This window comes from Pristis pectinata, chromosome 3, assembly GCF_009764475.1.
Source record: "Pristis pectinata isolate sPriPec2 chromosome 3, sPriPec2.1.pri, whole genome shotgun sequence".
Classification (NCBI taxonomy): Eukaryota; Metazoa; Chordata; class Chondrichthyes; order Rhinopristiformes; family Pristidae; genus Pristis; species Pristis pectinata.
Genome location: NC_067407.1, coordinates 101,916,718 through 102,051,840, shown reverse-complemented (window position 1 = coordinate 102,051,840; position 135,123 = coordinate 101,916,718). Strand labels below are relative to the sequence as shown.

Here is a 135,123-nt window from a genome sequence, read left to right as displayed (position 1 = left end):
CATATTGCCAGTGAGAAGGTGGTGGTGAGTCAGCTTTTTGAACTGTCACAATCCTGTGATGGTACACCAAACATGCTATTGGATAGGGAGTTTCAGGATTAGCACCCCGTGGTGAGGAAGGGACAACATATTTACATGTCAGAATGGTTTGCGGCTTGCAAATGAATGTGCAAGTGGTGGTGTTCCCATGTGCCTACTGCCTCTTCCCCTTGCTGATGGTCAAAATCACAATTTTAGGAGATACCTTCAGATTTGCCTAAATTTGTAACTGCAGTGCATTTTCTAGATGGTACTATAGCCATTGTGCACCAGTGCTGAAGATAAATGTTTAAAGTGATGGATGGGATACCATTCAAAGAGTTATTTTCTCCTGGATGGTGTTGAATGGCTGGACTATTGTTAAAGATACACTCATTCAGGTAGCTGAGACTATTCAATCACTGCCCTAACTTGTGCCCTGTAGATGATGGGAAGGCTTTGGGGTGAAAGGAGGTGAGTCATTGCTCACCTCTTGCTGCCATGGTATTTATGTAGCTGGTAGCTTGAGTTTCTGGTCAATGGTCACCCCAAGGATGTTGATGGTGCAGGAGTCAGCAATGATAAGGGTAGGTAGTTGGCCTCCTCATTAGAGCTGGTCATTGCCTGGCACTTCTTTGGCATGGATGTAATTTGTAAGTTATCACTCTCTGTTTGACTATCATTTGGGTCTTGCTGCATATACATGGTGACTACTTCATTCAGCAAAGAATTGCAGATGAAGTTGAACATTGCACAATCATTAGCAAATGTCCCCACTCCTCAGTAAGGCGTTTGATAGGGTTCCTCATGGAAGGCTTATTCAGAAAGCCAGGAGGTATGGGATCCATGGCAACCTGGCTGTGTGGATTCAGAATTGGCTCGCCCATAGAAGACAAGAGGGTGGTGGTAGATGGAGCGTATTCTGCCTGGAGGTCGGTGACCAGTTGTGTTCCGCAGGGATCTGTTCCGGGACCCCTGCTCTTTGTGATTTTTATTAATGACTTGGATGAGGATGTGGAAGGGTGGGTTAGTAAGTTTGCTGATGATACGAAAGTTGGTGGTGTTGTGGATAGTGCAGAAGGTTGCTGTAGATTACAACAGGATATTGATAGAATGCAGAGCTGGGGTGAGAAGTGGCAGATGGAGTTCAACCCGGATAAGTGTGAAGTGATACACTTTGGAAGATCGAATTTGAAGGCAGAATACAAGGTTAATGACAGGGCTCTTAGCAGTGTGAAGGAACAGAGGGATCTTCGGGTCCACGTCCATAGATCCCTCAAGGTTGCCATGCAGCTCGATAGGGTTGTTAAGGAGGCGTATGGTGTGTTGGCCTTCATTAGTTGGGGTATTGACTTCAAGAGCCAAGAGGTGATGTTGCAGCTCTATAGAACTCTGGTCAGACCACACTTGGCGTACTGTGTTCATTTCTGGTTGCCTCATTATAGGAAGGATGTGGAAGCTTTAGTGAGGGTGCAGAGGAGATTTATCAGGATGCTGCCTGGATTGGAGAACATGTCTTATGAGAATAGGTTGAGCGAGCTATGGCTTTTCTCTTTGGAGAGTAGGAGGATGAGAGGTGACTTGATAGAGGTGTACAAAATGATAAGAGGCATAGATCAAGTGGACAGTCAGAGACTTTTTCATAACGCGACAATGGCTAACATGAGGGGACATAATTTTAAGGTGAATGGAGGAAGGTATAAGGGGGATGTCAGGGGTAAGTTTTTTTACACAGAGAGTGGTGGGTGTGTGGAACGCACTGCCTGCAAAAGTTGTGGGGGCAGATATATTAGGGACATTTAAGAGACTCTTAGACAGACACATGAATGATAGAAAAATAGCAGGCTATGTGGGAGGGAAGGGTTAGATAGATCTTAGAGCAGGATAAAATGTCAGCACAACATTGTGGGCCGAAGGGCCTGTACTGTGCTGTAGTGTTCTATTTTCTGACCTTATGATTGATGAAGCAGCAAAAAGATGATTAGGAGACACAAGAGGCTGCAGGTGCTGGAATCTGGGGCAACAATCAACTGGAGGAAATCAGGAGGTCAAGCAACATCTGTGGGGAGAAAGGAATTGTCAATGTTGCTGGTGAAAACCTTGCATCAGGACTGGAAGATGATTAGGCCTAGGATACTGTCCTGTGGAATTCCTGACTGATATGCTGAGGTTAGATAACTGACCTCTAACAACCACAAATACCGTCCTTTGTGTTAGGTTTAACTCACACCCATTGAATTATTTTCTCCTTGGTGTCACAATAATTGGTATCTGTAAAATACATGCCAATGGTAACAAATGGCACTTTTCGCCTTCCATTTTGAGTACAACCTCTCCTGAACATCAATTTGTATATGATGCACAACATGTGGCTGACCCCAAGAATATTGTTTCATTCCTAGTTGTGGGTAGGAGAATCCAGTAAAATGGGTTAAGAAACTATTCATGAGTAGAATATTCTACCAGGAAATATTTTTTTTAATTTTGCTTGCTTTTACTTACACATTTACATGGCACAGAATTTTATCTCCTCTAAGGCATTTTTATTATTTAAATACTTGATGGGAAAGTTTAGGACCTGATGTTGGTGCAACGGTAGTGGCTATAAATTGTAATCTGAACCACTTTTAAGATTCATACCTTGCTAATAACTCCTTTGCAAAATGGTTTTTCAGCTGTTGAAAGATTCCCCTTATGTTCCAGAATGAAATGAAGTACAGAGATAGCTAAAAGCACTTTGTGAATAGCTCTAAGCAGTAAATTGGCTGCATCATATTTAGTGTTGCCATTAGTACTTAAGGCTCATTACAAAGAAATATAGAACAGAATACCACTGCAAGATAAGTCCTTGATGTGGTGCCTGAAGAATGATGTCACACTAAAAGCTATGCAAATAAGCCATAGGTGGCACCCATAGTAACCTATTGGTTAAAGTAATACAAAGTGGCCAGTTTCATCAGTTCTGTCAGTTGTTGATTGGTTCATGTTACACTGAAAAGAAATATAAAAGGAAAAGTCCTTACTATTGTGCGTAGTATAATAAATCTTAATATATGTAAAACATATTTAATAGGTTTTGCATATATTAAGATTTATTATACTATGCACAATAATATATTTAAATATTATTATGTACTTAACATAATATTTTACCTATTTGAATCATCATGAATCAAACATGCTCTATGAAATGATAACATCAAAAGAACATGGACATTCTATGAAATTTACAACATCATTCTCAACAGTATAAGATTACAGTAGTTTCCAAATCCTAATTAAGACATATGCTCCTGGAAAAGTTCCAACCATGACTGCTTTGGAAATATTTCTTCTATCATTCCCAGCACAATGTTTGCATAATAAACTGCAGATGATGCAAATTATGTTTGATTAATTGCAATGCTGTAATAAAAACATGTATAACTATTCATACTAAATTAGTTCTACTTCGGCAGGGGAACCAGGTCTGAGACAGATAGACCTTTGCAGGCAGGATAGGTTGCATCTTATTAGGACCAATGGCATATTGCAGACATCATTCCAGTGCTGGTTCTGTTGGGAAGATACTAAACAATCTTGGTGGGTAGATGGGAACCTGAGAGCAGTTTCAGAAGAAAGAGAGAAATCTGGAAAGTAGGGAAGGGAGAGGAAACAAGAATGGTAAAAAGGACTAAGGTGGTTTTTATTTGTGCTTAATGACATATTCTTTAATGCAAGGAATCAAGAAAACAAAGCCTTTGAACTGAGGGACTGATAAACATGTGAGATTGTAGCTACTACTGAAACAAGAATTAAAGAAAAGCATAAATGATTACTCAACATTACTAGTTATAAAGTTTTCTGATGAGATATGAAAATTGCTGGTATTAAAATTGGTTAAGGAAACAATTTTTTTGAGGAGATAATGAGGAATAACCTGCAAGAAAGATGAACAAATTTGACCAAATGAATAATAAAAATGGGGCAAGTCATACAACTGTGTGTGTACTATAGGATTCTAAACAGAGGAAGGTAGAGCAAATTTGTAAAGCAGACTTCAGAGGTGCAAAATTATTAGGAAATAAACCTAATCTAATCAGGCCAAAAAACGGACAAGGTACAGCAAGTACAGAATTCTTAAAATGCATTACAGTAAACCTTTCTGATCAGTGTATAGAAATCCCTACAAGAGAATCTGTGTTTCTGGATTTAGTTCTAGGGAATGATCCTGGTAGTTGGAAGGGTCAGCAGTGAGAGAGTGTTTTTTAGGTAATGATTAAAATTCAATTAGATTTAGCACATTTATGGAAAGAGGAAGATAGATCATGGATTGGATTAAAATTGTGATCTGATTTGGCAAAATATGAACAAAGAACTCTTTAAGGGTAAATCTGTGTTGGAGCTGTGAGGGGCATTCAAGGAGAGAATACTGAGGTTTCAGACCAAACATGCACTCAATAAGAGAAGACTGTGTTTGATTAACTTAACTTATTTTTTTGAGACAGTACAAGGAGGATCCAAGGTGCATTTAATGTAGTTGCCAATAAATTACAGAAACAGGCCCTTGAGTCCAACTGATCCATGCTGACCTGATGCCTATCTCTGCTCATTCCATTTTCCTGCATTGGCCCATATCCCGCTATTCCTTTCCTGTCCATGTACCTGCCCAAATGCTTTTTAAAACATTGTGATTGTACCTGCCTCTGCCGTCTCCTCTGGCAGCCTGTTCCATATACCCACCGGCCTCTTGTGTGAAAAAGCTTGCCCTTCAGATCTCCTTTTAAATATTTCCCCTCTCATCTTAAACCTATATCTTCTGGTTTTAGACTCACCTACACTTGGAAAAAGACAGTGCCCATCATAATTTTATAAATCTCTATAAGGTCGCCACTTAGCCTTCTGCACTCCAGTCAGAACAATCCCAGCCTATCCAATCTCTCCTTGTAATTAAAGCCTTCCATTCCAGGCCACATCCTGGTGAGACTCTTCTGCACTCTTTTTAGTGCTACCAAATCCTTTCTGTAGTGTGATGATCAGAACTGCACATAATATTCCATGTGGCCTAACCAATGTCTTGTCCAGATGCCCCATCTCTTGTACTCAACATCCCTGCCTATGAAGGTAAGCAAGTTAACCACCTTCTTCACTATCCTATCCACCAGTGTCACCATTTTCAGGGAGCTGGGAACTTGCACCCCAAAGTCCCTCTGTATATCAATGTTTCTAAGGTCCCTGACATTTGCTGTATATGTCCTGCCTGTATTAGACGACCCAAAATGCATTACCTCACACCTGTCTGGATTAAATTCCATCTGCCACCACTCCAGTTGATCAATGTCTCTCTATAAATGGGACTAGTGTTGATATGTACAATGGTAGTCATGGCTATGGTGGGCCAAAAGGCCTGTTTCTGTGTTTTACTAAGATTCCAAGTGTCCAAGGAAACAAGAACAGGGTTAAATTGAGGAAAGGGCAAGATATGAGGAAGTGATTCTTCACACAAAGATTCTTCAACATTTGAAATTAACTGCCAGGTTATGGCAAAATGTTTAAATTGAGCTTAGATTAATGCAGTAATGAGAGTAAATTAAGTAATCTGTTTTCGGGTCGGAGCGCTATGTTTGGGTAAATTTCTTCTCACACAAAAAATACTTTGCATGTAATTGGTTGGAATGAACATCATTATAAATGTGTAGAGTTAAACAAGATATTTCTAGGGGATGAATGGATTCAAACTCTCTGCTTCATATTTGGAGCAATGTTGTCAATATATTTTTGATGCACAAATACACTCCTTTTCCCAGTAAAAAGATGCTAACAAGATGACTTAGCGACATGTTTCTTTTCTGCATATTTTTAAAAGTAATATTAAGCTCTTAGACAAATTGATTTTCTTTGGAGTCCAATTTGACAGAATTGATTTTTCTCTGGGTGAGTGTTCCAGCATTTTGAAGTAAAAATGCAGATAATCTGGCACCCTGCCATTCTTTATTTCCCTGAGACTGCACAACCATCTGGGAACAGAAAGCTGCAGAACAATGTACTGCAGCCACTCAGACAATGCCAGACAAAGGTGAATAAGCATTTTTTTTTCTTCATTCCTTCATAGGAAGTGGACATTCTGGCAAGCCCACCATTTATTGCCCTTCTCTCATCGACCTCTGATCTGGGTGGCTGGTTAGCCATTTTATAGAGCAGTCACGTCAACCAAATTGTTTGTGTTTCACTGTGCTTGTCAGCACAATCAACTTCTTGGCATTATTATGCGAAAAATAAAACATTAGACAGCATTTGAATTCACAAGATCACAAGACAAGGGAGCAGAAGCAGGCCATTCGGCCCATCGAGTCTGCTCCAAGGAAAAGGGAAAAAGAAATGGGGTGGGAAAAAAAGAAAAAAGAAAAGAGAAAAAAAAACTATTCTAATCCCATTTTCCAGCCTTATCCCCATATCCCTTGATACCCTGACTATTTAGATATCTGTCTATCTCCTCCTTGAACACCCCCACTGATCTGGCCTCCACTGCTGTGCGTGGCAAGGAGTTCCACAATTTCACCACCCTCTGGGTAAAGAAATTTCTCCTCATCTCTGTCTTGAAATTGTACCCTCTAATTCTAAGATTGTGCCCTCTGGTCCTGGAGTCGCCCACCAAGGGAAACAGCCTAGCCACATCTACTCTATCCTTACCTGTCAACATTTTAAATGTCGCTACGAGGTCCCCTCTCATCCTTCTGTACTCCAGTGAGTACAGTCCAAGAGCCGACAAACGCTCATCATACTTAAGCCCTTTCATTCCCGGAATCATTCTCGTAAATCTCCTCTGAACCCTCTCCAACGTCAGCACATCCTTCCTAAGATGTGGGGCCCAAAACTGCGCACAGTATTCCAAATGAGGCCTCACTAGTGCCCCGTAGAGCCTCATCAACACTTCCTTACTTTTATACACTATACCTCTCGAGATGAATGCCAACATAGCATTCGCTTTCTTAACCACCGATCCAATCTGGTGGTTAACTTTTAAGGTATCTTGTACGAGTACCCCCAAGTCCCTTTGTACTACCGTACTATCAATCTTCTCTCCTTCTAGATAAATTGCTTCAATCTATTTAACCTTCATTATAAATTATTAAATATGCATATACCTCAAATATTTTCCACAATTATGCCTTATACTCCTTTTAAAATAACATTACTTGTGCAATTGCTTAATGTTATTGTAAATATTGGCAAAATTACAAAATCAGAGTTTTCCTGAAATGAGCTGATGTAGACATTTGCATTTCAAATTCTTTAAGTAAGCCCTCTGTCTTGCTGCAGAGAAGCAATCCATTTTATTTTTCAAACTTACCCTTTTTGGAGGAATACAGTTCCCTTTAAGGATTAAAGCACTAGAATACACAAACTGGTGGTCCTCATTATAATTTGTGGAAGTATATCTATGTTAAATTATGCATAACAGAACATGTGAAAAATGAATATAAAATCCAATCTCAGAAATGTAATTCTTACCAAAAGAACAGTAGTTCATGGAATTCCATCCAATAAACAGAGTTGGCTCCTGGGATTCATTAATCTAACTTGATCTGATGTTTAGTCAAGGCAGAGTATCACTACACATGTGCAAACATGTGTACACTGCATACCTGCTTCAGATTCTCTGTCACAATACTGTGTGGGAACTTTTGTTGGCACCTTTCAACACATTGAAGTCATCCATCAGACTATCATCTTGCATTAATCTCAGACTGGACCTAATAGGCTAAATTTTAATTCTGCACATTCATTAGAATTTTTGAAGAATAATTATGGTAATCATAAATGCTGTGTGAAAATTCTAATTAAAATTGGACACTGGTGAGATCTTTCAATTAGTTTCAGTTCACACTGAATTATAAGTAGTTTTGGTGATAATTTTTCTTGACTACACAAGCTTAAGTTGAAAGAGTGTATGAATGAGACAGAGAAAAGGAGAGATTTCACTTTATCTTTTAGGATTGGATTGGATCCAGATGCCTAGAAATAATCAGCCAACAATAGTTAATGTTCTTTTAATACATTTTGATTTCCCATGTCAAAATAGCCAGAATCATATTGTCTTATTCTTTGTGATTTTCAGATATACAGAGAAATTTTTTAGGTTTTTCATTATTTTGTCAAAGTAAAGGTGAGCAGACTTTGGTCAGAGCACCTCACAGAATATAGACTTTACTCTTCTTTTCCCCTGTATTCAGAGCCCTTACTGCCTGGTACTGATGCAAATGAGGAGGAAATCTTTACAAACAATCAATAGGACCATTCATTGGATCTTTATTAAGGACTTTTCTGTGCAGCATCAACAAAGAATTATTCAGTTCCATGAATGTACAAAAATAGGCGAGTACTGAAGTCACTTAACTTCGTATGTTCTGGTTCTAATGTTCAAGTCAACTTTTTAAACCATAATTAAAAGCAAATAAATAGTGACATGGTTGTATTTTCCTTAGTGATAAATCAAAACAGAAATTGTTTTAAACTCATAATCACACAGTGTGTGGCTTGCCGGTATATCACTGAACCTATGAAGTTAAATCCACTTCTGTATTTTCCTGTAATTGTACATTCCTGGAACTGAGTAAATCTTTGTAGATATTATGAAGTAAACTAGTCATTAACAGGTGAAACATACGGGACATTTCTTACAGATGATTTTATCCACGACACAGTTTGTTAGGTAAGATTGTTATACTTTGCCTGTGTTTTCTTCTCAGGATGCTGCAGGAGACATATCTCACAGACTGCAGTTTATGAGTGAGTGAAGCAGATTATCTGTGACACAGTCAAACAAACTTTGCTGTCTCAATGGCTGTCAGCAATCAAGGATTCTGGAACTTATTTCAGTAGTTGGCTTCCCACATATGTTTCACAGACTTCATACTTGTAGCCACCAAGAATGATCAGGCAACAGAACAGGATTTAATCCCATCTACATGCAGAAAGCCTGTGATTACTGCAATGAGATAATGGAGGACACTGCAAGGTTTCTGAGCAACTGGCACAATACCACCATCATGTCACCAAAGGTTCTCCCACCATTCCAACCAATCAGGAATGTTAAAGGATGACAGCCTCACAACATATGGCTGATAACAACAACAAGAGCCAAAGGATGACCAGAATGATCGTTAATTACAATATAGGCTCCTCATGCCTGGATTAGTCTGAATACTTGTGGAAATCCATTCCAGTGGGAGCGTTATCCATCAAGGTAATGTGCTGTCAATCATTTATACACTACTATAACACATAAAGCTCTCTGTGATTGAATTCTGTTTTTATACCTGCAGTAGACATTGACAGATATGGAAGAAGATGGTTTATCATAAATATCAAATTACTAAATTACATAGCTATTAACACTCCCCAAACAGCTGATTTTAGAAATGTTGATCTCAGACAAGATTATTAGTCACCTGGAGGAAAATGGATTTATCAAGGCAAGCCAGCACAAACTTATTAAGGGAGACTGTGCTTAAATAATATGATAGAATTTTTTGACGCGATATCAGATAGAGTTAATGAAGGTAATGCAGTTGATATGGTGTACATGGACTTTCAGAAGGCTTTTGATAAGGTGCTGCATAAAATTGAAGCATATGGCATATAAATAACAGGATTGGAAAGTTGGCTTAGTATCAGACAACAGAGGGTCGTGGTGAATGTTTCTTTCCTGCACTGGATAAGGTGAATAGTGACAGTCCCAGGACTCAGTATTGAGGCCATTGCTTTCTCTTTATCAACAGTAGTGACCTAGACTTAGGGGTGCAATTTCCACTTTTGCAAATGACGCAGAACTTGGCTATATTGTGAAATGCAAATAAAGATAAATTGCAGCAGGATATGAAGAGGCTCATGTAGTGAGCAGACACATGGCAGATGAAGTTTAAGGCAGAGAAATTTGAGGTGATGCCTTTTGGTAGGAAGAATTAAGAGAGGCAATATAGAATAAAGGATACAGTTCTAAAAGAGGTACATAAACAGAGGGATCTGGGAACAGGAGTGCACAAGTCATTGAAAGTTGCAGGGCAGGTTGAGAAACTGGTTAATAAGCAATTCTGGGCTTTCTCGATCAAAGCATAAAGTTTAAATACAAGCAAATAATGCTGAACCTTGATGATTATCGGTCACCTCCATAGTGAAAGGATGTGAAAGCATTAGAGGGGGTCAAAAAAGACATGAGAATGGTTCCTGGGATGAGGATGACATTACAAGGATAGACTAGTGAGCCTGGGATGAAGGGAGATTTGATAGAAGTATTATAAAATGTTGAGAGGTCTAGACAGAGTGGATAATGGGAGGCTGTTCCCACTGGTGGAGGGATTAAGGACTAGAGTCACTGATAAAGGAGAAAAGAATTAAGAGTGACCTGAGAAAGAACTTTTTTTTATATACAGTAGGAATCTGGAATTTATTGTCTGCAGATGTGGTGGAGGTAGGTTCCATTGTGGCCTTCAAGAGAGAATGAGATAAATATATGTTAAAGAAAAATTTTCAAGGCTCTAGAGAAGTGGCCAAGGGGTCAGAATTAGTGAATTGCTCCAGTAGAGAGCCTGCACAGATACAATGGACCAAATGGCCTCCTTCTGTGCTGTAACTGTTCTATGATTCAATTACCTCAATTTTCATTTATATTCACAAACAAAACAAAATATATAACACAATTTTAAAAATATGATTAATTATTAACAAAATACAAAGTCAATTTATAATAAATTTATAAAATATAACAATTATAATCAGTATTTTGCTGTTGATATGGTGGGAAGCTGATCATCCTGAGGCAACCCACTGGTCAGGGGTATGAAACTAATGACCAATTGATGAGGACACTGGGAAGTAGCCTGAGGCCAACATTGTGATTGAGATCTTAGGCACGAAGAGATGAATTGTCTTAGTGTATAAACAATGGTGCAGAGATTACTGATGGCTCATGGTTCAAAGGAAACCTGGTAAATGTTGATCCAGGGCATCTATCATCCATAAAGTCATTGTCCATTGTAATTTCATTGTCCTTATGTGGAGATGTTTGTTTTCATTTAAGATATCTCCATTGCTTTCTCCACAGTATTTACTCTTTAGCTTGATAATCTTACCAGATTTTCTCAGCCTTCATCCTTTCTTTGTGCTTTAATTCTTTGGTTGAAGAATAATTACTGGTCTTCTTCAATTACTGAATTATCTGCCTAGCTTTTAGATCCAATTTGTTATTAAGTAAAATGCTGAGTCATGGCACACTTCCCTTGTCCTTGCCAAACTCCCCCAAGACTGAATCAGTCAGTGGCTGTACAATAATGAAGCTTTACTTTTTCTGTTTATGACATAATCTGAACTCTTTGCTGAGATGACTGTGTTATAATTGATTCCTGATATTCTTTGGTGAAGGCCAATTTTGGAAAATTACTTATGAGAAATGCTTTCTATTCATGACCATTATTCAGTAAAGGATGACTCAGCTTCAATGTCAGTGTATAAGTTTATCCTGGGTAAGCAACTGCACATTAGAGCCTGTACATTGTTATTAAACTGTGTGCATCGCTACTTGGGAACTACTAAACACTGAGAAGCTGAATCATGGTTTTGACTTATTTTCTATTCCCCCACCCCCATTCTTCTATTTATATTTTTCTTCTCATTTTAGATTATTCAGGCCATACAACCTTTCCTCTTGTCCCAGTATGTATCAATTGTGCACCTTGAGCTGCTGATGTGTCTGAACTCGTTGCATAATGTTAAACCGTACAAGTGAAATCATCCCAGAGCAGTAGGAAATTGGGAAGGGAGGCGAGGAGCAAGTGATGACAGAAAGGACACCTTATTATCAAACAATTATTATTTAATTTGGAAAATTTTCCTCTCCACAAGATGAAGTATCATGACAGCAAGGGAGCAGGCTTGGGAAGCCAGCTAATTTTGTTGAAAAACAGTACCATTTAACCATCTCAAAACTGGTACCAGGATAGTGGGACATAAATTTAAGAAGGATTATGGGGAGGAGGAATCTCTTGGAAAAACAAGAGAGAACATAATTTTGTCGACTTTTGTTCTTATCTCCTCCCACTGAGTGCAGATTTTCTGAATGTACATTCAGTTACATCTAGGTATTCTCTCATAACTGGTTTCAGTTTGAGTTCTTCATAATTTTCAAATAGTTTCAAATAAATTCCTAAATTCTAAGCAAGATTGATTAACCAAATACACAGAAGTGCTCTGTATGAAGGAAGATGCTACCATAAAGACCAATAGTTACACAAAATTAAGAACCTTATTGTGCCATGACAGAATTTTTCTGCAGTGCAGAAGTGGGCTCACACTGTCAATGTGATTATGTCTTGCAATTACAGAAGAACAGTGAACAGAAGCAGGAGTCTCTCTCTCTCCATTTAAGCAGTATTCTGCTTTTCTAGAGTAACAAAGGACTGAAGATGTTTTCTATTTTTCCAACAAGAAGTGGATAACTTTTGTATTTTCTCACATTATATTGCATTTGCCATATTTTTGCCCGCTGCTAAACCCATCTCTATGGTCCTTGGCAGCGTCTTTGTGCCCTCTACACTACTTGCTTTCTCACCTAACTTTGTATTATCAGCAAATCTAGTAATCACAACTGCAGGCACCCCATGGGAAGCCAACATGAAGTGCAGGTCAGGTTGAGCATGATCTGGCCCAATAACTCTGGTCAGAATTCTAAGCACCACTCTCGTGTCATACTGGGTGGTGTGGGGTGCATGAGCATGGTGGGTGCTGGGTGGTTGTTTAGATCAGTCCAGCCTTGTGCATTGATTATATTTTGTTTTATCCTCTCTCCCTCAGTCTAATATCCTGCTCCTTCTGATCTTCTTGCCCCTATCCTATTTCCTCTTTCCCCAATCCAATCCCTTACTCCTTCCCCCACTTTACTTGACCCCTCCAGTCTCCTCTCTCTACTCTAAACATTTTTTACCCATATGCTCCTCTACACTGTGCTTGTCCGCTCCTTCTTTGCTCCTTTCCCTCCACCATTCTAAATTTTTGTCTTCTTATCCCTTCAGTCTTCTCTCCCTCCAAATCTCACCTCCGTACCTTTACTCCCTTCTCTCCTCTTTTCAATATTCTCTCCCAATCTGCTCACCACCCCAATGCTGTTGACCTCTGCTCACTTCCAGCAGCTCTCCCCCTTTGTTCTCATAGCCCTTTTTTATTTTATTCTGTTATTTCTCACAACAGAGAAGTAGGCCATTCAACCCATCAAGTCTATGCCGACTCTAAACATTCCCATCAGTCCCATTCCCCCACTTATATTCCTTCTCTCACATCAACTCTCCCTGATTCTCCTGCCACCCATCTACACTAAGGGGTAGTTAACAATTAGCCAATTAACCTACTAACATATCATTGGGATGTGGGAAGAAAGCAGAGTACCCCAAGGAAATCCAAGTGATCAAAGAAATAATGTAAAGACTCCACACGGACAGCATCCTCAGTCAGAATCAAACCTGAGCCCATGGAGCTATGAGGCAGCAGCACTCTCAGTTCCTGTTCTTTGCTTTATGTTTCATCAACATCAGGGTGTTCTGGTGACTCTAAACATGTCAAGACAGCTGAGGAATCAGCTGATGCAGGTGTCAGTTTGTAACACAGTAAACAAGAAATTAAGTATACTAATTCTATTGTTTGATGTACTGACCTGAAAAAAAAATGGGGATACATATTTTAATCCTCTGTTAAGATCTCTCCTGCTATCACTGCAGAAGAGATTGAGTAGGCTGATGTTTGCAAGGTCCTGTTCAGGCTTCACAAAACTTACCTATTGTGCACAAAAGATGATTACTGTCATAAAACCTGGTACATTGCAGCTAACCTAAGATGCTGACTATCTTTCAGCAGATTGAAAGACATTAATCCAATCGAGTGCTTTAGGTAAAGTTCTAAATTTTGATTTTCGGTCGTTACCAAGGTATTGTGTATCAGGAGTCATAATACTACAGAAACATAATACCCTTGACAAATTATGAGGCAGGAAATAAAAAAACAGCATTGATCTCCAGTATTAGTAGATTATACCTTCTGGGAAATTTTGCTTGAATTCATTACTGCAAATCTTACAGAATACTTTGCGACCGTGTTAATCTTTATTTATTATCTGTGCAAATATTCACCATAATATTCAAAACCATTTCTCAAAGGTGAAACAGAACTTGTTCTGTATTTGATCGTTTGCTTGACCTCTTCATCACCTCTTATGTAATTGTGACTGTTTTGGTGGCACAAAAGCTGAGCCTGGCAACTGTTAATCAAATCCCTAAAGAACATCAAGCAGCTCGTAATTCTCAGAGGGTCATGCTGAGTAACCACCCACAGCAGTTAATCTATTCTGTCTGAAGTTTAACTTGAAACATCTAGTTTATTTTATTTCAGTGTTTGATTGCATAATGAAATAAATAACAATGCAAAAGATAACTGGAACATTTTACTGGTTGCATAGAAAATGAGAAAATAATCAGGATTTTCACACAAATACATCACTGAGTGGTCTTTGCCATAAAGTGTGTGAGGATATGACCTGAAAGCAGGTTTACAATGACCTTCATTGTTCAGGAGGTGCATTTAGAGTTGGAATTGTGAGGCATTCATTGATGTGCAACACTATATGCAAAGCTTATAAGAATCTTTTGCGCAATTATATGTAGCATTTTATACTTTAAGTTTGGTTTCCATGGATTTTAAAATTATTAACAGTGGAAAACATACTGGACTTTGGTGGCATTTCTACATCCCTGAATAAAGGAGAGGAATAGACTGAGATCTCTCATCTACCTGGTGCAGCATCAAGACACCCATTATGCAGCTCTCATTCATTTTACCTTAATCTTATCACTAAGTGAATTAAGATGATCATAAATTCAGACATTTTTACCTTGCCACTTCTTGTTTCACTTTTCTCCAGTAGGCTCTTCAATTTGCACAGCAGCAGTTGCTTCACCTACTAGACATCTTCAGAGAATGTGATTTCTTCTAAGGATACTCTTGTTGTAACTTTAAAAGAAACGAAGGTGATTTATCAAATATTTCTCTTGCTATGGGTTTCACTTTTGCAGATTTATTTAGCGAATGTTCCAGGTATTTTTCATTGCATTGTTGCAATGGTTATGTTCATGCAGGGAAGAGCCAAACATTTCAATTCAAATAAACTTGTCAGCCTAGAAATTCTTCCAGATCAGTGATACCCAGTGAGCCAACTGATATTTTGTGTGTGAACCTACTCAAGCAAAACTCTCCCATACAAAGCCCAAAGTATCGCTGCAATACACTAGGTCTTGCACATCCTGGGTTGTGGTAGGCAACCAACGTGATTGTAGGTTTCAGTAGATAGAGGCCCTGGGTGGGAAATGGTTCAGAGCTTCTATGAGGTGGTGGTGTGGGGGGAGGGGGGGATGTGGCAGGGAGGAGGTGGGGGTAGCTGGTGTGGTGGAGAGGCCAGGACTCAGCAGTCAAGTTAGAGCACTGCAGGGAGAAATCAGGTCAGGTCAGGCCAGGGTAGGGGTGGGGATGGGGGTGAGTTGAGGTCACAATTGTCCATTGGTGAGGAACTAGTGGTGAAGAATAAGTTGAGAAATTCAAGGGAATCTATCTATAGGTGTTTGAAAATGCAAGATTCCACAGCCTCTGGCAGGTGCCCTTTAAGTATCATGAGAATAAACCTCACATTCATTGCATGGGCTGTTCCAACATAAGTGTCAAGCACTTTTCACAGGCCACACATACACAATGGGACTTTGCACACATTTTGTACATCATTGGATGATACACGTGTGGGAATCTCCTTATATTAGTGCCACATGTGAATGGAGGACCTATTGAAAATATCGTGCTGTACAGTAATTATATTGTAAATATCTGGTCACTTTTAGCCATCTGCTTCTTAGTAAGACTTAATCATGTCGTGCACCTGAATAGTTATGGTATGGATAGAGTTTCCGGGTAGTTAATTTTTATTGCTCTCTGATAAATGGGTGATAGTGAATCAGAAGCCTATTTCATACATTGGTTGATTTTCTTATTTCCCAGTAGATTAATTTTCTTAAATTTGGAAAATCTGGTAACTTTCCTCAGAACTCGAGTGTTTGAGAAGACCAGTAAAAGATTACAGTTGTCACATGTTCAAACTCATTCCTGCCAAAAACTCCCCCAAAGGATTATTTGCTCAAATAGATGCAGCTGCCGCAATGACTTGGGCAGCGCCTTCAGTTGCTTCTTCTCTGCCTTGCCCTGGAAACACATAGAACTTGTAAAGCATTTGCCTGAAGATCTCACATTTTATCCCATAACAGTACACCTCCCTCTACTTGTGAGGTGGTTGCAAAATAATTCTCATGCTCTTTTAGCTGGGAGTACTCATTGTCAGTCGGGAATTTTCACTTCTTTATTTCACCTCCTACAGCAGGTTCTGCAATGATTCGCTTGAAAAGAAAGCAGTCTTTTCCACTGCCCACATTATGCATAAACTTGCAGCAATGCATTCCTTCAGGTTAATTAACACAACTAGCCCAATCAATTGTAAACAACTCCTTGGAAATCCAATTTCACATCCTCCAACTAACTCTGTTACAAAACTATCACCCTGCACACATTTTATATGTGGAGGGAACAAATAGAAATGAAAGGGAGAATTTCATTTTTCAAGATTTATTGAGTTCAGTGCTCCCTGTTGCATTGAAAGTTAGTCCAAAGCCAAAGGCAAATAAACACAATGCCAGTATTACTAATGAATATTAGTTCTAATTTTCCAGTGTGGTGGATTGCCCACCAAACATATGGCAATTTCGTGTTGCAGAAGGGGCAGCAAGGAGGGAGCACTACAGGAGGGGAGGCGAGGAGACAGCGCTGCGGGAGGGGGAGGCGAAGAGACAGCGCTGCGGGAGGGGTGGCAAGGGAGCTCTGTGGGATGGACAGTTTGTCATCCTGAATCAAATCTCCTGCCCTCTCCCAGGACCGGTCCCAGGACGTGGAATCACTCACCAAAATGGTCAACCGTCCCTCTGCCTACTTGGCTACTGCCCTACCCCGCTGAGTTTCTGGGGTGGTTTGTTATTTTTAACTAACATGGGGGGCCTCCACTAATTCCCGGGGCATGGACTGCAATGGGCCACAAGTGAGTCCTAATGTGGGGTCTCCAGTACTTGTCAGGGGCCTGGACTGTGATGGGCCAAAGGTAGGGCCTAATGTGGGGCCTCTAGTGATTTCTGGGGCCTAGTCGGGGGGGGGGGGCTGCACAAGGGTGGGAACTGGAGATGTGTGAGACCTGGAGATGCTGGGATCTGCCGAGGGGCTCGGTAGGTCGAGTATCATCCACTGAGGCACAGCAACAGTCGAGGTTTTCGGGGTCAAGACCGCGTTGGGGCTGAGAGCTGGGGGTGGGTGGGGGGCAGCTAGTGTGAGGAGATGGGGGAGGAGGTGTGAGGCAGGGCCTGGTGGGCAAGAGGTGGATCCAGCTGGATCCTCCCATCGCCTCACCGGCCCTTTTCCTCACCCATTCCACTTGTCTCTTTGCATCGGTTGCTTTACCTCCTCTGCACTCTCCTTCCCAACGCAGGCTCCTCAACCCCGAGGTGTCAGGCATCCCTCCCTCTGTGGGTGCTCCTTGAGCCACTGCGTCCCTCCAGTAGTTTGTTCCTCCCTCCAGATCTTGGTGACTACGGCATCCATGCCTCATATTGGGCCTCGCTCTGGGCCCTGTCACACCGGGCCCCAGTGGTTGCAGGAGGGCCCCACATTAGGCTCTCAAGCCTCTCAGCGGCTGTCTCGCAGCCTCCACCCCCTCTGATAGTAGACTGTTGCGCGATACTCAAGGTCGGTGAGGGGAGATCCCAGTCCAGTCGGGTTGCCAGGCACTGAGAATGGAGGAGAGTCCCGCACTGTCGGCAACTCCTTCAAGACCTTCTTCTTGGCCTGCATTTTGAAGTGAGGCAGTGCCAAGCCCAGAGGGGAGCTGATAGACTGGCCTGAACTGGGCCTACCAAGCCTCCAGTTGGCTCCTGCTCCTTCTCAGCCTGAAAGGGCAACAGGCCCAGACGCAGCCTATACCGTGGACATCAGTGCAGAGGATAAAAGTGTTCTAACACCCAGAATCTGGCGATGAAGGCCCACTCCAAGCTTCAGCCACACTGGGTCCTAGTTGCCCAGGTTCATGGATTGAGATTTGTACTCCCTATCTTCCTCAGAACGTCTGCTCTTTTGGGAAGACCCCAAGACTGGGCATTGAGGGTCCTTTTCCTCTTCCGAGGTAGGGAAGCTGGAGTAGATGCTTGATGTTGTCTCCTGGCCCTCATCCGGAGGCCCAGCTACCCAAATGACCCTCTAGGCCTCCTGTTGCTCATTGGTGCTGGTGGTAGATTCTTCTTTAGTGTCTACCTCTTTGGAGGGAAGCCTCAGAAGAGAAACTCCACCTTGAGGGAAGGCCCATTGTGAAGGGAGGCAGGAAGGGGAATGTCCTCCTCCTGAGTGAGATGGGACCAAGTCATAGACAGACATGAAAGATACAAAGGAAAGGTGGGTTCTCTACTCCTGGGGGAAGTGACGGAGGGAGAGAGAACCCTAGTCTTCTTCCTCAGTGGTGGAAGAATCCCAGCCTGCGCCCCATAGCCAGGTTAGGCCATGTTTCTTAAACCCAGGTACCAGGCCTCCTGCTGTTTCCATGGGCGAGGGAAGGCCTCTCCCACTGGCTAGGCTGGGGGTTGGGCCCGATGGAAGTCCCCATCGGTGGAAATAGAGGGCAAGGCCTTGTGGCCACTTGATGGCCTTGGCAACGAGGATCTGGTGGAGACCTGACAAAGCCCAATGGCTGACTGGGGCATTCTTGAGGCCCTGGGTCTCCCGTCAATGTTGAATCCGCCCACTTTGGAGGCACAGGTGATGACAAAGTTCCCAATATCCATATCCGGATCCTGGCAGATGATGTTCTCCGCAATCACGCTCACCTTTGGGCTCTGGTCTGAGTGATGTGGAATACGGTTGCATGGTGTCGGTATTATTTCAGCGCCATGCGAGATCAGGGCTGCTTCCAGGGACAGATGCCGGCTGATGTTGACGGGGAGGCCTTTGAATCCAATCTCTGGATCAGTTTCTAGGAGAGGGAGGAAGGGGAGAGTGGTTAGGACATGGGAAAAAAAATCACGGTATTCCTACACACATGCACTCACCTTCTCCCGCTGTGTCTGCACAGTGCTCCTGGTGTGGGTCTGGCCAAGGGATACAGAGACCAGAACTGTGCATGGTTCTCCTAGTGTGGGTCTGCCCCAGGGAAAAGGAGACAGGGAACTGTGTATGGTGCTCCCGGTGTGGGAATGACTCAGGGATACAGAGAATCGAACTGTGCATGGTTCTCCTGGGGTGGGTCTGCCCCAGAGATACAGAGAAAGGAACTGTGCACAGTGCTCCCGGCGCGGTCTGACCAATAGGACAGGTCATGACAGCTTTATGAAATAAGTCCCACGTCTGGCTCTTTCCAGATTTTGCCCACATTTGACAATCCCACTCCCCAACCCTCAGTATCTGCCGGGATGGGTTCCAGACTCACCTTTGGGCTCTGGTATGAGTGGTGGGGAATACAGCTGCCCAGTGTCAGTGTTACATCAGCACCGCATGAGATCTACGCCAAATGCTCCCAGGGACGGACGCCGGCAAGTGTTGACAGGGAGGCCTTTGAATGCAATTGTTGGGTCCGTTTCTGGGAGAGGGAAGGAAAGGGGAGAGTGCTTAGGACGTGGAAAAAGAATATCCTGGTATTCCTGCACACACACACTCACCTTCTCCTGCTGTGTCTGCACAGCGCTCCTGGTGTGGGTCTGACCCAGGGATACAGAGACTGGAACCGTGCACAATGTTCTCAGAAGCAAAGGTTTGGGAACGGATTGAGAACTGACGTTGACCCAAGTCTTACAAGGGAAGGTTTTTAAAACCTGGCAGAATATATAAATGCAGAGTTAGGTAATCATGCAGTAATGGCAGGCTGGTTTTTAATGGATTACTCTCTACTGGTTGAAGGAGGGCGGGTGAGAATTTCTTGCCTCAGGGTGAGGTGAATCTTTGGAAAGTTCAACACCAGTGGGCTCATGCCAAGTCTAAAATCTCCCTGAATTGCCCTGTAGACTAGAAGGTTCAATACCTTCCATTTGTCACATTCTAAATTGTCAATCGGGAGGCCTTTGCTGGCCTTCCTTATGGTAGCAACAGCCCGGTGGCAGAATGTATCAATGTAGAGCTCAGGCAAGCATGCAGTAAAGGCTGGCTTCTTCAGAGTTGCCACTAACCAGTCAAGGTGTGTTGGGTTTCCTGTACAGGGTGGAATTAATTCTCTGGATGGGTGGGGTGGGTGGGTCATAATCGCAGTGTCGGTGGGGGAGAGGGAGCAGGCGGGGTCAAGCAATTAAGTGGCTTTTTTCTGCTCTTATTTCCAACAGAGTTTTCTGTTAGTGAAGAACTCACTGAGAGGCAACTCTTGCAATGGGACTGGTTCATTCACAGGCGCTCAAAACACGGAGACGCATGGGCTGTTGAACCCATGTTGCTGGCTTGTCTCATGCTTTCTACAGTAGGACAATAAAGGGAGCTTCAGTCTGTGTCTAACCCTGGGAGTATGTGACGGGATGGTGTAGACAGAGCTTCACCGTGTGTCTGACCCCGGCAGTGTGTGATGGGATGGTGTAGAGCGAGCTTCACTCTGTGTCTGACCCTGGGAGTGGTGACAGGACGACATACAGGGAGCTTCACTTTAATCTGATCCTGGGAATGTGTATGCACCCTCCCCTCATTCAGCCTGTTGAGCTCCATGCTTCTTGATCGGGTCTCCTCTCGTTCTTTGAAACCCAAGGGAAAATAGTTAATTCGTTGATAGGGAGACTGGACCTGTCCACTGTACTCCAGGTGTGAACCCACCAAAGCACTGTATCTCCACGATGAGGGAAATAGATCTTGTTCTCCCGCACACTCATCCATTAAAGCACACTCTCTGCGTTCCAGGGGATATCAACCCAGGCAGGTAGGGTCCCTCTCCAAACCCAAACTTAACCCTCCAGCCCCTCCAACACTCCCCTCGTAAACCCCCTCTCCGGCTCTCTCATCTTCTCTCGGTAACCAGGTATGGTTATGATGGTGCATGTAGATGTAAGTAGTTGGGAAGATGGAGAGAAGCTCTGAGGTTGCACTGACAATAGACATATGTCCAGTGTCTCACGTCACCTACTGGAGTGAGGGCAGAAGCACTGTGAGGTCACAGAGAGAGAGAGAGAGAAAGACATCCTATGATTCATCCTTCTGTGAGCTCATGGGGGCTGGGGGAAGAGTGAGGAGGGCCAAGACCTCCTTCCCTAGCCCCGTCACTTGCATCCTGACCCCCAGCTTCTCTGCCTCTCCTGGGATGGGACAGGTGGAGAGACTCCTGTGGGATCTCTTGCAGTTATCCTTGAGGGTAAAGCTTTGGAACAGAGGAGGCAAGAAGAGAGGGAAATGAACCTATTCTGGAATTCCGGCTGGGAAAGGAAATGGGAATCACTTTATCGCCAATGATGTAAGAGTGAGGAGTTGCTGCCCCAAGTTCCACAGACCTGGGAGGTTCCATCTGAGAACTTAGAATGGGTGGGAAGGTGTCATGTTGTGCGAAACACAGCGTCATCTTCCCCTTTGCGTCCAGGTGTCACGGTGCGTCAGACGCACTGTCCTCTCCCCCTCTGGGACCAGGCGTGTTATGTAAAGGATGGAGAGAATGTGAGAAGGAGCCAAATGATTTAAGAACAACACTGCACTGAGAATGATTGCTACCAAGAATAATCCCTGTGCTGATGTACTCCTAGAGCTTAATAGTTAGGAATAGCACAGGGCACATTCAGCCATCAGCTGAGGGTTCCTTCATTCACAAAAATAACATTTCACTCCATTGTATGTATACAATTTAGTTTATGTAGCAGTTATCACTATTATAGAAGGTAAGATAAGATTTCTTTATTAGTAACATGCACATCGACATACACAGTGAAATACATCTTTTGTGTAGAGTGTTCTGGGGGCAGCCCACAAGTGTCCCTGAGTACTGAAGATAACTTACTTCCACTCTGATTTTGTGGATTCTGAGGTGACTGATGAGGCCAATGCGATAACCTTAGACTCTTCAACAGATGGGGTAGGAAGTGCCTAACAGACAGGTGGTGATTAGTTTGTGAGGTGGTTCTCTCATTCCACCATTTACCCAGAATTCTCTGTGCTCCTGACACGTGGTCTTGAGGTCCTCAAAAACATTCTGAATGCTCCATCTCCACTTTGAGTGGTCATGAACCAATGATTCCCAAGAGTCAGGGGGATGTTGCATTTTTTCCCACGACTCTGAGCATGTCCTCGAATGTTTTTCTCTGCCCACATTGTCATCTCCTCCTGTGACAGGACCTGAAAAAGAATGCCTATTTAAAGAATCATGGCCTGCCCTTTGAACTTGAATGAATGTAATGAGAACCTTAAAGCTGGGGATGTTGGCTTGGGAGTGAAAATTGACATTGGTTTGTTTATTATTCCAGTGATTTTATAGGATTTTGCAGAGACACTGTTGGTAGTACCTTTACAGTGCCTTGTGGTGCCTGCTGTAGGTAATTCACATCTCAGAAGGACCTGCGATGGGAGGGATCACTGTTGCCTGGGAGATCATGATTTTTTTTTGCCAGGTCTGAGGTCTTGATCTTCAAACACCCTTTTCCTCCATTGTCCAAAGACTGTGCTAGCAAATTGAAGATAGTGGTAAATTTCATCGTTGATGTCTGCCTTCACTGAGTAAAATATAAAGAAGTGGTCTGTGTTTTCCAGGGTCCTGCCATGAGAGCATTGAGGTGACATCTGGAGTACTGTGTATGTTGATCTCCTTACTTAAGGAAGGATGCAAATGCACAGGAAGCAGTTCAGAGAAGGTCTACAATACTAAAAACTGTAACGGATAGGTGCCCTTATGAGGAAAGATTGTTAGGCAGGTATCTGCTGGAATGAGAGGAGATAGGACTGAAACCTATCAGATCCTTAATGGTCTTAAAAGGGTGGGTGTGCAGAGAATCTTTCCTATTGTAGCAGAACCTAGAATTAGGGGATCTCTATCTAAGAAAATAAGAGGGCAACCATTTAAGATAGAGATGAGGATTATTTTTTCCTCACAGAGAGTCATCAGTATTTGAAACTCCTTAAAACTGTAGAATTGGAGTTGAGTTTTTGAATATATTTAAGGCAGGGATAGATAGATTCTTCATTAGCAAGGAGGTGGAAGGTTACCATAGTCAGATAGGAATATTAAGATGAGAGTACAATATGATCAGCCATGATCTAATTAAGGAACAGTGCATGCTTGTAGACCCTGTGCTCCTAATTCATAAATTCAGTGTTATAAGTAGAGTCATTTACTCTGTAAAAAACGACATTGGTCTTTTCTTGACAGGAAAGGTGGGGTAATCACTTGCCCACCCCATCCCTGCCATGATGATAGGATTAACATCAAGGTTCAGAATTTTAGCACCCCATGTGCTGACATTTTCTTGCTTCTGAAACTCTCACCTACTCAATCCATTTGGCTAATCCCTGAACACAGCACTTCCATATTTAGAGGACATTGATCTGAAGATCATATCTGAAGGGAGTCAAGCTACATCTGATGGTAGTTAAACCATGCTAATTACTAAACAAAACTAGTTAGCTTTGCTATTCCACATATATTTGAATGTACTCATTGGGTTGTGTTACAGGCAAGAATTAGCCTAGTGACGTTGAAGAGCAAAATTAACATTGAATATTGATTGAATTTCACCTTTATCTTTCGCAATATGGAATGCTGCATTTAGACCAATCTCCCAAGTGGGTTACGTCTCACCCATCCCCACCAGAAATCAAAAAGCTTGGATAACGTACCTTTAAAAAAATCAGTAGGGTGGCTTGCACCCTGATTGCTGCATTAAAATGTGACCTTGATATTTCCTGATGACAGCTATCTACAGAGCTTCAGCTGCCATGGCATTCCTGTGCTAACCATTGGAAAACGAGACAGATCATAGAGTCATACGGCATGGAAACAGGCCCTTTGGCCCAACTCATCCATGCCAACTGTGTTGCCCAGCGAGCTAGACCTGTCTGCCTATAGCCCTCTAAACCTCCCCTTTCCATGTACTTATCTGGATGGCTTTTAAATGTTGCTAATGTGCCCACCTCAACCACTATTTCTGGCAGCTCATTCCAAATTTCTGGTGGTCATCACGCACCACCATTTGCATGAAGAAGCTGCCCCTGATGTCCCTTTTAAATCTCGCGACTCTGATCTTAAAACTATGTCCTCTTGTTTCTAGCACCCCCTCCTTGGGGGAAAGTGCTTTCACCCTGTCTGTGCCCCTCATGATCTTATAATACCTCTATCAGGTCATCCCTCAATATCCTACTGTATGTTCCAGGGAATAAACCTAGTCTATGCAACCTCTCCTTGGAACTCAGGCCCCCAAATCCAAGCAACATCCTGGGGATTTAACCACCTTAATGCACGTTATGGCCTCCGATACCTCCTCCTTGCTATCCTTAAGAGTACACTTTGTAGGGCAGCCATAGTACAGTTGCACAAAGGCTACCATATAGGTGAGGGAAAGTTGTTGAGGGGTGGGGGGAAAGGAAGGCAATGGTATTCTGCAGGATGTGTGTACACCCCTCCCCACCCACCAAGATGATCTGGCATGATTGGGCCTGGGAAATGTTTATGTCCCCGAATGGGATCATAAAAATTTCTGTGGCCAGACTATCAATATCCTAGGTGAGACGCTGCAAATTGCATATCATTGCTAACCTGCTGCAGAGTTTGCCTGTTATTTTACTTGGAGTTATGAACGTAGGTCGAAGGTCACTTTATTGATATCTGTCAGGAAGATGAAAATGAATGTCTCGCATGATGTCAGAGAGCAGCAGCTCCACTGCAGTCGATCACACCTGGAAGTACACTGTTAAAATTCATGATGAGAAAGACTCCACCAAGGATAAGTACAATCACATCAAAACATGCACAAAGCCAATGTTATAAGACTATTGAATGGTCTCCTAGTACAACAAGATGGACTCTTGACCTCACAATCTAATGTGTTATGACCTTGCACCTTATTGCCTGCTGCACTGCACTTTTCTGTAACTGTAACACTTTATTCTGCATTCTGTTATTGTTTTCCCTTGTACTACCTCAATGTACTGATGTAATGAAATGATCTGTATGAATGGCATGCAAAACAAAGTTTTTCACTGTACCTCAGTACATGTGACAATAATAAACCAACTTACATTTTCCAGACAAAGATCTTGATGTATTCCCAGTATCTTAAATTATAATAATCATATTTCAAATGTAGAAAAATCCCTTGATTTCAATTTGTCACTTTTTTATCCTTTTGTCAAATTTTTCCATTTACCTTGCTGAGGATATTGACTCCTAGTCAGTGTAATTTTACAGTCACCTTCCAGTAACTCCCAAGTGTCCATTCTTCATTGGGGAGCTTGCCATAGGAAGCAACCCTGACTTGTTTTAATACTTTAGTCAAGAGACTGAATACCAGGCCAGAATTTGTTGTTGTTTCTAAGAAATTGGGAAATTTATCTGCATTTAATATTGCATTGTTGTGGAGGTCTCTACTTTGGCTCAATCTTACTAGCAGTCAGTTGTCAGTAGTTTTCATCCTGATGGGTCCTTTGGAATTGTTCCAGCTGTTTGGAAAATTCTGCATGGTGATGCAATCATAATCATTGCAGTGGAATAGATCCTGAATCTAAAGTTGGGTTAGAATTTATTTGTAAATGGCAAGGTCCTTGGTGTCATTTTTGACCCTGAAATGAGCTTTGCATCACATATCTGCATTGTCATCAAGACCACTCACTTTCATCTCTGCAACATCACTTGATTCTAGTGCTGTTACAGCTTATCTGTTGCTGAGACCTTCAATCTTGCTTTTGTTCAACTTCACAATTCTAGTGCATTCCCAATTAGCTCTCATTTTACTCTTCATAAATATGAAGTCATCCAAAATTCAGCTGCTTATGTCCTAACTTGCACCATCCATCCGTGCCCTTGCTGACCTATATTGACGATCAGTTAAGCCATGCTTTAATTTTTAAAAATTCTCACTCTGGTTTTCAAATGGCTTCATTCCTCTATATCTATGCGATCTTCTCCAGCCCTATGACCCCTCAGGATATCTATGCTCCTTTAATTCTGGAACCTTGATCAACCGTAAAGTTTATCACTCCAACACTGACCACCATGTATTCAGCTACCTATGAGCTAACCCTTGAAATTCTCTTCCTAAACTCAGTCTCTTCATCTTTCTTATTGACCGTTAAGGCCTCCTTGTATGTGACCTAGTGTCAATTTTTGTTTGGTAATACTCCTGTGAAATGCCTTAGGACATTTTATGATATTAATGACACAGTAAAAGTGAAAGCTTTTGTTGTTAAATCCAAGAAAACATAAATGAAACCTATATAGCAAATAAAGATGTACATGGCCAATACAAATGTTCAAGGCACTTACTACATTACGTACCAATTTCTATATACCTGGAAGCATCAGGCCTCCATGTTCTGCAGTAGTTCATTGCATTGACAATTTCATTTGCCCTGAGAATCAATAAATAGCTTTTAGCAGATCGGGGCCGAAGAGCATTCTGACCGGTTACCTTACCGCCTGGCATAGGGGCTCCAATGCACAGGATCACAAGAGGCTGCAGAGGGTTATAGACTTAGCCAATTCCATCACGGGCACAATCCTCCCCGCCATCAAGGACATCTTTAAGAGGCGGTGCCTCAGGAAAGCGGCATCCATCACTAAGGACCCTCACCATCTGGGACATGCCGTCTTCTCATTACTACCAATGAGGAGAAGGTACAGGAGCCTGAGGACTCACACTCAGTGATTCAGGAACAGCTTCTTCCCCTCTGCCATCAGATTTCTGAATGGTCAATAAACCCCTGAACACTCCCTCTATTCCTTCTTTTTGCACCACTTATTTTTGTAATTTATAGTCATTTTATATCTTTGCACTGTACTGCTGATGCAAAGCAACAAATTTCACATCATTTAAGTCAGTGATAATAAAACTGATTCTGACTCTGACCGTTGCATCAAATGTCCCTCCAAAGAAACAGAGTGCCAATAAAGCTAAACTCTTCTATTACTGAAGTTATAGGAGAGTGAACCATAACATGCTCACACAATTTTTCCAGTTTATGGTTGCCCATAATAGATTCTACATTCTAACAAAGACAAGAAAGATCATCACTGTGCACTGCCAGATTCATAACTTGACCATCAAAAGAGGAATAGACATGAAGTATCCTGAAGGTGATGAGGAGGCTACAGTTGTCTCAGAGGAAAGGGTGATATAAAGGAGATAATGTACAGAAATACAATGAAATATTTTCAGCAATTGATATCAGGCTACAATCGAGCTATGAAAGCAAACAACAGAAATTTTTTTTAATATAGCATTTTAATCTTAAAAAACGTTCCAAGGTGTTCTATGGGAGTGTGACGAAAACTGGATTCAGCAACAAAGGAGTGATGAGGCAGGCAAACAAATGGTAGGTTTTAAAGAGCAAAGTTTAATCAATTTAAGAAATGTCTAGCACTAGCACTTAAATCACCTAGGCAGAGAAGATTATGGGTTAAGTGCTGGAAGATGGGATTAATACAGAAAGGTGCCCAGTGGTTAGTATGGACAATTGAGTCAAATGGCCTGTTTCCATGTTATGTGACTGTATGAGTTAATCGCAAAAAAAGTGAGGCCATGTGCTACAGCAACGGAAGGTTCTGAGAATATGATTTGGAGGAGCCAAGGCATGCAGCAAGAATTGGCTGCAGCAAATAGCCACGGATGTTTGGAATGTGGGAGCAACCTTCCCATCTTTTAAGTCGGGAAAGAATCTGGTCATCAGGTGTGAGGTACTCTTGGTGTTGGTCTTCCTGGCATAGGTGTGGCCCATCCCCACTCCTGGGCCATGACAGTCACCCAAGCCATGTTCCATTTCATGCAGGGATCCAAAATGGATTATGTCCATAAGGATGTGATGTATAGGTCTCCTGGAAAAGGAGGGATAATGTATTCAATGATGCTCTCATCCTGAAAGCAACTTTTGTATGTGGCTGCATCAAGCTGTACTTAGAGCCTGGGTATGCCAGCAACAAGTGTCATTATGTGCTGAGGTTCTACCTATTCCAGATGTTTTGAAGGATGGTCATGGCCTCTCTTGCTGTAAAACATTCCATTCAGTTGGACCATGCTGCACTACCTGTCCCTCATGGAAAAGGTTCCGTCAAAAAACACCCTTGACCACAAGTCACTCAGGCGCTGATCTGGGGGAAAGGAGCTGGTGGATCCTGTCAAATGGTTCTCCAAGCAGACAGTCAAAGTCATTTGGCAGAATGCTTCATTGCTGAAACTCTCAAACAAGCACCAAGATCTCACTTGGCTGGTGGCAAGAAGGGCTCTCCCTATCAGATTTTTCATACAGAACTACAGTCAACTCATGCTGCCATCAAGGTGGCTATGGTGAGGATGAGACTGTCATCCATCTCCCTGTGGACTGTGCATTTGATAAGAAGGTCAAGAAAGGGATGCAGTGGTTTTTGTCAGAGTTCATTGAGCAATTGCACATCACAATACTCTGTGGACTGCAGGGTTTTTCTGGGAATACATATGGAGACAAACATTGACTGCTGTTTAAAGACTATCAACTTGGTGAAAACACACATTGGACTGCCCAAAACGTATTGGTCTTTCAGTGCAAGGAGCTGTCAGCAATCAAATGTTGCAGACTAACATATTCCAAGGAAAAGGAGTGAATGCGGAAGGACACACTGAAGTTTGGTGTAGGGATGGTTCTCTCATCACTGGACAATAAGGGGCTTGATTCCCCCACCACCACCCACCTTCTGTCATAACCTCTCAAATATTTTACTGATGGAATGTTTGGAAATGAAACACTTGTGACACGTTGTAAAATTACAAGTGAAATTAATGACATGCTTTCTGCAGCAAATGAAGTCAACACCTTGTCCCATTTGTATAACTGTATATTTTATAAATAAAGTATACTTTTTATTTAAAATATGTATTTCCCTGCTACTCATGGGTTAAGTGGATCACTTTGTCAATGATTATGCTCGGAGTTTTCACTGAGTAACAACTGCAGTGTCAGCTTATCTTTCTTTGAAGTTATTGCACTAAGGATCCTTTAAATTTCTTCCAAACATTTTTTTATAAGTTCTCACGAAATAATAAAGGAAGTGCATGCAGCAGTCTTAAACTTGGGACATCACAGTTCCTTGCAGCAAAAATACTTCTTGTTCCAAAAGCACCAGGATCATACTAGCTCAGAGTATGCAGATACTGAGTCACAGGAAGAAATGCCAGGTTTTTCACCACTTACAAGTGCTGTGGAGGTCACAGCAAACAGCAGGCAAGATGTTTATCTGTTGTAAGATTAAAAGATGAATCTTTTATCAGGTATGTCTTCAAATGGTATTAATGCACATCCAAAGTGAATTTCATCAATGCCGTGATTGGCACAGAATGTAAAAATCTAACTGTGTCTTAAATACTGGTAGCCATTGCTGCTTCCCTGGGCAGAGAATTCCACAGATTCACTACTCTCTAGAAAAAGCAGTTCCTCCTCATTTCCATCCTAAATCTACTCCCCCAAATCCTGAGGTTATGTCCCCTAGTTTTAGTTTCATTTACCAGTGGAAACAAGGCATTGACTTAGCTCAAAAACATATTAAATGCAGCACTTTCACTACAAAATGCAGGTGAGTATAAACTTTCCTTTGTTGTTGCCAAATCAATTATGATTAAGCCCTTGTTAAGCAGCAAGTCAAAACTTAGTTTTGTGCTATGACTTTGTGTCTTTAAGTAAGTGTAAATGTAAGTGGCTTTCACTCTTGATACGGCATATTGGATTGCATGGGGATAAACTGCAAAGAGCAACAGTAGCCATTTTCTGTCTGGCTAGGAAATATTTTATAACCATTTAAAGTACTCTCTTATCCTGGATAGCATAAGTCTTTTGTGGACCTGATTTTTTTTAAAAAAATGTTATCAGTTTAGCATTCCATTGACAGTTTTGAGATTTGGTTTGAAACAAAAAGTGCATTTCAATACAAAAAAAGTTAACTACAATAAGTAGCATTTATCAATCAAAAGATGATCGTCTAGAAATTCATGTGTATGGTGCTGTTTATTTCCCAGAAAATATACATGATAATGACTAGTTCTAGATTGTTTCGCATAATTCCAGAAATTCAACCAGACACTTTGCGTGTGAGTCACATTTGTGCATCTGACATAATTTTCTGCATTGGACTCACATCTGGTCATGTAATTTCCCAATACAGTAATCCCAAGTAAACTTGTCACCAAACTCTGAGACCTAGGACTCAACACCTCCCTCTGTAACTGGATCCTTGACTTTCTAACAAACAGACCGCAATCAGTGAGGATAGGTAGCAATACCTCCAGCACAATTATTCTTAACACTGGTGCCCCACAAGGCTGCATCCTCAGCCCTCTACTCTACTCCCTATACACTCATGACTGTGTGACCAGATTCTGCTCTAACTCTTATCTACAAGTTTGCAGATGATTCCACTGTTGTAGGCCGTATCTCAAACAGCAATGAGGCGGAATACAGGGAGATAGAGAGCTTAGTGGAATGGGGTCATGACAACAACCTTGCCCTCAATGTCAACAAAACAAAAGAGCTGGTCATTGACTTCAGGAAAGGAGGTGGTGTACATGCACCTGTCTACATCAATGGTGCCGAGGTTGAGACGGTTGAGAGCTTCAAGTTCCTGGGAGTGAACATCACCAACAGCCTGTCCTGGTCAAATCATGTAGAAGCCACAGCCAAGAAAGCTCACCAGCGCCTCTAATTCCTCAGGAGGCTAAAGAAATTTGGTTTGTCCCCTTTGACTCTCACCAACTTTTACCGATGCACCATAGAAAGCATCCTATCTGGATGTATCACGGCTTGGTACGGCAACTACTCTGCCCAGGACCGCAAGAAACTACAGAGAGTTGTGGACACAGCCCAGCGCATTACGGACACCAGCCTCCCCTCCTTGGACTCTGTCTTTACCTCTCGCTGTCTTGGTGAAGCAGCCAGCATAATCAAAGACCCCACCCACCCGGGACATTCTCTCTTCTCTCCTCTTCCATCGGGTAGAAGATACAAGAGCCTGAAGGCATGTACCACCAGACTTAAGGACAGTTTCTACCCCACTGTGATAAGACTATTGAACAGTTCCCTTATACAATGAGATGGACTATGACCTCACGATCTACCTTGTTGTGACCTTGCACCTTATTGCACTGCACTTTCTCTGTAGCTGTGACACTTTACTCTGTACTGTTATTGTTTTTACCTGTACTACCTCAATGCACTCTGTACTGACTCAATGTAACTGCACTGTGTAATGAATTGACCTGTATGATCGGTTTGTAAGACAAGCTTTTCACTGTACCTTGGTACAAGTCACAATAATAAACCAATACCAATACCATGCAAAGCAGTTTGCCAAGGAAATTAGACCTTATTGTCTCATACCACATCCACTCATCCCTCACCCCCAAACCCTCCTGGTTTTGCTGATCCTTCTTCCCTACTGGCTTCCCAGTTCTGGCCCTGCCTCAGCTCTCTGCTGCTAAAAAGTTATTTCATGAAAGAGTATCAGGTTCAATTTGCAGCAATGTATGTCTATATGGATTAATGTAAAATAATTGAAAGAGTGAAAAAGTATCTCATAAAATGGATAACATAACAATATCCTTGAAAAGGGTTGCATCATAATCTTATTAAAACATAAATTGTCTGCTACACTTACGCAAATCATTGAATGCATTGACAAGGAAATAAAGTAATAATTATATATATCAATTTTGGAACTGATGATTGACTATAGTCACTACATATCTCCTCAATCCAATTTGGTTGTAAATACTGGCAATATTTCATTTTAAGAAATGTTATTTTCATTTATACATTCATTTGAATAAGATATCAAGGAAGCGTCTTTTCAAAGTTTCTCCTGCCTGTTCATAGAGAATATTTTTTGAGAAGAATTTTTAAAGTTATACTTTTGCAGCATCAATAAGGAATCTATTGGTCTTTGCCTTGTCCTTCAGTCTACAGTATAGATTAGAAAACAATAACGTTTCTTAAGGGAGGCAAACTCCTAAAAGAAAAGGATTGAGCTCTTTCCACATGGAGAGAAGGGTGAGTTACAGGTTTGAGCATATTTGGAATGCAACTAATACAATATTTCTATGACCATTTCTTATATGACTTAGAAATGTTAAAAGGAACAAATTACCTTTGCTTTCCTGCACTTATGAACAAGTACCTTTTAACTTTACAGGATACACACTTGAACTAGAGAAACAAAGGACTGCAGATGCCGGAATCTAGATGAAAAACACTATGATGCTGGAGGAACTTAGCAGGCCAGGCAGCATCTGTGGAGAAAAGCAGGCGGTCAACGTTTCAGGTCAGGACCCTTCTTCAGGACTGAAGATAGGAAAGGGTGAAGCCAAATATATAGGAGGGAAAAGCAGAGCAGTGATAGGTGGACAAAAGAGGGGGAGGTGGGGTGGGCACAGAGAGGTGATAGGTAGATGCAGGTAAGAGATAGTGATAGGCAGGTGCAGGGGAGGAGGGGAGACCAGACCCACCAAGGATGGGTAAAAGGAAAGAGAGAGGAAAAACAAGGGGCTAGGAAAGGAGAGAAGAAGCATGGTGGGGGGTGCAGTTTGTGGGGGAGGGGTGGGGATTACCTAAACTGGGAGAAAGGAGGATGAGTGGTGACTTGATAGAGGTGTACAAGACAATAAGAGGCACAGATCAAGTGGACAGTCAGAGACTTTTTCCCAGGGCAACAATGACTAACACAAGGGGACATAATAGAGGAAGGTCTAAGGAGGATGTCAGGGTAAGTTTTTTTTACACAGAGAGTGGTGGGTGCATGGAACGCACTGCCAGCAGAGGTTGTGGGGGCAGATACATTAGGGACATGTAAGAGACTCTTAGATAGACACATGAATGATAGAAAAATAGGGGGCTGTGGGAGGCAAGGGTTAGATAGATCTTAGAGCAGGATAAAATGTCAGCACAACATTGTGGGCAGAAGGGCCTGTACTGTGCTGTAGTGTTCTATGTTCTAATTCAATATTCATGCCGTTAGGCTGCAAGGTTCCAAGACAGAAAATGAGGTGTTGTTCCTCCAGTTTGCGCTTGGAATTCTCCTGGCAGTGGAGGTGGCCGTTTCATAGAACACCTGTGCTCTGTCTGTAACTGCAACCTGCATCTTCCCATTGCCAGTCATTTCAACTCCCCCTCCCACACTATCACTGATATGACAGTCCTCAGCCTCCACTTCTACCCTCTACCCTCTCCGTGGAGGAGTGCACTACCTTTAGCTGTTGCTGGAAAATCTTTGCTAGGGTAGAAACCTGCAACCTATTTATTTGTAGCTTTTCACTAAGTTTGTCAACTATTTATCTACCTTGCCACACCTGGAAAATAGTGAGGTAATGACATACAGAAGAATATTTCTAATTCCACTCTACTACATTCCTCATACATTGTAACCAAAACTACGTTATATCTCTCAAAGTTTTTGTACATCCAGCCAATAGATGTTAATTTTCTTGTTCAAAAATTTGAAAAATTAATTTTTAATAAAGCAATCTCATGTATCTGTCAATTCTACAACATAACTTCAGCTGTGCACTTGGATATTGTAGAAATTAAGCAAAATATTGACACTGAAACTCCCAGCTAAAGGTAAGGGTGTTATATGACAATGGACTTTGTAAAGCAAAGTACATCAAACATAGAGACAAATGCCAAAACTTTTTAACAGGTTTTTTTCTTATCATTCCCTGCATGTAAGTAGTTGCTTCATGTAGCAAACCATGAGACCAGAGGCAAATGGCCACTCAAACTATTTGCATGAAAGTATATTTGGAATGCCTCATCATTTTGTTTCATCCACTCTCACAGGAGAAGGAATGAGCAGAGAAATATTTCTTTGGTTATTATCAGCCACTGGTATTCTTCGCTCTGCACTGAATTAAATGGAACTGAATGCACAGAGGTGAGTACAACTGGCACCCAAAACTTAGCTTTGCTCACCAAAGCTACTTTTTTCTCCCTTTAACTTTTACAAGTCATGTGCATTACTATTCAGTGCTGTAGCAAATTACTTAATGACCCAATCTCCCATATATACAAGTTCAAATAGCACTCCTAGATCCTTGAGCACAAAATTTAGGATGACTTCATTGTAGCAAGGCGTCATAGAATCATATAGCACAGAACTGGGCCCTTCGGCCCACCACATCAATGCTGACCATTTTGCCCATCTACGCTAATCTAATTTGCTTGTGTTGGTACTTTATCCTTCTATGCCTTGCCTCTTTAGGTTTCTGTCTAAATGTCTCTGAAACTTCGTGATTCTATCTGATTCCACCACCTAATCTGGCAGTGTGTTCCAGATATCAACCACTCTGTGTAGTGTTTAGAGTGCTAAGTTTTGGATGAGGTGTTAAACCCAATCACCTTCAGCTTCTTGGGCACGCACAAAAATTCCATGGCATGGTTACAAAGATGTTTCCATGGTGATCTGAACAATATTTATTCCTTAGCCATCATCAGTAAAAAACAAATTATCTGATTTGATTCAACTGATTTTGTAAGACTTTGCTTTGTGCAAATTGGCATGTAGACTTTCCACATTACAATTTTGACCAAACTCCAAAAATACTTCAGTGGTTGTAAATCACATATAAATGTACTGAAAGTTACTTCTCTTTCTGTGACATAGGTAGGAAAAGAGATGAGATCCTGAAGAGGGAATATAGGGAGTTAGGCAGGAAGCTGAAAAGCAGGACCTCAAGGATAGTAATCTCTGGATTGCTGCCTGTGCCACATGCCAGTGAGGGTAAGAATAGGATGATTTGGCAGATGAATGCGTGGCTGAGAAATTGGTGCAGTGGGCAGGATTTCAGATTTGTTGATCATTGGGATCTCTTCTGGGGAAGGTACGACATGTACAAAAGGGACGGGTTACACCTGAACTGGAGGGGAACCAATATTCTTGCGGGCAGGTTTGCTAGAACTGTTGGGGAGGGTTTACTAGTTTGGCGGGGGATGAGAACCAGAGTGATAGGTCAGAGCTTGGTTCATTTACTGTACAAGTAGATGCAGAGTGTAGAAAGACTGTGAGGAAGGATAAGCAGTTGAAAGGGCAAAATTGCAGTCAGTTGGATGGGCTGAATTGTGTCTACTTTAATGCAAGAAGTATCAGGAACAAGGCTGATGAACTTAAGAGCGTGGGTAAGTACATGGAACTATGACGTGGTGGCCATTACAGAGACTTGGCTGTCACAAGGGCAGGAATGGCTGCTGGATATTCCAGGGTTTAGATGTTTTAAAAGGGATAAGGACGGTAAAAGGGGTAGGGGAGTGGCTTTGCTGATCAGGGACAGTGTCACAGCTGTAGAAAGGGAGAATGTCCTGGAGGAATCGTCCACTGAGTCAGTGTGGATGGAAGTCAGAAACAGGAAGGGAGCGATCACTCTATTGGGAGCATTCTACAGACACTCCCAATAGCAGCAGAGATGCTGAGGAGCAGATCGGGAGACAGATTTTGGAGAGATGTAAAAATAACAGGATTGTTATCATGGGTAATTTCAACAATGATTGGCAACTCCTTAGTGTAAAGGGGATAAGTGGGACAGAGTTTGTTAGGTGTGTACAGGAAGGATTCCTGACACAGTATGTGGACAGGCTGACTAGAGGAGAGGCCATACTGGACCTGGTACTAGGCAATGAGCCTGATCAAGTTTCAGACCTCTTGGTGGGAGAGCATTTTGGAGATAGATTACAACAGGATATTGATAGAATGCAGAGCTGGGCTGAGAAGTAGCAGATGGAGTTCAACCCAGAAAAGTGTGAAGTGATACACTTCAGGAGATCATTTTTGAAGGCAGAATACAAGGTTAATGGCAGAACTCTTAGCAGTGTGGAGGAACAGAGGGATACTGGGGTCCACGTCCATAGATCCCTCAAGGTTGCCACATAGGTCAATAGGGTTGTTAAGAAGGCGTATGGTGTGTTGGCCTTCATTAGTCAGGGTACTGAGTTCAAGAGCCACGAGGTGATGTTGCAGCTCTGTAGAATTCTGGTTAGACCACACTTAGAGTATTGTGTTCAGTTCTGTTCCCCTCATTATAGGAAGGACGTGGAAGCTTTAGTGAGGGTGCAGAGGAGGTTTACCAGGATGTTGCCTGGATTGGAGAGCATGTCTTATGAGGATAGGTTGAGCGAGCTAGGGCTCTTCTCTTTGGAGAGAAGGAGGATAAGAGGTGACTTTATAGAGGTGTACAAGATGATAAGAGGCATAGATCAAGTGGACAGTCAGAGACTTTTTCCCAGTGCGACAATGGCTAACATGAGGGGACATAATTTTAAGGTGATTGGAGGAAGGTATAAGGGGGATGTCAGAGGTAAGTTGTTTTTTTTTACACAGAGAGTGGTGGGTGCGTGGAACGCACTGCCTGCAGAGGTTGTGGGGGCAGATACATTAGGGACATCTAAGAGACCCTTAGATAGACACATGAATGACAGAAAAATATGGGGCTATGTGGGAGGGAAGGGTTAGCTAGATCTTAGAGCAGGATAAAATGTCGGCAGAACAGGGTCTGTACTGTGCTGTAGTGTTCTATGTTCTATCTCCCCACATACACTCAACAATGAGGAGATTCAGCATATTCCATAAATCATGGGACCAAAATGTATTCCTCTATATCTGCTCTGCCATATTAAGTACATCTTGCTTACATTGTTTCCCCCATACATCTATGTAGTCCAACCCCACCTTGTATGCTAAAAAAAATTACAATAGTTTAGAATTTATGCAAGGTTCAGAAGCACCTTCAAACCCATTCTCCTATGCCTCATTAAAGTTCATTTGCAAAGAATAAAAGCAGGTTGGTCTAAAAAAACACTGTTGAACTGGTATGAGCTGGAATATTTGTGAGTCATTTGGGAGAGGTATTGCTGTGAGGTATAGCTGATAAAGCAAGTTTTTAATCTTCACCTGTGCTCCACCCATTAATTAGAGTGTTGCATCATTACTCAATTTTCAAACAACATTCACATCTGCTTGTAAGGAAAGGAGCATCATTTAGAGTCAAGGCAAAAAATTTCAAAACAAGCTCAGTTCAACCGAATGCTGTACATCTAGCAGTGTATCTGCTACCCTACCAGTCTATCAACTGGCTGACGCCCATGATGAGCTGACTCTTGGGTCAGTTCTATCACCTATAGCTTGTTGGAAGTATACCAGCGGTTTTTGGCAAACATCCCCATAGAAATTTCTAAATATCAGACAAGGTGTCTGTCAATTCTGTAACAAATATGGTGCACATCATGGTGCTCACAGACAGCAAAGTGCTGTTCAGTGATTAGATTAGATTTGATACCTCTGAATCAGAGGATTGTGATTTCAAGTCCTACACAAAATGCTTTAGCATTTAACCAAGGCTGGCATTTCACTGCAAAACAGTGGTGACATCTTGCAGCACAGACCTGCCTTCTCAGGTAGGTACAGAAAAAACATGACAGTATTTTGATTGCTTGGTTATGCTGTAAAGATCCAGTGGGAATATTTATTCCTCAATCTATAAAACAAAATCAGATTGTCTGCTGATTAGTCCATTGTTGTTTGTGGGTGTCTACTGTGCATAATTTGACTGCCATACATTTCAGCAATGATTGCACTTCAAGCTACTTTATCTTTGCAAAATGCATTGAGATCTTTTGAGATTATAGAAGGTGCTGTACAAATGCATGTTATTTCCTTCTTTAATAACTAGATGGATTACCCAACAAATAATCAAAATGAAATATATTTTTAGTTCTGCATCACAAAAATATTTAAAATTCAAATTTAGCTCATATATATTTTTGAAAGTAATTCACCTCATTGGTGCCAAGATATTAGAAATCACTTGGTATCAGAAATTATGATGTAGCACCTTAGCATTATGGTGCAATCTAGCTGAGTCTGTGTAACTTTTGGTTTAATATGATGCTCTGGGACAAGGAAGTAGACAATTTAGACAGAGAGAAATAGAAAAAAGAATGACACAGTGAAGCAGCGAGAGCTGCCACCTCACAGCTTCAGTGACCTGGTTTCAATCCTGACCTTCAGTACTGCTGTGTGGAGTTTGCACATTCTCCCTGAGGCCACATGGGTTTCCTCTGTTGCGTGGTTTCATCCCACATGCCAAAGACATGCAGGTTGGTCAGTTAATTGGCCACTGTAAATTGCCATTTGTGTGTAGTTGGGTGGTAGAATCTGAAGCTGGGTAGTTGATGGGAAAATAGGGAGAATAAAATGAGCTAGAGTAGGTTTAGTGTTAAAAAAAGAGAGGGCAGGGGTTGATGGACAGTGCAGACTTGGTGGGCCAAAGGTTTGTCTCCATGCTATTTCTTTCTATGACTCCATGACTCTATCTTGAGCTTGCACAGCCATCATTTTGCAATACTTTGTGGAGTATTGGTAACAATGTCTGAAATATGTGATGAAAAACATCCTTTCCCATGTGGGGAATGGCTACTGACTCAGACATTGACAAGTTGACAACACATGTAGAGTCATTTTCCAGCATAAATCTGCACTTTCAGCCTTTTCCCATTTGTAACAAATGTCATTGTGTTACTGCTTATTAGAGATTAAATCTTATTATGTTTCCCTAAAATGTAATGGAGGTATAAATGTAATTAATTAATCATGTTTACAATTTCCCCTGTTATATTCTATTGTTTGGTTAGGCCATGAAGTTAAAAAAATCTAACTCAGGAATAGGACATTTATTGCATATTTACGGTGCAGCAGCAAGGGCAAAGCTAAGGGGGGCTTACTTATTTATTGAAATCTTTTCAATGCCTGTCATCCTTTCAGAATGATAAAACTTCTAGACTAAAAATGCTCTCAAAGTAAAGGAGAAATGCACTGCTTAGCAACATCAGGCCTTTGCTGGCTATTGATCAGACAAGCAGTTGCTGAGATATTCCAATAAACTTGGTAAATCATTTCACCATCTGCTGACTACATAGAATAGTCACAGTGAAAAATGAATCTCCTCCCTTTGATTGTAAGCCAACAAGTTGAAATCATTACCTAAAGTGAAAGCTATCCACCAATTAGTCAGCAAGTATGATATTTCAAGAGGCATACACACTTCTCTTTTATTTTTCAGTGTAATGAAAGCATTTGACCAATACTAAATTTATTTAGCATCTGAAGGATTCCCCAGATAGTATCATTCATATCTCATCAATCTTTGTCACACAAATAAATATTAAAGGATACAGAGCAAAATCATTTGCAAAAGAGTGCTAACATTTCAACCATATGTAATTGCGTAATGAATGTCCAATTTCTCAGGACACTTTAACCCTATGAAGTTTTCAAGGACTACTTGCCATGTTGTGCTAGAAGTTTTGAGCAATATATCCATAAAACCAATGGAACCATCCAAAGAATGGCTCATTTCAAAGGAGAAACTAGCCAAAAAATAACAGCTTCTGGATTATTCTGATGTAAGTGCATATTTTCATCTTCCAGATCCTAATTTTCTTACCACATATATGTTTTTAAAATTTTGTTAGTTGTGGGCCTTGCTTTTTAAATAAGGTCAGTAACAAGAAAGATGTTAGATCCAACATACAGTTTTTATTCTTCAGCTATTTCAAAGAACATGTATCAACTTCATAGCTCTGGTAGTCAGACCTTAACTACAGATATGCAATTATATCAATATTTGTTTCATAAAATTAATTCATGATTTTTGCTAATTTGCTAATCTCCCCAATGATGCAACCCCAGTGGAATAACAACCAAGATAAAAACAAAAAAAAACTTGCAAATGCTTTAAAATATAATCAGAAATGCTGAAAGATATATTGCCTCCTGAAGGGAGAAATGAGAGAATAATATTTTAACTGATTACTTACCAAATTTGGGTACTCCTATAAAATAACTCCTACTTAGAAAATCAACTTCAAGAAATCATATGACATTATACTTCTCTTTCAGGAGGTGACCCAAAGCTATCAATCTGGCATCTTATAACAGTAGTAGGGTAGCAGTTTATATCAGCTTTAATGCACTGGCAATTTAAACTTTGTGGTTTATTTTGAATGAGTCAGTACACAAATTGAATTCGAAATTAAAGAGATTCTCGTAGACACAAGAGTCTGCAGTTGCTGGAATCTGGAGCAACACACAAGATGCTGGAGGAACTCAGTGGGCCAGGCAGCATCTAGGGAGGGAAAAGAACATTCAACGTTTTGGGTCAAGACCCTTCATCTGGACTGAGAGATAGAGGGGAAATAGTCAGTATAAAAAGGAAGAGGGAAGGGGTGGAGCAGGAGTTCGCAAGCAAAAGGGGGATCAAGGTGAGGAGGGGTGATAGGCAGATGGAAGAGGGGACAGTAGAAATAGCGACAGGAGCTGGGAGGTGATAGGTGGAGGTGACAAAAGGTCCTTTTGCCTCTTTCCTCCTCCATCTGCCTATCGCCCCTCCCCCCGGATCCCCCTATTGCTTGCTTTGCTTTTGCTCCACCTCTTCCCTCCACTTTTTTTATACTGGCTATCTCCCCTCTATCTCTCAGTCCCAATGAAGGGTCACGACACAAGACATCAACTGTCCATTTCCCTCCATAGATGCTGCCTGACCCACTGAGTTCCTCCAGCATCTCGTGCGTTGCCAAAAGAGATATTTATGTTCATTAGCATTTTGTTGTTTAGTGACTTTTCCTTTAACACCTAGGGGATGAATAATAAGGTAGAATGTGACTCATGCTTCTATTGTTCATCATAACTATAGCTAGAATAGTTACATGAGCTATTTTTAATATAATTGGCAAAGTCACTGGAAGTCACAAGCAGCTGTATCATACATACATAAACAACCAAGTTAGGGCTTGCATTCTGAATAAAACCCACTGTCACAATATCTACTTACTGATCTATTTTATTAAAGGGGTTATAAATTCTCTTTTAAAGATCCTTACTCAGACATCTTTCTAGAATTGTTAGCCAGCTATTTGTGGTAATAAATTTGATAATATGGGAAATGTGTGTTTAGTGCTTACTTCCTACTTTGCAAATAATTCTAAATTACAAAATACAGCAGTGAGAAATATTCTTTAGAAAGCAACAAATAACTCATCAGTCGACAAAATCCATGCTGCAGTACCCTAGAGTTCACAGAGTGTACGTACCTCTTTCCCCACCCGTCACCAAAACCCCATAATCATTTTCATTCAGTCTATATAAAACACACAAAACTAATGCTTTAAATACATCAAATTTCAGATTGTTTATTTTATTAAAGAATTTAGTGCTCTACAAGAAGAAAGTGCCACCATATTCTATGGAAAGCAATATAGTAGAACTCCAATAATCTGATATCTGATTGTTCAGAAGTCCCCATGATTCAGCATCTAGCTCACTGTGTTCCGTTCCTCATGCTCCCTTTAAACCCACATGGGACCTGTTTCTTGTGCACTCTTTATACACACTAACTTCTGTTTCCTGTACTCCCTTTAAGCTCGCTGGGTTCCCTGTGTAACACCTAAAAAAATTTGAAGTAAAAGTATGTTGGGTTAACAATAGGAGTAACATCCAATAGTCTGGTAAATCTACTATTCCGCAACCACAGATATCCCAAAGGTATTGGATTATCGGTGTTTTACTGTAATTAGCTAGAAAAGAGAAGGATGGAGGATTTTGGAGGAAAAAGTGTTGTTGGGTTATAATTTGCTCTCGGACAAACGAATAGCACAATTTATTAATTTCACTTCCGATTTCCAACAATAGGCATTTGCACCACAGTTTGTGGTGGTTAGAAATCTATTTTGGCACAGTGCCCTCTAAAAGAAAGAGGATCTATGGGCTGGACAAGAAACTGTGTTCTACAAGATCTTTTATTTTTTCCGTATTGGACAAAAATTTCATTAGGAAACTAGAGCATTGCTTCCTGTCTTGTTTGCAAATGTTGCAAAGGTATCTCTCTGCACATAGTGGACATACAAAGTGGTTGTCCATGGGTATGCAAGGTCCATTTGGGCACTGATTCCACTAAATTCAGTTATACACAAGTGGTCCATGAGTAGTGTGCACCACTTTTGCAGAAGAAGGGTTTCCCAATGCACTCAAGACTTTTTCTATGTGCAAATTAAAGAGGACTGGGCAGACCAGGTCTTCTGAGGCCTTTAAAGGTCTCTTTTTATCTCTTCCTTCGCCCCCCCACCCAATTACTGTAGCCTGGCCCAATTACAACCCTAAGCACCTCCCCTTCACCTCTGGATCGTGATCCCACCCATTCCCCACACAAACACAGCCAAATTACTATACTCCTCCCCCTCTCCACCAGAATCCCCAATCCACTCTCATGCTCCAAGTCCAGATCTCTTTACCATTCTCCCTACCAACGAACAATTGAAGTTCCAACATTCCCCTCACCAAAACTCTTAACTGTATCCTGCAAATCCTAAAATGAGCTTCTTTATTTCCTTCACAATGGTGATGATTGGAAAAAAGACCTGTGGGATGGAATCTTGATCTCACAATCTACTGCATCATGGCCTTGCACCTTATTGTCTGCCTGCACTGCACTTTCTCTGTAACTCCAATACTTTATTCTGCATTCTGTTATTGCTTTTCCTTTGTACTACCTTGATGTACTGATGTGATGAAATGATCTGTATGGATGGCATGCAAAACAAAGTTTTTCACTGTACCTTGCTACATGTGACAAGAATAAACCAATTTACAATTTAAATTTACCAATTTGCATCAAGTATACAAAGTTAACTGTGTGTTGCCTTCGCCATTGCACATAATGGAATTTTGCTACAGGGAACCAATGTACAAAATGTGTTCTGGATCCCATTCACTGGTGGTTTAATATACCTTTCCAAGTCTATGCCTGTATATCTCCCTAACTAGTCAGACTGAACAACCATTAACAAGGCATGCACCCTCTGAACCAGAAAATCTCCACTGGTTGAAATAAATTGATTGGCTCTTTAGTTTCTGCTGTAATAAGAAAAAAGAAAATACACTGAAAACGCATGATTGCATTGTGGTATGTGATGGCACTTCTATTGCCTCTCGCTATAAATTAAACTTTCTATTAGTAGCATCCAACATAGAAACATAGAAAAACTACAGCACACTTCAGGCCCTTCAGCCCACAAAGCTGTGCCGAACATGTCCCTACTCTAGAAACTACTAGGCTTACCCATAGCCCTCTATTTTACTCAGCTCCGTGTACCTATCTAACAGTCTCTTGAAAGACCCTATCGTATCCGCCTCCACCACCGTTTCCGGCAGCCCATTCCACGCACTCACCACTCTCTGAGTAAAATACTTACCCCTGACATCTCCTCTATACCTCCTCCCCAGCACCCTAAACCTATGTCCTCTTGTGGCCACCAATTCAGCCCTGGGGAAAATCCTCTGACTATCTACCCTATCAATACCTCTCATCATCTTATACACCTCTATCAAGTCCCCCCTCATCCTCCGTCTCTCCAAGGAGAAAAGGCCAAGTTCCCTCAACCTGCTTTCATAAGGCATGCTCCGCATTCCAGGTAGCATCCTTGTAAATCTCCTCTGCACCCTTTCTATGGCTTCCACATCTTTCCTGTAGTGAGGCGACCAGAACTGAGCACAATACTCCAAGTGGGGTCTGACCAGGGACCTATATAGCTGCAACAATACCTCATGGCTCCTAAATTCAATTCCCCGATTGATGAAGGACAATACACCATATGCCTTCTCAACCTGCGCAGCCGCTTTGAGTGTCCTATGGACTCTGATCCCAAGATCCCTCTGATCCTCCACACTGCCAAGAGTCCTACCATTAAGACTATATTCCGCCAACATATTTGACCTGCTGCACAAGCATTAGAATATTCCCTCATTTGGATAAAAAACAGTACCTTGAAAATAAATAGTCTGAATCAGCAACGAGAAGGCCTTGGGTGAATCTCTACTTAAAGCAGACCTCATCCATGAAAAAAAAATTGCATATGGATCTAGAACCTGGGCTGCTCAATTCTCCTCTCCATTGTTTTTCCATTTACTATCTCTACAAGATCTCAAGTTCCACAACTCTCTGAGAAATCTGCACTTTCTGGGTTTTCAAACTACAGAAATTATAATACACTCATAATCTGTCTCCTTGACCTTTTATTCAGATGTTCTAATCTCAATATCTCTTAATTCGGCTCTGCATATGGTTTTGTCTCATACTCATCTCGGAATGTTTTATCATGTTAAGGCAGCCTTGTAAGTACGTAGGAGTATATGCTAGAATTTTAAATTGATCAATATTTTAAGGACTGTTAAACACACACATTATACAGATCTGTGCTCTTTCTTAAAATGATAAAATTCTGGTTGGGCTGTATCTGGAGTATTGCATTCAACTGTGGTTGCCCCACGATAGGAAGGATGTGGAGGCTTTGGAGAAGGTGCAGAAGAGGTTTACCAGGATGCTGCCTGAATTAGAGCGCAAGTGCAATCAGGAGAGGTTGGACAAACCAGGGTTGTTTTCTCTGGAGCGGCAGAAGCTGAGGGGAGACCTGATAGAAGCTTATACAATAATGAGAGGCATAGATAGACAGCAGGTTTCTTTTTCCCAGGGTCAAAATGTCAGATACTAGAGGGTATAGCTTTAAGGTGAGAGGGGGTAAGTTCAAAGGAGACATGCAGGGCAAGTTTTTTTTACACAGAGTATGGAATGCGCTGCCAGGGGTGATAGTGGATGCAAATACGATAGGGGTGTTTAAGAGGCTCTTAGATAGGCACATGAATATGCAGACAATGGAGGGATGTGGACAATTTGTAGGCAAGAGGGATTAGTTTAGTTAGGCATTTAATTACTAGTTTAATTAGTTTGACACAACATTGTGGGCTGAAGAGCTTGTTCCTGTGGTGTACTGTTTTGTGTTCTATAATTGTATATGGAGGGACAGGTATGGCACATCCCTGTTTGACACTCCTCTTCTCCTCCACCCACACCCTGCAACATCCTGTAAGGGTAAGTTATCCATAAAAATAATTATTATGTACTTTGCTAAATTTAGTTCTTTACATCAATCAATTTATCTATTAGACTTCGATTAGTTACTTTTTCTCGTCAACAAATTGATTTGCTATATATGCTTGCTGCTTGAATTAATATTGCACCACACAATGAATTAGGTATTCCTTTTGGTTTCTGAAGACACCTCGTAATTTAGTTAAGAGGTGTTCATGCAGGAACAAATGCAATGGTACATGAGGTATTTCTTCTAACATACACATATTGCAATTTTCTTTATGATTTTCTATTATATCAAGTAATGATATTTTACATTTTTTCTAATCAAAATTCTGTATCATTTATGTTACATGGCCACTCTGGTTGTAAGTAAATGTGTGATCTTGCATTTTTTTAGATGTTAATTTGCTCTGAAATATCACATTTTAGGTGCTATTTTCCACACTTTCAGAGACAGAATCAGTTTAGCATGTTGAGAACACCTGAGACGGAACCTGTCTTATCAAACCATGAGCAACTTTTCTGCTTGTTGACTTTTTAGAATATCAATGCTACTGAAAGACCACATGATTATAATATTACAAGCACTGCATATATTTAGATGATGCCTTGGGCATGTGATTCAAATGAACCTTTTTCAAAATTATGTCGACTTCCTTTAATAATTAGGCAAAGCTTTTCCTTTAATGCATTGATTAGGAAATCTTTAATTGTGTTAAATGATTTTTTTCTTGATTTTTATTATAGTATTTATTTGCTCCATTGTTATCAGATAGAATTATGTGCACAATTAATGATTTCTCATTAAGAAATCATGTTACATAATGAAAAGCACAGCTAAACACATCCTAAAAAATATCTTGTCTTTCTCATGATTGTGTTCATTTAACCCATTAGTGTCATTTAACCCATTAGTGTATGCTTCAATTATTTTTCAATTCTTTTCAGATAATCTGAAATGCTAATTCTGCTTCTTTTTACATTGGTATTGTCTAATCTGGTGTATATTTTCAGCATTTGGGAGACCAAATCAAATAAAGATTTAATTTCACTACAAAGAAAGCTAATTGCTGAAAGCCAAAATTTGATGTTATCCTTTAAACTCAGATAATAACTTGCGCTCAGGATTCCAAAAATTGTTCAATCTGATTTACATTGACTTTTCTAAAACAATTGTTTACCTAAGATTATTTTTCCTGATTGTTACCCATTCAGACTTGCCTTTGATGCCCTCTTCTGGTTGAATATGAATTTTTTGAATAGGATAAATTAATAGTTACAATACACAATGATGTACAATGGTGGTGTCTTTGTAACTTCAAAAGGACTAAAGAATCTGAACTCATTGTGTGATGCAATATTAATGTAAGCAGAAACCATGTGCAGCAAATCATAGTATCAACAAGAAAAAACATAAGGCCAGCTGGATGAACTGACTGATGTAAAGAGATAAATGATCAATTATTTTGGTGTACAATTAAAATATACAATTACTACCTGTTTTGCAGTTTTATGAACACTGAAGATAACTTTCAACTTTGACCGTAGCTGAAAAAGTGGAACAGTCACAAAACTGGTAAATACACTGAATTGAGTGCTGTAAGGTGGTCATGATTGATTAAAATCTCAATGCTGCAGAAGTTCACCTGGGAGAAGATGTTGACGTTGGTTCACTAATTCTGCCAATGAATTTGAAGAATTTTGTATGGTATTGTTCCATTGGTTTGAGGTGACTGCTCTATCTAGTCCATGTCTCAATGAATCATTGCTGTCTGATAGACCACCAACTTTGTGTCAGGTTTGAACTTAATTACAACCCATTCACCATTATTAAACATTCATTCCCTCTGGCAAGAGTGTACCATCTACCAAATTGTACAACAGTTACTCCCTAAGCAGAAAATATTAAAAGACAGGGATGATTTTAAATTTGAAAGGATAGTCAGCAAACTCTGGATGGAGTAAGCCCATCAAATATCCATTGTTACTAATGTTGAGCCTAGACCTCATTTACAATAATTATTCATCCTTTCTGCTATTAATATTTTTGTTTGTTTACTCATTAAACCATTCTACATTCAAACAAGCATCAATTTGGGAATGCTTTATAAAATGATCAGGTTAGGTTCAGAGGTGGACAAGGCATAATGGAAACCAATCAGCCTTCTGTAGGGAGATTACATCTCCTGGTGGTCATTTAAATAATTTGTAAACACTCTCTCATCTGTGCCTAGCAGAAGCTGCTATTCCTGATAGGTCTCGACTGGACACCTGGATTAGAGTCTAATTTGCATAATTACAAAAGAAGTCCATCCTCTTTAGCTGGTATCCTTGCAGTGTGCAACTTGAATTGCAACAGGTAATATTGAAATTGGGTTAGCAGGAAAGCATTCCATTCCTCATTTATGCTGGGGGGGGGGGGGGGGAGAAGGCAAGGATGTTAAAATTCTTCCTATTTAGTTAGTTTGTGGAACTACAACAATAATATGCTTAGTTACAAGCAACTAGAATCTCAGGGTCACCCTTGTGAACTGAATGGAGGTGTTCTGCAAAGCAATCACCCAATCTGTGTTTGGTTTCTCCAGTGGAGAACAGACCACATCACAAACCATGAATGCAACAAATTGGAAGAAGTGCAGGCAAATTACTGTTTATCGAGAGCCCAGCCAAGTATGATAGCCAAGGTTTATGGACAAATAAAACATCTAAGAACAAGTCAGGAAATTACAGGCTAGTGAACCTGACGTCAGTCATGGGTAAATTATTGGAAGGCATTCTAAGGGACAGGATATATAAGTATTTGAATAGACAGGGCCTGATTAGGGATTGTCAGCATGGCTTTGTGCGTGGTAGGTCATGTCTAGTCAATCTTGTAGAGTTTTTCGAGGTTACCAAGAAGGTTGATGAGAGAAAGGCGGTGGACATTATCTATGTGGACTTCAGCAAGGCCTTTGACAAAATTCCACATGGAAGGCTGATCCAGAAGGTTATGTCCCTTGGCATTCAGGAATAAAGTAGCCAATTGGATTCAACATTGGCTTGGTGGGAGAAGCCAGAGAGTGGTAGTGGATGGTTGTCTCTCTGACTGGAGGCCTGTAACTAGTGGTGTGCCGCAGAGATCGGTGTTGGTTTGTTATTGTCATCTATGTTAATGATTTAGGTGATAATGTGGTAAACTGGATCAGCACATTTGCAGATGACACCAAGATTGGGGGGTGTAGTGGGCAGCAAGGAAGGCTATCAAAGCTTGCAAAGTGATCTTGACCAGGTAGGAAAATGGGCTGAAAAATGGCAGATGGAATTTAATGCATTCAAGTGTGAGGTGTTGCATTTTGGGAGGACAAACCAGGGTAGGACTTGTACAGTGAATGGTAGGGCATTGAGGTGTGCAGCAGAACAGAGGGACCTGGGAATGCAGGTCTATAGTTCCTTGAAAGTATTTCCTTAGCATCACGGGTAGATAGGGTCGTAAAGAGAACTTTTGGCACTTTGGCCTTCATAAATCAGGGCATTGAGTACAGGAGTTGGGATGTTATTTTGAAGTTGTACAAGACATTGGTGAGGCTGAATTTAGAGTGTTGTGTGTAGTTCTGGTCACCTACCTACAGGAAAGACATCAATAAGCTTGAAAGAGTGCAGAGAAAATTTACAAGGATGTTGCTGGGACTTGAGGACCTGAGTTACAGGGAAAAGTTGAATAGGTTAGGACTTTATTCCCTGGAGCGCAGGAGAATGAGGGGAGATCTTATGGAGGTATGCAAAATTGAGGGGTATAGATGGGGTGAATGCATGCAGGCTTTTCCCCTAAGGTTGGGTGAGACTAGAACTAGAGGACATAAGTTTAGGGTGAAAAGTGAAATATTTAAGAGGAATCTGAAGGGGAATTACTTCACTCAGAGGGTGGTGCATGTGTGGGATGAGCAGCCAGCGGAAATAGTAGATGCGGGTTTAATTGTAACATTTAAGTTTGGATAAGAATGTGGATGGGAGGGGTTTGGAGGGATATGGTCTGGGTGCAGGTAGATGGGCCAAAGAGCCAGTTTCTGTGCTGTAGGACTCTATGACCCTATCTTAGAAGCACTAATGTGGAAAGTCTTGCCAACAGAACACATACAATGGAGGAGGAGGAACTAGGAGAATGAAATGGTCTTTACTGGAAACAGGGTGGAAGCAGAGAGGTTAAACAAAGAAGTGAAGAGTTGGAAATGGAAATGTGAAAGTAAGAGTAGGATAGAAACTGGCAGCAGAGATAATGACATTTTTGAGTTCTAAATGAATCCAGGAAGCAGCACCAGCAGTTATTGATATACTTGAAAAAAAGGGTGAGTGAGGAGATCCAAGTAGTACTGAAATAAGTAGTACTGTCCCACTCTCACAGAGACAAGCATAGCTCAACTCATAGTTCTTATAGCTATACCTTTGACTTTGAGAAAGTGAGTCAAGTTGAAAGAGCAGTTATTCAATGTAAGAATGAGTTTACCAGGCAAATGAGGATGGTGGTGGAGGTGGACTGGTTGGGCCTCTGTTCAAGGAAGAAGTGATGGGGTCTCAGACTATCCTGGTGTGGGATGGAGGTGTAAAGGGATTGGATATCCATGGTGAAGATAAGCAGGTTGGAATCAGGAAACTGGAAAGGAGTCATTCTATAAACCTTTTCTATCCCTTCTGCAATCCTTCTCTTCTATGAGCTTGAATCAGGATGGGTGTAATAGAAGGATACCCATAGCTCACATTTAAGAAGTCCACAATGAACCAATCTGGGGCTAGTGGTATGGGTGGCAGAGAGAGACCAGCTTGATGCAGTACTCAGTATGATAATTTCCTTAAGGCAGTTTAGGGCCTTGTACAATGATCATTTCTTGTTTCACCAATGCCTATGCTGACCCTACTATCAAGGTTTGCAAATCACATTTGCCACAACTGTTGCAGCAGTAGTGCTGTTTTATTGCAAGAAAGGTCCTCCTCAACTTTTTCTTTAGTGGCATGACTATGTAGAGGGTGTCTGACATCTTCTGTTTGCAATTTGCTAGCTTCTTGGCAGGCCACAGGTGCCAGATGTGCAGTGATGGAATTCCAATGAGGATGTATATGCTGTCAACATTACTTCGCTTATGATAACCAGTAATGATTCGGTAGCTATCAGTCAGCAGTCGAATGATTTCTTTTATGCGTGAGCAAAGTGTTCCCATACCAGGGCAACAGTGTGAACACTCCTGCTGTGGTTTCCAGTAGGCCTCTTCAGCTTAAAGGATCCAGTACATGGGAAGGGCTTCCATCCAGTTTCATTGTGGTGCTAACTGGCTAGAACTCAGTTAACAAACTGCAAATGTATTTTAAGGCTATCCAATATTATAACAGGACCTTAAAAAGCAAAAGAACCTGTGCACTGCAATTTCTCAGCTTCTTGATAACATATGCTAGTTCAATGACAAAATTAGCAGCTTGTTTGATAGTGAGGAAGAAGCTTGTAAACTGCAAGAAGATATCACCAGATTGGTTAGATAGGCATAGAAGTAACAAATGGAATTAAATCTGGACAAGTGTGAGGTAGCCAAAATAGAGAACACATGATGAACACTCAGATATTAAGAAATGTAAAGTATTCCATCATGGTCCTGGCTTGTACCTTGGTGGAAAGTTTCTGAGGTGTCAGGAGGTCGGTTATCTTCCACAGGATTCTCAGCAGGGTACCTGCTCTGATAGCCACAGTACTTAAGTGGCTCCTCAATTAATTTCTGGGCAATGGGGATTCCCAGGACATACAGTCATAGAGACGTACAGCACAGAAACCTGGGCAACTCTGCTCATTGTTGGGTTAACATTGGTAACTGTACTGGAATGACTTGGCTCAAGAGAGGCAAGTATTCTGGAGAACAGGTCTTCTGTATAATATCACGTGGAATGAATGAAACTGGATGAAGACTGGCTTCTGTCATGGTGATGCTCTCCCCAAGAAACCACAATTCTCACTGAACATTATCTTTAGTACACACTTGCTGATTCCTGCCATCATTAATAATGAGTCGACTCTTGGACACTTCACCCCAATAGCTGTTTAATTGCTCACTAATCATCCACGATTATTTATGGAAAGACTGCAGAATTATGATGTTATCTGTTGGTTGCAGGGTTGTTAATTTTGTGTATTGCATGCTGTTTAGCACACAAGTAATCTGGTGTTGTAGCTTTGCCAGGTTGGCACCTCCCATTTTAGTGTGTTCTTCACCACTTCTCAATGAGATTGTATCCTTGGCTTGATTATTTCAATAGATTGAGAGATATACCAGGCTTTGAGGTTACAAACTGTAGTATTAATTTGCTGCTGCTACTAGTGGTTCACAATGCCTCATGGATGCCTAGTTTCAAGCTCTAAGACCTGTTCTGAATCTACCCCCATTTAGTACGATGAAACCAATGAATTAACATGCAAAGCAGACCAGGGAGTGAAGGCAGATTTTCATTGAAGGGCATTATTGAACTGGATGGATTTTTAGCTGAAATCCAGTAGTTTCACTGTTAAATTTGTAAAAAACTAATGTTTCTTTAAATACCTGGTTATTTTTAACTTTTTAAATTCCACAACTACCTTAGTGGGATTTGAACTAACATCGCTGGATTGTTAGTCCAGGTCTCTGGGTTACTTGGACTGTACCTTAACCATTGCATTCAACAAAATAGATTGGAACAAGGGGAACTGAGTGGAGATCTCACTGAGGCATAAAAAGTTATGTAAGGCCTAGATATTGTGATCAGGAAGAGTCTTCGCCTCTAAGCAGAGTTTTCAATGACCAGGGCACATTGATTCAGGATAATTATTAAAAGGCTTCACAAGTATTTGAGAACTCTTTATTTCACTCAAGGAGTAATTAGGATCTGGATCTCACTGTCTAAAAGAGTAGGGGAGGCAGAAACTTTAGTCACATTTTAAATGGTACCCGATTAAGCATTTGAAGAGTTGTAAATTGCACGGCTAAGGACCTAAAGCTGGAAAGCGGTATCAGCTTAAATTGTTTCTTCTTTTGATCATTGTGGATATAATGGCCTCCTTTGCAATAAATTTTGCAATATTCATGACTGTAATCTATGTGCGATCCATTTTGCACATCTCAGCATAAGAGGCATTGGCATCTGATGCACAGTTCCACAAAGGGCAGTTGAAAAAATTAAATAATATTTTGTTAGCTCAGTTAATACCACTCTTGATTCTGAAACAGAGGAGTTCAGTTGAGCATATAATCTGCCTACAATGTAGTCCTGAGGAAATTGTGTATTGTTGGGGGTTCCTAATTTTAGAATAAGAAATTCATGTACATATTTGTCTTTGGTCACTATTGCTAATCAGGTGTTATGTTGACATTGGCATCAAAGGAACCAAATGTCAAGGGAGCACATTTGGGACCTTATTATTTATTGGTTGCTGCTGTGAACAAATTGACTGCAATATAGAAGAGTGATCACATTTCAGAAGGAACCCACTAGAAAAAATACACATTTTCTGAGAATGTGATGCGACTTAAATTTCTGAATTTAACAATAATTTTTACCATTTTAGTAAACTTTCCATCTTTCATTTTGAATTTTATAGAATGTACGTACAAACTCTGTAGATGCACAGTGAAAGACTGAACTACAATAAAACATGTTCTGTCAACTTTGCACCATCTTTGTCATCATCTGCTGTAATTGTTATGACTGTTCCTCCTCCTTGAGATGTGAGCACAGTAAAAATGCTGTTTGCCAATTTGTTGTAGTTATGAGTGTTGCATGCTTCTGCAATTTCCTTCCAATCTTCCAGTGTAGAGACAGCATCATTAAGGATTGCCTGTTCCAAAGCACCTAAATAATAATACATGATAATTAATCTTTACATCAGTTTTCATCATTTATCTACAGCATTGATGTCAGCACTAAATTTATTCCTTTGTATGAGAAATGAGAAAATTCTCAATTATTGTGGCTTCAAATTGCTTTGGTGGACAATTCCATGGGCAACCTTCTGATATTCTCCTTTCACATAACGATTACAGTATTACTGTCCACATTCTCTGATATTTTATGTCCTTTTCCCAAAGTACTTAATTCAAGTTGATCTACATATTTGCAAATCCCTCCATCACATTATACCACCCTACCTCTAAAACTTTTTGTTTACCCAAATATCCAACTTGTCAGTCTCGGCTGCTCATAGTGGATTCTGTCTCATTTGAATGAGATGATAGAGTTTTGGTTGATTGTAAAGCAATAGAGCAGTGGACATGGAGGGAGGAGTTGTGGGCAGATTTTTCATCCAGTCTTAGTCAAATGGGCACTTTAAACGTTTGAAGGTCCCACCCCTTCTCTGGCTGGAGTGATTTCAGTCAAAGCTGAAAACATAAAATATATTTATATTTCCTTTCACCATTTATGAATTTAGGGAGACTAATGTTCCACAATTACTTGAGTCTTAAGCTCCAGAACTACTTTCGTAAGCATCTTTGTTCTTTCAAAGCTCCTTAAATTCCACCTCCATATTGAAGCTTTTTGTCACATATCCAGATGTTGCCTTTTCTGAAGGTATCAAATATTACTTAACTTTTAGGGCAGCAGTAGATAGCACTGTTCCAAAGCACCTAATAATAATACATGATAATTAGCCTTGAGTGCTGTCTGTGGGGAGTTTGCATATTGTCCCTGTCAATTTGCTTTGGGTGCTCCAGTTTTCTCCCATATCTCAAAGGTTAGTTGAATGGCTATTGTGCAATTCTCCCTTGGTTTTTGTGTAGTTATATGGTATAAGAATCAAAGGGGAATTGAAGGGCATATGAAATAGAATGAGTTACAGGGCCACAGGGCAACATAGGGAATGCAACTAATGGGACTGGCCTGCCAGCCATAGATTAGATGGGCCAAATGGCCTCTTTCCATGAAGTACCAAAGAGCACTATACTATGCTGGAGTTGTGTTTTTACCTTGACCGCAATCATATATCTCCTTCAAAAGATGGAATCCAACTTCCTTGAGATCATTTGAGATGAGCCACAATACTGCTAGTCCTATTGAGAGAGCTGCTGGATTTCCATTCCATTCGCGGGTCAGGCTCTGAAGTAGCTCAGTATTTCGACAGTTGTTCAACAAGAACAAATAATCATCTTGGAAAAAACAATCCATACATAAAATATTAGTAAAGGCTTTATATAAAGCAAACTGGCAGCAAACCAAACTGGATTATAATCTGACAATTGACAATGCAACAGACCTGTTCAGGGCATCATTAGAATTTATTTGCAATAGTAAATAATCTAGGCAAAGATTGCTATAATTTTACAAGAGTGGAAAATACTTGAAACAGAAGGAAATGTGGAAGTAGTGGAGGAAGTAAGAGAGTAGGAATAATTTTGGTTTGCTCTAGCAATGAATTAGCAATGAAACAAATAGGCTAGATTATCTCTTTCTCTGCTGTGGTTTTAATGATATAAGGAAAGGTCACATTCATGATTCTCTACACACTGAGGCTCAGAATTACTGTTGTTGGACTAGAAGAAAAGAGTTATTTATGAGGAATCCGGGGCAAGAAATCTGACTGTACTGGAATTCTGACCCATTTAGACAGAGTATTTAAATTCCAGTGGGTCGTGATCATGATCTTTCAATCATATCCTCAAACTGAAGAAAACAGAAATGGAGGAGTTCCTGAGCTTCTCTGAGAAATTCTACCCTTACCTCATGAGTCACATTGAACCATAAGAAAAGGCCACAAACATCTAATAAAGAAAACAGGAAGTTCTCCAAAGTAAGGAAAAATAATTTACCTTTAGGTGCCTCCTTATGAAACAAAATATATTGTAAATTAACAGATTCTTGGCAGCAAGTCAAGGAAACACAGGTTGAAGTGTGGGACAGGTAGCTAACTGATGCAGACAGTTCAATTTTAAATTTTCTTTTTAAAATTTAAGCTCAGAATGGTGTCAGGACCACAACCCATCAAAATCTACATCATAAATATCAGAATATGCCTGACTAACCTCTGGTGTCAATTACACCAAATTTTATAGAGTCAGAGTGCTTATTCATTTAAAATACTTCACCAGGTATATATGCCATTGGTGATGCCTCTCAAGTAATCACCCATTGAAGGAGATTAGATATCCAGGTTAGGGTTAGGGTCAAGCCCCTGCAAAGACATAACAGGTATTCACTTGGGCTTGTAGTTATGGGGCCTGAGAGATTTTCAAAATACGTTCCCCAGTTGTGCTTGGAACACCACCAAAACAGCTGAAATACTATATATCAACTGAGCATTCTGACAATTATTGTTTCATGACTACTTGGTACAAAAGGAACAACTGACTTCAACAGACTAGACCTGATCCCTGGCACCTTATTCTTTCAGTCTTGTTTTTGGTGGACAAAAATTCCACTCTCACAATACTTTTTAAACCCACTGCTGGAGTGGTCATTACCTAGCAGCTTAGCACCCCAGCCTAACTTCACACCAGCACCAATGGTAATTAGGAAGTACATTAGAAGGACCCAACAGAAGCTCAGTTCCTTCACTTTAGCAAATATCCAATGTTAATTTAGGTACCTTGCTTCCCCTGCTCACTAATTATTATATATAAAAAAATAAATATGGGTGCAGTTCAATATTCTGGTTTCCTATGTGTATCAGAAATAAGCAGAAATAGGAAAATAGAGCAATTAGTTAATACAACTGTGTGCTGCCAATGATAACTTGAAATTTATGGCATGGTGATTGCGAAATTGCAGTCAGTAGTTTTTGATTTTATCCATTAACATAATGCATTAATGTAGATTCTACCAAACCTTATCCATAAAAGGGAAAGAGGGAAATGTCCAACACAGCATCTGAAATCGAATGACTGTTTGATCCTAAAGCTCTATTACGTTGGCTTGGATGTTTGGGTCACAGGATAAAATCAAGAGGGCTAGAATCTAAAACATAGAACAGTACAGCACTGGATAGGCCTTTCAGCCCATGATGTGCCGATCTTGATGCCAACTTATACAACATTTCCTCCTTCTGTGTATCATCCATATCCTTCCATTCCCTTCATATTCATGTGTCTAAGAGCCTCTTAAACTCCACCAATCTGCCTGATTCCACTACTACCCCATTAACCCATTCCAGGCACCTACCACTCTCTGCGTAAAAAACTTACCCCTCACGTTGCCTTTAAACATCCACTCTAACCTTAAAAGTATGTCCTCTGGTACTTGACATTTCTATCCTGGGGAGAAGATTCTGACTGTCTACCCTATCTACGTCTCTCATAATTTTATAAACCTCTATCAGGCCTTCCCTCAGCCTTCGAAGCTCTAGGGAGGACAACAGAAGTTTGTCCAACCTTTCCTTATAGCTCATACCCTCTAATCCAGGCAGCGTCCTGGTAAACCTCTTCTGCACCCTTTCCACAGTCTCCACATCCTTCCTATAACAGGGTGACCAGAACTGCACACAATACTCCAAGTGTGGTCTGACTAAAGTTTTATATAGCTGCAGCATGACTTCCTTACTCTTATACTCAACACTCCTACCAATGAAGGCAAGCATGCCATACACCTTCCTTACCACCTTATCCACTTGCATAAGCACTTTCAATGAACTATGGACCTGGACCCTAAGATCCCTCTGTACCTCAATGCTATTAAGGGGCCTACCATTAACTGTATACTTCCTCCTTTCATTTGACCTCCCAAAGTGCAACATCTCACACTTGCCCAAATTAAACTCCATCTGCCACTTCTCTGCCACTTCTGTAACTGATCTATATCCTGCTGTATTCTTCGATAGTCTTTTACACTGTCTGCAACGCCACCAATCTTGGTGTCATCGCAAACTTGCTAATCCACTCATCAATACTTTCATCCGAATCATTGAAATATATCACAAACAACAGAGGTCCCAGTGCCGATCCTTGCGGAACACCACTGGTCACGGACTTCCAGCCAGAATAACAGTCTTCCACCCCTACTCTCTGTCTTCTATGGGCTAGCCAGTTCAAAATCCAAACTTGCAATTCATCCTGGATCTCATGCACCTTCATCTTCATCTTCTGAATCAACTTACCATGAGGGACCTTATCAAATGCCTTACTAAAGTCCATGTAGATAACGTCCACTGCCTTACCCTCATCAAGCATCTTCGTCACCTCCTCAAAAAACTCAATCAAGTTTGTAAGACATGACCTGCCCTGCTCATAGCCATGTTGACTGTCCCTAAGCAGGCCATGCCTTTCCAAATGTGCATAAATCTATCTCTCAGTATCCTCTCCAATAACTTCCCTAGCACTGACGTGAGGCTCACTGGCCTATAATTACCTGGATTATCCCTATTTCCCTTCTTGAACAAAGGCACAACATTTGCCACTTTCCAGTCCTCTGGAGCTTTGACAAGGATCTTTGTGTCCTCACCTGTTGCTTGTGAGGATACAAAGATCCTTGTCAAAGCCCCAGCAATCTCTTCACTTCTTTCAATATTCTAGGATATATGCCATCAGGCCCTGGGGATTTATCCATCTTATTGCTTTTCAGAAGACCCAGAACTACCTCCTCCTTAATCTCAAAACGTCCCAGCACATTAGCATGCCCACTCTGTTTTCACTATCCTTCGATTTCTTCTCCTTGGTAAATACCAACGCAAAGTACTCATTTGGTACCTCAGCTGCTTGCTCTGACTCCAAGCACAAATTCTCGCCTTTATCCTTGAGTGGACCTACCCTCTCCTTAGTTATCTTAATACAAGTATAAAATGCCTTGGGATTATCCTTGACCCTGCTTGCTAAGGACATTTCATGACCCCTTTTGGCTTTCCTAATCGTCTGCTTGAGGAATTTCTTGCTATCTTTATATTCCACAAGGGCACAGTCTGATTTTATCTTCCTAAACCTTACACATGCTTCTTTTTCTTTCCTGCCTAAATTTAGGACCTCTCAGGTGATCCAAGGTTCCCTTACTTTGCCATAGTTGAATCCATAACACTTCTCAGAAGCATAAGAAACAGAAGCAGGATACCTCATTTGGCCCCAAGTGCCTGCTCCGCCATTTAATAAGATCATAGCTGATCTATTGCTATTCTACACTAACCAGTTATCCCTTGATTCCCTTAATAACCTAAAAATCTATTGATTACTGTCATTAATTTCTTCAGCAACTGAGCCATTGGTCCTTTTGTCTGGAACCAATAAAATCTCTAGTGTAGTGAATTCCAAAGAACAAACTCAAACTTAGAAAGAAAGCATGATAGGGATAGGTTTTGAAAATGGAATGGATTAAGAAGGAAGCACACAAGTAAGGAGTATCTCAGTAAATCTAATAATATTCTATTTAGAGAAGGGAGGCTGTTTCAGAAAAACTGGAAAAGTGTGGGATATATTGGCCCCGATAAAAGGAAACAGAGAGATGCAGGTATCCCAGGGTGTTAGAGGCCCTACTGAATTTTCTCATTAATCAAGACATTTCCCCATTTTTTGACAATCTTCCAATAGAGTTCTAAACTTAGTTTCACATGTAGCTCAGTGAGGTTTGCCCAGTTTATAAGGATCGGTAACATGCATAGAATTAAATTAATAGAAGCGACGAAAATAGCATTACAGTATTTCTGATGCTATTCCAGTCTCCTTACGCATATCAACCCAGGATTAATATCCTGAATTTTCTACTGAAGACTACGGAGTTGGCTTCCTTTCTGAATCCCAAACAATTTTCTAACTTATCCTGTTGTTTGGGAACAACAAAATCTTTGTCAAAGTGTTTGTCCTGTATGCACAGACATGTTTCTAAATCTGTGGCTTTATGTATGGTTGGTAGGCTATTCAAGCTAATGTAACCTTCACTGGTTGGAAGAGTATGAAATCTGTCACATCTCCAGACCTAAATTCCTAATAAGTGGTGCTAGAAACATCCTTATTTGTATATTGAAGCTGTCCATATGAAACTTAAATGAACGTGGTCAGAATATGGTCTGATGTAGTTCCAGCTGGTACTGAAGATAATTTGAATTAATCCTAAAATGTTAGTTCACAGATTGCCTCTAGCTAGTATCTTTAAAGCAAAAAATATGGCATGATTGTGTACAATTATATATCTACAAATATATTCTGTTACAACATACAAGATTATGAGGCCGTCATACATTTCACCTTTAAGGTAAATAACTAAGAAAGTGGAGATGTTGCAGTGGTTAACCTCACAACATACTTACATTTCAGAGCAAATCTCAATTGAAATTCTCATCACGATATTAATCTTAAACAGGACAATATAACTAATTCACTTCAATTCTTACCCAAGCTGAACTTTTTGGACCCATGGATATATGCCATCGCCCCAGAAATCTCCCCAAGCCTGCACATACATAGAACAGCTTTCTTATGCACATCGGATTTACTATAGATGATCTGAGCCAAAGCCATACATGTGTCTATGCTTTGCAGCTCAGTATCTCCATAATCGTAAATCACGTCTCCCAGAGCTTCAGAACAAGTCAATCTAAAGACCACAAGAGAAAAAAGAAGTTTCAACATATCAAAAAGGTTTTAAGTTAAGGAACAAAAATAAATACAAAGGATGTTGGATGCAAAATGATCTATAAATTAAGAATCTTGTAAGACGACATTCACCTTCCGAGGTGTACACAAAAGAGAATGTGGTGCCCATTACACAATCTGCTCAATTTTCCTTTCCACTGACTTAATTGAGAAATAAAATTGGTGGAGGTATATAAATGTGTGGCCAATCCATTATCATTCAGTTTGCACTCCCATCATAGTTATATTTCATACCCTCAAAGTCTCTAAAATTACTGCAATATTTGTCTATTTAACCAGTTTATTTAAACACAAATTTGTCCTGAACAAATCTGTGCTGGCTTGCCTTAATTTATCTATTTTCTTCCAGATGACTATGATGCAGAACAAGATTAAATATTTTTCAGTACTTTTCCATCAATGAGATCAAACTGACTGGCCTGTAGTTGCTAGGTGAATCCTTACTCCTTATGAACTAGGGAGTAACACTTGCTACTCTTCAGTCTTCTGGCACTACATAAAAAGAGCACTAAAAGATTATGGCCCGTGCCTCTGCAATTTCCTCCCATACTTGTCTCAAAATCTTAAGATGCATCCCATTTCATCTAGTGACTTACCTACTTTAAGTTCTTCCAACTTTTCTCTTTGGATCTCATTTACCTGGGCCAGATCCACTTTCATCTCATTCAAATTGGCCTTTTATTTTACTGAATCCAAAATAATGCTCCACATTTGTTTATCAATGTTGACATTTATTGGTATTTTGATTCATTTTAACAAGAAATATGTCTAGGTTTCTTAACTGGTACAACCAAAATAATCCTCTGATTAAAATATAAAATTGTGGATGTTTATGCCTCTTGGGACCAATAGTTTTTTTCCTCTGGTTTCCAGTCAGCTGTGTTACACTTAACTTTGTTCTCCAACCTTTGCTCTATAGTAACAGTTTTATTAATAATGTGATAACAGTCAGCTAAGAGTATTACCTCTGTTGTATGACCCAACGTATGACCAGATCCAGTCGGTCGTGCGTCAATGCACATTGAACTCCTTCTATCGACATTTTTGCATTAGGTGGATGTCTGACAGCAGAAAAGGAATTCATCACAGCTTCAAAGAAATGCAGGAGAGGAGAAACATATCCTTCATATTCTGTGACAGCTGAGGGAGAAATTGTAATATGTAAGTTGTTACAGCAATAAACTGGAAGTGCACCTTCAAGTACAATTCTTTTGCATTTTAAAATTGCAGATGGAAGCCTGAGAAAAAAAGTTAGAAGAGCCAGCAACTACAACTGGTTATGTTTTTAGCTTAGCTGTGTCATTATGGAGAATGAGCAGAAGCCAAACCATGCCTCGCAGAAGGGAAGACAGGTACAAATTAAAGCACATCTCTGACTTGCTTCATTTTGTGATCAGTTCGGCAGGAGCTCAGACAGATGCTTGGAAGACTCTCCCAGCTGAGGAATGATATACGAGCAACTCGATCTATCTGAAACTATTTTATTTGTCATGATGGAGCCCATCCTTAAGAAGAAGAGGGGACTTCATTTCCACAAGGAATAATACAGATCCGTAGTCCCACTGAACTATAATCAGAGAGTTGAAGGATCTTGACTCAAAAAATGAAGTAATATTTCCATGGTGTGTGACTTGTGGAGGAACTTGGAGATAGAGGCATCCACATCTGCGTGCTGCCCTCAGTATTCTAGGTAAGAGGTTGCCAAAGTCTTGATGCAGTTGTTGCAGTGCACCTTGCTGACGGTGTCCCTGTCAGCTATTGTGAAAAGATTGCCCCTCGTGAACTTGTATGGAGAAAAGGTGATTGATGAGATAATTAGTTTCCAATGATGACAGGAACTTTCTTTATACTAGGTAAGACTCCAGGCAGTGAAGAGTTTTCTCACTGATCCCAACTGACTTCAATTTTATTTGGTCCTTGAAATTATTCCAAGTTATATGCTCCCTTGTTGTCAAGAACAGTTACTTCCACCTCATATCTCTTGTGCATCAATTGAAGTGGCTGAAATTGATATGTATGAAGGTTGGGGACCTCAAGAAGAGACCATGATGGGTGATTGATTCAACACTTCTGAATAATGGTTGCATATACCTCAGATAATTCTTTTACATTTGCTGAACTGTGTCACTGTGGAGGAGTATTTATGCAGTCTCTTATTCACACGAGCTGTTCCAATTGTCTATCAGTATTTGTGGTTAAATGCGTCAGGACAGAAGATTTTTGATTTAATCTGTTGGTTGTATGATCAGCAATGATGTTACCATACAGCCAGGCAGCATCCGTGGAGAAAAGCAGGCAGTCAACGGTTCGGGTCAGGGCCCTTCTTCAGGACTGAAGATAGGAAAAGGGGAAGCCCAATATAACCGTTGACTGAAGAAGGGTCCTGACCCAAAACGTTGACTGCCTGCTTTTCTCCATAGATGCTGCCCGGCCTGCTGAGTTCCTCCAGCATTATAATATTTTTCACCGAGACTCCAGCATCTGCAGTTCTTTGTTTCTCTAATGATGTTACCATCTTGCTGATGGCATTGACGACTCCAGTTAGTGTTTCTTCCAAACAGTATTCAACATGCAAGAATGCTGGTTTATCAGCTGAGGGTAAATTATTATATCAAGGTTATTGTAAACGTGCTATGAGCCTTTATGGGGTCCAGAGTTAATATTAAGTGCCCAGTCATTCTCTGCTAAGTGGATATGACTGTGCCAAATCTGTTGCGTTTATCCTCTTGGTGGGACCATACGTGCCCATGCAGGGTGATGAAGGGGCTTACTATTGTGGCTTATTGTTATGATCCCAAGTATGATTATGTTAGGCTCTTCCTTGATTAGTCTCCCTACAGATTCCCAGATATTAGTAAGGATATCTAGATTGATGATTTGTTCTTATATGTATTGTCACAAACAAATGCTTTTGTAAGTAACTTCACCTTGATTTTTGACTGGAGATTTTAAATTATGTATTTTAATGTATTAACAAACATACAAAATTCAACAGCAACATCAATGTGGCATTGACCACAAATCAGACTGCAGATGCTGGAATCTAGAACAAAAACAAAATGCCAGAAGAACTTAGCACATCAAGCAATATCCGTGGAGGCAAAAGGTGCAAACCGATGTTTCAGTCAAGACCCTGGATAGCAGACATATAAGTAGGCAGCTGGGAAAGTGGGTGGTAGGTGGAACTAGATGGGGCAGGGATGATGAGCAGATGGAACCACACTGGAGGGGGTGGGGGGGAGAAAAAAACTAGGTGCAAGGGTGACTGTGTGTGGGAGGAGAGGACCAGGGATGTGGGTATCTTAATCCCATTAGCTTGTAAGTTACCAAAGCAGAATATAAGATTTTGTTCTTCCAATTTGCGTTTGGCCTCTCCGTAGCAATGGAGAAGGTTGAGGACAGACAGGTCGGTGAGGTAGTGGGAAGTCAAGTTAAAATACATGCAACGGAAAGTTTGTGATGGCTTAATCAATAACTCTTAATCAGTAACTCTTGGTGCTCGGACGTGATGGTCCTGGCGAGCTGCTGTTCACCCAGCCTGAATATCTAACGGTGGAGTGTCGACCATACTACCTGCCAATTCAGCTATCCTGATGACAGTCTACATCCTATAAAACTATTGAATGGTTCCCTTATACAACGAGATGAACTTTTGACCTCACAATCTACCTTGTTATGACCTTGCACCTTATTGTCTACGTGTACGGCACTTCCTCTGTAGCTGTGACACTTTACTCTGTATTCTGTTATTGTTTTTACCCTGTACTACCTCAATGCACTGTGTAATGAATTGCTCTGTACAAATGGTATGCAAGACAAGTTTTTCACTGTACCTCGGTACAAATTACAATAATAAACCTATACCAATAGCTGTTGCAGACAGAATGCAGATGCACTGCAAAACGGTTGCCGAGCCTATGCTTAGTTTCACTAATGTAGAAGGGGTCACATCACAAACAGTGAATGCAGTAGACCATGTCAGATGCAAGTGTGAAGGGACTGGACAAGGAGATTCAGGATGGAGTCCAGATATGAAGAAACCAGTTGTGGAAATCCAATTGCTCTTCATCCCTAGCAGCAGGACCAGAACTCTTTCTTTGCTCACAATCTGGAGGTCAGTTGTAATCAAAAAATAACACTAATCAAGCACTGAGTCTCTGGTTTTGTCACAGCATGTGGAAAATTGGCTTCTGACTATCAACAAGGCTTACATCCAGGATATTCAAGAAGTCTTGACAAAGTACAAGGGCACTGATGAGAAATATGTGTTTGCCTGTATAAGTGCTGCTCACACCAGAAAGAATGTTATATACGTGCCTCTGAATAATGGCCAGCCCAAAGGAATGTCCGCTATATACTTGCCACTATAAATGCAGATCAAAATTAGACTAAACAATAATACACTGCCTACATATAGATAATGATTGCCACACCTAATCAGCCCTTTGGTGCAATTTGCCCAAACAATGCACTTATATTTTACTCAATGGTGGCACCAAGTGCCAATGTGCAATGGAACCTTCTAATCTTGTGGACACATATCTTTCTATCACAAAGAAATGACTCAACTAGTTGCAGTTTTAAAGCATATATTTTTGATTAACCACCTGCAAGTTGACTCCTGAGTCAACACAACATCCTCATTTTGAAGAAATAATTTTCTTCCTGGGTGTTATTTTTTTACCATGTCTATTGACAAAAGCCTCATAATAGATGATGTTAACTTATCTTCTGTACAAATATTGCAGTTGTTGTGGAAGGGGGTTCCTTACTAACAAGGACTAACATAAACCTACATATTGACTCTCTACTGTAAAAGGATGCATTAGTGACCTCTGCAGTATGTTATGGAAGGAGGAACAAAGGAATTAATCTTCAATAATGTCTTTATTAATGGAATCAAAATTTTCACAATGCAAGCTGAAACCTAGCACTTACAAAAATGTATTTGATCACACTCACTACCCCATACACATCTCTTCTGTATCTATTTTCCATATGTTTTTGCTTGGCCTACTATTACAACTCAGTGCTTTCGTGTAGCTGTAGGTCAATCAGTGGAAGACTGGTCCTTTGCAGTGGAGCAGGAATAAAATGGCTGTAAAGCTATTAACAGCTCTGGCTTGGATGTCCAAATAGGGACGTACCATCTCAGCATGGTAGAACACACTCTGAGAAGTCCTAGAAAACTATGCAGTTCTGACCTAACTTATGTTCAAACAGACTGCAGCAGTTCAAGAAGGCAGCTCACCATCACTTTTCCAAGACAACTAGGAATGGGCAATAAATGCTGGCCTTGCTAGTGACACCCAGATCCCAATAAATAGACAGACTGCCTTACAAAGGACATAGATTCTTGCTACATAGTTCCACTGGGACTCCTCTAGGCCAAGGCATTAGAGAGTATTCTGTTCTGCTGGAAGAGACTGTACTGCTGACATCACAGCCTTCAGGCTATACTAATAGTGGAATCCAATGTCATGATTGGAGAAGCTGGATGGATGCATGCAGACCATTTTCTGACCAAGATTGGCCACCAGGCTTCATGTCAAACACTGAGAAACTCCTCCTTGGCATCTCTCATGGTGCCAAGCATCTCCATATATATCCTTCCCTAGCCATCATAGTCCTCATTTGAACTCTTTAGAAAAGACCTGATGTGTGACCTCATTCACTGGACATTTGATGGTTGTCCATGAGTTAACTGCCTGAATTGGCCACAGTACACAACACCAGTATCTCATTATGAGCTCAGAAATTACAACTCCTGAAAGGCTTGTAGTTGAATCCATGCAGCCTCAGCTTTTTTTTAAAAAATAGATTCAAGCTCATGTTGTAAAATGCCTATAAGATTGCTACAGCTGTGAAAATAATATCAGAAAACAAGAAAATTCTAGTCAGTGCAGGAGACAGAATGAGTGCAATAATGGTAGTGTCTTTTTTTTCAGGCCCTGGCCATGTGACTCTGGGGGTTTTTTGGCTGGTAAACCTCAAGTCATGTGAACGGGAAAGGCAGGGAAAGCTATTATCATTGTCAGGGCAACCATTCAGGTAATTAGCTTAGCAGCTCGATACTTTCACTGTAACAAAGCAGGATGCAGCATTGGTGTGCAAGGGCTGACAATGCACAAATCCATTTCCACAGTTGGATACAGCAAAGGCTATGGGCCATGACAACTTCAGTACTATTGCCCAAATGTTGCTCTAGAACTTGCCATGCCCTTGGCCAAGGTGTTCCAGCTACAACACCTGTATCTATCCAATAATGTGGAAAATTGTCCTGTCTGCAGGAGCAAGACAATCCAAACTGGCCAATTAAGTCTACCCTCCATCATCAGCAAAGTGATGGCAGGGGTAATCGATAGTGCTATCCAGCAGCACTTGCTTAGCAACAACCTGCTCACAGAAGCTCAGTTTGGGTTCCACTGAAGTCACTCAGCTCCTGACCTCATTACAGCCTTTGTTCAAACATGGATAAAAGAGCTGAACTCCAGAAGTGAAGTGAGAGTAATTGCCCTTGACAAGGCAGCATTTGATCAAGTAAAGCATCAAGGAGCCTTGCATATCCACAAATCCCAGTTACTGCCTTCGCTCCCTTTGTTCTGTCATCTATTTCTTTAGATCTGCATGTTGATTTGTGACCAACTTCATTGTCCAGGATAGCTTGTCCTGTAGATTTCGAAGTTCATTCTGTTCTCTTTCCCTTTCATTCGACCAGGACCATAGCACTCATGCATGGAAACCAATCCAAGTTTTTGGTCTTTATCATTTGAACAGTATAGCTTTCTGGCCAAATGTATTAAGTCCTTTTTCTCCACATGAACCAATACAATAAAGTATAAATAATTCCAGTGTTCAATTTTAATGTGCTTTTTAAAGGACATTGTCTTGTTGTCAAACTAATCCCATTTAAGGCCACAGATAAAGCAGGTCGATGAGGAATTTTTCCTCCTCTGGACCTACTTTATCTGTAAGGGGTATATAAGACAAAAAAAAAAATCAGCCATGATTGAATGGCAGAGCAGTGTCAATGGGCTGAATAGCCTAATTCTGCTCCTATATTTTATGGTCTTATGGTATAGATAGGGTGAACACATAGTCCTTTTCCCAGGGAAAGGGAACTAAAAACTAGAGAGCACAGGTTTAAGGTGAGAGAGGTTAAAGATTAAAAAGGGACCGGAGGATGGTGTGTATATGGAATAAGGTGCCAGAGGAAGTGGTTGAGGCAGGCACAATAGGATAAGTACATGGATAGAGGGGTTTAGTGGGATATGGGCCAAACATGGACGAGTGGGACTAGCTTGGTGGGCACTATGGTCGGCATAGATGGGTTGGGCTGAAGGGCCCATTTCCATGCTGTATTATTCAATGACTTTAAAGGAGCCCTGGCTAAAATGGAGTCAATGGGAATCAGGGGAAAATCCTCCACTGGTTGGAATCATGCCTAGCACAAACGAAAATGGTTGTGATGGTTGCAAGTCAATCGTGTATGTGAAATTGTAGCCAATAATTTTAATAGAACATGATGCATTCCATTTAATCACATTTATGCAATGTGAATTATCACTTAACAAGCACATTCTATCCAAGCAAAGTTCTAAACCAGTGGATGTGCAAATGAAGTAAAACTCTGATAATCTGGCACCTTTGGGACTTCAATGCTGCCAGACTGGCAGATTTTCAGGACTATTCAGTATTACTCTTATTACATCCACACACTTTTAATTCACTTTCTTTTAAGAAGGATGTTACACAATAATATAATAACTTTTCTAGTGAACCAGGTGAGTTTAAAGGAAGTTTAGGAAACAAAACCTGGCTTGTTAAAGGGAGTGTAGAAATTGTGGCCTTGGTGATTCTAAAAGGAACATAGGAAATGGGACCCAAGTTTAAAAGGGACCTCAGGAAACAAAACCTGGCTAATTTAAAGGGAATGTGGGAACTGGGGCTCTGGTGGGTTTAAAAGGAGTGTGGTAAGAGGGCCCCAGTGAGTCTGAAAGGAGCAGAGATATAGGGCCTCGGTTACTTTGAAAGGAGCGTGGAAGTGTGGCCGGGGTGAGTTTAAAAGCGTGGGAAATGGGCTTGGGTGAATTTAAAAAGGAGTGTGGGAAACGGGGGCCAGGTGAGTTTAAAAGGAGCATGGGAAACGGAACCAAGTGAGCCAAATGCTGAACCATCTGGATTTCCAAACAATACACATAGCAGATTATCGGAGTTTTACTGCATTGTAAAGGCATAAAAGTAGCAATTCAACAGAAGTAGTATGTTATTTGATTTTTCCTTGATATTTTTGTGTTTTCAATTATTAATCCATGCTTTTTTTTTAAAAACCATCCTATTTTAAAAATAGGATGGTTTAAGAAAAAGGATGAATTAATATTTTTTAAAATAAAATGTTTAATTCTTGAAGACAAAAAAGACCGCAGATTCTGGAGTCGAACAAAAAAAAAACAGAACCCTGGTAGAACACAGCGAGTCTCATGTTTAATTCCTGACCTTGAAAGACTCCAGGGAAAAACACATAGTTGATGCAAGGTTTTATAGTAAAAGCATAAAACGTAGGAATAAGCAAAAGACAGAACTGACCCTTGAACTTTTCCATGATCTCCATATTATGAAGGATGCCTCTGGGGCAATTCGCTACATATATTGCAGCTCTCTGATATTGTTTTTCCTCAAAGAGTTTAGTAAATCTGGAAGAAATGTAGAATTTTCAATTTCAAAACAAGTGAATATTCCAACTGGAGCTTTAGAACAACATTCTGTTTAGAATTTCTTGTTTAGAACCTGACTGTCCAGTATCTATTTTCCAATTAATTCTGACCCCACGAAGTGCATCGTTTACTGCAAGGAATGAATATTTGTTTGACCACTTGAGTAATTACAAATTACTCAAAATCCAAGTCACATAGCCAATGGGGAAAGAATGAGAGAGTATTACCATTGTATCATATTGCTATCAATTTGAGATAGATTAATTCAAGGCTACAACAAATAATAAAGAAATGACATGGTAGATAAATAAGCATTTTGTAAGCATTTTCACTGTGGAGGTTAAAATAGAAATGATACAGGGAATTTAAAAAGTTAAATAACAGACACACATACATACACACATACACACACACACATTTTTATATATATAGACACACTAATACACTATGTATACACACACACATATCAATGACTTGAATGACAGAAGAGAGATGTCCAAGTCTGCAGATGATAGATGACACACTGTCAGGAAATACAGTAAGTTAAGTGGATGGTTGCAGAAACTCACAAAGAAGCATAGAGAAAGGAAATGATTAATTAAAACTGTAATTTTTGGAGCTCAATGTGGGGAAATGCAAGGTCATCTATGTCAGATTTGAGAAAGATAAAATACTTTCCTCAGATTGAGGTAAGAGGAGGAAAGGAACTTACATGTCCATGTACATCAATAACTAAATTCTAGAGCAAAATAAGAAAAAAAATCAAAAGGCTTACGAAATATGTGCCTATAACTCAAGAGCATTGAAATTTAAGAGTGAAGATGGGGTACCCTTCTGTTGCACAGACATTTGGTTGATCCAATGTTGGATATGCTCCGTTTTAGGCATGCATCCTTCAGAAAATGTGTTACCATTAGAAGGGAAAACAGCAGATTCACTAGAATGAGACAAGGGGTTGAAAAATTACATCAATAGGAATTGTCAGATAAATATGACACATGGAGTCATATTATATGAAAACAGGCCATTCGGCCTATCATATCTACACTGATCAGTGGGCACCCATCCATATTAACCCCATTTTCCAGCACTTAGCCCGTAGCCTTCAATGTCTGGGTGATTCAAGTGCTCATCTAGACATCTTTTAAAAACTGTTAGTGACTCTGCTTTCACCACTCTCTCCAGCAGTATTCCCTAAATAAACTTTGTAATTCCTTGTGTTTAGAAGATGAAGGGGGATCTAATCAATGTATTTAAAATAAATAAAGAATGTCTTAAGATAAATGCAGGAAATAGTTTCCTTTGGTTGGAGAAACCAGAACAAAAAGGTACAATCCTACAAGTTCCTAATCCTAAAAATTCCTAAAGGAGCTTCAGGAATAAACCCAAGCAGCACATTTTCATTCTAAAGGTAATGGAAGTTTAAGGACATTGAGTTACATGAAACTATCCAGATTGAAACTGATAGATTTTTGTTTGATAAGAACATCAAGGAACATGAAACAAAGCTGAATAAGTGGAATAAAAACAGACAATGCCCGAAACAGCAGATCAGACATCATCTGTGAAAAAGTTAACACTTCAGGTTAAAGACCCTTAGTCAGAACTGAAGAAATGGAGCCGGAGAAACAAACCATACACAGGATGGCTTCCTCCAGATCTTGTAACCCAATGAGATCTAAAAATGAGCTCATCAAACCTTTATATGCATCCTTCAATCTGACTTTCCATTTAAGCCTATGCAAATTCTCTGGTGTAGACATTTGTCCTCAGTTTCACGCACTAAACATATGGCAGAATAATGCATCACAGTATACTCTGGTTCTGAAATTCATTCCATTGATTTCACTGTGAGTATATCTGTCAAATATGCATTTTGCATCTTGTAACGCTCCAGTGTTAGTTTTCCCTTTGTAATTTAACCCGTGTCGACTACCATCACTATATTGCGAGCCCACTTACAATGATGACTGACTCACCGATTCTAATGCTTTCCACCTTTCTCAGTAATACATTGCTTTTTATCTGTCCTTAAATTTGTGTACGGTCCTCTCTAAAGCTATGAACAGAATGCAACTTCCTTACTGTGGCACCAGTAATTTGGTTGTAAGAAGTCTCCAAGGTAACCAAAGTACAAGACAGAAACAATTCCCTGAGAACCTCACATAAAGAGATTAAGTGCTGTACTTTACTCAAAATTTTATGGGGGACTGGAGGTTCTTGGAAGAGGTCCTGTTTGGTTTGGAGAAGTGGGAGGAAGAGAGGACGTTAGGCTGACCAGTGCCAACTGTTGGAGGATGAAAGGGAGCCAGATTCATGGTGATTTATTGCATGCTTCCTCAGTCTGGTGATCATGAAAGGCCAACTATTACCAGCAGCAATCAGATGTCAAGATCAGGAAACACATGAGAAAAAAAAAAGAGAGTAAAAGGAGGAGGGGAAGGGAACCAGAGGACCATAATAATATTCCAATTAGATGGCCTGTAAGTGGATGCACAAAGCCATTTAACTAAAGACTGCTGTTACATAATCAAAGAGCACTGCTGCTATGTCTTACTTTACATGAATGCTTTCACACCCTTACCAATAATAAAAAAAACGCACCAATTTCACTACCACCCAATTACTGTATCAGTCTTTATCCATGGAAAAAAGTAAACAATGAAAACAAGAATGAATCAACAGCACCTCTAAATATTAAATGATTCCCCTTGCTTACCTTTAGTGTCTACTAAGTGTTCTTGCCTACTTCTATGAAATCCACATTGAGTGACAGTAGCACAGAAAGGTGAATGGCTGTCCAGAATCTAAAGATATAGTTTCTTTTCCTAATCATCTCAAAGTTATTTGAATAAACAACCCAGTGACAGACTCTGAGATATGTATAACAATCATGTTATCCAGATGGTCTTTTAGCTCACCTCTCAACATACTCCAACAAGTATGCAGCTTCATCAATATTGCTAGGATCATTGTCATCAAATACCCCAGGCCAAGGACTATCAACTTCTGCATCAGAGCAAAAATATATTGAGTTACAATGGAACACAGCCACACAAGAAACGTTTGTTTTGTGTTATTTAGGTAGTTAAACATCAGATGATAAGATAAATAGTCTGTATTGCACCAAACAATTTGATGTTTCATCAAATGTACCATGAACTTCTCATCTTCAGCTCATTAGATGAAGGACTTTAAGCAACAAGTTCATATTTAATGATGGTACAAAGGTAGGGTGGAAAATGAGCTTGATGAAGTTGCAAAGGGATTGCAAGTGATATAGAAGGGCTAAGCAAGTATACAGGGTGGCGGATTGTATATAAATTGTGCCATCTACTGTGGAAAAAAATGTACAGCTACTGCAAATGAATACCCATGTTGTGAAAATTCAGTTCTATTCAATCACAGTGAAGATGCTGCAAACCATTTAAAAAAAATCACAGTAGAAGAGCAGCATTTTCATTGGTTTATACTTGTTTTAGAAATGCACTCTGGGTGAAATTAGTCAAACCATCACAAGATATCAGGAATTTTAAACTCAAATTAAATCGAGTAAAACAAAAAATGAACATTAACTGATCTCTAATGTTGGTTTAAAAATCCTTTCACCTGAAGTGGTCCAGCCTAAAAATGTGACCATTAGTCCAGAACAAAAAAAAGTGGAAGGCAAACTTTGTTCAATTACACTTTCTAGAAGGATCTTCAAATTGAGCTTGTTTCCATTGAATCCACAGGTAACAGTAATGTTTTTGAAGCTTCTACATATTAAAAAGATTTAATTTTATACAATAACTAGTAAATAAACCAGAATAATTTAAGTCATCTTCAATTATATACTGTAAATGTATTAATACTCAAAGGGCTAAAATATCTTATTAAAAGTGTTTATTTTGTAACAAGCACATTTTCATCCATATAAATAAATTCTTTAATACGTCAATAACATTCTTTGTTTCCATGCTGACCAATGATGCTGGTTCTTGAAAGATAGATGATTATGCGACTTAATTTGAACAGAAAATTAAACCGCAACCTTATCAGCACAATTTTGAGTGCAATTTTAACCCAATTTCCCAATTACATCCAAAACAAAAATTTATTTTCCACTTGCTTAATCGTACCTATATAAAAATCTAATCTAACATTAAATTGAAACAGTATTGCAAATTTAAAAAAAAATACCTTTTAGAGATCTTGCTTCTGTCATATTTGGCCAAATGAATTCAGTGAGAGAAACACTTTTATCCGAATACCCCCAAGCAGCAACTGCATCTGCTATTATCTTCAGTTTTATGTACCTGAAATATTATATAAAAGATCAGCAATAGAAGATCATAATTAAATGAGAACAATTCAAATCTTATTGTATACCTGAGTTTTAATGGCTCATTTGCCATGACCAGCTCTTCCCATTGTTGCATTGTTTGATTAATTTCTTGGCTTAGTTTAGTTTTGATCTGGACTGGTACATATTTTGTTTCTTTGCTCACTTTCAAGTCCTTGAGTTTCCTTTCCAGTTTTCGCAGGTGCTTGCATAGATCCTCCACATTTACTGATTCCTCCAATGTCAGACCTATTGTACAAACATTCAAAAAAAAATAGTTCTGAGTACCATATTAATTTTAAAAACACACTTACTGCTTCTCATTCATGAGAGAAGTCTTGTCTAAAGAACGCAGGGCTATTAGTATTCCATTATTGGTAGGACAGGTCTGAGAGGTAGTAATGTCTATACTGATATTGGTCAGCAAATTCTGTCAAAATCCAAACTTTTTTTTAGTGAAAGTCGCTGAGATTTGGCAGTTCTAAAATAAGTGCTTTAAATTAGACAGGAGAAAATAGCAGTACTTCTCCAATTCCATTTTCACAGGAATTTCACACAACTGGGCCGAGACAATCCTCCAAATCTTCACTTTCTGCTGCTGGAGTGTGGTAGTATTAGAAAATGTTAGGAAAAAGATCCTCACAGGGTATAGGGAACTGGAGTAAGAATCACTGCTGTATATCCCACAGCAGCTACATTCAGTCACTTGTGTATGCCTGGAAGCATCCGCAGTTAGGACTGCTCCAAACAAGGTTATTCAAACAAGGCTACAGAAACAACATACCTTGAAAAGCTTCAGAAGTCAATGAAAATTAACAACTTTAAAATTAGATATTGCACTTATCTGATGGTAAACAATTGATTAAAACAAAATAAAGTTATAAAATAGAGATTTCCAAGATAGCTGACATAATTCTGACAAGTTGCAGACCTGGAATGAGTTTAAAATGGGAGATTTCTTTTTCTGGCAGCAGGGTCTCCTCTGTTAACTCATCTTTCACATTTCTTGAATCTTTTGCTATTTGCAGACGAGTTTCTAATCCAGCTGTATTTTTTTTAATGATTTCAATTCTGTTGAAATAAATTTTATCTAATTTTAATTTTTTTTGGTCTATGAATTAAAATTATAAAACATTTATAAGCACCTATCAAGTCACCAAGTTAATCAAAAGTGTGTTACAAATTAGCAAAAAGTGATTTGTGAGAGAACCAAATGAAAAATATTTAATTTTTTTCATTCAGTTTTATTTCTCACCAATGTCACATGATCACTATTGTTTTCATGCCACTCTTCAATATTTTTAGAATGTAGTCAACAGTGAGACACAAAGTTGCCCTAATTATTCCCCTAATCATCTCCAAATTTGTGACAAGAAAACCAGAGAGGAAAATTAAGGATAGAATTTCCTGAAAAATATCCTGTTTCTCCCGAAGATCTGTCAAGAATACATACAGTTTTGTGTGGCCTTCTCACTGGTGCAACTTTGACCTTGTGCATGAATGCAATTTCTCTGTCAGACTGTTTACATGTTTAGCAAAATTTAACAGATATCCTTGCACCAAATGATAGAATTTTACATCAACATCTGCACATAACCAAGGGAGGGGGAAAGGTGGGAATACATGTCTCCAAAGCAAATAAAAAGGATAAAGTCTAACCATAGCTTTCAAGAATAGATACTTTTAGCTCAAGGGAAAATGTTTATGGCGTTGCCAAAATAGAGCAGTAAATCTGAGAATTGGGAAAACTTCATGATTCAGTGAAAGATGACAAAAGCATTGACAAGGAAAGTTGAATAAGACTGGTGAGAAACACAAAAGCAGATCGCAGGAGTTTCTGCAGATGTATAGAAAGGAAATAGTCACAGAAAACCAACTGAAAATTGTGGAAGATCACAGATCTAAAGTATATGAGGAGCTCGAAGAAATTAGCATTATTCCAAAACTATTATTGGAGAAATTATTAGGTCTGAAAGGCGATACATCCACAGGTTATGATGACCAATACCTTAGGACTTTGAAGGAGGTGGCTATGCAGATAGTGGTTGCACTGGTTCCCACAGATTGGAAGGTAGCAAGTATGAACCCATTGTTCAGGAAGGAAGGAGACAGAAAAGAGGGAACTATAGACCAATAAGCCTGATATTAATAGTACAGAAATTATGAAATCTATGTAAGGAAGTGGTAACTGAGCATTTTTAAAATACGACCGGGCAGAGTAGTCACACATTTATGAAAAGGAAATACGTTTGACAAGTCTATACGAATTGTTTGAGGTTATAAAAAGCAGAATAGGCATTAGCTAATTCCATGCATTTGAACTTTCAACCCTTCAATAAGATGCTACACATAAAGTTAATAAGTAAAATGAGTGCACACAGTATTAAGTGTAATGTGCTTACTTTGATAAAGGAATAGCTAACAGAGAGAAAACAGAAAATAGAAATAAACTGGTCACTTCATTGGAAGGTCATGAACAGTGGGATTCTACAGGGATCAGTGCTGCGGCTCAGTTGTTCAATCTAAGTTAACGATTTGGATGAGGGGATCGAATATAATGTATCCAAGTTTGCTAATGATATAAAACAAGATGGCGTGTGAGCTGTGAGGAGGGTGCAGAGAGGCTTCAGGAGGCTATACACATGGCTAACTGATTGGGAGAACATGGCAATGTGGTAAAATACGAGATCATCCACTTTGGTTAAAAAAGTGACAGTGTTTTGAATGGTGCAGTCAAAAGGATCTGGGTGTCCTTGAAAACTAATCACTGAAAGTTAGCTTGCAGGCTCAGCAAGGAATTAGGAAGACATACAATATGTGTACAAGTCTGGTTTCCCTACTTGTGAAATGATATACTAGTAATGTTCAACAAGGGTTCTCAAGGTTGATTTTTGGGATGGTGAATTGATCAAATGAGGAGAGATTAAGAGACTGGGCCTACATTACCCCATTCTTCTAAATTTGAGATAATCTCATTATAATGCATCTTTAAGGGGCTTGATGGAGTAGAAGCATAGTTAATGTTTCCACCAGCTGGGATATCTAGGACCGATGGTCAGAGTATAAAAATAAGGGGTCAGCCAATCAGGACAGAGTTGAGAAGAATTTTTTCACCGAGGGTAGAGAATCTTCGGGATTCTTCACCCAAGTATTTTGGGCAACTTGATGTGCAGGAGTAGCTTTGAAAAAGCCACAGGGCAGTCAATTCAGGAACATAACAATAAATGACTCCTGATCACTTCCTCTAGTACCCCCAACCATATCAATAACAACATAGGAAGTGGTGGCAGGAGTAGACAACTGTGGATACTCAGTCCTGCGTATATTTGAGACAGAAATCAACAGATTTTTAGATATTAAGGGAATTGAGGAATATGAGGTTACAATAGGAAAGTGGAATCTTACTGAATGACAGAGCAGACATGAGGGGCCAAATGGCCTACCTCAACTATTATTTCTCATGACATGGTTGGAAGTAGCAGAGAAAGGGAACATGAATCACTTACTGCCATGCTCCTGGATGTACACCATCAGATTTTTTCAACTCTACTCCTGCACATGAACTTATCCAACACAATTGCTTATCCCATTTTGTTTATGCATTTCATTACAGCCCTATCCATCACTCCACAAAGCCCATCCTTAGACAAGTGAAAATGTCTTTTCCTCTTAGTTACCATCACCAAATGGTCTCCATTCTTTGCTTGATCACCTGCCAATACAATCACTCATTCTTTCTCTCCTAGTAGAACATGAAACCTTAGAGAGAACCAATGAACTGGTGATTGCCTTCCTCCATTATCACAAATGATAAACAATTTTCATGTTTTAATTTGGTATTGGCCTTGGGAAATATTGGAGTCTATTCAGCACAGTGAGTCTATGTCAGCTCTCAAAGCAAACCCATCAGTCCCATTTGCCCACTTATTTTCTTGCAACCTATTTTCAGTCACCTGACCATCAGCTCCCCATTGACTCTCCTGCTGCAAACCTACACTAAGGAGTAATCTACAGTCTCCAATTAACCTACCAGCATATCTTTGGAATATGGGAGGAAACTGGAGCACCTGGGGAAATCCACATTACCAGCAAATTTGCAAACTACACACAGACAAGAAAGGTTACCACAGAGGTTAGGTCTGAGTGCTTGGAGCAGTGACAGCAGCAGGCTAACTGCAGCATCATTGTGTTGTCACTCCAGAGTACTGGAGATCAGTGTAATCTTGACACACTGGGCCAAACAGAGATGGTGAAATGGAAACCTACCAATAACCTGGTGACAAAATTAAATATCAGATACTCACACACCATACAACACTCTGCAGTGTCAATAATGTCAACATACAGTGAAATATAATTGCTTTAATAACGCTAACTTGCAAATTTCTTATCCTGGTAGTACACTCAACCCCTCTCAGGACCCTCATGAATCCAATATGGTGGCATGGCCAAAGATGATTCAGACAACTCAGAGAAGCTTAACCTGTTTAAGGTTGCACCAGCACAGATTTATGCAGAGCAAAGGCAAGCTGAACCAGTTGCAGTTTGGCTGGACTAAATAGTGAGATAATTGGGTTTTCTGCTGGTGGTGGAGCCAGGAGCAGGAGTGGTGTTCAGGACATTAATGGAGGAGTCATTTTAAAGGCATTTATGGGTTTGGAGCTCCCGAGCTCTGCTGACCACAGATGATTTATTCTGAGAAGCATTAACAAAGGAGATGATCATTCAGCAGCAGAGAGACCAGAGAATTTTGCTTCAGGTATGAATGGATTCCTATTGCAGGATGGGTAGCATATTCAACTACATGAAGCATCAAACAGGCAATCAAAGGTTTGTTCCACCTTTCCAGCAGTTGATATTTTGAGCTACGTTGATAGAGTCCAGTCCTGATTTGGCACAATGGGAATTGTCTTTGGTATGGTTCTCAATGGGTCCAAAGCCCAGAGGTCATTAGTCCTGTTGCTCTGCTCTTGGCTATCAAAGATTTGAATAGCTTGCTCAAGGTACATGGGTTAGACCATGTAAAAATAGTGGAATTAAAGATTTGTAGATGCACATTGTTATATTGCACATTCTTTAATGATAGCTGGCAAATAGTTATTAAGTGACAAATGAAAAGACATTATTGGATGGCAATCAATATGCTTGGTTCTTTGCAGGACTGCTTTGTTAGTACTTAGTTATTGCAAGTGTTTGCTAGATGTGTGTAACGGTGAAATCTGATTGAATCACACAGTCATTAGGGTACCTTGAATAGCAATGCAGGAAACTATAGTGTAATGTCCTCATCACGTCTATTCTCATTTTCTTCCACTAGAACTGATTGGAAAAGCAAAATGCTGCGAAATACTTCAGATACTGGAACAATCCAGATCCTGTGTCACAAATGGCATTGTTGTACTCCTGACTTTGAGAGAAAAAGTTTAAAATAGGCAATTTTGATTGCTATAAGCTTCCATTTGGAAAATCTTCAGTGACTTTGGCAGGTACAGGAGGAAAGTGTTATGGTCACTAGTCAGGGGGAAAAAAAAACAAAAATCGCGCACACACACCTATGTAAACAACTTTTAGCAATTCCATAGAAGCTTCACATTGATGGGTTAAGCGCTCTTGTATTTCAGATACTCCCCTGAGCAATGTGATGATATCATAATTGCCCTGGGTGTAGTTGACGAGGTCCTTAAGGACACACTTAAGCATTGCTAACTGGAAGATCCCACAAATGTCTCATGCAGAAATTTGGCATACAGTGCAAGCAAGAACTTTCAGCTCAATACTGACTTTGACTGTGACTACATGCTGACCATGACTAACTGCAAGCAATCTGCAAATGTCTGTCACAACCTGAGGCACACTCAATTTCCAGACACAGTTCTGTTCAGACTTAGAGGAAATATTCTCTGCCTGTGAACCCATGTGCTGGACATGACCTTCTGTAAGTTGCACCAGTCTGATGCTCCTTTCTAGTGAAATTACTGATCTGTGGCTGGCACATAACTGGTGCTACAGCTGATTATTTCAATACAGGACCGAACTATCACAGTATAAGTGACACCCCACCCTGATGTGATAGATCTGGCTTCCATAATGCAGATGAAATCTTCGAAGTATTAATCAAATTTTCAAAGTCTAAAAACTAATTTCCCAACAAAATTATGGAGAATAAATCTTTCACACTAGCAAGTATGAAAGCCCTCTGGCTACAATATTTACTAGTTATATTCCTGGATAATGATTCAACACCCTTAATTGCAACAGGTCTCACTAGCAAATTACGCAAAATGCATATATACAACATTAAACAGAAAAAAACAATGCATAAATTTCACTGTACTTCAGTGACTTACATACCATATAGTTAGCCATTTGCCTGCAGTTTCCTGGCTAATCATGCTAAAGCAGCCAAAAACACTCTAGTCTAAACATGGAAGCTGGCAGCTTCCCAACACGCTGAAAACTTAACCGGTTTTAATCTCCAGCCTCATCAAATCTCACAAAACTGGGATCACAATTGATTGGTTCCCTCCAATCTAAAATCTATTTGTGATTATGGGATTAGTTGAAAGGCACTAAATTATTCTGAGGCAGCTAGATGCAAACATCACTTTGAGTGCATTTTCCACACCCACAGTTATTCCTAATTGAAATTTTTTCAACAGCATTTGCCATCCATCCATGAGATTACACAGACCACACAAAATGCTTGTTTTCAATTGTTATTTCTTTGTGTTTGCATATTATGAACCATGGAGCACTCAATCAGTGCTATTATGTTAGGTACTGACTGGGGCTCATGAGTAATTGAAATTCAGAAATAAATAATCCTCGTCCCTGACCCTAGATCTCCATTTTAACCCTGCAAAGAAATGTGGAGGTTTCAGAGCTTACACTGCACATAGGAACTTCCAAAAATGGCAGAGCCCTGATGCAAAAAGGTTGCTGCTTTAGCTTTGGGTTCAGGTGATTTTCTGTCAGTTAGTAGTAGGAGACCCAAAGAATCCCCATGCAATTTTTGGACCATGATATTTATCCATACTCTTCAAATTTCAATTTTTTTTGTTATAAATATTGATGTTTACACATTAGTAAATTATGTTATTTACTGGTTGTCTGCTCAGTCCCCGTTCTACTCCCTGTATACCCATGACTGTATAACCAGATACAACGCCAACTCAATCTAAGTTCATTGAAAGTACTCATTGAAAGTGGCTACACAGGTAGATAGGGTGGTTAAGGCGGCTTATGGAATAGAACCATAGGACAATACAGCACAATACAGGCCCCTCAGCCCACCGTGTTGTGCCACCCTTCAAACCACACCTATGACTATCTAACCCCTTCCTCCCACATATCCCTCTAACTTAAATTTCTCTATATGCTTATCTAACAACCTCTTGAACTTGTCCAAAGTATCAGCCTCCACCACCACCCCAGGCAGCGCATTCCATGCACCAACCACTCTGGGTGAAAAACCTCCCTCTGACATCTCCCTTGAACTTCCCACCCAATACCTTAAAGCCACGTCCTCTTGTTTAGAACATTGGCACCCTGGGAAAGAGGCGCTGGCTGTCCATTCTATTTATTCCTCTGAATATCTTGTATACCTCTATCATGTCTCCCCTCATCCTCCTTCTCTCCAATGAGTAAAGCCCTAGCTCCTTTAGTCTCTCCTCATAATCCATAGTCTCTAATCCAGGCAGCATCCTGGTAAATCTCCCCTGCACCCTTTCCAACACCTCCACATCCTTCCTATAATGAGGCGACCAGAACTGGACACAGTAGTCTAAGTGTGGTCTAACCGGAGTTTTGTAAAGCTGCATCATTACTTCACAGCTCTTAAACTCGATCCCCCGATTTATGAAAGCTAACATCCCATAAACTTTCTTAACTACCCTATCCACCTGCGAGGCAACTTTCAGTAATCTGTGGATATGAACCTCCAGATCCCTCTGCTCCTCTGCACTGCCCAGAATCCTGCCATTTACCTTGTACTCTACTTGCATTCATTAATCAGGGTACTAAGTACAGGAGTCAAGAAGTTATGATGCATCTCTATAGAACTCTGGTTCGGCCACATTTAGAGTATTGCATGCAATTCTGGTCACCCCATTACAGGGAGGATGTCGAGACTTTAGAGAAGGTGCAGAGGAGGTTTACTAGGATGCTGTCTGGATTAGAGGGCATGTGCTATAAGGAGAGACTGGACAAACTTGGGCTCTTTTCTCTGGAGCGGCAAGGCCGAGGGGTGATCTGTTGGAAGTGTATAAAATTATGAAGGGCATAGATAGGGGGGACAGGCAATATCTTTTTCCCATTATTGAGCGATCCAATACCAGAGGGCATGCATTTAAGGTGAGAGAGGGTAGGTTCAGAACAGACGTGAGGAGTAGGTTTTTTACTCAGAGAGTGGTGGATGCCTGGCATACATTGCCTGATAGGGTGGTGGAGGCAAATTCATTGGAGGCTTTTGAGAGGGGCTTGGATGGGCACATGAATGAGAGGAAAATGGAGGGATATGGGCATTCTGTAGGTAGGAGGGATTAGCTATGTCAGCACAACATTGTGGGCTGAAGGAGCCTGTTCTGTGCTGTACTGTTCTATGTTCTACCTCTCTCAGTTACCCTGTTATTGTCACTTCAGCATTCTTTTTGCACCTCTTCAGAGTGCACTACAATCTATGCATCATTCTGCTGTTTTGCGCTAGCTGTTGTATTTATTGTTAGTATTTATTATTACCATATATACTGTTTACACTGTGAGCTTCATGCAAACAAGGAATTTCATTACACTCTGGTGTATTATGACATTAAACTAATTCAATCTAATGTACTTTGAAACATTAAACATTGTAACTCACAACAAAACTTTTCCTACTTTTTTTGAAGCTGCATAGCTCTGTTCTTGTAAGCCACGAGAGTCGCCGACTCAGAAGCCATTGATTTCAACTTTCTCTGTAGAAATAAAGAATCTCTTTGCCCTTTGAGTAAAACATTGATGCTTTCGTCGTACTCCCGTTTGATGGCTGAGAGAATATTTTTATATGCTGTGGTATTTTCAATGATCTAAAAAGGACGAAGATACGTTGTAAATTCAAAACAATTCACTGTATATGCAATATCTCTGGATTCACCACATATGTAACTTTTTTCTATCTTTCTCAGCTCGCTCTCTACATGTTCTCAACTTGTTGCACAAGTAATACTTATATTTCTGCGTTATATAGGTAATATTTCTCTTGGTTATACACGTAATAGTTTCGCTATTATCTGAATGAGAGCCTCCATACCAATAAATTACCTGTCTAAAAAGTAACAATGATGCCATCTACCAACAACTTTTACCTTGTCAAATGCATTCTTGTAGATGATGTACCGCTGCCCAGTGATTCCCCGCTCCGTGCAGCCCAGCTCGCCAGTCTCGGCCTCTATAAATGCCCGAATGCGGCTGTGAAGGCTTCGGTTGACTGCACTGGGAATGGGCGGAACCGCCTGACATCTAGCCCGACCCGCAGCCGCCATCCGTCTGTCCGCCATTTCGCTTCAGAGCGACCTCGGTGGAGGTTCTCGCTCGTTCGGAGGCGTGCCGAGGAGACCCAGGCTGTCCGTCCTCCAGATCAAACTAACCGTCATTTGGCGAGCGACAGCTCCCAGAGCCCGAGTGCAGGTTATCACCAGGAGCGTCGGCTTTAATTCCCCGCTCGGTCACTTCACCACCTCTCACACTCCATTTCGCGGCCGTTGCCAAGGACGCCGCCCGCAACGCGTTGTGGGAGATGCATCTTCCAGTCAGCCGGTCTTTCGCAAACCGACGTTTATCAGAAATTAATTTATTTTTCTTCGCGAGACTAATCTTATGCAAATTACACTTGGGCAAAATTATCAAGTGAAGATTATACTTTGCTGCTATAATTGTTGGCCAAAGAGCTCCCACAATGCAACGCGACAGAGCATCTTTGTTATAAATAAAGCGATCACTCGTTGTTAAATTTTTTAAACCGACTTTGAAATTACTTTAATATTTTCTTAATACTCATATAATTATATTACAGGTTACTGTATGAGGTTAACTGAAAACAGGAGCGTGTTAGGCACCTAACCCCTGCAGCCAGTTTGGTAAACCCCGTTGCAGGGAGGGAAGGTCCTCTTTTGGGTGCCGGCCGTCGGGGAAAGGCGGTGGTGAGTCCGAGCTTCCCTATCGCACCCACGTTGGGCACCGTTAACTGCTTCACCGGATTCACCGTAAAGCGCTCTCCCCTCGTCTCTTGCAGGTGGATTGACGTTCACGATGCAGATCTTTGTGAAAACCCTCACGGGCAAAACTATAACCCTCGAGGTGAGTGAGTGAGTGAGTGGTGGGGACCGGCCGGCCGGCGTTGGGAGCAGGCCGACTCCCCGCCCGCTTGGGGGGGGGAAGAGAGAGAATTAAACTGGAAACAACAACATCTGTAGCTGACCCAGTTTAGAATTAACAACTAGAATAAGAGATTGATAATAAACCAACTAGAAGATGTTGCAAGTACTCAGGCCCTATCTGTGGTTAACGTGAATCCGGAGGCCTCAGATCCTCGTGTGGAGGAGGTTTCGATGGTGTAGATTCAAAATTCATGTTTGTCGGCAGGTTTGTTTTTATTTGGAGTGCATTCATATGTTATCGAGTTATGCGGAGGAATAAGGAACAGGCGTGAAAATAGATCTTTTTGAGCATTAATTGGTGGTCTTAAAGTCTTTAATCCCAACAGCATTTATGAAGGCCTAAACAAGGGCTTCATAATTTCATTGCAAATCAAAATTTTTGTTAATTTTAAAGTTTAAGATAATAACGTTATATTTTACATAGAACAGTACAGCACAGGAATAGGCCCTTCTGCCGACACAAGGTCCATATCCCTCCATTCTCTTCACATTCATGTGCTAATCTAAGAGCCTCTTATCGTATTTGCCTCCACTACCACCCCTGGCAGTGCATTTCCAGGCATCCACCATTTTGTGTTTTTAAAAAAACACTTGCCCCGCACATCTTTTGAACTTGCACCCATCTCGCCATAAATGCATTGCTAGTATTAGGCATTTCAACCCTGGGAAAAAGATACCAGCTGCCTATCTGTGTCTCCATCTTTTAAACTCTCCTCATCATCTTCTGCTTCGGAGAAAACAACTCAAGTTTGTCCAAACTCTACCTTTGGTATGTACCCTCTAGTCTGGGTGGTAGCCTGATAAACCTCTTCTGCACCCTCTCCAAAGTGTCCACATCCTTCCTATAATGGGGCAACCAGAATTGAATGCAGTGTTCCAGATGTGGCCTAACCAGAGTTTTATAAAGCTGCAATACAACTTCCTGACTCTTGCAGTGCCTCGACTAATAAAAGCAAGCATACCATATGGTGCCTTTACTACCCTATAAACTTGTGCAGCCACTTTCTGGAGCTATGGACTTGAATGCCAAGACCCCTCTGTACATCAGTACCATTAAGGGTCTGGTCATTAACAGTGTACTGTCCCACTCTAGTGATTTGATTTTAATGTATGGTGAAATATCATACACTTTGCTATCTGTCATTGATGTTTTCCGTATTCAGATCTATTACGTACTTAACATTTCAAATCAGTAAATATGGGTCACTTCTGTGTAGCTCAGCAGTTGTGGAGGTTCTGGGATGGCTAAACAGAGAAATTAAGTTGCTTATAAAGATTACCAGTTTACCCAGTATTGATTTTAAAATCCGGGCACCCTTTCTAAAGAATGACTTTAATTTGTGTTTAAAATAACTTTGAATTCTTGTGTTGATCTTGCAATGTTTCAATCTTCAAATGAACATGTCAAACAAGAACTTAATACAATTGTATTTTTGAAAGAGTAATGTTATACCATTCCAATGTCTTTGAAAAATGCACGTCATGTATACTATAGAAAATATTCTTGTTTTTTTGTTACAGGTTGAACCCTCAGATACCATTGAAAATGTTAAGGCTAAGATTCAGGACAAGGAAGGTATAATATCTTAATTGTGATGGGCTGCGATGCACCCTGTTCACATTCATGTGACACTGAGTGTGCTGATAAGCAATATTCCAAAGATTTTGTATGAAAGACTAGAAGTCAGGTAGCATACTGTAGGCTGAAAACTAAGAGGAATATAGCCAAAATTACTTTTTAAAACTTGCTTAAACAGCATTTTCCTCAAAAGTGGCTCTGCAAAGTGGCCACTCAATCACTTATGCAATTTGGTCTCTCCAATGTAGAGACCACATCGTGGACTCCAGATTGGAAGAAGTGCAAATGAATCATTGCTTTACTTGAAAAATCTATTTTGGGTCCTTGTGTGTTGGAAGGGCCTGTTGCATGTCCTGTGGCTGCATGGCAAAGTGCTATGTACAACTTGGAGTAGATCGCAGGGGCAGAAGAATGGATCAGGGAGTTGGGAAGGGATTCCATTGAGACAGTGAAATGGGAGAGAGGGTAATAGAGGTATCTGGTGTGGAGTCTTGATGGAATTGGTGGAAAAAGTGAAAGAAAAATTATGCTCTGTGGGCCACTTTGGGTTGGGATTATGTTTGAATGAACCAGAATATTTTATTGAGCAGCATAACAATGCTATGTGTCTTTTAATGTAGATTTTTTTTGGATTTGCATTGCTCTTTAATTTGAGCGCAAAAAACATACTGTATATTGGTATTTAAGAGGCAGCATAGAGACATTCTAATTATGCATTCCTGAAACTACATCTGGAATATTGTGTACTGATCTTGTCTCCAGTTAGGAAGGAGATGCTTGCAATAAGGGGATTGGGGCAAAGGTCTGCTGGATTGATATCTGGAGTGAAACTGAGCGTGTCCTTTCTTGAGTTTTCGAAGGGTGAGGTGATCTCATTGGAATGTGCAAAATTCTTACAGGGGTAATATTTCCAAAAGCTGAAGTGCCCATTCAGGACAAAGTTCGAGGCATAGTGAATCTTTGGAATTCCCTGCCCAAGGAGGCTGTGGAAGCACAGTTGCTAGGTACATTCAAGGCAACTTGAAAGATTTTTGGGTATCAGGGTGTGCTGATAGTGCATGAAAGTATAACATGATTGTCATGACCTAATTGGTGAAGCAAGCATGAGGGGCCAAATGCCTATCAATGTTCTTGTGGTAAATTCCATATTCTAGGAACACTGTCTCCATTTACTTGTTTCAGCAAAATTATCCCACAGAATAGCAGATAGATAAGTAGTCTGTTACAATAGTGTTGATTGAAGGGTAAATGAAACTGATAGTTTGTAAACTATTTCAATAACAACATTTTCCACTAAGTCACAAGAGTTTAGGTGGTTGAACTTGCAAGGACAAGAAGATTAAGGAAATAGTCTTTTCCTTCATCAATGGAGGAATATCCTCCATTTCTTTGAAGCCAACTGTTTATAAGGACTGGGTAGAAATTTTAAAAAGTTGCACTTTCAGAGTGTCCTTTGACTTGTGCTCCTATAAAAGAGACAAATTGCAGTTTCAATTAAATCTAGATTGGGCTAAGCTTAAAAAAAATTCATTGTAAATACTAGGACTTTGTGTGCACTTCATATGCAAATTAGTTTCAAAGATCTCTTCAACTGTTTACATGAATAGATTTTTCAGCTGTAAAATAAGTGATCATATTGCATCTTCATGGATGAGGACATACGTATCTAAATCAATTTAAAGTAAAGTTTGAGTAAAATGGGATAAGTTTAATTTTCAGTTTTTTGATGCAGGTATTCCTCCTGATCAGCAGCGACTGATCTTTGCAGGAAAACAACTGGAGGATGGCCGTACTCTTTCTGATTATAACATTCAGAAGGTATATTTGCTTTTTTTTAATGTTTGGTTATATCTTGTGAACTTGTAGTTTATTGCACATAGTTCCTATAGGGATACCTTCTGTAACAGAACAAATACAAATTTGTACTTAAAAATAATTCAACAGGAATCAACTTTACACCTTGTGTTGAGACTGCGTGGTGGTGCCAAGAAGAGGAAGAAGAAGTCATACACCACCCCAAAGAAGAACCAGCATAAGAGGAAGAAGGTCAAGCTTGCTGTCCTTAAATATTACAAGGTAATACTTTGGATGGCCAGGATACAGAATTCCCTACTTAAGTGTATATTCTCACTTAAGATCTTAATCAAAAGTGTACAACCCCTTTTCCCAGCAGATTCTCTCACCATGTGCTGAATGCTCTTGTATGAAAGGAAGAGTAGATTGCAGTCCTTAAATGGCATACAGCTGTTGCATTGAAATGTACAATAGGGTGCTGAGAAATGCTATGGATGTGGGTTTGCTCTCTAGTTGTAAAGGTAAAAAAAAAATGGCAGATGACTTCCGCATCTAAGCCTTGAGAGTTGTTGCTGGCCTTCTCAATCATTTCCTCCCCCCCCCCCCACCCCCCCCCCCAAAGAAACTGCTAATAAGACATGGCATTTTCCCTACCTCCAGCAAAGGGATATATTTGATATATCCTTTGCTGGAGGATCAAATAAATATTTGATTTATTGGATTCTGAAAAATTCATCATTGTACAGTGGGTAAATATTCTTGAATAATAGAACTATTTGTTTTACATAACATCCTATAACATGACCCTTTGGTGACAAACATGCTTGCTGGCTGTATATATTGTACTATGTTGCAAAATGAAGTTTGCCCATTTCCTGTTTACTTTGAAATTTTGACTAATGTTTTGTTTGGAAATTAAGTTTTTTGTTTCAATTGCTAGGTTGATGAGTATGGGAAAATCTATCGTCTGCGCCGTGAATGTCCTTCAGAGGAGTGTGGTGCTGGTGTGTTCATGGCTAGTCACTTCAACAGGCAATATTGTGGAAAGTGCTGTCTGACATACTGCTTCAACAAGGCTGAAGATGCATAATTATATACATTTTAATAAACTATGATGGAAAATTGTGTGGAATTGATTTAATACGTGGGTACTGGATTGCATGCCATCAAGAAATTCCATGAGTAGTAGTGGGTAAATAAAATGATATACTTGCTATGCTTTAAGGTGTTACCTAATTGCCTGAACTGCCAGAGTTCCTTTAGCATTGACAATAGGCTGCAGCACTCTGGTTAACTAATGACAGAGTGAACCTTTAACCAGCTTTTGATCAACTAATTAGGTGAATTTGATTTAAATAGTGGTGTTGGATTTTAATTGTTACAATTTAAGGACTTTGAGGATGTTTTTGGACTTAAGATAAATGAAATCCCTTCATGCTATTGGTCTTTACAGGCCATTCAAGAATGATGCTATTTTAACCTACAAATTTCAATCCTGATCTTAAATGATTAAACATCTTTGAACATTATTATTTGATGGTTGAGTAATGTTCTAAGACAGTTTTAAAGATCCTATTACTTTTAAGATTATGGTATTACTACAAGATTTGTGATCAGCATTTGATTCATCATTTACAATATTTGCTGCTGTTCATAGTTACATGAAGTATTTAATAGAAGGCTATACTAAAGGCACAAAGATCCTGTGAACATGAGTGAGTCACTATAGTAGATCATGTGTGAGATATAGATCTTTATATGGGTTGTAAATAGTTTAATGATAAGAACTGTGCAGAGCCAGATCTACAATTGAAACCACCGCATTGTTATTCATGCAAAATGTGTCACTGATAGTTTAGTTCCCTCTGCTTTACTCACCACTGCTGGTTCAAATGTTCCTTGCAGCTCAATCACACCACTTAGCAATGCTCCTGGGTGCCAGGCCTCTTGTCCACTCACATCACTAGTGCTGCTGTCCACCTTGATGTTGACCTCGATTTCCCATGACAATTTTGGAAACTCAACATTTCATGGCATTGATACATCATTTCTAATGCCAGGACAACTGAGTTGTGAACTCTTCTCCATCACCGCTGACTCACCTGGGCATTTAGAGTTTTATATTGTGGATTTAGACTTTGGTAGTGTTTTGCTTTTTAATGGTTCCTGTGGTGGTGAGAAATAATTTATAGCTGGTCTGCTCAAGCAACTGTTGCATCCATCCAAGGAGCGAGAAAGGTGACAAACTGAAGCCAGCATTTCAAGCCATTCAGAAAAAAAATTGTTTTTGTAAAGAAACAGCTTTTTTTTGCCAGAGAGCAAACATTTCCCACTTAAGTCTTGAAGCTGGAAATACTTCCTCCCTGTACATCCCCTAGCATTAGCTTTATTTAGTGATCTTTCAATTTCAGATAGATGTGCCAATCTAATATGTAAGGTTGGGAAGGATAATTTAAGGAAACTTGGACCATTATTTATGCACCAATGTTTTAAAATAGTTATTATTCCTGAGGGTACAGAGTTTTTATTGACACTATATAATACTTTGAAAGTACAATTAATGACAGACCTGCACCCACTGATTCTGTGTAGAATCCAGCCCACTAATATACTGTGCCTAAGGTCTATACTTCGATATGGAGATGGTTCTGAATTGAGGGGGGAGGTTTCCAGAAGAAATTAGATAAGGCCCAATGTGGTTCCTGCAACAGAGAAAGGGGTTCTGCCTCTTTCTTAGCCAATCTCCACGATGCTCCTGCCGATTCCCCGTATATTTTTGCTAAATGTCATGGAACTTTCTGTTGAAGAATTTGGCAAAAATATAAATAATTAGCTGCTAAAACAAGTAGATTCATTAATATAATTGAGCATTTTTATGAATTTTTTTAAAAGCATATCTGGTATACATCTGTTTTCATGCATTTTTCTATAAAGCAATAGAAACCCTGGGGTTCTTGATAATGGAGCATGATGGGCTTTGAAATTCAGAGAAGTTTTAAAATTTGTAAAACCTAAAGTCTGAAAAATCATTTTGAGACATTTGATTTAAGCGCTTCATAAATATTATATTTTGAATGCTACAAAATGCCTTGAAAAATATTTGGTAACCATACAAATCAGATCACATTAAATCTGAAAGCAAGACTATCAGTGAAATCATTAAGGCTGTAAAATGCATTTAGAACAATGAAAAGCAAACTGCTGCAAGAACTCAGCAGGTTATGCAGCTCTGTGGAGGCAAAGGGATTTTCAAATGTTTTGAGTTGTGACCCTGCATCCCTTTGCCTCCACAGATGCTGCTAACCTGAGTTCCTCCAGCTGTTTGTTTTTTGCTCCAGATTCCAGCATCCGGCAGTTTCTTGTGTCTCCAAGATCTATTTAGATATTAGCACAACATCATCCACTACGAGTGCAGATGAAGAACTCATCACTGTGCAAACAAAAATGTTGATTGGTAAGAAAATATAGAATGAGAAATCAATTACATCTCAAGGTAGGTTACAGAATTAATAGTACTTTGGGGAACCCATAAAACCTGCACTTTTACACAGTTAGAAAATACGAATATCACAGGAGACAATACTGAATTTAAAACAGGTAAGAATTCATTATAAGTGGGCTCATCAGTGCTTGTGTCAGTCCACAGGTATTTCTAAATTGCTGCACTAGTTTCAGAGGAGCAACATCATCTGAGCCTCCCAGCACCATTTCCCCTTGCTAACAGTTACATCTTGCAGCACTCTCATGAGGCATCGAGCAGCAGTTCAATCAGCATAAGATTGTAAGCCCTAAGACAAAAACAAAATGATATATTTGCAGCAGTGTTGAAATATTAAACATTAAAAGCTTTAAAAATGCTGCAATATTTTGAAGCAAATACAATTCAATTATTAAACATTAAAATGCACAAGATTTACAAATTTAGTTATTCAAGGAATCAGAATTGACAAATTCACTGAATAAAAGCTTGTTTTTATAAAAATTAGTTCAAACTAAACAAATGAGGAATATGCATATCCTTTTAAAATGTGAAAATGGACCAGATATTTTTTGTACATATTTGAGTGACGTAAGAATTTTCTTAAAATTTCATCTGGCTGATATGATAGTGGCTGAGCACCTATGCAAGAAAAAAATCTTTAAATAGCTACATTGCCAGCATGCTGATATTAGGGAAATGGCTTTTAGTATTTTGGTGAAGGTATGTCCTTATTGAATGAAGGGCCCAAATGTCCTACCACTGAATACATTTCTTATCTTCTATATACTTACTCTTACTCTGATCTCGGAACAAGCTCAAACAAACAAAAATTGAAATAAAAACAGAAATTCCAAAAATACTCAGAAAATCAGGCAATAACAGTGAGAGAGAAAAAACTTCATTTGAGTTGATGACCTTTCATCAGATCTGAGACAAATCAAGTTTTAAGATGCAGAGAAACTGGGAAAGAGAGAACAAAAATGTATGTGATAGGCGAAAGTACTATACTGTAAGGTGAAAGGTACCAGAGTTCAAAAAGGTCAGTAACATAACAAATTAGCAGAAATAGGCCATTTGACCTCTTGAGCTTGCTCCTCACAGCTAATCTGATTGTAACCTCAATTCTATATTCTCATCTATGCTGGTAATCTTTCACTCCCTTCTTTACAAAAACCTAACTCTGGTTTTAAAACATTCAAAGACTGCTTCCACTGTCCTTTGAGGAAGAGTGTTCCAAAGGCTCATGACCCTCAGAGAGAGAAAAAATCCTTAAGAATGTGAAATGGATGCTGAATTCAGGAATAAAAATGCTAGAAATGCTGAAAAACCAAAATTATTGAACTCAATACAGAGTCCTGAAGGCTGTGATGTGCCAGCTTGGAAGGCAAGGATCGGTTTTCAGTCTTACATTGAATATTTCTGGAATAGTGCAGGAGGTCAAAGACAGAGATTAAAGTAGGAATGCAAAAAAGAATTAAGAAGTGACAAGGGACTAGAAACTTGGGATCACAAGTGTGGATTGAAAGGTGTTCACAAAGCACTCCTCAATCTGGTCTCCCCAATTTAGAGAGGACTTTGTCATGAGTAGCAAAGCCAGTACGCTAAATTGAAAGCAGTACAATTGAATTCCTCCCTCATAATAAAGTATCTGTGCAACTTCAGAAAATGAGAAGACAAAAGGGCAATTGCTGCACTTCCTCTGATTGGTTGAGAAGGTGTTGAGAGAAGGGAACTGGATATTGGTGGAGATGAAATAGAGAAACAGAGCAGCCCAGAGAGACTGGTCCTTTCATAATGCCGAAAGACGAGAAGATTCTCAGTGGTGGCATCACATCGGAGGTTTAAGAAAAGGTGCAAGATTGATCCCTTGACTGTGAAGACTGATGGGTTGGAAAGTGAGAACCAGGGAAATCTCATCCTGCATATGAGAATGGAAGGGGTGACAGCAAAAAATGGTCAAGGCTCCTGCCAACAATAGTGGGAGGTACAGTAAGAAAAAAGGGAAACCTATTTGGAGGCATTTTTCCCCTGTCCCCTCTGTTCCTGTTCATCTTATTTTATTTACACCTCCTCCAAACAGATCAGTCATTAACAAGCCCTCATCACCCCTTCTCAGCCAACGTTGCCATCTTTGTCATTTAGTCTCTCTTGGTCTCTACCCTAGCACATTCACTTTATTCTCTCTTTCCCTGCAACTTCAAACATGTTTAATTTCCCAAGTTTTTCCAGTTCTTCTGAAATATCAATCTTAAATGTCAACTTCCTCTCTATGCCTGACCTGAGTATTTCCATTATTTTCCATTGAAGCCGTCAATGGAAGGTGCCATCATGGAAGCCTTCACGAAAGGAGCAAACTCATCTTCAAACTCCTAATTCTGGGACTCAACACCTCCCTTTGCAACTGGATCCTTGACTTCCTGACCTACAGACCACAATCAATAAGGATAGGCAGCAGCACCTCCTCCATGATTATTCTCAACACTGGTGCCCCAACAAGGCTGTGTCCTCAGCTCCCTACTCTACTCCCTATAAATTCACAACTGTGTGGCTAGATTCTGCTCTAACTCCATCTACAAGTTTGCAGATAATACCACCACAGTGGGCCATATCTCAAATAGCGATGAGTTGGAGTACAGGAAGGAGATAAGAGAGGCTAGTAACATGGTGTTATGACAACAACCTTTCCCTCAATGTCAGCAAAACAAAATAGCTGGTTATTAATTTCAGGAAGGAGGGGTGGTGCATATGCTGCTGTTTACATCAATGGTGGCGGTCAAGAGGTTTGAGAGTTTCAAGTTCCAAGGAGTGAACATCACCAATAGCCCGTCCTGGTCCGACCATGTTGACATCACAGCCAAGAAAGCTCACCAGTGCCTCTACTTCCTCAGGAGGCTAAAGAAATTTGGCATGTCCCCTTTGACCCTCACCAATTTTTATTGATGCACCATTGAAAGCAACCTATCCAGATGCATCAGGGCTTGATATGGCAACTGCTCTGCCCGTGACTGCAAGAAACTACAGAGTTGTGGACACAGCTCAGCACGGAAACCAGCCTCCCCTCAATGGACTCTGTCTATACTTCTTGCTGCCTCAGTAAAGCAGCCAACATAATCAAAGATCCCACCCACTCTAGACATTCTCTCTTCTCCCCCCCTCCCATCAGGCAGAAGATACAAAAGCCTGAAAGCACGTACCACCAGGGTCAAGGACAGCTTCTATTCCGCTGTTATAAGACTATTGAATGGTTCCCTTGTATGATAAGATGGACTCTTGATCTCGCAGTCTACCTTGTTGTGACCTTGCACCTTACTGTCTACTTGCCCTGCACTCTCTCTGTACTGCAACACTATTCTGCACTGTTATTGTTTTTACCTTGTACTACCTCAATGCACTGTTGTAATGAATTGATCTGTATTGATGGTATGCAAGACAAGTTTTTCAGTGTACCTCGGTACATGTGACAACAATAAACCAATTTATCATCAGCACAGATGCCTTGAAAACAGAAAACCTGGGTGAAAGGAATGGCATCCTTTTTGAAAGCAGCATGGGAGGAAGTATAGTCAAGATAACTGGGAGAGTATGTAGTGAATACCAGTCTCTTGCCTTCCCCTTGAAATGGCAATAGAACAGTCCAAGGGAAGAGTTGGTGATAGATAATGCGAAGATGAGAGCTAGGTTAGAACGTGATGAGGTTTTCTAATTCAGGGTAAGAGCAGGAGACAGAATTGCACTGGAAAAAGAAGTGAAGGATGAGACACAAATAGGACCAAAGTAGAGAATGTTTCACATATATCCTAATGAGACAGGCATATGTGGTCCCATACGAGTTTGCATTGGAACACCTTTTATTTGGAAACAGGTGGAGTCAACAGTAAAATTTTTCAACACAAGAATAATGTCTCCTAGGTGAAGGAGAGCAGCAGTAGAGGACAATTGGTTAAGGCTTGTTGATGGATTGGATATCATTGATGAAAATAAGACTGAAAACTGTTAAGCTAGCAAAAGACATTAAAAAAAATGACATGGAGACACAAGAGACTCTGCAGCTGGATATAGATAGGAACAGATTGGATAAGGACAGTCCTTAACAAAGAGTCAAGATAGGAGAAATAAGTTCCAGGGGACTGGAACAGTCAGGAAAGGGAAGTGTACGGGATCATAGGAAGAGGCAGAAGAGGACTGATCATTTTCAGGGGCAATGAGATTGAAAGCTGTTGACAGAAAGTAACCTGAGGAATTGAAGTCAGTGACCATCTGGGAAACATTGACCTGATACTGGAAGATGGGTTGTGGTCTAGAGGGAGGGAGGAAGTAGTGTCAAGAGAACTGGCATTCTACCTCTGCAAGGTAGAAGTCAGTTTGCCAAATAAAAGCACAGTCCTTGTTGACAAGTTCAGTGACAACGTTGGGGTTCATTAGGGTGAATAGAGCGCCGCAGGTTCAGAGGTAGACAGGTTAGAGCAAGGAAATCAAATGAAAAAAACTGAGATATTAGTAACATGCTGGCAGTTTCTAAAGCAAAGATGGAGGGATCCAGGGTGGATCAGAATTTGTAAACAAAAAGATGCAGAATGAAGATTCCAGGCCAAAGAATTGAAAGCAGTGAAAAGAAAGAGCTCAACCCCAAAATTTATCTTATTAGGGATGGATGAAAGGTCTAGTGAAAATCCTTAGCCCAAAAGTAAATATTGCATAGTACTAATAGTCATAAAGGTACACATCAGCAAAATTAAGATGTGATTAAAATATATGTCCCATAGTTATTCTTTAATGTTTAACAGATAATGACACCATCTCAATTTGGGCAGAACTTGTCTCTTCCACAAACCAAATGCACCACCTCTATTGTGCAAATGTCTCCACTTCCAAAATTTTACATTAACTTGACTAATTTTTGGAATCAAAATCAATGTCAAAGTGAGATAAACATTTTGTGCAGTAATAAATTTTCAAGAGGTATTTAACAAATGTTCATGTACTTACATAAACTGAAATCAATTTGAAAATTACAATTTTTTGAACTTACAAAAAGATTGATTTGAATCTAATTTTTTCCCCCTTTCACTTTCAAATTGAGGGATCTGTGGAACAATGGTCAAAGGGAAACATGCAAGTATGACTCTATCTTCCTGTTGCCATTCCAATCAAAGCTCTTTCATGGCCTGAATCATATGATCCCCATGGACAAAATGCTGGGAATGGATCCCCTACATATACTGTAGTTACAAATGGAGATCAAGATGCAGCTCAACTCTCATATAGATCTTTATCGTCAAAAATTGGATTATCATGAGTCAAATCCTTTATATTAAAAACTTACTGTTAGCAAGTCATTGTCAAGAGCACAGCTCCAATCTAAAATTACACTATATACATTATCAGATACATTACCATTTTGCACAATCTACTTTTACCATATTTAATTGATCAAAAATGCAACTAAAATCAAATATAATACTTACAGTATTTCAAACTGTGGTGTGAAACCTTCTGGGTCATAGACTGATTTTGTCATTTTATTTTCAGACTTATTTTGGGGATCTTGTTATGTTCAAAAGATCTTCTGCACTGCTCCACTAAACAATAAATTAATTCCTTACAAAATGCTTAATGATACTTCCATGAGAAGTGATAAAACATATGAACAACAGTCTTTTTAGCAGTCTGCATTCCAAAGAGTAGTTCAAGTACAACAAAAACATACCTTGTCTGTTTAATCCATTTTACTGGATAGAGTTTATAAAGGTAGTGCAATTTAATTATATTCAAAAATTAAAAGAAGGATCCTGGGAACAATTAAGCTTAAAATCCTGGATCCCAGGAGATATTTTGCGGAACTTCCTTTTCTTCATAACAAATAATTTCATCACCAAGCTTTATATCATATCATTATCCAAGCTAAGGCCACATTCCATGCCGGTCTTCACAATGGGGACATCATCCTTCAGATGTCTGAGAGAAGTCAGGGAACCTGAACAGAGTAGGGAAAAATAGTTGTTTTACTGGGCTTTACTCTTCTTGTTACTAACACTCTCCCTAGATAAACATTTTAAAATGTACATTTTTTCTGATTTGTTGGTTTCTCTTATGCTTTTCCAACGTCTCTCCCACCACTACAGCAATAACCTTCATACGTCAACACAGCAGACAAACAATTTGCCTTCTAGGATGAGAAATAATTTGCGAATGGCTATTGTAAAGGAGAAAGGACATACTGTGGACAAATTATCTGACAAATGGATATTTTGCAAAAGTCCATTTAAATACTTGATGCTAAACCACTCTTGAAAATTTGTTCTATTCTAACAGTTTTGCATGCAATGATATTATAAAACAACAAAGCACACACAATAAACAGACCTGCACAAGAGCAAAACATACCTCTCCACAAAATATGCCCATCACGGATGAGCTTAAACTTCATCTTTCTGTGCAACTGACCCTTGTGGACTCTACAACCTGCTACAGGAACCTCCTTTTTTCCTACTGTCACACGGAAAAGTGCTAACACCGATGCCTCTCCTGAAAACAAAACAGTTTAGGTAAAACCAGCTCAGAAATGTATCTAAGAAGAAAACAGATATATTAAATTATAATTATATAAGGAAACAGGCGATTTAGAAAACTGTACTGACAATGCTCAATTATGTTACAAGATACAAAACCCAAAACATACCTATTACGGTTTCTTCAAGCACTGGAGGCAATTTGGCACTCAATTCATCCTTGAGGTCATCAATGAGCTGGTAGATAACCTTATACAATTTGATTTTTATTCCTTTCTTGTTAGCCATCTGTTGTGCCACTTTGTTAGCATTTACATTAAAGCCATATACCAAACCTATAAATTAAATAAAAGAGTGCTGTTCATTTACAAGCCAAATTCTGCACACTGTTCATGGTTAATTATACAATCTTCCTGAACCATGGCTTCCACTTTACCATTTTTAATAAAACCCTTGGCCGCATCTCGTCCACTTCCCCTGCAGGACAGAACAAGTATAGAGTTTCCCTTGTCCTCTAACATCCTCACCTTCCACCTCAACATCCTCCTCATTCAGGAGATCATTCTCTGCAACTTCTGCCACCAGACACATCTTCCCCTCTCCGTCCCTTTCAGCATTTTGCAGGGAGTATTCCCTTCAAGACTCCCTACTCCACTCTTCTCACCAACCACACCCCATCTTATGGCACTTTCCCTGCAAACTGCAAGCAATGCAACACTTGTCCTTTCAGCCCTTCCCTTCTCACCATCCAGGGAGCCAAAGTTTTTCCAGAAGCAGCAGCAATTCCAATCTAGTGTACTGCGTTCACTGTTCACAGTTGAATTTTCTTTTTGTTTATAGTTTTGGTTTACTTTGTGAATATCACTGTTCCTGAAAGATTTTTCTAGTAAGGGATGTGATTATGATAATTTCTATGTCAAATTGAACCACTCTGGGAATTCAACTGTGCACTTCCCCCCCCAATTGCAAGTTTCCTGAGCCAACCAGTTATCTCTACAACAGCACTATTTAAAGGAGACCTCCCTGAGTAGGTTCCAGCCTAGTCCAGCAACCCAACTTTGATAGTTTCCTTTAATTTAACCACTTACCAGCACTTATTCAGAGGTGGCCTTGCTGAGTTCATGACCTTTGAACTACCCCATATCCACCAATATACAAACCTTTCCAGGCCTGATGCATGACCTCGGGACCCCACAAGTAGATCCTGACTGGCCCTGATCCACAACTGCTCCAGACCCAAATCCATGACCCATGCCTCAACTGCTTAACCTTTCTTCCATCTTCACAACAGTGCAGCATGCAGCAGGAATTGTATAAAAGCCACTCACTGGTATCAAGTACCTTGGAATGGAGAATAATTTAATGGACAATTACTGAGAAAAAACAAGCTCTGATCATTTGTAACCTATCTCTGTCAAATGTCAAAGTACATTTATTCATTAAGATCAAAATTGAAATCTTACCTGAAAATATCTCAGCTGAGACTACATCATTTTCACTAATATCTCCAACACCAAAATGGATCACTTGCAGGTTACATTGCTTATCAGCATCATAACCATCTAAGATGTTCAGAATGGCTTCTACAGAGCCATCAACATCACCTACAGGAAGTAGATTTAAAATATCTTAATCACTGTTTCAGTCTACATTACCAAATTGGCACTTATAACAAAAGAAAATACTCCATGTCCAGAACAAAAGTGTAAACAATCCACTTAATAGAAAGGTTGGGTACCACCTTCATCTGAGGCCAGATGAGTTAATAATTTGAAACAGTCAAAAAGCCCAGCAGCCCAAAATTCATTATTTGTGCCCTTTACTGGGAAAGCTGGCAATATGCAGAGGTGAGACCAATCAAGAGTCCAACATGATTGTATTGTACCAGTGAAGCATATTATTGCTAGTTTTTCTTTTGTGGGATACAAGTATACCTTGCAAGGCAGCATTCTCTATCCATCCATAATTCTAAGAGTACCAATGAGCTGCCTTTTTTGAACTACCACAGCCTGTCTCTGGCTCAGTCAGAAAAACTCAGTTATGGAGATCAGAAAAAACAGATGCAATCTCCGGTGAACATTAGTTGAGTTCCACTGAGTTTATGAAAGGGCAACATTAAATAAATTTGGATAAAAAGCAATAAATTGGACAGTCTCTCTGGCAATATAAACAAAGATGTTAGTTACAAACACAATTGGATAGGGATGAAAAAAACCATCAGCATCTGAGAAGCCCACCAATATTCACTACTTGAGATCATACAAACATAATAGAAATTTGTCTAAGTTATTAAGGGACATTGAGGGAAGGCCTTCAAGGGAGTGGACAGAAAAGTTATCTAAATTGATAAAAAATAAACAATGCTCTCTGGTTAAAATCTAAAACTAGCTTAATTACTGGTCCAAAGTTGCTAACAATAGCCCAGAGCTACAGAACAGGACTGTATACATCATGGAATGATAATAATGACGTATTTTCATTTACCTTTTACTATTATTGGAAGTGTCAACTTGTCCAATTCACTCCTCTCTTTCGGCCTTGTTGCCATTAGATGTTTATTTGCCTTGTACATGGCAGATTTTCTCCGTCTCCAGTTCAGGCTACTAAAGCTCTCCCGTTCTTTCTTGTATGCCTCAAGGTGTTCCTTCTGTTTTGCTTCAATCACCTCAAGGTCTTGTTTGATTTTTTCTTGTGCTTCGACATAGCTTCTCCATTCTAAAACCTCTCTGGCTCTTTGCTGTGCGGTCAAGCAGAGCAATTAGAAAAGATCAAGTTGTCATCAGAACACAGTACAAGAGACATACATAGAACAATAATAGCTATTTTGATGAGTCATAATATCATGAGGATAGACATGTTAGAAGAACCTAGTCCCTTCCTTTGTACCTTTACTCTGATCGTTTTGCAATAACTTTGATTCAAAAACAACTCCTTCAATACTAATATACATTAATAGGAACATAAGAAATAAGAGCCGGAATTGGCCATAGGGCCCTTCATGCTTGCTCTGCCTGACCCTCTACTCAACAGCATTTTCTATTACTGTCCCCAAATCCATTGACTCCCTCAAACATCCACCAGTTTTGTTTTGAATAACCATCATAACTCAGCTTCCACAGCCATCTGTGCTGGAGAATTCCACTCTGTGTGAAGAAATGTCTCCTCATCTCAGTCCTAAATGGTCTATCCCTTATTCTCAAGCTATGTGCCAGACCCAAGGCTCCTCCCTGCATCTAGTCTATCAAAGTATTTTATAAATTTTGAAGAGATCTCCGCTCATTCTTCTAACCTCCAAAGAATACAGTGTCAGTAAACGCATTCCCTCCTCATATGGTAAACCCTGCAGCTAGTCTAATGAATCTTCACTGAACTCCCTCTACAGTAAGTAAGGAGGTCTACTACCGTGAAGATGTTCACAATGATTAGATTAATTGCAGGGCTACGGCTCTCTCTCACTAACTTATGTCAACATTATTGTAGTAAGTATTGGCTCACATGATTGATGCACAATTTACTTTGAACCAAAGGGCTGTGAAAAATGCAAGCTTTCAATGCAACTACTGATATTAGAACAATGAGCTGTTTAATGGCAACCATAATTGATAAAAGACATTAGAATTCCTTACCTCTGATTCCACTTCAAGTATTTCATCTCCTGCAGATGGAAGTTCTTTCCAACCAACTATCTCAACTGGAGTACTTGGTCCAGCAGTATTCATTGGCTTGTTATTTTCATCAAACATTAATCGTACCTTAGCCCAGCTCTTTCCTGCCACCAGGACACAACCTTTCTTCAATGTTCCACGCTGGATAATAGCTGTGGTAACTGGTCTATCAAAGAAATAGTACTTAGTCCAATTTAATTACATGTTCAATAATTAAAGCAATATAACGTTTTACTTTCCATGGCCTCCAGATGCCCTAAAATGCTTCATTTATGAAGTATAGTCAGTATTACAATCCAGGAACCATTAAATATAATTTGAATACTGCAACATCTCATGAATAATAATGATAACAGCCATATAATCTGCTTGCAACTCCACTGATTGATGAATGAATATTAGCTGTGGCACCAGCAAGAAATCATCTGTTTACCTTCAAAATAGTTACATGAATTCTTTTACATCCCACCGAGTTAATTGACTGGGCAATGGTTTAACACCTCAAGTAAAGAAAATTCTTTCAACAATGCAGCATCCTCTCAAGAGTACATGTCGATTTTTACACTTAAGTATCTGGAGTGAAAAGTTTTCTGACTCAAAGGCAACAGTGCCACCACGACCAATGAGTGATTATTTATTCAAACACTAACAGGCCGTTACTATTACCAATTCTTACTTCTGATCTGGATGAATTATGGACAAGAACTTGACTATTATGATAAGTCCCACTGGATGCTTAAATATTCCAATGCCAAACAAACACACAAATTAAGTTTTGTTAATAAAACTACCAGCTGCAGTTTAGATAACAATCTATCCCTGGCTTCCTCACTTCTGCTTTGAAAGAACCTCAAGATAATTCTCCCTCTAATTTCAACACTCACTCCTGAGGATAGGCAAGCTATTTTTGTGGAAATTAACTCACATAATTTTCCTGCATATCACTAGTTAACTTTAGTAAATTAATAGACAAACATTGGTTTGTTTGATCTTACAGTTTATTAATAAACACACAGCTACTAGGTGTAATGTATACAATGGATTTGAGGAAATAATTTAAAGTATCAATCTTGGACTTAGCATTGATAGATCAAAGGCTCTATTTTTCTGGTACTAAATTTATTACAATATATATCAATACTAGAATTTAGTCAACATTTCAGAATCTATTTAAAAAATATATTCCAATCTATGAAGACCGAAAATGCAACAGTAACAATTTACTTACCCTTTCCCTTTATCATTCCGACATTCAATGATGATACCCTCAACAGGGCCTGTGCAATCCGCTTTCAACTCCAGCACTTCAGAGAGAGCAACAGTAGCCTCAGCTAAAGCCATCAAATTGTCTCCCTAAAAAAATTTCAGTACATTAACATAACATTCAGTCTTGTTACAGTTTCAAACCACACACAATTCCAGAAAACCAAATGTTATTACTTTACTTTTCAAAGGGAGACAGGCAATCGGAAGCAAGCATAAAGGGCAGGCAAGCAGCATTTATGACAACAACCTACCAGCCCTCACCTGTGATAATCACTAAAACATACATTGGATACACAGGTGCACACAATGTGCATGTTGAACTTGCCCTTCCAAGATCAGTCAAATTTTAATCTCTGTGTATTTCCTGCAGGTAGTGCTTTTTTGTTACAAACATAAAAACTCTTTTTTTCTAAAACTGGATTATGTAATCTTGTGACTATGAAAAAAGATTGTTCCCAGTACATAAATTGCACAAAATATAAATAAAAAACAACCAAATAAATGTTATTTACCCCATTATTTTAAAATATTACACTAAATATTGCCTAACTTAAAAGAAAGATAATTAAGAGATGAAGTAACATTTCAGTTAAAAACAAGAGGCTGGAATGAGATAGTTATCCAGCAGATGGGGATTGCTGCTGAGTATGTTGTGCTGGTAAGAGGGGAAAAGTATCAAACCAGAGGCTTTAAAGGCAATATTCAATATTGAGTACTCCGAATTTGAAGGAAGCTTTGTCTATTTTGACCGTTTAGCACTAGGAAACAGAAAGAATGTATCCAAACAATAAAGTAGATGTGGTAAAGTTAAAATATTCAACCAGAGAAATTGGAAGGTGCATTAAAAAGTTACCTTAAGAGCTGATATATTTATTGATTGAACATCACCACCATACTCCTCACAAATTACATCATGGGCTAACAATTCCTTCTTTACATTTTCATGATCTGCCTCTGGTTTGTCACATTTATTTATTGCCAGTATTATTGGAACTGTAATTAGAACAATTAAAATTAGATAATTAACAGCACAGTAAAATATTCAGAGATGAAAGCTCATTGAAAAAATCTTCTCAATAGCTATTTTTGAACAATTTCTGTGGTCGTTTCCTCGTGCGAGTTGACTAAAACGGTTGAACCATTTTACAGAATGTAAGTCAAATGCAGAAGATTGACTCAGTCAGCAAAATGATTGAAAACAGATAGAGCTGCTATTAGTTTACAGCAAATTAATGAATATGCCACGTTTAATTTTAGCTGAAGTTTAATCAGACCATATACCATGCTTCAAGAAAGGATCAAATGATCGTTATGGTAGAGGGAGGGATTAATAATAAATCATAAGTAAACAAATGTATTAATCTCATTATTACATTCAGTTACATCGAAAAGAATAGGGAACATAATTTTTTGTGTCAAGTTCCCACCGTATTATTTCTAAAATACCACCTGGTTCCATTTGTGGCTTTTTTCTGCTCTCAAAGACAACCCCCTCAATGATGCAAAAGCTGCAGAATCTTCACATTACAATTGCCAATTCAGAAGAATTATGGTGACTAATTATGTATTCTCCCAAATTCTGTGTGACAATGGCCCTGTTATTATTTCCCCATTTCCAGGCCATTCCATCATAACCTATGGGTTATTTCTATTACTTCAGTGTTTCATTAGTACTCAGGTCCCACCCCCACATGAGCAGGCCTATTTGTTAACCTTGGGAAGGAGGTAAAAGACAGTTTTACAGGTTTGGGTGACAATGTGACTGGAGGCTTCAGAGGGAAGAACCTTCAGACCAAGGTTTGGGAACAGATGAGTTGATGAATAGTGGTGGTGCAATGATCCAGGAGATGATAAGAGAAAAAGGACCAACACTTAAACTGTGCCTTTTATATTCCTATCAGGATGTATCCAAGTACTTATAGCCACTCAGGAAGTGTAGCTATATTGTAATGCAGGAAACACAACAGCCAACTTGCATACAACAATGTGACAATGGCCAGACCATCTGTTTTGCTGATTGAGATACAAATACTGGCCACAACACCACATAGAAACCTCCTTGCCTAAAGATTTTATCTTAAATCCACCTGTGATTCTTAAATTTAATGTTTCATTTGATCCATGTTCAACAGTGCAATAATCCCTCAGTATTTGATTCTTTTGACCCTAGATGTAAATACAAGTTTAAAAGGAATACAATTAGACATTAGTGTCAGCCTCTTCCTGAGAATAGATGAAAATAGCCAAGGATTCACTGAAACATACAAATCTTATACAATTATAACTCTATATTTTTAAATGTACCATTAGATTTTTTAGCATGTTGAATTGATTCTATCGTTTGCTTCATTACTCCATCATCTGCAGCAACAACCAATATCACAATGTCTGTTACATTAGCACCACGGGCTCTCATTGCGGAAAAGGCAGCATGGCCAGGGGTATCCAAGAAGGTTATCTTTTCACCAGATGGCAAGTGCACTGTGTAAATAAGCAAAATGTTTTAGTGACCACAGAAGGAAAAGCATAAATTTCATCAATTCAGTAAAAGCAGAGTAGCAATGCTGTGAAAAGATGTTTTATTACGAAAAATCCCTTATAAATTGTTGTTAATATACAAGACCATTACAGTGAGTGGAATAAACCTGGCACTTTCCAATCCTATGCCAAGTAATTCAACATTTTGGCATACTTTATTATTCATCTTGATTCCTTCCAGCACTATCACAATCACTGAGACATTTTGATTAAAATCTTAATCAAACATTAAGATGATTACAAACATTCTAAAGGGCACTTTGAAGTGAAATTCTTACTTTTTTTATTAAAAGAATCATGAAATTAACTTTAGATAGTGGTTCAAATTACAGAAAATAAAACCTGACTCATCAGCATTTTTTGGTCAAAAGAATTTCACCCTTCAGAGTTTAGTCTCACTGGGACTACATGGAATGTAATAACAACAATGTGCATTTATATCCACAAGAACATTGTCAAATAAAGAAAGATGATAAGTTAAAGCAAATGATGGAGGTTTTAAGGAGCATATTTAAAATAAATTGAGACACTAGGGAAGGAATTCCAGGGACTAAAACCTCTAATGGCCACAAACAGTGGGAAAACAGAAGTCAGGGGCACGATCTTGCAGGTTAGCAGGGCTGGCTGAGTAAGGGAGAAATGAGGCCATGGAGTGATTTGAAATTAAGAACGTAAGTGGGATGGGAATGGGAAGGGAACAGAGTGGGAAAGATCACCACCCAATCGACAGCCTAACTAGGAAAAAGTCAGCAAGAGAATGGGAACGTTGGGCTTGCTGGTCTTCAGGAAAAAATGACAAGGACCTTGATGGGCTGTTTGGAGGATGCCAAGAGAGGATGCCAAGAGATGGTCAAATATGAGATGATGGCAAGTAATTAGAAAGGGTAAAGGAAGAATGAAGGTGTGGGATGTGGATTTGGAAGTGCAAAATATCTGAGAGGGAAGAAATGAAAAGAGGCATCATGACAAGGCAAAGTGGTTCAGAAAGCAGACCAGAAGGTGTGAAGAAAAGATAAGAAAAGAAAAAAAGTGAGAGAAGAAAGTGGAATGACAAGTAACGGGCTTTGATTCCAAGCAGAAGCCAAAGTGTGGACATGAATGGATACAGAGAAAGTCAGAAGTTTACAGAGGCTTGATGCAATCCATCATACCTGGCTAAAAAAACTCATGTAAGATCAAAATCCCAGTTTCCGTACCATTATGGGTAAAGTGAACAGAGTTCATTTCCCTAGAAGTTTTAGACATGGCTCTTCAGTTTGAATTAGAGGTAAGTTAGTCAAAACTATATTAATGCAAAATGTAACTGTCTTAATGAAAAATGCAAGATCAACCTTTTTACATTAAGGTTCTTTGAATTCATATTAAGTATTCAGATGATTGAGTTTACATTTATAATTGTGGAACTAAGAGCACAGCTTTTTTTACAAATTATCACATCTTCAAAGTAACTAATGTCATGTACTTTGAGGCATTTGAGAGAAATTATAAGCTATTATTTACATGCAAGATTTTTGGGCTGATCCCCAGCTCTTCTCCACAAGTGGTGCAGAGGTATAATTGACAGAACTGATAAAAATCAGGGAGTTTTAAAGCATAAAATTTTACTAGCAACATACTTTGGAGTCAGGGCAAGGGTGGGGAGAATCTTATATATATATAATCTTACAACTGCAAAATAATCAATTCTAAGGATTTGATTAAGGCTTCACCAAAGAAAGGGAATTAAAAATCTATTGACAATATTTTTCACAATTAAATAAAGTTGAGTTACCACCATGTGCTGTTCACATTTGAGATTAACAGTAAAACAGAACAATGGAAGACATACCAAGGAATGCTCCAATATGCTGAGTGATACCTCCTGCCTCCATTGCTGCAACCTGGGTTTTTCTAAGGCTGTCAAGTAACGTCGTTTTTCCATGGTCTACGTGACCCATGATAGTAACTACGGGTGACCTAGAAACCAATGCTGCTGGATCTGCAGGTGGCCTGAAACATAAAGAACACAACAAATAACTCTCAGATGATAGTTAACTCATGTTTCATGTTTAGAGCGATTCTTCAGCACTAATAATAACTATATAAGCCTTAAAGCAGTAAAATTGTGAACAAAATTTGGTAAGAAAATGGTGAGCAAAGTAGATTCTAAAACAGATTGCCTGTCAGTGTATTTATTTTATTTATTAATAGAATGTTGCTGGGAAGATCAGTATTTATTAGTCATCATTAATTCCCCTTTAGGTGGTGACGTGCCACTTTCATAAAACATTGGAATCCCTCTGAATGTGTTCTTACAGAGCTTTTGGGTAGGAGTTTTAAGAATTAGAAGCAGTGACAATGCAGGAACAAAGATGTACAAGTCCCATATGACAATCTATCTCGTCTCTTCCCAAGGTCCCACTATAACCAAAGCCAGTTTTCACTCCTTGTGATAGAAAGAAACAGTTTTGTCCAAGGGATTCATCAAAAATGATGGGCCGCAACAAATTCCAGTATTGTGCTGAAGACCTGTGCTGCTGAACTCAGCATGACAAAGGTAGAGAAAGGGATGAGGTCTTGCAGAGTGAATATGGGGAGCTATGAAAAGTTAAAAAGCAGGACCTCGAGGGTAGTAATCTCAGGATTATTTCCAGTGCCACATGCTAGTGTGGGTAAGAATAGGAGGATATGGCAAATGAATGCATGACTGAAAAATTGATGCAGCGGACAGGGATTCAGATTTTTGGACCATTGGGATCTCTTCTGGGGCAGAGGTGACCTATACAAGGGGGAACGGGATACACCTGCACTGGAGGGGGACCAATATCCTGCAGGCAGGTTTAGAGTCATAGAACACCACAGCACAGAAACAGGCCCTTCAGCCAATCTAGTCCATGCCAGTCAGGTTTTCTACCTAGTCCCATCCACCTGCACCCAGACCATAGCCCTCCATACCTCTCTCATCCATACACACATCCAAACTTCTCTTAAACGTTACATATGAACCCGCGTCCACCACTTCCGCTGGCAGCTCATTCCACACTTGCACCACCCCCAGTGAAGTTGTTCCCCTCAGATTCCCCTTAAATATTTCACCTTTTTCACCCTAAACCTATGACCTCTAGTTCTAATCTCAACCAACCTGATGGAAAAAAGCCTGCACGTATTCACCCTATCTATATCCCTCATAATTTTGTATACCTCGACAAGATCTCACCTCATTCTCCTGCACTCCAGGGAATAAAGTCCTAACCTATTTAACCTTTCCCTATAACTCAGGTCCTCAAGTCCCAGCAACATCCTTGTAAATTTTCTCTGCACTCTTTCAAGCTTATTGGTATCTTTCCTGTAGGTAGGTGACCAGAACTGCACACAACACTCTAAATTCAGCCTCACCAACATCTTGTACAACTTCAACATAACATCCCAACTCCTGTACTCAATGGCCTGATTTATGAAGGCCAATGTGCCAAAAGCTCTCTTTACGACCCTATCTACCTGTGATGCCACTTTCAAGGAATTATGGATCTGCATTCCCAGGTCCCTTTGTTCTACCACACACCTCAGTGCCCTACCATTCACTGTGTAAGTCTTGCCCTGGTTTGTCCTCCAAAAGTGCATCACCTCACACTTGTCTGCATTAAATTCCAGCTGCCATTTTTCAGCCCATTTTCCCAGCTGGTCCAGATCACTTTGCAAGCTTTGATAGCCTTCCTCGCTGTCCACTATGCTCCCAATCTTGGTGTCATCTGCAAATTTGGTGATCCAGTTTACCACATTAGCATCTAAATCATTAATATAGATGATAAATAACAATGGGCCCAGCACCAATCCCTGCACACACCACTAGTCACAGGCCTCCAATCAGAGAGACAACCATCTACTACCGCTCTCTGGCTTCTCCCACCAAGCCAATGTTGAATCCAACTGACTACTTCATCCTGAATGCCAAGTGACTTAACCTCCTGGACCTTGTCAAGACTTTGTCAAAGGCCTTGCTGAAGTCCACGTAGACAACATCCACTGTCTTCCCTTGATATACTTACCTGGTAACCTCCTCGAAAAACTCTAAGATTGGTTAGACATGACCTGCCAAGTACAAAGCCATGTTGACTATCCCTAATCAGGCTCTGTCTATCCAAATACTTATATATCCTGTCCCTCAGAATACCTTCCAATAATTTACCCATGACTGACATCAGGCTCATTGGCCTAAAATTTCCCAGCTTGTTCTTAGAGCCTTTCTTAAACAACAGAACAACATTACCTATCCTCGAGTCCTCTGGCACCTCACCCGTGGCTAAGGATGTTTTAAATATCTCTGCCAGGCCCCTGCAATTTCTGCACTAGCTTCCCACAAGGTCCGAGGGGATTTATCCACGCTGATTCGCCTTGAGACAGCAAGCACCGCCTCTTCCGTAATCCAGATATGGTTCATGACCTCACTACTCTTTTAACTCAATTCTATAGACTCTGTCTCTCAAGTAAATACAGATGCAAAAAATTCATTTAAGACCTCCCCACATCTTTTTCAGCTCCATGCATAGATGACCACGCTGATCAACAAGAGGACCAATTTTGTCCCTTACTATCCTTTTGCTCTTAATATAGCGATAGAAACCCTTGGGATTCTCTTTCACCTTGTCCGCCAGAGCAATCTCATGTCCTCTTTTTGCCCTCCTGATTTCTCCCTTAAGTGTTCTCTTGCATTTCTTATACTCAAGTGCCTCACTTGATCCAAACAGCCTATATCTGATATGCACCTCCATTTTTTTTAAACCAGGGCCTCAAAATCCCTCAATAACCATGGTTCCCTAAACCTGTTAGGCTTACCTTTTATTCTAACAGGAACATACTGATTCTGTCCTTTCAATATTTCACTTTTGAAGGCTTCCCGCTTACCAAGCATCTCTTTGCCAGAAAACAACCTGTCCCAACGCACACCTGTCAGATCCCTTCTGATGCCTTCAAAATTGGCCTTCCTCCACTTTAAAATCTTAACCCTACAACAAGTCCTATCCTACTCCATAATTATCTTGAAACTAATGGAAATATGATCACTAGATCCAAAGTGTTCCCCTACACTCACTTCTCTCACCTGCTCTATCTCATTCCCCGAGAGGAGATCCAGTATCATGCCCTTTAGTTGGGACCTCTACATATTGATTAAGCAAACTTTCCTAAACACATTTGACATATTCTATCCCATTCTGTCCTTTTACAGTATGGCAGTCCCAGTCAATATGTGGAAAGTTAAAATCACTTGCTATCACAACTTTATATTTCCTACAACTATCAGCTGTCTACAAATTTGCTCCTCTCAATCCCGCTGACTATTGGGATGTCTATAATATAGTCTCATTAACGTGATCATCCCTTTTTATTCCTCAGTTTCACCCAAACTGCCTCAGTAGTCAAGTCCTCCAGTATGTTCTCTCTGAGCACTGCTGTGACATTTTCCCTGATGAGTAATGCCACCCCTCCCCCCCATCATGTCTAAAATAATGGAACCCTGGAACACTGAGCTGCCAGTCCTGCCCCTCCTGCAACCAAGTCTCACTAAAGGCTACAACATCATAATTCCATGTACAGATCCATGCTCTAAGTTCACCTGCCTTACCTACAATACTCCTTGCATTGAAATAGATGCAACTCAGAACATGCCCCCCACCTTGTTCAATCTTTCAGCTTCCATCTTTGCTTGTAGTCTTAACATCTACTTAACCCCACAGCTTCTCCACTTGCTGCCCTGCCACTCTGGTTTCCAACCCCCTGCAAGTGCTAGTGTTAGTTAGTTTGCTATTTGTAGTACTTGCTAGTGCTAGTTTACTTGTAATGGTAGCACTATTTGCTAGTGCTACTAGGGTGGGTTGAAACTAGATTGGTTGGGGGGGGGGGGGGGGGGGTAGGGGTGGGATGCCAAGCATTAAGGAGGCAAATGAGAGGCTGGAAAGTGAAGCAGAAGTCAGTGACAGCAAGTTGAATAGGCATGACAGGCAGGAGAATGGCCAGGAGTGAGGAAAGCCGACTGGATTAAATTCATTTACTTAAATGAGAGAGGTCTGACAGGTCAGAACATAGAACATTTCAGCACAGTACAGGCCCTTCAGCCCACGAGGTTGTGCCGACATTTTATCCTGCTCTAAGATCTATCTAACCCTTCCCTCCCACATAGCCCTCCATTTTTCTATCATTCATCTATTTAAGAGTCTCTTAAATGTCCCTAATGTATCTGCCTCCACCACCTCTGCCGGCAGTGCATTCCACGCACCCATCACTGACATCCCCCTTGAACCTTCCTTCAATCATCTTCAAAGTATGCCCCCTCGTGTTAGCCATTTTCGCCCTGGGAAAAAGTCTCTGACTGTCCACTCGATCTATGCCTCTTATCATCTTGTACACCTCTATTAAGTCACCTTTCATCCTTCTTTGCTCCAAAGAGAAAAGCCCTAGCTCGCTCAACCTATCCTCATAAGACATGTTCTCCAATCCAGGCAACATCCTGGTAAATCTCTTCTGCACCCCCTCTAAAGCTTCCGCATCTTTCCTATAATGAGACGACCAGAACTGAACACAATACTCTAAGTGTGGTCTAACCAGAGTTCTATAGAGCTACAACATTACCTTGTGGCTCTTGAACTCAATACCCCGATTAATGAAGGCCAACACACCGTATGCCTTCTCAACAACCCTATCAACTTGTGCGGCAACGTTGAGGGATCTATGGACGTGGACCCCAAGGTCACTCTGTTCCTCCACACTGCTAAGAGCCCTGCCATTAACCTTGTATTCTGCCTTCAAATTCAATCTTCCAAAGTGTATCACTTCACACTTTTCTGGGTTGAACTCCATCTGCCACTTCTCAGCCCAGCTCTACAGCAACCTTCTACACTATCCACAAGGCAGATGAACTTTTGGGCTTGGATAGCTATGTGGGACTGGGATATTATAGCCATTACAGAAACATAGCTAAGGGAGGGACAGCACTGGCAGCTTAATGTTCTGGGGTATTCAGGTGCTTTAGGCAGGGTAGAGGTGGAGGAAAGAGAGGACAGGGAGTTGCATTTTTGATTAAGGGGAATGTCGCAGTAGTCAGAGATTAAGTTATCGATGGATCATCCAGTGACGCTTTATAGGTGGAGCTGAGAAGAAAAAGGGATGATCACATTGTTGGGATTGTACTATAGGCCCCCAAATAGTCAACAGCAATTAGAAAAACAAATATGCAGGGAGATTCTGCAGAGTTGTAAGAATAATAGGGTTGTTATAGAAGGGGATTTTAACTTTCCTAACATACACTGGGACTGCCATACTGTCAAGGGCTTAGACAGGGTGAAATTTGTTAAGTGTGTTCAGGAAAGTTTCCTTGGGCAATATATAGAGGGCCCAACTAGGGAGAAAGCAAAGCTTGACCTACACTTGGGTAGTAGGGCAGGGCAAGCGACTAAGGTGACAGTGGGGGAGCACTTTGGGACCAGTGACAATAGTTCTATTAGTTTTAAAATAGCTATGGAAAAGGACAGAGCTGGACCATGGGTTCAAGTTCTAAATTGGGGCAAGGCAAAATTTTGATGGTATGAGAGAGGAGCTTGCAAAGGTTGATTGGAGCAGGTTGTTTGCAGGCAAAGGGACCACAGGCAAGTGGGAGGATTTTAAAGGTGAGATAGTGAGAGCTCAAGGTCTGCATGTTCCTGTTAGAGTGAAGGGCAAGGTTGGTAGGAGTAGGGAACCCTGGATGCCGAGGGACACTGATGCCCTGGCCAGGAAAAAGGAGGAGGCATGGGTCAGGTACAGGCAGCTGGGATCAAGTGAATCCCTAGAGGTGTATAAGGGATGCAGGAGTGTACTCAAGAAGGAAATCAGGAGGGCAAAAAGGAGGCATGAGATAACTTTGGCAGAGAAAATCAAGAAAAATTCAAAGAGACTTTATTAAGGGAAAAAGTAACTAGAGGGAGAATAGGGCCCCTCAAAGACCAAAGGGGACACCTTTGTGTGGAGCCACAGGAGATGAGAAAGATTCTTGATGAATATTTCTCCTGTTTTTACGGTGGAGAAAGACGACTTCAGAACGAGGAAAAGTAAATGGGGAGGTCTTGGGGATAGTCTGCATTACAGTAGAAGTGGTGCTGGATGCCTTATAAGGAATGAAAGTAGACAAATCTCCGGGGCCTGACCAGGTGTATCCAAGAATACAATGGGAGGCTAGAGAAGAAACTGCGGGTGCCCTGGCTGAGATATCTGCATCACCGTTAGCCATGGGTGAGGTGCTGGTAGACTGAAGAGTAGCAAATGTTGTGCCTTTATTTAAGGAGGGTGGCCAAGAAAAACCTGGGAACTGTAAGCCAATATGTCTAACATCCGTGGTAGGCAAGTTACTGGAGAGGATTCGGAGTAATATACATACATTTGGAAAGACAGGGGTTGATTAGGGGTAGTCAGCATGGCTTTGTGCGTGGGAGATCATGTCTTACGAACTTGATTGAGTTTTTTTGATGAGGTGACCAAGAAAGATGATGAGGGCAGTGTGGTAGATGTGGTTTATATGGACTTCAGTCAGGCCTTTGATAAGGTTCCACATGGAAGGCTGCTCTGGAAGGTTAGATCGCATGGAATCCAGGGAGAGTTGGCTAATTGGATGCACAATTAGCCTGATGAGAGAAAGCAGAGGGTGATGGTAAAAGGTTATTTCTCAGACTGGAGGCCTGTGACTAGTGGTGTGCCTCAGGAGTAGGTGCTGGGCCCATTATTGTTTGTCATCTATATCAATGATTTGGGTAAGAACGTAAAAGGCACGATTAGTAAGTTTGCAGATGACACTAAAATAGGTGGTATAGTAGACAATGAAGGTGGTTATCAAAAATTACAGGGGGATCTTGATCAGCTGAGTAGGTGGGCCTAGGAATGGCAAATGGAGTTTAATTTGGATAAGTGCGAGGTGTTGCATTTTGGAAAGTCAAATCCAGGTAGGACTTTCACAGTGAACGGGAGGGCCCTGGGGAGTGTTGTAGAACAAAGGGACCTTGGAGTACAAGTACATGGATCACTGAAAGTACGGTCACAGGAAGACAGGGTGGTGAAGGGAGCTTTTGGCACACTGGCCTTCATAAGTCAGGGCATTGAGTATAAAAGTTGGGAGGTCATGGTGCAGTTGTACAGGATGCTGGTGAGGCCATATTTGGGAGTACTGTGTTCAACTTTGGTCACCCTGCTATAGGAAAGATGTTATTAAACTGGAAAGAGTGCAGAGAAGATTTACAAGGATGCTGCCAGGACTTGAGGGACTGAGTTATAGGGAGAGGTTGGACAGGCTAGGACTTTATTCCTTAGAGTGTGGGTGACTGAAAGGTGATCTTATAGAGGTGTATAAAATCATGAGGGGCATAGATTCGGTGAATGCACTGTCTTTCCATAGAATTGGGGTATCAAGAACCAGAGGGCATAGATTTAAGATGAGAGGGGAAAGATTTAAGAGGAACATGGGGGGCAACTTTTTTTTCCCCTACACAAAGCATGGTATCCATGTGGAATCAGCTGCCAGAGGAATTGGTTAAGGCAGATGCAATAACTTTTAAGACAGTTGGACAGGTACATGGATCAGAAAGGTTTAGAAGGTTATGGGCCAAACGCTGGCAAATGGGACAAGCTTAGATGGGCATCTTGGTCAGCATGGACCAGTTGGGCTGAAGGGCCTGTTTCCATGCTGTATGACTTCATGTCTCTAAACCAAGCTGCTCCAGTTTAGATACAATCCTGGTATCTACCCAAGATGGAATGTGACTAGGACATGTGGAGGCATTCTCTGCTGCCTTTCACCTTCTTGATGGTACAGGCTGCAAGTTTGAGCAGCTTCTGTGAAGTAATGTTGGCAAGTAACCGCAATGCATTTTGTAGATGTTACACCTTGTCATCATGGTGTCAGATGATTGATGGACTGCCAGTCAAACAGGCTGCTTTGTTCTGAAGGTGATGAGCTTCACGGGTGTTATTGGAACTGCACTCATCCAAGAAAGCTGCATTTATTTGCACAAAGGGAACCATGGTGAGCTAACCACCTTTGTGTTTGTCATAGACTGCAGCGAAACCAAGCACTTGCAAACACAGAAAAGGCAGAAGTATATTTTTCAAAGCCACCAAAACAAAACCACTTCAACCTGATTATATGTGAAGTAAAGAATGAACCTACCTCTTTACAGCATCTTTATTTTCTTTCACTTTTTCTTCTGAAAGTTTTGCCCATCTAAACTTCATTCCAGACTTTTTTATGATCTCTTTTATCCATTTTTCATCCAAGACAAAATCATCATCTAAGGAGTCCATGTCAATATTCGTGTGCAGCAGAGCTTCATACACATGATCTAGATTCAGGAGAGAAAGTCAGCCTATTTGAATATGTAAAGATAACTTTCTTTTGCTCTCAATCAATAATGCTCTTAAGATTGAAACTCAGTCTATATTAACAGATCCATAGCATTCCTATTATACCCGTGGAGAACCATTGGGTATTTTCTTGAAGATGATGTTTAGTCATGGAATATATGCAAAAAAGTGATGTCATGGTGATACAATATGAATCTTTCAAGTGGAATGAAGCATCTTGCACTGTTAATGGTGATGTATGAATATATGATATAGCTATAAATTTTAGTAAAGTACATTTTCAGAGAAAAGCATCATAGAAAAACATCATGGAAATATACTGCCATTCCTTCATTGTCACTTGGTGAAAAATCCTGAAATTCCCCACTGAGAGCACGGAGGGAGTATACTCATTGAATGGACTACAGCAGACCATTACCTGCTTCTCATTGGCAGTAGTGATGAGCAATAAACATCAGCCATCCCAGTGATGTCCACAACCCACGAACAAATAATAATTAAAACAGCACAACAGTTCCAATACATTTGACAATCATGTTATCACCCATATTTTGATTAGCATTAGTTAAGTGAACTGCAGAGGCTTACCTGTATCTTTATCCATTACTTCTGCAAGCTCAGAGACAGTCATTCTTTGCTTTATTTCCACTTCTTTCTTTATCTGCTTTTGTTTCACTGCAGCATTCTTAAATATTCCGTTCTTGAATGAGAAACAGGAATTCAAAAGAGTAACTTGTAAAAGGACACTAGTTGACAAAGCACACAAAAAGGTTTCAGTACAGCACTGAAACGTCAGCATAGATTACGTTCCCAAACCTCTGGCAGGAGCTGCGGAATTGTACCTACAAAGGGACAACTTCAAATGAGGGCAGAAAATTTTAATTTGAGTTCTTTACTCAGTGATTGGCTCTGTGAGCTACTTTAAATATTAGAAGCACTTGTATCTTAAAATGTTTATATTCAAGGGCCAACCTAGGAATTGAAAACATTTATCAGTTAATAGTAATGATGGCATTATGCATTGTAAGAGATAGGGTTTTTCAGTTGTATGGCTATCCCAACTGAGCACTTAAAAAGAACACTGACACCTTCTAAGAAGGTTGTGAATTCCTATTGTTCAAATATACACCAAGAACCTCCTACAGCTTTCCTACAAATGAAGAATCATATTCAACATCAGGTGGAAGAGGAACTGAAAGAAAGGGCACCATGTCCTGTGGTTAAGTGACTTCAGTGCCCATCACTAGCAGTACCACTGACCAAGTTAGCTAGAGGTCTTGTCTGCCCAATTGGATGAGGAGGATGGTGAAAGAAACAATGCAAAGAGAAAAACCTATTTGACCTCGTCTTCAGCTATCTACCCATCTTAGACACGTGCCATGATGCACAGATAGAGTGGGCACTGCCTTACAAAGACGAAGTTCAATTTTGTTGTGTAACAAAAGCTAGATTATGTTGTGGAATATTACTATCTTGCTAAATGTTACAGAATAGATTCAGCAATGTTAATTATTCATCTGATTCATTTAATGCAAAAAAAACATTTAACTAAACTCAATTAATTCAAAGAATGAATTTACTTCATGCTTGCCCTCCTCAAAGCCATTCATTTCCACTCAAATGAATCACAATGCTGTTCCATTAACAGGTCCAATGTAGTGTGGGTTTGTTTTGGGTGGATTTCCCAAAGTTATGCCCTACCACTGGAGTCCAACATGGAATAGTTGGAAAATAGTTGAAGAGCCACCAGCCAGTTAGCAAGTTCCATGTTAGGATTAGATGAACAAAAGAAATAGAAGCAGGAATAGGCCATTTGTCTCCTGAAGCATGTCTGTCATTCTCATTGATGAAATTCTACATCAACTTCTGTTTCCTCCCCTATGTCTATTTTCCTGGATACCCTCAAGGCCAACATGCTATTGTGTCTTAAATGAGTTCACCGAGTGTCCACTGCTCTGCAGTGGAGAATTCTAAAGATTCAGAACACAAATGAAGAAATTTTGCATTTCAGTCCTCAATGGCCAAAGCTTTGAGCTGAGACTTTGATTTCTCTCTCAATAATCCAGCTCTCTTTATTCTTCACTGCTCCAGCTACTGTGGCTCATGATCCAAATCCTTACTGTTGCAAATGCTATAAACCTGTTACCCCTGGTATCATTCAGCATTATTGATTCTCCAGCCATAAATCTTCACTTGCATCCTTCATTCTTGCTTGGCCTCACCACAATCACTCAAAATACAGCTAATGTTTAGTGGAGAGTCTCCAGCCAAGGGAAACAGCATCACACCACCCTATACTGTCAGGCCCTCAGAGAATGTTACCTTTCATTCTTTTAAACTCCAGAGGAATTACAGGTCAGGCCCTCATACCAGGAATCAGTTAAGTGAGCCTTTAATGCACCTTGAAGATTTCCTTAGGGAAGGATGGCAAAACTGTGCACAGAGCTTCAAGTGATCTCACTGAAACCCTTCTTAATTCCAAAAAGGCTTCCTTATTCTCATCCTCAATATACAAGTCAAGGACTAACAATGGACTCTCCTGATCTCCCAGATTTAAATATCTTTGTGTCTCAGTGAGGATTACTGATAAAGCTCCTCAAAGAACAATCTGACCAAACTATTTTTCTTTCTTCTGATCACTGCTTAAATGGGAGGGGGAGGTGGGGGCTGGTGGTGGCCATTTCCAGTTGTATAAATAAGCCTTTCAGCATGCTGGTTGCTCATCTTATTGATGTAACTAGGATTGTTTTGCACAATTCATGCACTATTTTCTTTTGGTAATCTGTAAGATATTTAAGGGTTACCTATACGGATACCTTAAGTGTCAATGTGCATCAATGTAGAGATATACTTACTATCCGTGAGGAATAGGGCATGTTATCCCGCAGATAACAAAAAAAGCAGATACTTCTTTCCTTTGTACCAATACACCACCAAATAAAGATTAATATTCTTCATAATGTTCTTAAAGCAATACATATTTAAATGTTTAATGTATTTAAAAGGAAAGAATATTAGCTGATAAACTACTTCAATTGAATCACAAACAGTGATTGGTTTTGAAATCTCAAGATGCAATTGTGTAAACAAAAACTGCTTTCTATTCCAACAGCACAGAGCAGAGGTGATCTGGAAACTGATCACCGTAGTTATACCGACAAAGATCAGTTCCTCGGCACATAGAGATATATTTGTCAGAAAAAATTTGAGATGGAACCCGGGGCCAACCTCATGAGTACATGGATATCAAATCAGTAGATAATGAGTGAAATTGATTTTCAAAACCATTTCAGAGACGTGCAGTGTAAAATTTAGTTTTGACTGAAGTACAATTTTCAGTTACTGACTCTATCCTACCTACAGGAAAATGCAACACCATTCAAGTTAAATAAACAATCTCATCTCCCAAATCAAGAAATTAGTGCAAATACAATTTCCTAAATGGAAGCAGAGCTTTATCATTTCATTAACTCATTTCAGAAAATGCAAGCTAGCACAGATGTCCTTTAATGATTAGATATCAATTTCATGCATGGTGACAAGTCAGAGTGGAAGACACTGTAAGACCAAAAACTGTAATAGATCACCATACCCTCTTGGTGCTAAAATGCCTGATGAACAATGGGCTGAATTTGTTGATATCCCTGGGTAAACAGCTTTGCTGCAGCACCAGTAGACGTGGACGTGGCCTCGGCCTCAAGTCAAGAGCATATTTCCATTTCAGTATACGGATCTCATGGTTACATGACTTCCATGTCGCAGGATTCAGTCTAAACAATAATCTTCTCATCATCATCACCAACTGGGAGCAACATAACATATGAATCATTTTTAAGACTCTCACCATTAATAAAATCTTTCACATGCATAGCACTGGAGGCACAAGTGCTTTGGGATTTACCGAGGATGTCAAAAAGGCTAGTAACACAAGTTATAACTATATATCTTTATGATAACATTTTAATAATTTGTATTGCCATTTTAGGAAAATCTAAACAATTAAACAAATTCTTTAATATATCAGTTTATGACATTTTTTGCATAAAGACCAAGGCCAGTTCTGATGAAGGGTTGCAGACCCAAACCATTGACTCTCTCTTTCAGGTGCTGCCTCATTTGCTAAGTCTTTCCAGCATTTTCTGCTTTTGTTTAAGAAGATCCTACAACTTATTACTAGTCTGGACTGAATTAGCAGAGCTTAGTTAAGAAATAGGTCCTTGAAAGAAAAATGAATTAAAAAAAAAAGGCACACATCTTAAAATCTGAAATAAAAACAGAAAATGCTGAAAACATTCAGCAGATTAACAAAATTTCCCTTTCTCCAGATACTATCTAATGTTTCAGATTGATGAACTTTCATCAGAACGAGGAAAAGTTAGGGGAAAAATGTCCGTGACAGGGTGGAAAACAGGACAGATTGAAATATACAAATAAAGATTTACTCGCTGTAAAAGCTATTGATTAACAAAAGACGAGTTGGTGGGTTGGGAGGAGTATCTCAATCAGAAGAGATGTATGAAATTGGAAATTACCTGAAAAGAGAGAAAAAATCTAAATGCATGAAATATAGCCTAGAGTAGCTGATTATCTGAAACTGTTGAATTTCGCATCAAGTCTTAAAGGATTTAATGGGCCAATTGAGAAGATGAGGTGCCGTTCCTCAAACTTACATAGAGCTGTTAGAACAGTGTACCTGGCCAAAGACAGAGTGGCAGAGGAACGCAGAATTCAAAGATACCATTGATAGTGCAATGGTTAAATTACTAGACTAGTAATCTAGAAACTTAAAGTAACAATCAAAAGGCCCAAATTTAATTCCCAACCTGCCAGTTGTGGAGCTTAAAATTCAGTTAATAATCTTGAAATTTGGATAAACAATTAGTCTTAGTAATTATGACCACAAGAGATGAGTTGTGGTCATAAAACAAAACTACCAAATTGTTGTAAAAAAAAATCAGGTTCATTAACGTCCTTCAGGAAAGGAAAATTGCCATCCTTATATGATGTGGCCCACATTGTTGACTCTTAAGTGTCCTCTGAAGTGGCCTTGCAAGGCACTCAGTTGTACATTTGCTGCTATGTTCAAACGGAGAAGAAATAAAACTGGATGGATCACCTGGCATCAACCATAACACTGAATTCAGACTTGGCAAAGTTGCTCCAGGCCCACTCAACCTTAGAAATTCTTCCTCACAATTAGTGGGGGAACTAATGTCTTTATACAGTAAACTCATCAAGGAGGCAGCAGAGTGGTATAGAGGCAGGATGATGTAGCCCTTGGAGTCCTCAACTTTGAGTCCATATCCCCATGGGGTCAAACATAAGAAAGAAAACCTCCTCCTTGTCACCATCTACTATCCCCCCACCTCATTTTGAATCAGTGCTCCTTCATGTCAAACAACATTTGGAAGCACAACTGAAAGAATATTCTCAGGGTAGGGGAACTCCAATATCCATTAGAAAAAGTAACTTGGAAGCACCACTGCTCACTGAGCTTGCTAAGCCCTGAAGTACCTAGCTGCCACTCTGGGTCTGTGCAGGCAGTGAGCAAGCCAACTTGAACTCATCCTTACCAATCTAGCAGTGGCCTTCCATCTGTCCATGATGGACCAATAGAAGTGATCACTGCAGAGACTTTGTAGAAACAAAGTCCCATCTTCATCCTGAGGAAACCATCACAAAAACAGAAAAATGCTGGAAATACTCAGATCAGGCAGCACTTATTAAAAGGGAGACAAATAATGTTTCTGGTCAAAGTCCCTTTGTCAGAACTAGGAAAGAGCAAAAAAAAACTAGAGCTAAAACAAACTACTAGAGGAACTCAATGGGTCAGGCAGAGGCATAGTTGATATTTTGGACTGAGACCCTGCAATAGCACTGAGTGCAGAGGGGAGATAGCCAGTTTAAAGAGATGAGGAGGAGCAGTAAGGCAGGAACTGATAAGCAATATGTGGATCCAGATGAGGAGGGGGTTAATGCATAGATGGAGCCAGGCAGGGAAAGGAAGGGTGGCAAGAGCAAGAGGCTGGGAGGTGATGTGGAGACAAAGGGCTCCAGATTCTGGAATTTGATAATGGAGGTGATAAGTAGAACCAGATAAGGGAGGGATGATGGGCATCTAGGAACAGTAGGGGGAGTGGATGGGGCCCAGCAGGTTGAGTGTATGGATGATAAACAGATGGGGGAGGACTGGGGTGGAGCAAAAGAGAGAAAGGAACCCAGGGGGTATGGGTTACCTGAAATTGGAGAATTCAATGTTCATAACATTGAGTTGTAAACTACACAGGCAGAATATGAGGTGTTGTTCTTCTAGATGACCCAGGACAGACAGATTGGTACAGGAACAGGGAGGAGAGATGAAATGGATTGCAACCAAGAGTTTAAGATGGCCATAGCAGACAGAGCACAGGTGCTAAGCAGTATGGTTGCCTAATCTGTGCTTGGTCTCGCTGGCATCGAGGAGACCACATCACAAGCAACAAATGCAAGGGATAAGGTTGGAAGAGGTGCATGTGAATCAATACCTCACCTGGAAGCGCTGTTTATGTCCCTGGATGGTGGTGAGGGATGGGGTGGGACAGGCATTACACCTCCTATGGTCGCAGGGGAGGGGGGGGGGTCACGGAGACAGCGGTCCCTGTGGAAAGCAGAAAGGGAAAGGGAAGAGAAGATGCAAACAATGATGGGATTGCTTTACAACTGGCAGAAATGACAAAGAATGATGTGCTGGATGTAGAAAAGAGAGAAAACTGGTTTTAGGTTTTAGAGAGGGTTGTGACAATAGAATAGACAGAGGGAATACCTCCGATGGGGTGAAACCAGAGTTGTCAGGATGATGCTGGTGATGAAGCCTCTTGGTCGACAGATCTACCCGGTATAGTTCTGAGTTTGGAGATGGAGAAAGGTACAGGCTGAGGACCAAGGTCTGTGAGAGGAACTTGGGCTCATTGGGGTTGGGGAGTAAATGAAGGGCCAGAGGAGCTCAAACTGCATCGGTCAGAGGGAGGGAACTGAGGCAAAACTCTTTAAAGCTGAAATACGCACAGTTCACAAAGAATAACGACAATTCCTGCACGCCCCACTGTCATAGAAGACCAGGGGCCCCCCCCTACAGACGAACACTGAGGACCAGGGCCCCCCCCTACAGACCAACACTGAGGACCAGGGCCCCCCCACTACAGACTAACACTGAGGACCAAGGCCCCCCCACTAAAGACTAACACTGAGGACCAGGGCCCCCCCCCCCTACAGACTAACACTGAGGACCAGGGCCCCCCCGACTTACAGACTAACACTGAGGACCAGGGCCCCCCCCACTTACAGACTAACACTGAGGACCAGGGCCCCCCCCACTTACAGACTAACACTGAGGACCAGGGCCCCCCCCACTTACAGACTAACACTGAGGACCAGGCCCCCCCCTACAGACTAACACTGAGGACCAGGGCCCCCCCCACTACAGATCAACACTGAGGACCAGGGCTCCCCCCACCCCTACAGACTAACACTGAGGACCAGGGCTCCCCCCACCCCTACAGACTAACACTGAGGACCAGGGCTCCCCCCCCCCTACAGACTAACACTGAGGACCAGGGCTCTCCCCCCCCCCCCCCTACAGACTAACACTGAGGACCAGGGCTCCCCCCCCTACAGACTAACACTGAGGACCAGGGCTCCCCCCCCTTACAGACTAACACTGAGGACCAGGGCTCCCCCCCCCCTACAGACTAACACTGAGGACCAGGGCTCCCCCCCCCCCCCTCCCTACAGACTAACACTGAGGACCAGGGCTCCCCCTACAGACTAACACTGAGGACCAGGGCTCCCCCCCCCCCCCTACAGACTAACACTGAGGACCAGGGCTCCCCCCCCCCTACAGACTAACACTGAGGACCAGGGCTCCCCCCCCCCTACAGACTAACACTGAGGACCAGGGCTCCCCCCCCCCCCTACAGACTACCACTGAGGACCAGGGCTCCCCCCCCCCCCCTACAGACTAACACTGAGGACCAGGGCTCCCCCCCCCCCCCTACAGACTAACACTGAGGACCAGGGCTCCCCCCCCCCTACAGACTAACACTGAGGACCAGGGCTCCCCCCCCCCCCCTACAGACTAACACTGAGGACCAGGGCTCCCCCCCCCCTACAGACTAACACTGAGGACCAGGGCTTCCCCGCCCCCCTACAGACTAACACTGAGGACCAGGGCCCACCCCACGGACCAACACGGAGGACACCAACCTGCAGTTTACCCAAGGCTGCACCCGACCTCCCTCAAGCCATGGAAGCCGCCATTGTGGTCCTCACTATGCACGGCTCCCGGCGTCACGTGATCGAGGAGGGAGACTTCCGTCGGCTGCAGACGTCACCGCGTCGGTGCGGGAGGCTGCCATCCGTCATTGAGTGGTCGGCGGTGCCGCGAGTGGAGCCGGAGCCGGAGCCGGGCTGTGTGGTGCCCACCGTCATGGTGAGAGGAACAAATAAAACAAAACTGCAGACGTCGTAAACTCTAAAGTAAACACTGTTTAAATTAAATAAGAAACTAAATTCTCCCACTTTAGGTAACCCCCTCTCCACCTCCTCCATCCCCCCCATCCATCCCCACCTCCTCCATCCCCCCCATCCATCCCTCCCTCCCCCCCCTCCCCCCCTTTCCCCCCTCCCCCTCCTCCCCTCCTCCCCCCCTCCCCCCCTCCCCCCCCTCCCCCTCCTCCCCCCTCCCCCTCCCCCTCCTCCCCCCTCCTCCCCCTCTCCCCTCTCCCCCCTCCCCCTCCCACCCCTCCCCCCTCCCCCCCTCCCCCTCCCCCCCTCCCCCTCCCCCCCCTCTCCCCTCCTCTCCCCTCCCCCCCCTCTCCCCCCCTCCCCCCCTCTCCCCCCTCCCTCTCCCCCTCCCCCCCTCCCCCTCCCCCCCTCCCCCTCCCCCCCTCCCCCTCCCCCCTCCCCCCTCCCCCCTCCCTCCCCCCCTCCCCCCTCCCCCCCTCCCCCCCCCTCCCCCCCTCCCCCCCTCCCCCTCCCCCCTCCCCCCCTCCCCCCCTCCCCCCCCCTCCCCCCCCTCTCCCCCCCCCTCCCCCCCTCCCCCCCCTCCCCCCCCCTCCTCCCCCCCCCCCCCCCCTCCTCCCCCCTCCCCCCCCCTCCTCTCCCCCCCTCTCTCCCCCCCCCCTCCCTCCCCCCCCTCTCCCCCCCCCCTCCCTCCCCCCCCTCTCCCCCCCCCCTCCCTCCCCCCCCTCTCCCCCCCCCTCCCTCCCCCCCCCTCTCCCCCCCCTCCCTCCCCCCCCTCTCCCCCCCCCCTCCCTCCCCCCCCCCTCTCCCCCCCCCTCTCCCCCCCTCCCTCCCCCCCCCTCTCCCCCCCCCCTCCCTCCCCCCCCCTCTCCCCCCCCCCTCTCCCCCCCCCCCCTCTCCCCCCCCCCCTCTCCCCCCCCCCCTCTCCCCCCCCCACCACCCATGCTTCTTCTCTTCTTCCCTTTCCTTGCTCCTTTTTTTTACCTCTCTCTCCTTACCTTAGACACATCCCCTGGTGGATCTGCTCTTCACCCCCCCACCTGCCTATCACTGTCTCTTACCTGCATCAACTATCACCACCCTGTGCCCATCCCGCCTCCCCTCTCCTGTCCACCTATCACTGCTCTGCTTTTCCCTCCTATATATTGGGCTTCCCCTTTTCCTATCTTCAGTGCTGAACCAAAATGTTGACTGCCTGCTTTTCTCTACGGATGCTGCCTGGCCTGCTGAGTTCCTCCAGCATCATAATGTTTTTCATCTAGATTCCAGCATCTGCAGTCCTTTATTTCTCAAGTAAACACTGAAGTCAGGCAGTGTCAGTGGGAAGAGGGCCATCAGGTCAAGGACTCGTCAGCTGAACTGGGGAAGTGAGAAACAAGGTGTTTTAAGCTTCAGGTGTGGCACTGAGTTTCATAGAGGCAAAGGTTGACCGTTTGGCCCTTTGGTCTGCTCCAGCATGCAAGAGGATCATTGCTGATCACCCACTTCAGCACCTCTCCTTCTCCCCATATCCCTAGATCCCTGAGGCTTTAAGAAATTCATTTTCCTCCTTGAATATATTTAATGATTTAACTGTCACCACCTTCTGTGGTAGAGAATTCCACAGGTTTACATGCCTCTGAGCGAAGACATTTTGCCTGATCTAGATTCTAAATGTGATAGCACAAAACCTGAGGCAGTGACGCCTGGTTCTGGACTCCTTTTCAAAGGGACACTCCCTTCCCCCCATCTAGTCTGACTAATTATGTTAGAATTTTGTGGGTTTCTATGAGATCTCCTCTCATTGTGGTCTACTCCAGTGTATATGGCCCTCACCTACCCTATCTCTTCTCATATGTTAGTTCTGCTATTCATTGCAATCAGATCATTCCATGGCAAGAACATTTTACTGTAGATAAGGAGACCAAAACTGCACATAAAAGCCTTCTGAGTCATTTTTCACTTTAATTCCCCTTCCCATTTCCACTCAGAATTCTTACATAGCTTAAACAATGTCCAGTGCAATTTCAAGGAACGACTCCTAGTCTTTCATCTGAATATGTTATAACCATTGGGTCCTAAAGCTGAATTTAACAATTTGAAGTTACCCTTTTGAATTTGAATTTGAAGATGTGGCAGAACCTTTGTTTCAATTTGTTTCATTTATATTTTTGTCTCCAATACAGTAAAATTCCAATAATCTGCATCCAATTTTTCAGAAATTTCAATGGTTTGGCATGTGGATCACCTATTTCTGTTTGCCTTGCTCCTTTTAAGCTCACTGGGACCCCATTTTCTGTGTTCCCTTTGAAGTCACTTGGTTCACAGGAAAATTTATTGTACTGCAATGTAATGTCTAAACAAAAGTATATTGAAAGCGTGTTGGGCTACTCATAGCAGCAATATTCAATAGTCTAGCACCATCACAGTCCTGAGAGTGCCAGATTATTTATGGTAATTCTTACCTTGGCAACTTTGATCTGCACCTATCACAGATATTCCGCCTGATCTGTCAACGTCTCCCATCTCTGCAATATAAAACACACTTGCTTTCTCATTTTTACAATTCTGATGAAGGTCCTTGACCCAAAATGTCAATTCTATTTCTCTTCCCACTGATCCTGCCTGATCTGCTGAAAGTGTGTAGCATTTTCTGTTTTTGTTTCAGATTTCGAGCATCTGCATTTTTTTTTGCTCCCATGACCCGAGGTTGGTGGGAATTCCTAGTATATTTTAAAATTAAAACAGTTCATTTATAGGGACCAACCCCCAATTGCTTGTTGTACTGGTATTCGAATAAATCATACAAATTGAATCCAACTTCTAGTGCAGCATCACTGATGGACAAGAGATTAGGTTCAGTTATTAGCCAAGCCATAGCCTTAGATCTGGGCCGAAGGAAAGATGTTACAATTTGACTTTAATATTGTTAGATTTGGTAAGAAAAATTAACCTTAAAAATGCACTGAGGACTGAGTCATGCTCTAATGTAATTCCTCTTACAGTTAACTCGCTAATCTATTCATTGGGTTTATTTAAGAAGAACAGTGAAATAAAAGAAAGAAGTCGCTAGTATATAGTGTGTTGTCACTTCTCTATCCCAGGATTTCTCAGTATGTTCCAGAACCTATTGGAGAAAACACACGTTCTTTTATCGACAACTAAAAGATACAAGAAAGGACTAGAACAGAAGAAAGTTGTTAAAATTACAGTACATGAAGAGAATGTTCTGTCTGCTATGCCGAGGACTGTGCTATCCCTTTCTCTTCCCATATGCTGCAATCGGCACTTTTTTTAAGTAACATTTTAGGCATGTATTTATATAACTAAAGTATACAGCAGCAAGTCTAATTACAGTCAGCTACAGCAAATTACAGTCCTTCGTGATTTTCGTGATCCAATTACAGAGCAGATTCAGGATTATGAGTATCTGTTTGCAATTTGAGAAGATAGCTAGTGATTCCTGCAAGTACAAGAGGTTGTTCAAAGAAAATTTGTGTGGAAATAACTTGTTCAGATGGTGCAGTTTGCCCTGTTTTGAATTACCAATATCAGTTATGACTCATTATTATTATCCTTAAGTGTGGAAGGATGAATCTTGCTGCCCATATCTAGGGGTCATGCCCAAATCATTAATTTATCTGCGCCCTCCACAGATGTTATCTGGCCCACTATATATTTCCAGAGCCTGTATTTCTTTGAGATGACAGCATTGAAATAATATCTGCAAACATTACAGGAGTGCTCACATTTCGAAAGTGTTTCCTTGGCTGTGAAGTGGCTTTGAGATGTCTTAAAACACACGAATGACGCTAATATAAATGCAGGTCTTTAAGCATCTTATTAAAGGCCTGAATGCAGGCTTTGGTCAGCAACGGGGAACTAGGAAGCAAAAAACAAGATGCTGGAGGAGCTCAGCGGGTCACGCAGCATCCGTGGAGGGAAATGGACAATCGACACCCAAAACGCCGACTATCCATTTCCCTCCACAGATGCTGCCTGACCTTCCTCCAGCGTTTTGGGTTTTTTTTGCACCAGGTTCTAGCATTCGCGGTCTTGTGTCTCCAACAGGGAAATATGAGCCTGCAGACGTGACCTGGAAGTGCAGCTGAGACGTCGTATTTCGCTTGAGCTGCTGCAAGAAAAGCACGGAATGGCTTCGACTGAGATGCGAAAAGAGCTGGAAGATTATCTGAAAGGGCTGAACATCGAGACAATATGTGAGGAACACCCCGAGGTGAGTGCGCCCAGTGGCGGGGCATCGATTGACCCAGAGTGTGACAGGCCGAGCCACGTTCACTGCAGCGCACTGAGCGGCTGCACATCCCCTCGCGTCAGTGCCCGCAACCGAAGGGGGGGGGGGGGGGGGGGCTAAAGCCAACGGGAAAACGTGCAAATAGAACGAGTGGAGTGCATTGTAAGTCAGGGAAGTGCATCTTTGTGGAGGCGGACTCTTCAAAGCTCTTATTATTTCGGAATAACTTCTTTACCTGGAAGAAAAGTTTTTGTAGAAATGGACTGTACTCAAAGGAAGCCATCTGGCCCATTGTGTCCATGACAGCTGAAAAGAGGGCAGCCCAGCCTTAATAAACACTTCCCAGCGCATAATCAATGGCTTGGCATGTTACGAACATTTTTAAACGCACTGCAGCTTGTCTCTCCAACTATCTTTCAGCCAACGAGTTCCGGACTTCTCCACCCTCTGGGTGAAAAAGAAATTCAACTCCAAACTCTTCTACCAGTTACATTAATTCAATTACATTTACATTCATTCTCGTTCTCGGTCGCTGATCTAAGAGAAATCAGCCCTTTTTGTCCACTGTTTAAAGGCTCCTCTTAATTTTCTGCAGCTCAATTCTATGTTCCCTCGCCTCTGTTCCAAACAAGCCGACCCATTCAACCTTTCCAGACAGCAGCGTAAATGGGCCGAGTCGCGCTGGCTGTGGGTTGTGGTTCAGGCATGTAAGGCGAAGTAAGTCGGGGACTTGTGTCTATACCCCTACACAAAAATTAATTCCTATAACCGGTAGAACTAGTTTCTCCACTTTAAGTAATTGTGCTCTCCTGTCAGTCTTATACGCTTTTGAAGCCATTCATTGCAATTCTGTGGGGGTATGGTTACCATATCGAGTATGTTTGTGAGCATATATAAATGACTTGGACGAAAATGTAGAGGGGCTGATTAGTAAGTTTGCCAGTGACACAAGAATTGGTGGACTTGTGGAGAGTGAAGAAGGTTGCCAAAGGTTACAGTGGGTTATAGATCAGCTGCAGATATGGGCAGAGAAATGCCAGATGGAGTTTACTCTGGGCAAATGTGAGGTATTGCACTTTTTGGGAGGTCAGATGTAAGAGGAAAGTATAAAGTAAATAGCAGGACCCTTTGGAGCATTGATGTCGAGGGATTTTGGGGTCCAAGTCCATGGCTCCCTGAAAGTGGCCATGTAAGTAGATAGGGTAGTAAAGAAGTCATGTGGCGTGCTTGCCTTCATCTATCTGGGCATTGAGAATAAGAGGAAGTCATCTTGCAGCTGTATAAACTTTTGTTTAGGCCACATTTGGAGTATTGTGTGCCGTTCTGGTTGCCCCATTACAGGAAGGATGTAGAGGCTTTGAAGAGGGTGCAGAAGACATTCATCAAGATGCTGCCTGGATTAGAGAATATTAGCTATAAGGAGTGGTAGGACAAATTTGGATTGCTTTCTCTAGAGTGTCGGAGGATGAGGGGAGACTTGATAGAGGTTTATAAAATTATGAAAGGCATAGATAAGGTAGATAGTCAGAGACATTTCTACCCTGGGAAAAAGACAAGTCCTAGAGGACATGCATTTAAAGTGAGAGGGAGAAAGTTTAAGGGAGAAGTGTGGGGTAATGTGCCTGGAACGCGCTGCAAAGGGTGGTTGTAGAAGCAGACACAATAGTAGCATTTAGACAGGCACATGACCATGCAGGGAATGGAGGAATATGGATCATATTCAGGCAGATAGGCTAAGTTTAATTTGGTATCATGGTCAGCACAGACATCATGGGCTGAAGGGCCTGTTCCTGTGCTGTTCTGTTCTATGTTCTATTTTTCATCTTGTCAACAAAATCAACTTATGGTTGTCCAAAAAAAAAAGAACCTGTTCATTAACCATGGATGGCCTGTACATAGTGAAGCTGAGACATATAGACGTATAGGGGGTGAACACGTCGGACAGATCTGTTTGCCCATAGAGTCTAATGGCAGGGCCCAGTTTTGCTGGCATTCGCAAGCATTAATATATGTCCAAGACCCCCATTGATTTCAATGGAGTTTTATAGGAAAAAGACTTAAAAGGAAAAGAGGGGAATAATTAACCTTTAACACTTAGAAATGTAATTGTTTTACTTTAGTCAATGTTTTAAATAATTTACTTCTACTTTAATAACTTTTAAGTCCCTGATTATTAAAATGGTAACAGCTTTGACAGAAGACAAAGCTCCACCTCCAACATAGCCTTCCATTTGGAAGCTCTGGGTTCAGAGCCTTTGTACTTCACCAGTAACAGCCCAGTTATTATCTTGATCTTGCTGCTGGATGCTGGAAAGCAGAAGGCCAGAAGGATCAGCTCTCTGCATTTGGCCCAGGTGAGTGCGAGGGTGCAGGACCAGGTGGAAATTCCAGGCAGTGAGCCCAGTCCAATGTGGCCCTCTCCAACATTGTGGAGATCATGTAGTGAGTACCAATAGCAATACATTACATTGGAAAAATTGCAAGTAAACTGCTTCACCTGGAAGGACTGTTTGGGTTCCTGGATGGTGGGAAATGGGCAGGTGTTGTATCTCCAATGGTTGCATTGGAAAGTGCCATGAGTAGGTTGGTGAAGATGGGAGGGAATGGTTTCTTTGGAATGCTGAAAGGGAGGGCAAGATGTGCCTGGTGGTGGAGTCCCATTGAAGATGGAAAATAATATGGAGAATGAGCCATTGTATGTGAAAGTGGTAGGGTGGAAGGTGTAAATAAGGGATTCCTATCCTTGGGAAGAGAGTGGGCAAGAACAGAAATGCAGGAGAGGAGATGCAGTTAAGAGGCCTGTCAACTATGGCACAATCCATGGTAAAAGAAAAAGGAAGACATTATAAAAGCATTGTGTGGAAATTCTCATCATCAGACCAGATAGAAAAGGAACTGAGAGAATGGAATGTGGGGTTCTTACAGGAAGCGGTGTGGGAGGAAGTGAAGTCAAGATAACTGTGGGAGTCAGAAGGTTTAAAATGGATATTGGTCTCTAATGTATCATCTACATGGACTATGCTGCCAATTTCCACCCTGCTTGCACCTTTACACAGTCGATGAAATTTTCAAGAACTGTTGGAGTGCAGGAACCTGTGCCAATACAGTTGTTAGTGTAATGGAAAAAGAGTTGAGTAGGGTTACCTGAATAGGACTGAAATAAGCTCTGTTCCACATGTTTCCACATACCTACTGGTACTGCTTGACCTGCTGATTGCTAACAGCCTTTTCTCTCTTTGATTTGAATTTCCTGCATTTGCAGCTTTTACTGTTAGCATCATAAATATTCAGTGTACTACCCATAGCATTTTCACTCTTACTGTAATGTGGGTGACCAAAACTATATGCAGTACTCCAGCCGTAACTTAACTAATGTTCTAGCATATGTCTCGGGTCTTATAGGCCATGGTACACAATGAACAGCCCATGTCAGTGACCAGAGAACCTCTCCCATACCTTTACTTACCTGTAGCATCTTAAAGATGATTGAGGTCCTAGTGTTGTTGCTGTTGTCTCACAACGATCTTCATGACCAAGACTAATCACAACACACCAGCCGAGACCCTGCAGAGCTTTGATAGCCATCCCCCAGGCAAAACTGCCTTTCTCTCTGAAAGTTTTTGAATGTTGACATTCATAAACACTTTTTAAAAATCAAAAGGTACGAAAAATTAATCATAGCATGTTTAAATACAAAAATTAAAATAATTAAAACACTAGAAAAGACTTAAAATCAGTTAATTGGATTTGTTAAGTAAATTAATTTAGAAAACATAAGTGACCCAGAGCTCATCGTTTTTGCTCAAAACCATTACCATCCTTTGAAACAAATGGAGCTTGAAATCTGGCACAAATTCAGCTCCCAGATTCCCCAGTGGAATGTCAGGGAAACTGCAAAAGGTTGGTGATTTGCCATTAGATTCCAAGAGGATTCCAACGTCAGAATACAGTCAGAAGGACAGGAGTGAGGACCCCTAAGGAAGTTCAAGAATTGCTTGCTTACATGAGTGGCTCTCAACATTTTGGGTTGTCATTCTGCTATTCCCCTCCCTCCCCCCCCCCCCCCCCTCCCCCCCCCCCCCCCCAAAAATGTGCACTTCTGTTCAAGACCATGCCTAAATAAATACCCAAATTGCATCTGAATTACTTTAAAAGAAAATGGGGAAATTCCAGATCCAGACCTCCATGGTTGTTAAGGAACATACAGGGTAAAATAAGGTGTGGGGGAAGGCAGGTACTGATGCAAATGAAGAGGAATGTAAAGTATAGGAGATGATAAACACAAAGAGAACATATACACTCAAAAAATGCAAGACCTCTTAATAAGACTATGGTTTTACACAATTCAGCATAATTTTTCAATGGCTTTGTATTCCATGCATCCAGCATTAATAGCAAGTGTCCTTTATGCCTTTTTAACCACCTCATCAGCTTGGCCTGCTAGGGTTCTGTGGACACTTGCCTGTTCACTCTGTTCCTGTACACTTCTAAGTATCCTGGCACTTACCAAGTACTTCACATTAAATATGTGTCATCAATGCATCTTGGGATCTAACGCATCAACTATTGAACCATAACCCTGCTCAAGTCAGCAAGTACAAAAGAGAAGAGAAAGAAGGCAGAAGCTGCTAAAAATTATTGTAAAAGCGCTGAATGGTTCCACATCAGACTTGCATCTGCAACTCTTAATTGCTTGTTTTAAGTGGTACTTCCCCTTTAATGTAATTCATCCTCAGTATAGATTTTGCACTGTAAAAGTTCCATTTCGGTGACCAGGTATTCAAACTTGCAGCCAGTTAGAAGTAATTGGATGTTTCCAATGAATTTAATAGCTTATGAGAACTATCTTGATGCGCTGTACCATTTGCCCCCCTCTCCAGCCAGAATTACCGAGTGGTGATCTACCTCGGCCTCCTCCAGTGGTCCCCAGCATGGTAGATGCCAATCTCAGGCCAGTTCAATTCACTCTATGTGATATCAAGAAATAGCTAAAGGCACTGGATACAACAAAGGCTATGGGCACTGACAACATTCCAGCAATAGTACTGAAGACTTGTGCTCCAGAACTTGCTGTGCCCTTGGCCAACCTGTTCCAGTGCAGCTACAACACTGGCATCTACCTGACATGGTGGAAAATTTCCCAGGTGTGTCCTGTCCAGAAGAAGCAGGACAAATTCAACTGGGCTAGTTACTGCCCCATTGGTCTACTCTCAATCGTCAGCAACCTAATGGAAGGGGTAATCGATAGTGCTATCCAGCAGCACTTGCTTCGCAACAACCTGCTACAGAAGCTCAGCTTGGGTTCTGCCAAATTCACTCAGCTCCTGACCCGATTACAGCCTTAGTCCAAATGTTCAAAAAAAAAGCTAAATGCCAGAGGTGAAGTGGGAGTAACTGCCCTTGACATCAAAGCAGCATTTGATTGAGTATGGCATCAAGGAGCCCTGGCTAAACTGGAGTCGATGGGAATCACTGGGTGGGGGGAGGGGGCTAGAGGAGCCCTCTGCTGGTTGGAGTCAGACCTAGCACAGGGAAAGATGGGTATGGTGGTGGGTGGTCAGTCATCTCAGCCACACCACATCTGTGCAGGAGATCCTCAGGGTAGTGTCCTCAGCCCAACCATCATCAGTTGCTTCATCGATGACCTTCCTTCTATTGTAAGTTCAGAAGTAGGGATGCTCGCTGATGATTGCACTATGTTCAGCACCATTCATGAATCCTCGGATAAAGAAGTAGTATAAAACCAAATGTAGCAAGACCTGGACAATATCCAGGCCTATTCTGATAGGTGGCAAGTAACATTGGCACCACACGTGCCAGGCAATGACTACATCTAACGAGAAAATCCAGCTATCTCCGCCTGATATTCAATGACATTACCATCACTAATACCCCAACTATCAATACTCTGGGAATTACCATTGACCAGAAACTGAACTGGAGTAGCCATATACACAATGTGGCTGCAAGAGCAGGTCAGAGGTGAGGAATCCTGCAGCAAATAACTCACCTCCTCACTCCCCAAAGCCTGTCCACCATTGACAAGTCTCAACTTAGGAGTGTGGTGGAATACTCTCCACTTGCCTGGATGAGTGCAGCTTCAATAACACTCAAGAAGCTTGACAACATACAGGACTTAGCAGCCCACTTGATAGGCACCCCATCCACAACCATTCACTCACTCTACCACCGATGCACAGTGGGGGGAGTTTGTACAATCTTCAGGATGCACTGCTGCAACTCACTAAAACTCCTTAAACAACACCTAAACCCACAACCCCTACCAGCTAGAAGGATGAGCAGCAAAGGCATGGGAACACCACCACCCAGAAGTTGCCATCCAAGTCACACACCATGCTGACTTGGAAATATATCGTCATTCTTTCACCATTGCTGGGTCCAAATCCTGGAACTCCCTCCCTAACAGCATTGTGGGTATACCCATGCCTCAAGGACTGCAGCAGTTCAAGAAGGCAGCTCACCAGCTTCTCAAGGGCACCTCAGGATGGGCAATTAAATGCTGGCTCGGCCTGTGAAGCCCACATCCCTTGTATATAGAAAGAAATGCATTACCTGTTGCTTCTTCAGATTAAATTTCAATTGCCACTTGACCAGTCCATTGATAGCTGTTCTTTTCACTTAACCACAATGTCAATTTTGATACAATCAGTAATTCTTTTCAAGGCTTGTACATTTGTCAAAAACACACATATACAGTAAAAAGCAAGGGATATAGTTCCAAGCCTTGCAAAACCACATTGCATATTGTCCTCGTGTCACTAAAGCACCTTGCTACCCTCATTAACTCATTCTAATCACCTGTGTTAAGTAGTCAGATCCCCATAATATTATCCATGCCAGCTGCTGGTGTACAGAGAACTCTAAGAAATAGCACTGAAATTGCTGATGATGATCCAAGTAAACACACAAGAATTAATTTCTGCAGGGATTTTAGAAGCTTCTTGCTTTAGTACAGAAGTCACCTACAGGATAAAATCCAGGCCTTGATGTTTTTACTGAAATCAGCTTTTTATTTCTAGTTTTTTCCATTGACTTCCTACTGGTTATGATTATAAGCAATTTTTAATGATCTCACAGAATTTTTTTCACGAGCAAATGTAAACATTGGGTGGAGATTGGAGGCGGGTAATATTGTAAATGGTCCAGAGTGCACAAATGTAATTATGTCCCTTTTTAAGTTTATCATTCTGTTCTTTTGATTTTTTTATATATAGGTCTTCACGGTTGAAGCTATGATGCCTTATGTGCAACACCTTGAGGGGGCGCACAGCAAGAACTTGTTTCTTAAAGACAAGAAGAAAAAAAGCTTGTGGTTGGTGACTGTCTTACATGATAGACAAGTCAACTTGAATGACCTAGCAAAGAAGCTGGGTGTTGGAAGTGGAAATCTACGTTTTGCAGATGAGGGGACAATGCTGGAAAAACTAAAAGTTGGTCAAGGTTGTGCAACACCACTTGCTCTGTTTTGTGATAAACAAGGAGATGTAAAATTTGTGTTGGATTCAAACTTTGTAAATGGAGGATATGAAAGAATCTATTTTCACCCAATGACTAATTCGGCCACTATGGGTATTAAGCCTGCAGACTTCCTACAATTTGTAAAGGAAACAGGTCATGAACCCACAATACTAAATTTTGATTAGAATGTAAAAAAAATAAAATCATGCAATAATAATTTTATTACATTGTGTTATCAAATTCATTTGGAAGTGTATTTCAAGAAAACCTGATTTTTAATTATTTCATAATATTGTGAAATAGAACTAAATTAGTAATGTAATTATAAAGGTGGGAAAAGCTTTCAACATTATTGCTTTCCGAAGCAGTGAAAGCAATAATGTTGAAGGCCCTGATTGTGAAGGCTGATGCAGGTATACAGATCCACTGGCATTAATAACCCACAACAAATAACCAAATGTCCACTCATTCTGTGGAATTTTATTTAGATT

At 40.9% G+C, this 135,123-nt stretch overlaps 4 protein-coding genes across 6 annotated transcripts; 2 read left to right on the top strand and 2 right to left on the bottom strand.

Annotated features, from left to right (window-relative positions):
* Nucleotides 1-52,186: 52,186 nt before the first annotated feature.
* Nucleotides 52,187-82,591, bottom strand: LOC127568276 (clathrin heavy chain linker domain-containing protein 1-like). Of its 2 annotated transcripts, none has more exons than XM_052011837.1 (11): nt 82,444-82,586; nt 81,695-81,882; nt 73,752-73,891; nt 72,868-73,069; nt 72,679-72,794; nt 71,418-71,505; nt 68,369-68,475; nt 60,748-60,922; nt 59,521-59,723; nt 54,185-54,364; nt 52,187-53,072 (listed from the first exon to the last, which is right to left on the bottom strand). In XM_052011837.1, the coding sequence occupies exons 1-11, from the start codon at nt 82,447-82,449 to the stop codon at nt 52,864-52,866; spliced, it is 1,614 nt and encodes a 537-aa protein (XP_051867797.1). In that variant the 5' UTR covers nt 82,450-82,586; the 3' UTR covers nt 52,187-52,863. The 2 variants fall into 2 exon arrangements, with proteins under 2 accessions (XP_051867797.1, XP_051867796.1); XM_052011836.1 differs by having other exon boundaries at nt 52,191-53,072; nt 82,162-82,591.
* Nucleotides 82,592-82,949: 358 nt separating this feature from the next.
* On the top strand, nt 82,950-87,730 carry rps27a (ribosomal protein S27a). Its single transcript, XM_052011839.1, has 6 exons — nt 82,950-82,995; nt 83,088-83,152; nt 84,754-84,808; nt 86,544-86,629; nt 86,756-86,887; nt 87,546-87,730. Exons 2-6 carry the CDS (start codon nt 83,105-83,107, stop codon nt 87,693-87,695), a joined length of 471 nt encoding a protein of 156 aa, XP_051867799.1. The 5' UTR covers nt 82,950-82,995; nt 83,088-83,104; the 3' UTR covers nt 87,696-87,730.
* A 7,042-nt stretch (nt 87,731-94,772) lies between these two features.
* On the bottom strand, nt 94,773-122,792 carry mtif2 (mitochondrial translational initiation factor 2). Its single transcript, XM_052010827.1, is given in 16 exon segments — nt 94,773-95,974; nt 95,977-96,060; nt 96,471-96,611; nt 96,766-96,930; nt 98,059-98,199; nt 99,080-99,332; nt 100,222-100,426; nt 101,489-101,613; nt 102,380-102,519; nt 103,831-104,007; nt 105,893-106,053; nt 114,227-114,398; nt 115,009-115,120; nt 118,013-118,222; nt 119,994-120,083; nt 122,662-122,792. Coding segments are annotated over 15 exon segments (2,199 nt in total). The 5' UTR covers nt 120,024-120,083; nt 122,662-122,792; the 3' UTR covers nt 94,773-95,891.
* prorsd1 (prolyl-tRNA synthetase domain containing 1) lies at nt 122,793-134,849 on the top strand. Of its 2 annotated transcripts, none has more exons than XM_052010828.1 (3): nt 122,793-122,887; nt 126,970-127,135; nt 134,389-134,849. In XM_052010828.1, the coding sequence occupies exons 2-3, from the start codon at nt 127,052-127,054 to the stop codon at nt 134,815-134,817; spliced, it is 513 nt and encodes a 170-aa protein (XP_051866788.1). In that variant the 5' UTR covers nt 122,793-122,887; nt 126,970-127,051; the 3' UTR covers nt 134,818-134,849. The 2 variants fall into 2 exon arrangements, with proteins under 2 accessions (XP_051866788.1, XP_051866789.1); XM_052010829.1 differs by having other exon boundaries at nt 122,812-122,934.
* The last annotated feature ends 274 nt before the right edge of the window (nt 134,850-135,123 follow it).

What these genes read in the sequence shown, in the direction of transcription:
- rps27a (XM_052011839.1), top strand. Translation starts at nt 83,105, where the DNA reads ATGCAGATCTTTGTGAAAACCCTCACGGGCAAAACTATAACCCTCGAG. An exon ending in GCAAAACTATAACCCTCGAG is followed by an intron (nt 83,153 to 84,753) that starts GTGAGTGAGTGA and finishes TTTTTGTTACAG; the next exon opens with GTTGAACCCTCAGATACCAT. An exon ending in CTGATTATAACATTCAGAAG is followed by an intron (nt 86,630 to 86,755) that starts GTATATTTGCTT and finishes ATAATTCAACAG; the next exon opens with GAATCAACTTTACACCTTGT.
- prorsd1 (XM_052010828.1), top strand. Translation starts at nt 127,052, where the DNA reads ATGGCTTCGACTGAGATGCGAAAAGAGCTGGAAGATTATCTGAAAGGG. An exon ending in TATGTGAGGAACACCCCGAG is followed by an intron (nt 127,136 to 134,388) that starts GTGAGTGCGCCC and finishes TTTTATATATAG; the next exon opens with GTCTTCACGGTTGAAGCTAT.
- LOC127568276 (XM_052011836.1), bottom strand. Translation starts at nt 82,353, where the DNA reads ATGGCGGACAGACGGATGGCGGCTGCGGGTCGGGCTAGATGTCAGGCG. An exon ending in GCTATGCAGCTTCAAAAAAA is followed by an intron (nt 73,892 to 81,694) that starts GTAGGAAAAGTT and finishes TTATTTCAACAG; the next exon opens with AATTGAAATCATTAAAAAAA. An exon ending in GATCATGGAAAAGTTCAAGG is followed by an intron (nt 60,923 to 68,368) that starts GTCAGTTCTGTC and finishes TTTCTCCCTCAG; the next exon opens with CTGTCACAGAATATGAAGGA.